The sequence below is a fragment of the Megascapheus bottae genome, chromosome 18 (assembly GCF_031878675.1).
Source record: "Megascapheus bottae isolate mThoBot1 chromosome 18, mThoBot2.hap1, whole genome shotgun sequence".
NCBI classification, from domain to species: Eukaryota; Metazoa; Chordata; class Mammalia; order Rodentia; family Geomyidae; genus Megascapheus; species Megascapheus bottae.
The window spans coordinates 42,318,372-42,461,663 of record NC_143526.1 but is presented as its reverse complement, the minus strand read 5'-3'; the positions used below and the strand labels follow the sequence as shown (position 1 = coordinate 42,461,663).

The 143,292-nt window shown below is 46.8% G+C and overlaps 3 protein-coding genes across 7 annotated transcripts; 2 read left to right on the top strand and 1 right to left on the bottom strand.

Moving 5' to 3' along the window:
* Positions 1–464: 464 nt before the first annotated feature.
* On the bottom strand, positions 465–8,863 carry Pfdn4 (prefoldin subunit 4). The gene is made up of 4 exons (XM_090352881.1): positions 8,632–8,863; positions 3,439–3,546; positions 2,517–2,657; positions 465–839 (listed from the first exon to the last, which is right to left on the bottom strand). Exons 1-4 carry the CDS (start codon positions 8,653–8,655, stop codon positions 708–710), a joined length of 405 nt encoding a protein of 134 aa, XP_090209007.1. The 5' UTR covers positions 8,656–8,863; the 3' UTR covers positions 465–707.
* A 12,839-nt stretch (positions 8,864–21,702) lies between these two features.
* Positions 21,703–37,840, top strand: Cyp24a1 (cytochrome P450 family 24 subfamily A member 1). The gene is made up of 12 exons (XM_090352879.1): positions 21,703–21,960; positions 22,133–22,323; positions 23,200–23,293; positions 24,591–24,687; positions 27,460–27,551; positions 28,284–28,395; positions 29,671–29,816; positions 33,287–33,453; positions 34,468–34,546; positions 35,207–35,404; positions 35,507–35,626; positions 37,388–37,840. The coding sequence occupies exons 1-11, from the start codon at positions 21,703–21,705 to the stop codon at positions 35,615–35,617; spliced, it is 1,545 nt and encodes a 514-aa protein (XP_090209005.1). The 3' UTR covers positions 35,618–35,626; positions 37,388–37,840.
* A 37,733-nt stretch (positions 37,841–75,573) lies between these two features.
* Bcas1 (brain enriched myelin associated protein 1) lies at positions 75,574–126,687 on the top strand. Of its 5 annotated transcripts, XM_090352546.1 has the most exons (13): positions 75,574–75,668; positions 80,680–80,762; positions 82,672–82,750; positions 88,658–89,226; positions 98,353–98,508; positions 99,409–99,453; positions 102,655–102,792; positions 107,367–107,579; positions 108,499–108,540; positions 116,032–116,202; positions 121,517–121,582; positions 124,065–124,325; positions 125,677–126,687. In XM_090352546.1, exons 2-13 carry the CDS (start codon positions 80,685–80,687, stop codon positions 125,749–125,751), a joined length of 1,893 nt encoding a protein of 630 aa, XP_090208672.1. In that variant the 5' UTR covers positions 75,574–75,668; positions 80,680–80,684; the 3' UTR covers positions 125,752–126,687. The 5 variants fall into 5 exon arrangements, with proteins under 5 accessions (XP_090208672.1, XP_090208669.1, XP_090208668.1 ...); XM_090352543.1 differs by lacking the exon at positions 108,499–108,540 and having other exon boundaries at positions 102,658–102,792; XM_090352542.1 differs by lacking the exon at positions 108,499–108,540.
* The last annotated feature ends 16,605 nt before the right edge of the window (positions 126,688–143,292 follow it).

The window sequence follows — 143,292 nt, the reverse complement described above, 5'->3', positions numbered from 1 at the left end:
CTAAATCCTCTGAAGTCGGGAAGAGGGAGTGTCCTTACTTTTAAATACACAGCTCCTCCACTTCCACGTCACTATCAATATAAAACCAATTCATTACAAAACTTTGTTTTCTTTAAGCTTAAAACTTAGAGCACATTTCTTTCTATAGGTATGTCCCTCAGTTTCTAGAATGGTCCCTCATTGTTCAGCTGTTTCGACGAAGATCTCAGCATGGCTGAGGATTGCCCAGTCTTTCACAGACACCTGTAAAAGATACATTTCTACTGTGTGTATTACATACACTTAAGCATGTACACGCACAAACTTTAGTCACAGATTTTTGTGGGGCCCTCCCCATCCTTAGATAGAAACTGCAATCAGATAAATCGGCAACCAGACACAGTGCTAACTTCTTGTAAAAGAGAATTCCAATGACTGTTCTAAATGATAATATAGAAACATGGAGGATTGCTGAACCAATTTTAATAACATGACATAAGCCCCTAAAGTTGATATAATCATTATGTAAAATACATAGATGAATACTGTCTTCTTTTAAAAGTATAAAATAAATAAGCAAGACATGTGAAAATAGGCAAGTTTCCATTACATAAAAGAAAATTTTACAAAAACAAAGTTTTCCTTTCCATATCATGTGAAGAAGGAAAATTATCATTTAAAACAATATTCAAGTTTATTAAACAAATTTAAAAAGTATTATAAAAGGTTTAACTTTCATCGGCTTCCAGGTTTATGTTGCTGCCGAATTTCGCGTATAACTGAACTTTCAAATCTGCTAACACTCGCTGCATGGCGGCCACTCTGGACTCTAGGGCATCGATTTCCTCTTGCAAGTTTTTCTGTGGGAAAAAAAGTTCATATTAATCCTATTCAACTGGATGATTTCTGAGCATCTCTGAAATATTTGGACAGAACTGTAGGTCAAAGCCCTTTTAATTTAGGTCCATATTTGCTAATTGTGTAGTAAGTCTCGATTGTTTTTTTCTCAGTTTTGCTCATCTTAAAATCCGTAATAGCTAAAGAAATTAATTACTGGATTATCCTCTGAAGAACAAACTGTACCTAAAGATGTCTGTACAGCCCTAGGGGCCTGCCAGGGTTACAACACAGACTGTCCTAACGTCCCACAAAAACCACAGAAGAAGAATGAGAAAATGGACAGAATCAACAAGACCACAAAGAAGGGGTCAATGCCTAGAACTCCCCGAGGGGAATGGATGGCCATGTTTCTCTTTTTAGCTCTTTCTACTTGACATTACTATAGTAAAATAAGTCCTTACTAAAACTTAAAAAACAATAAAGGTCCAGGGCTGACTTGATCATCATACAGAAAACAGAGAGGGAAAGGGAGAAGAAGAGACTGAAAGAGAAAGGAGGACACAGGAAAGAAAGGGCGAGAAAGGAAGGACAGAGGAACGTGGCGCAACTTTCCATCCTCTCCAGGCCTCTGCAGCTGAACTTTGAGAGCAGAACTTTGAGAACAGGACGGAGCGGGCGTCCGTTAGAACTAAGACAGAACGCATGTCCCGTGCTGCATTTCTCCTGTATGGACAGCATGTGAACGGAGCCTAGTTTCACACAACCCACCATGCGTCTCGAGCATCACCACAGTCCTCGCTCTGACCCAGGAACTACACTTCTCCAGTCATTGTTTCAAAACCACTAATTGTGAATGAAGATTGATGCACACTGAAACATTACTAAGGCCTCAGATCAGAAATGAATGCATGCTCCTAAGAATACAGTAAGCCACACAAATATCCATCAACATGGTTTATTAAATATGGTATTTAATAAACATGGTTTCTCAAACTGTAATGCTGACCCTAAGCAGGGACTGGATGTATATCTGCTGTTTAAGAGACACTAAGCAGAGGAGAAAATACTCCTCCTACCAGATCCAAGTGTGAACACAGCTCCAGAGAAACCGCAGCAATGGTCACTACAGAGTTAGCGCTAGACAGGTCTTGTAACATGCTATGTGTTCTAAACACTTTTAACTTACAAAGACTGGCTTTGTGATACAGTAAGTTCTATAACCTCTCTAGGCTCTATGGCTCATTCTAAATAGGGATAATTCCAGTTCATGGTTCCAATTAAGTAAAAACATGCTGGCCAAGCATTCACATGTTCAGTGTTAGCGAGTGTCCAGTATCTCCCTCTTTAATGAGCAACATGTTCTTTATAATGATATAAATCCTAATTTAATCATTAGACTTCAGGCCAGATGCCAGTGGCTCACATCTTTAACCTTAGCTACTCAGGAGTCTGGAACCTAAGGACTAACATTTGAAGCCAGCCTGGGCAGAAAAGGCTAAGCGACACTCATCTCCAATTAACTAGCAAAAGGCTGGAAGCAGAGCTGCAGCTAAAGGAATAGAGTGCTAGCCTTGAGTGGGGGGAAAAAACAAACAAACAAACAAGCAAGGGCAGAAGGCCCTGAGCTCAAGCCTTGATACTGGCACCAAAATAAACAAAAATCAGATTTCATCACCCAAACAAACACTCCCACATACCTTTGCATCTTCTAACATCTCCTGGGTTTCCTCCTGGGAATGGCTAATGAAAACATCTCCAATTTGATAGGGTATCATTACGCAGTCGTCGTCCGCAAGCATAATGTCATCACATGCATCTTCTAGGTTTTGAAGCTGTTTCTACAAGTACAAACACAACAGTCATCGCCTTGCTTCAAAGCTTCCTCACAGAATAATCTGGGGACCCCAACTCCTTTCACAAAGGTGCATGAAACAAAGTCTTTCTACTCAGAACCTTCATTTACACTTACGCACTAACCCACTGTTCTCTGGGTATTTTCAGATTGCTACAACCAACCTGCTATGAAGGACAGTAGGTGTCAACATCTCTCCTATTTTAGACGTCTGACTTTCCATAGAAACAAAACCAAAACAAAGAAGAGAAACCCACCGCCCTAAGCCTCCATTGCTGAGCGCAGGGAAGCAAACACCACCAGTGTCACCAACTCCACGTCAGAAGAGCTGCACGAGGAGAGGCTGGCACAGGCCTTAGAGCCACCGGGCACCGTGACAGCAGGAGGAGCTTGGGACTCCAGGTCTGCAGGGCAGCTTCCCACTTGAACTCCAGCATCTGCTGTTTCCAGAGCCAAGCTCCCTCAGACACCTGGACGCCAGGGCCCGACCAGCTCCTGACTGTCCCGTGCCTCTTTGAAAACCACTTTATGAGGGAGTGAGGTGATGCACACCCATCCTAGCAACTGAGACGTGGATGCTAGCCTGGGCTGCTTAGCGATGTCCCAGCTCCAAAAGCAGACAAAGCACTTTCCATTTGAACTAAGTGCATTGAATCACCACCGCCAAGAGCCCACAGGCGGACACTGTGTGGATGCTGCAAACAGACTGTTTTAAAAAGCTATCGTATGGAGAAGTTTTGAAGAAACAGGATAAATATATTCCATACCTTTTTTACTTCTATTTCTTCCTTTAGCTCTGTGATTCTACTTGTATTCCGTGCAAATTTGTTTATCTTTTGTTGATCTTCAAAAGTGACATTGACATCTTCTGCAGCCTGGAAAAAAAAAATTGAATTTTTTGTAGACCTTTGGTGAAGTCGTAATAGCTGTTTCTACTGTTCCAAAATGAAACAGGTGATTTGTCCTAATACAGTCAAGTATTAAAGCTACAGAACATCACAGATGCCTTCCTTTTTGCTGCAAAAGCTCAAGTCTTGTTCCTAAATCCAGAATCTATTCTTAAACTACAAAAACATGTGAAACTATAAACAGTTAATAAATCCAAAAGCAATAAAGTTAGTCAATTTTTGGCCAAGAGCAGGAACTTGCAAGTTGAAACCTTTTTTTCAAGAAAGCTAGCTAGGCATCAGTAGCTCATGCCTGTTACCCTAACTACTGAGGAGACTGATATCTGAAAATCACAGTTCTAAGACACTCAAAGCAGGAAAGCCCGTGAGACTTCTATCTCCAATGAGCCGACAAAAAGCTGGAAGTGGAGCTGTGGCTCAAGTGGCACAGTGCCAGCCTTGAAAAAAAACTAAGTAAGGGACAGTTCCGGGGCCCTGAGCTCAAATTCCAATACTGGTGCACATGTAGGCGCGCACACACGCGCGCACACGCACACACACACGCACACACACACACACACACACACACACTCACACACACAAATGTTGCATTATCAAACAATGCTGCTAAACAATTCCTAACAGATTTTTTTCTCTACACTGTGAAAACTTGTAGAAGCTGTTGACAGAAATGATCATTTCTGTGTTTCTGTGGTTTTTAATCAAACTGGTAATGTATGTCTATGGCTATGTATGTCAGGGGCTACACTCCATTCATAGGAAAGCCTGTTCTTACTGGAATAGAGAGCTTGTTTCCATGTCTTCACTAGAAAGAATTCACTACAAGATGATCAGATTTAATGCTTACTATTATACATTAACAGCTAGGTGATTTGCAAATAAAAGCTAAGAGTGTTCAGATGATAAAAATGTGTAAAATGATTTTTTTTAAATAGCTGACACTAATGCAGTACTATGTGCCATAAGCTATTAAAGTGCCTCTCCTCTGCTAGCCTTCTGGCTAGTCTTAGCATGGGAGCTCAACAACACTGTTACAGATGGAAAACCATCCCCAAGAGGTTAAATAACCTGCCTTGGTGACACCCAGTAGGTGAGGAAGATGGTTTCAATCCAAACAGTCCAGCCCCAGCTAGTTCACAGATAGGTCCATAAACTCCTGGCAATTCAATGCAGCAGTACGCACACAGTGTGCATGTGTATGTGTGCATGTGCGTGTGCCTGGGCTTCACATTTAAGTTCTTCACTATCATCAGATGCTTGGAGGACATTCATATTTAGAAAATTAAATACCTGAGTCTCCTTAGGCAGTTCTCATTTGTAAAACAAGAACAAGTACCCTTAACCATACTTTGAAGGATTTAAGATGTGGTATATAAAGATACCACATCAGTCCTTTGACACGAGTTAAGACGATCTGCATCTGTATCTACTACTTATTGGCTCTCCTGGCAATAATAGAAATGGTCTCAAGCTGTTGCCTGAGTAACACACAAAGGTCAGTAGCACTCGCAGCCTTCCCTTTACCAAGCTCTCATCCCAACTCCCAAATGCACTGGCCTGCATCAGACCCAAAGCACGTCCTGAAGACAGTGTGTGTGCTGGGCTGTGCAGAGCACAATAAAAAACAGAATGCCATTGGGTTCCTGCTGCCTGTGTGAGAGCCATCCATTCCCAAAGGGGCTGAGGCTGAGAGGACCTCAGGTCAGTCAGGCAAGGCCTTTCCCAAAACCTTCCAGTCATATGAGCTGCAAGACAAGGAGCGAGACCTTCCTCACGCATCATCCTCGTGATCTCTACCACGTAAAACCAGGCTCAAGAACGTTTTCGGGGGTTATTGCCTGTCATGGGGCTTGAACTCTGGGCCTGGGCACCTGAGCTCTTCAGCTCAAGACTACTGCTCTACCATTTTGAGCCACAGTGCCACTTCCAATTTCCTGGCGGTTAACCAGAGATAAAGACTGAATAGCAATCCTCAGCTCCAGCCTCCTGAGTAGCTAGGATTATAGGCGTGAGCCACCAGCACCCAGCTCAACAATGTTTTTGCCTGAAATCAAGGGAAAAAAGCTTAGTAATCAGAAAGTCTCTAACATCCAAGGTTCAAACCACTGTGTATCATTCACCCAAGAGGATGACATTCATCTATCTCTCTGTGCGTGTTTTCACATGTACGAACCTCCGGCGAACACAACCACTGGTTTTCAGGGAACTGAGGGCTAGACCTGACAAGAGACCAATTAGGGGCAGAGGAATCACACTTGCATGAATCAAGATGGATTGTGAAGAATTTTTCTTGAGCTGACTGGCTGCTCTGGTGGAGCAAACCCCACTCCAGAACAAATTAGGGTGGATGGCCACCCTGCAGCAGATGGGGACAGACCAGGTGTACCAAGTGACACTGCAGAGGAGTGTAAAGGAAGTACACCTCATATGGCCTTAAACATCCACTCTCACCCATGACCTCACCCAGCTGAGGCACCAGGAGTCACAAAGCCTCAGCTACCATTGCCCTGCCTCCGTTTCCTCATCTACTGAACAAAAAAATCTCTCCAAATGACTAAACAGATCAACATTTTAAAAATAATAAATAAAACACATGCACATAAAGAAGATCTGAGCCTGGCACACAGTAAAACTTCAATTTAAAGCCAGAAGCAGTGGCTCATGCCTGTAATCCTAGCTACTCGGGAGGCTGAGATCTGAGGATCACAGTCCAAAGCCAACCCCAGCAATACAAAGCCAAAAGACTCTTATTTCCAATTAATCACTAGAAAAGGGGAAGTGGGGCTGTGACTCAAGGGTAGGGCAGTAACCTTGAACTGAAGAGCTCAGGGGCAGCACCCAGGGCAGAGTTCAAGCCCCATGACACCCCCCCCCAAAAAAAAACTTCAATTTAACCAGCTTTACTTTCTTTCCATCCGTAACTCATGGGATATATATCCCAAGTAAAAGTTCAGTTTGTTTTTGTGGCCCAACTGTGGTGAGATACCACCCCATGCACATAAAGATAGATAGATAGATAGATAGATAGATAGATAGATAGATAGATAGATAGATAGATAGATAGATAGATAGATAGACAGACCACCCCAGGCACATGAAGATAGATAGATAGATAGATAGATAGATAGATAGATAGATAGACAGACAGACAGACAGACAGACAGACAGACCGACCGACCGACCGACCGACCGACCGACCACCCCGACCAACCGACCGACCACCCCAGGCACATGAAGATAGATAGATAGATAGATAGATAGATAGATAGATAGATAGATAGATAGGATAGATAGATAGATGGGTGGGTGGATACATGCATGCATACATACATAGATGGGTAGATACATAGATAGATGGATGGATACATAGATGGATGGATGAATGGATGGATGGATGGATGGATGGATGGATGGATGGATGGATGGATAGAAAGACCACCCCATGCACATGAAGATAGATAGACAGATAGATAGACAGATAGATAGATAGATAGATAGATAGATAGATAGATAGATAGATAGATAGATAGATAGATAGATACGTGGGTGGGTGGGTAGACAGATGGGTGGGTGGGTAGATAGATAGATACATAAATAAATGGATAGATACATGGATGGATGGATGGATGGATAGACGGACAGACCACCCCATGCACATAAAGATAGACAGACAGACAGACAGACACAGATAGATGATAGATAGACCACCCCATGCACATAAAGATAGATAGATAGATAGATAGATAGATAGATAGATAGATAGATAGATAGATGGGTAGACAGATGGGTGGGTGGTAGATAGATACATAGATAAATGGATGGATGGATGGATAGACAGACAGACCACCCCATGCACATAAAGATAGATAGATAGATAGATAGATAGATAGATAGATAGATAGATAGATAGATAGATAGATAGATAGATAGACCGACCACCCCAGGCACATAAAGGTAGGTAGGTAGGTAGGTAGGTAGGTAGGTAGGTAGGTAGGTAGATGGATGGGTGGGTGGGTGGATGGGTGGGTGGGTGGGTGCGTGCGTGCATGCATACATACATACATAGATGGATAGATACATAGATAGATGGATGGATAGATAGATGGATGGATGGATGGCTAGAAAGACCACCCCATGCACATATAGATATAGATAGATAGATAGATAGATAGATAGATAGATAGATAGATAGATAGATAGATAGACAGACAGACAGACAGACAGGTAGACAGATAGATGGGTGGGTAGATAGATAGATGGGTGGGTAAATGGGTGGGTGGGTGGGTAGATACATACATACATACATACATACATACATACATACATACATACACACACACACACACACATACATGGATGGACAGACCACCCCATGCACATAAAGATAGATAGATAGATAGATAGATAGATAGATAGATAGATAGACAGACAGACAGACAGACAGACAGACAGACAGACAGACAGATCTGAGTCCACCGTCTTTCATGGAATTATATATAATATACTGTCTATATCTGACAACGGAGACCATAACGGGGAGCAGAATCTCGCCGTCTCCTCTCCCAGCGGTCTGACCGCAGGTGAAGACGATACACCTCACACATGACATGAATGTACACACATCCACAGGATGTGCAGACGCATGCGTGTGGACACAGACGCGCGTGGGGTCAGGGCCGGGGTCCCCGAGGGCGGGCGGGCGCGGCCCGGGGCGCGTGGGGATCCGAACCCTCGACGCCGAGGCCGGGGCCGCGCCGGGGCCCCGGGAGGAGAGGGCGGGAGCGGCCCGGAGCCCCGGGGGTCCCCAGGCCTGCGCCCCCCGCCGGCTGCCCGGACCCCCGGACCCCCGGCCCCCGGCCGCCGCGCCCCGGCCCCAGGTGCCCCCGATCCCCGGCCCCGGCCTCCCGCGCCCCGGCTCCCCGGACGCCGCGCTCCCGATCCCCGGCTCTCCGGCCCCGGCCCCCGATCCCCGGCCCCCGGCCGTCCGCGCCCGGGCGCCCCCGATCCCCGGCGCCCCCGAGCCCCGGCCGCCGCGCCCCGCGCCGCGCTCACCGCCTTCTTCATGGTGGCCGCCATCTTAGGACTGGACCACGGGCGGGGCGGGGAGCGCGCGGCGGCGCGGTTTTCCAGGCGGCCGCCCGCGGCCCCTCTCGGCCCGGAGCCCCCGCGGAACGCAGCCCCGTTGGCCCGCCGCGGCCCGCCGGGGCGCTGGCCGGTGACCCCGCTCGGGCCGGGGCTCGCGAGGGAGACGCGACCCCGGGAGGACTTGGTACGCGCCGGTTAAAGGGGCAGGCCGCTCCGTGTGGGCCGACAAAAAACAACACAGGGGGCGGGGCGAGCGGGCGGGGCGGAGCCTCGGGCCGCGCGGGGAACGCGGCGCCGGGGGAGCGGGCGGGGGAGCGGGCGGGGGAGCGGGCGGGGGAGCGGGCGGGGGAGCGGGCGGGGGAGCGGGCGGGGGAGCGGGCGGGGGAGCGGGCGGGGGAGCGGAGCTCGGGGAAAGCTCGCCGCGGCTGCCGGCGCGCCGGCCCCGGGCCGGAGAATCCCGCCTGCACGTCCAGCGTCCGCGACTGGGCGGGGGCCGCGCGCCGGTCCCCCCGGGTTCTTGGGTCACAGAGCCGTCCTCGGTCCAGACGACCCCAGCTAGTAAACCGAGGCCCAGGGGTCAGCTTCAGTTCCTCTGCTTCCACACCCGGGGCCGCCGGGGCTGTGAGCCGGGCCTGGTCCCCGGGCTGAGCCGGGCCTGGTCCCCGGGCTGAGCCGGGCCTGGTCCCCGGGGCCGCCGGGGCTGAGCCGGGCCTGGTCCCCGGGACCACCCGGCGCTGCAGACTTCCATGCCGCCCGTGCGGAGCGGGCCTTCCATTTGCACCCCTGCTTTCAATCTATTCAAGGTGGATTCCTTTGCCAATACGCTCCCCTGTGACCTTGATTCTGGTGTCTGAATGCCTCTCTTGCAAGTAAATGGGAGGGAAATGGCGCTGCTGGCTCTCCCGGTAACACTGCTGGACCTGAGGACACGGTAGGGGAGAAAGAGGCCTGGGCTGTGGAGTCGCCAGGCCAGATCCCTCGGGCAGTCTGGGCCAGCTCCCCAGGGCACCCAACGCCGAGCGGTGCCCTCAACGTGGAGAGAAGGTTCTGGCAGACCTGGAGATGAGCAGGTTTCCCCACCATGCCAGGTCATCTGGAAGCCCACCTTCCAGGCGCTAGAGATTCTGCAGTTTCCTGCCTTCCCGGCCCTCCCAGACTTCTAAGGAAATCTGTCTCTCAGCAGAGCAGCCAGGATTGCAAGTGCACTTGGCCAGGGGACTTCATGTGTTGCATAAAATGCTGATCGGGAGCATTTTCAGCCTTTGCTTCTGGCTTTTAGGCCAAGAGCTGTCTCTAAGCTAGGCTTTCTGGGACCTTGGCGTCATATTTTTCCTCTAAATGAACTGACATTGGAAAAGTGGGCAAAGGATTGCAATGAACCACACACACCCTTTTACCTTGCCTGTGCTTGTAACACTGTCAGGGTCCATGATCAAAGGAAGGAGCCTGACACAAAAGCGGAAGTTAAAGTTTTATTCCGTGCCTAGCATCGAGAATCATACTGACCAAAGCCTCTAAGATGTGAGTGAGAGAGACCCTGCCTAATCTTACAGGTTACCTTTGTAGACCCCAGCCATGTGGCTGGGCTGGCCATACACAGGTGGCCAATGGAATTCAGCATGGTTGATGGATGGCTGGGGCAACCACTGACACCTCTGCTGTTTGAACTGACCTATCATCTCGGTGAGCTTTTGGCACACTGCTCTGATGACAAGGGAAGGGGAGGGAATTCCCTGGCAGGCCAAGGTGGGTGGGGTGGAGAGGAATTCTGGTAACTCCACCTGGTTTAACTGCTCTTGTAATCTGACTGTTATCAGGGATTCTGCAGCCCTCGCCTTAGGTCAAGTCCTCCTTTGTCATAAAGATGGGAAATGCCTGTAGGGAATGGATTTTGGGGAAGTCAAGAAAGGGGTCCCTTCAACACCAAGAGTCCTGGCAACACAAAGTTTGCATTTCTTCAGGACGGCCCCTGTGGGTACACAATGAGCAAGGCCCATTCAGTGCCCACTCTGTGACATGTTCTTTCCAGGTCTTCACTCCAAACACAGGAAGGCTCCTGTGGAGCTAATTATTGCTTTTTTTTTTTTTTTTGCCAGTCCTGGGCTTGAGCTCAGGGCCTGAGCACTGTCCTTGGACTTTCTCAAGGCTAGAGCTCTACCACTTGAGCCTCAGCACCACTTCCGGCTTTTTTCTATATATGTGGTACTGAGGAATCGAACCCGGGTCTTCATGCATGCTAGGCAAGCACTTTAACCACTAGGCCAAACTCCCGGCCCCCTAATTATTGCTTTGAGATGACCTAGATCAGACTGGGACACGCCTGGACCATTTGGTAGCTTACATGTCAGTTCAATTCCATTCTGTGTTTTCCTCTCCATCTGCCAGTCGGCCTACTTTCCATGTAGACTTCATGAGGTTGTCTCTGGGCATTTACATTATCCACGAGATGGTTTTCTATGTCTTTATTGAAGTGACCAGTAACATTTACAGCAATAACTCTCTGACATTCGTCACCACTTACTAATGTATTTTGGTTCTGGTCTGCCTCCTATCGTTACAGTGCATGTTGCATGAGGATAGAGGCCTTTGTCTATATTTTCCAATGTAGTATCCATCACCATGTGCTTACCTGCCAGGCTCTCCCAACACCTGCCTGGAAGGGAAGGGAGCTGTGTACATCCATTCACTGGAAATCTGTACCGCTGCTAGATGCAATAGCAAAAGGGAGGTTAAACCAGCGTTGGTGCTTAGCATCTTGGTGCACATGCTATTAAAAACTTACCACCACAAGACACAGCACCCAGGAACCAGTCTCTCAGGATGAAAGGCTGTAATGGTCAACCAAGACTGCAGGTGACTGGACCAGGAGAGCAGATGGCAGGCCGTGGGGACACCGCACCAAGAGCTATATCCCCTGTCCCCATGCAGCATGCTTTCTAGCAGTAAGAGAAGGACACGGCCAAATGAAGAGTTACCCCGTATGCCAGAAAGTCTTACTACTCTACATGCCTCTGGTCACTCCTACAAGAACACGGAAAGTTAATTATCTAGACTATGGCACTACCCACAAGTTGGGACAGTGTAAACTGACAAAATGGAGAGGAATCCTTACTTGAACTGACATGCAAGCTACACAGTAGTCCGGGCATGCCCCAGCTTAATCCATAGCCTGTCACAAAGCAGAATGAGTTCATTGTGTCATTTCACATCAGTTCATGTCTCCCATACCTTCAGCATCCCTCTGGCTGCTGGTGCTCAGACCCCAGCGGAAGTCTTGATGAGAGTTCCTTCCTTCCACGAAAGTGACAGGAAGTGAGGAGTGTGGGCCAGCGCGTGGTAATTTGGCTCTGTGCCTGCAGGGGGCACACCAGGCTCACGGCAAAGCGGCCTGCTGGCACCATCCCAGGCATCATTTTTCCAGACTTTTTTGGAAACCCTGTTACCCTATTGGAAATGTACAGCTGCAAATGTCCATTTGCATTGGGCTCGAACATTTTGTAAACATTTTTCTCCCCAAGACTGTGTTTGAAATTCTTCCTTGGTTTCCCCTTGCCCATAGAGGATGACTCAAACTCCTTGCCAGCTTCTCGGTCTGTGATCCTGCTTTACACCTTCGTTCTCCTCCTCCCTCGCTATGTTTCTTCAGTCTGGATCTCCACTCCATTAAGTGTCACATGGCCTGTCCTCAGGGCCTTGGTACTTGCTTTCCTGCTGTCTATGTCTGTCCTTTCCCTGTCTTCTATCTTCTCCCACAGAAAGGCACACTGTTCCTCATATTCCATGACGTGGCCAGGCACCATCTTGGCTAGAGAGGACACACTCTCCCCAGGCACCTTGAGGGGCAAGATCAACCTAGCTTCCAGAACCAAGGGAAGTAAACACCTGCTGTTTATAAACTGCCTGGTCTGGAGTGCTTTTCTTATCACGGCACAGACGAAGGAAGTAACTTCATGACCTTCCCGTGGCCTCGAGTAGGGAGATCCACGGCAAACAGCCCGCTCTGCTCTCTGCAGACCCATGGCATGGCACCAACCAGGGCGTGGGTGCTCAGCAAACGTTTAAAAAGCAGTAAATAATCACGTGGAAGCCTGTGCACTGAAGGGTTGAGCTGCATAAGACAGCAGATGATGAGTTCATTCCATTGCCATGTACAGGAGTTTGCATTTCCATGCACATTTTTCCTGCTAAATCTAGTACTATCCGCCTCCCACCAATTAGGATGCTGGGACCGGTTACCTGAGCAACCTTCCTTTGCTCACCAGGTGGCGCTGTGGCTCCAGAATCATTTGTGTGTGCGTGTGTGTCACAAAGCTGTTAAGTAGTGTGGAAACCAAGGTGACACAAAACCAAAGACAATATTCCAAGGACACCACTGTCTGGACCAAAATGCAATCATCTCTTTCCAATTCCAATTCTGTTTTGTTTTGGACAAAAGGTACTTATATTATTGCTTGGAGGTTCTCTCTTTTTTTTTTTTTTAAGACCTCCTGTGTATATAGTTTTTAGACCTTTATAAAAGTAAGGCTATTACTGAGCTTGGAACCTGATTCAGCAAGAAGAGAGCTTCACTACCAAGCTCAAGACCCTGTACTAGAGTCCCAGCACCACAACAAGAAAAAGGAAAGCCACCACTATTATCCACTTGTCTCTGAGCCTGACCTCCTTTTCACCTAGACATTGCTCATAGAAAGATCTGATTTGGCCAGGAGCCAGTGGCTCATGCCTGTCATCCTAGCTACTCAGGAGGCTGAGATCTGAGGATCTCAGTTCAAAGCCAGCCCAAGCACTAAAGTCCAAGAGACTCTTAACTCTAATTAATGACCAGAAAACCAGAGGTGGCACTGTGGCTCAACGTGGTAGAGTGGTAGCATTGAGCTGAAGAGCACAGGACAGCACCTAGGCTCAGAGTTCAAGCCTCACCACCAACCTCCTTCCACCTCCAAAATAAAAAAGAAAAGAAAAGATCTGATTTGCCGTGAGTGGGCATCTTAAATTGTGTGACCACTTACAGCCCCTGAATGTTCCTATCTTAGGAGAAAACTCAGGTCATGAACTTATCTCTCCATGCTGGGAGTCAGGAACCAACTACCCTGCATCCTTTAACACTGGCTACAAGTTCAGATCAAGTCAATCAGAGTTATCAACACAGGACAAGCCCATTATTCAACCAATCAGAATCATCAACACATTACAAACCCAGAGCGAGCCAATCAGAGTCACCAACACGGTACAAACCCACATCAAGTCAATCTGATTCCCAAATGAAAGACTTTGTTTTAGCTAAAAGAACAATGGTTGTCAGGAGCAGGTGCCATGTTTGAGGGGAATTGTTACCTGGAGGCCAGCACAGCTGAACTGACAGACCTGTAGTTCTCAGGCCCAGAGTTGCTGTGATTTTTGCAGCTACCAATCGGGCATGATGTTTTAATGAACTAAATTTTGTCTCTATTTAAAAGAATGTCATAAAGTCCATTTTAGGCAATAGTAAATTTCCAGTCTATAATTAACAGTAACAACATGCACAGTTATGAATATACATGCATCATTATTTAAAATTGTTCTTATACTGTTATAATAACAGAGTGAAATTTAATTTCCAAGTAAAGATATCCACCTCGGTGACACCAGTGACCAGCACCACAAGGCGGGCCTCTAATACTGGACTCTAATTGTTGGACTGATGAAGAGTCGCATTGGGTTTGGCAGGGGACAGCCAGAGCTCATGTACTCGTGTCTCTCATACTAGTACTCACCCTAGTACCTTGCACCAGGACTTCAGACAGTGCCTATGGCAGAGCTGCGTCAGACCAGCTCTGCCGAGTGAATGAAAGACCTCTTCATTCATAGCAAAACCCACAGAAACCACACAATCACATAAGAGAAAAATCATACAGGAAATTAGCAACTGGATCTTTGATTTAATACAGGTCATAAATCCCAGGTAAAACTAACCAATAAAAAAGGCACACACAAAACCTTATGAAAGAAAAGACAGCAGAGGTGATTACAATTTGTAAACTTTCAGAAGATTTTTTTTTTGCCAGTCCTGGGCTTTGAGCTCAGGGCCTGAGCACTGTTCTTGGACTTTCTCAAGGCTAGAGCTCTACCACTTGAGCCACAGCACCACTTCTGGCTTTTTTCTATGTGTGTTGTACCGAGGAATCGAACCGGGTCTTTGTGCATGCTAGGCAAGCACTCTACCAGTAGGCCAAACTCCCGGCCCCTTTTTTAAAGGAATAACATAAGCAATTATATGTTGAAGATTCAATAGTTTGAAAAAATTGAGCATGTTTCTTGACAATCTTAGGCTAAAAACTACTAGAACTGCTAGCTGCTGTGATGGCTGTGGTTTTAATGACCTAAGTGTTGGCAGGAAGTCCAAATGTGAGGGAATAAAACTCTCACTGGCCTGGGTCAGAACATGAAGTGTCCCACCACTTGAAATGCAATTTAGAGAAGTTTCTAGAACAGTCAAAACCCATGCCACCAGGTGCAGCTTTCCTTGGTATTTTCCCAAGAGTAGCATAGCAGAAACAGGGATTGTGGAGCAGAGAGTGCCGGTTACAGAAAAGACTTACTCTTTTACCAGAGTGTATGTCTCTTGGCCCCTACCTGTTCTGGGTGTTCTGTTTAGGGAAGGAGGAAGAGGAGGGGGAGGAGGAGGAGGGGGGGGAGGGGGAGGAGGAGGGGGAGGAGGAGGGGGGGAGGAGGAGGGGGGGGAGGAGGAGGAGGGGGAGGGGGAGGAGGAGGAGAAGAGGAAGAAGAAGAAGAAGAAGAAGAAGAAGAAGAAGAAGAAGAAGAAGAAGAAGAAGAGGAAGAGGAAGAGGAAGAGGAAGAGGAAGAGGAAGAAGAGGAAGGAGAGGAAGGAGAGGAAGGAGGAGAAGAAGAAGAAGAAGAAGAAGAAGAAGAAGAAGAAGAAGAAGAAGAAGAAGAAGAGGAGGAGGAGGAGGAGGAGGAAGAGGAGGAGGAGGAGGAGGAGGAGGAGGAGGAGGAGGAGGAGGAGGAGGAGGAGGAGGCAGCAGCCTCAAAGGTATCAGGTTGCCCTGGAATTCCCGTCATCACTTCTGTGTCCTCAGCTTCATTTGTCCTTCAGCTCAGCTGGAGAGGGGGTAGGATGAGTTATGGTCTCAGGTGCTTGCCTTATTATGGGAGACCAGTCACTTCATTTCCAGGTACATCAAGGCACATCCCCGAGGTGAGCATTTACGAATGATCCAAGCTGGCTGCAGGCAAAACCCGAGAAAGACCCATCACCCAGATTCTGTATTATTTTAAATGATGCTCTGATGATTTCTCAGGGATAAGAAAGGAGGCTGGCCCCGCATAGGGGCTCTAGGTAATTGTTTATGCGAGGTTTAGTGGGTCTTACAGGGGACCACATGTCACAGATACTTTCTGGAGGTAGACATTATGGACTAGGAAATTGATGAAATTCGCTTGCTTTCCACACCTGCTTCCTGCCAACTTGATGCACACGCGAAAGGGTGAAAGCAAAGACAATTCGAATGACATTGGTTAGCTGAATTCTTATTTAAAAATCCAACCGTACTGAATCCTCCCTCCCACACCTATCCCACTGACTAAAATAACTCAGACGCAACAAAACGAACGAGCATGCCACTTAGTAGACATCCCACCATTGCAGATCATTAGATCTGATCATTACAGATGACAGACCCTTTGCAGCAGGTACTCAACAGAGGTGGGGTGAGATCAAGGGGTAGGGGGTAGACAAATGAAGAGGAGGAGAGGCAGAGAATACAGTCAAGAACCCAATGTGTATCCTACAAAACTAAGAAGAGTGAGAAGGGGTGGGCAGGAGAACAACGGGTGAGAATGTTTAATAGAGTGACATCGATCAAAATGCCTTGTCTTCATAAACTGCTTTGTACAGCTACTTAAAAGTAATGATAAAGAAGTCACATATGGAAAGAGAAAAGATGGTGTGTGTGATGCTCTGGTGGGCCTCCGTAGGCCTGCGGCTATCAGGATGGCAGCCTCTGCCTCTCTTCTTCCACATCTTGCTGCAGCTGACGGTTCCCATCATTCCTTGTTCAGCTCTGTGTCAGCAGTGCTGAGTAGGGCTCTCCGGGCACATAGTAGGTCCGCCATAACCACTTGTTGAGGGACTCTGCTCCCCAAGAAATGCATTGCAACTCCATGGAGTAAAAAATAATAATTAAAAAAAAAACTACTGGAGAGTTACATTAAATGCATTGCTCCAGAGCAATCTGAGTGTTCCTGTAAACAGAAAAGATCCTGACTTACTTTGTTCCAGTTGCAATCAGATTGGGCTCTGGGTAACTTCCTGCTCAGGGCCATAAACACCAGCATTCTCTAATGCCCAGGAATCTGAATGTGCCTCTACATCTCCCTGTCTGTGAAAAATCAGGTAATAAAATCTAGAGCGAGGAAATAATCGTCACATACCTTTTGCAACTATGAAAGGCTCTCCTAGAGTTTTCTTGTCTTGGCATTGCCTCCCATGTGCTCCTCCTCCTTCTCTTCCTCTTCCTCTTCCTCCTCCTCCCTCAGCATTGTCCGGGTGTGCTCCTACTCCTCCCCCCACAACACGATCATGAACAGACAACCAGATATTCTTATTCAATCCTAGAGTTTACTCTTCCTAACTGCAGAGCTGATTTCTGCCCCTGCTGTCAGGTGCCAACCACCTGTCAAGGCGTGTGCTTGCTTGATCCATCTTAAAGTCCTGGAAGAATAAAGAGAAGGTTAGCAATGCCCCATCCAGCCAGGTCAACAGCCACATGTGAGGGGCTGAAGCAGGCTTCTCATATGCAGGGGAGAACTAACCGTGGGTCCAAGTAATTGGCAATAATAACAGTGGCGGAATTTCCCAAAATTGATCCTGATGGAGTTATCCAAGTTGTATACTGCAAGAAGCATAGAATAGGGACTAACATGACCATGTCATTTTAAATATTAACCATGAAACATATATACAGAACCAGTAGAATGTTCATAACTCCCTAGACTGGAGAGGTTAACGCAACCAGTATGTATTAGATACATGAAAATGTCATAATGAAATCTTTTCTTTTATACAGTTAACATATACTGATTAAAAAATTCCATGGACCTTTTTATTAGCTGTCTTGACTCTGTATCAGAATTACATGTGCATTTTCCAAAACTATTTTTAATAATAATAATATTAATAGTTAACAATGTCACACAACCAATGTATTTTACACTATTATTTCATTTGATCAAGTCTCTGTTTTCATATGTAGATAGTTACTTTAAGATCTCTAGTTTCCTACACATTTTGCAAAACAATAGAATAAGGCACAATCTCTCTCTCTTTGTAGATAGATGGATAGATAGATGGTTTATAACTAGACACAGTTTCATCAGGAGCTGAGTTTCGCTGGAACAAGAGAATCAATTGAACAAGTCCAGCGAGGACAAGCAAAGCACGCCTCTCTTGTTACTTTTGCAGCATGATCTCTGGCAAGTGTTTACTGAGCCCCAGGCCTGGTTGTAGGCACCAGAAACCTAGCAAGACCAGCAGCCACCCTGCACCCTTCTTCATCTTGCACTGGGCACCATGCTGTTCCACGGACTGCCCTGCACCATGGAGCCAGCCTCTTGGAGCCAGGTAGCATGCCAGTTCCATTACTGCGTCTGGTATTCATTTTACTGCTATAGAAGAGATGTCATTACTGCTATCATTTTCTGTTGAGGATAAAATAGATGAATGCAGCTAAGTCTGCAAGAAAGCAGTGTCTTAGCATTGTGAAATGAAAAGTAATACCTGACATTGTGTTGTGTGGGAGGCAATCGTAAAGTGCCTGACACTTGCATAGCAATTCCTCAGCAAGTTACAACCAACCATAGTAGTAAAAGAATCCATTAACTTGCATGTACATATCACATTTACCTTCACCACACACACCACGGAGCAACTCTTTCAGTGATGACTGCTCAAGACTTCTCCCGAGAGAACTGCGCTTTGTAAGATTGTAGAAACCTTTTTCCACCCAGCATCAGTGGCTCACATCTGTAATCCTAAGTACGCAGGAAGCTGAGACATGAGAATCACAGTCCAAAGCCAGCCTGAGAAGGGAAGTTTGAGACCCTTACCTCCAATTAAGCACCAAAAAAGCTGGAAGAAGAGCTGTGACTCAAGTGGTAGAACACTAATCTTGATCACAAAGGCTCAGAGATAGACCAGAAAAAGAAACTTTTACCCATCTTTGCAATAACATTTTAACTTCCCACTATGACTAAACACTGCTCAGAAATCGTCAAGCAAACACGGAAGCCAAAATAATGTTTATGAAGACAATGGCGAGTTTCACTTGCACGTCAACTACTGCTTCCTGAGACGTAGGCATAGTTCTCATTCTGCAAATGAGGACACATGAGCTCAGCGAAGTTATCTAACTAACTTGCCAAAGACCACACAGCTAGCAAGTTTGTAGAGCCATGATTTTAACCCAAGCTCTTGAGACCCAAAGTATGATTTTTGCCCTAGAAGACTGCTTTCTCTGTGACACTCAGTTGAGGTCCCTCTGAATTTGCCAGTACCTTCCACAGAAAACAAAGGATGCATTGATTCTGAACGCTCGATTTCTTACTTGGGAATGAGGAAATAATCCATAATCAATCGCCTATTATTTGTTTATTGGGTGCTAGCCAACAAAAACATCACTGGGTCATATGACGAAGGAAAGGCCAAAACAAGGAGACGATGACGAAAACATTAAGGTTTGTCTCATTAGGAAGAGACCAGTAGGAGAACGGTGATCTTCATTGTTTTAGAGCCCAGGCCCTTTAGCTGTGAATGATATTGACATGGAGAGTCATGCCCAGATTTGTCAGCACTCAGTCATCTTCAGAACAGTTTGCTGGAAGAGCACTATTTTGTGAGGAAGCATCTGATGGGGGGAGGTGGGAAAGGAGAGTAGGAGATTGGTACCTTGGTACTATCTACTAAGTAGCTGAGTGGGAATTTGAACTCAGTGGGGTTTTTTTCTGGGTTTCCCTGGGTTTTACTCAAATAGACCACTTTCTGAGTCAAAATTACAATTAATTGGTAGGATTGTTTCTTGACATTGGGCTAGGGAAGCTTGATGTAAAACGTTTACCTTGGTACTTAGTTTAGCCAGAAGCCCTAGAAAAGCTTTTGTTTGTGCACACTACAAATAGGACAAACAGCTCTGTGATACATGCTAGAATGTAAGATATGTAGCATATTACATAGGCTGTGTAAATCTATAGGATGTGCTAACTAAAATATACTGTATAGTGAGTATATTTAAATAGATCTAACAAATCCCTTATAAATTGCGTATAGCTTATTATTTTTAATTAGCATAAACATTCCCTAACCTCTGAGGGACACATCTTTATTATTATTATGCTCTTTCAAGTTGTGTGACAGGGTTTCAGTTCAACACATCAGTTTATGATCTATGTCCCCTTAATCGGGTCCCCCAGCCCCCTTGGGACACGTCTGAAATGACAGCTCTCAAGCACAACGCAGAATGCAAAAGATTTGCCACAAATAAAACACATGTTCACAGGAGAATTCAGAGGACCAGACGGGTGGCAGAAAAGCAGGGAGAGAAACAAGAGGCCCCTCCCCGCATTTGACTGCTGGTAGTCTTATATTAGGTTATTATGTTTTTTAATAACCAGAAATCCTTAAATTTTCTTCCTCAGTTGCCCAATGGGTTCCACTCTTATCAGCCACAGTGTATGTGTGTGTGTGCGTGTGCGTGTGTGTGTTTAGGCTCAATTACCATGGCTATTGCAAGACTGGGGTGACACTTTGGGGAGCCCTGGTTTGAAGCAGTCAGCCTGTCCTTTGCTCTGGGTACAGTATATGGTGTAGAGAAGGAGGAAGTGGGAGGAAAGGGGCTTGGAGAAGACACTGCCCAGCAGAATTTTAAGCCAGCCATTGCCGCCTTGATCTCCAGGACACACAATCAGCAGCCGCCGCAGCATCTTCGTCATCATCTTTGGGTAACTGTACAAAAGCACTTCAATTCAGCAGGTCATCCTTCCATTCTCCTCCTCCCCTCCCCACCCCCACCCCTCCCCATAGCCTGCTTCCATCCTAGCACACAGCCGCCATTACCGCTTGACTATGGGAAGGGTGCGTGGAGATGCTTTGGGGACAATAATGAAGGCCCTTGAACAAGTCAAAGCGAGCCCACCAGAAAGGAAATTCTGCAAACTCAACGGACCCTTCTTGGCCATTTTAGTACCCGCGGGTTCAAGCCCCTCTTTTGACATATCTGAAGGCTACCTCCCCTCCTCCCTTCCTCCCGGGCTCGGTAGGCCAGCTTCCCTCCTAAGGAAGCCCAGTCCCAGCTGGGGAAACTTTCCCTCCCCGGAGGCACGCGGGCTCTGGGCCCTTGGCAGGCGCAAACGCCCTTCCACGCGCACCCGGAGACCTCGCCCGCCCTGCACGGCGATTGTGCAAGCGTCGGGCTGCAGCGGGCCGAGCTGTACCTGGTGAACCCTGGCTGGGCTCGACGTGCTTTCCTTTGCTCGGTTATCTCCGGGGTGGAGCCCGCGGCGCTCGGGCCCGCTAGGGGCGCACCGGTCACCGGGCGCCCTTGCTCACCTCGCTGACTCCATCCTCCCGCGGCCCTCGGGGCCTGGCCAGCCCCGCTCAGCAGTGCTCATTGGCCACTCGGGGCCTCCCCTGTCTCCATAAATACATGGCCCCCGGCCAGCACGCTGCGAAGAGGCGCACGGGCCACTCCAGAGCCAGCAGCACCCCGTCTACCCGCCTCGGGCCCCAGATCCCCCGAAGTCAGACGTGCAGAGGAACAGGCCGACCCAGCACCATCGTCTTTTCCTCTCTCCTCGACCCGCCATCCCGATCCCGGGCACGGCACTGCGTCTCCGGGTGGAGGCCACCCCAAGCCGTGTCGTCCAGCATCCTTGCACCCTCTCCATCACACCTCCGGGCCCCGTTGGCCTCTCTTTTCTAGAACTCCGAGCCCCCGATTCCCCCCAGCACCTCCAACCCCGGCGCTTTCCCCCGCGACCACCGCGGCCATGAGCTCCCCGATGGGCAAGTCGCCCTCCCTGGCAGCCTTCCTGCGACGGCTGCGCAGCCTCCACCAGCCCCCCAGACCCATGGCCTCCCAGCCCTGCGAGTCCCCGCCGCGGCGCGAGGTGCCCCTGTGCCCGCTGATGACACCGGCTGAGGCGCAGAGCGCGTGCGCCCTGCCCGGCCCCACCAACTGGCCCCTGCTGGGCAGCCTGCTGGAGATCCTTTGGAAAGGGGGCCTGAAGAAGCAGCATGACACTCTGGTAAATATCTCGTGGCGCCCCCCTCTTCCCTTCTCCTCCCTGCGCTGTGCTCCCCGAGGCTTCGGCCGAAACCTTCCTGGAGACGCCAGGAGCGCGCAGACCCCCGGGCCACCGCCCCCGCCATCGCCCGGGATGCGCTGACTCGGCGCTCCGCTCCGCCCGCCCGCCGCAGGCCGAGTACCACCGCAAGTACGGCGAGATCTTCCGCATGAAGCTGGGCGCCTTCGACTCCGTGCACCTGGGCTCCCCGGCGCTGCTGGAGGCGCTGTACCGCACCGAGGGCGCGCACCCGCGGCGCCTGGAGATCAAGCCCTGGAAAGCCTACCGCGACCACCGCCGGGAAGGCTACGGACTGCTCATCCTGTGAGTTCGCGCCTCGGGGAGAGGGGGAGGAGGGAGGGAGGGCGGGAGAGAGGGAGGGAGGGAGTTCTCTTCCCAGCCCCACCGACTTGCTCTCTAGCTGCTGCACAGATTCGTGGTCTCCCAGACTCTCGGGAAAACGGCGACGTCTGTGTCTTTCCCTAAGACCAGGTGCAACCATAGACGGGAAGCCCCTCTGTGTCGGCCAGTGTCCATTTCCACAGGCAGCGTGGCTTGAGGGACAGAGGCCAAGGTCACATTTTAAATGAGGCTTACATGCTCCAGTGCCGGAGGACGCTTCCGCTTTCTTCACTGTTAGCACTGAACAAGCCAGCGCTTTCTCACACATACCCCCATAGTAGTATCTAGTAGCTGTGTTTTACAGATGTAATCGCTGGTGTGTTGGGCTGTGCGGCACCGGCAGCTGTGTGTCAGACTTCCCACGTGCGCGTTTGTGAGGCAGACAGCGCCTGCCACTCTCCCTGCCTTGTGGCTTGGAGGCGCTGGAAAGGTCTGCAGCTGCAGGTTGTGCAAACGGTGACACGCACATGCATAAGTTGAAAGAAAGTTTTGCCCTCTCCACATCCCACTGGTGGACGCGGAGTTGTCCACACGCCTGCTCTTGTTACTGGAATTGAGGCTCCCAGCCCAATCAAAAGACCTGATCTCAATTATGGGAGCTTCACTTTCCCGCGCTCATCATGAATGGAGAGAAAAGACACACATTTTCATGCTAACATCAGGCCAGCTGGAAAGCTTCTTCTGTGAGCTCTCCCTTCTGGAGTGATCACGGGGGGCGCGTTGGAGGGGCGGCAGCTGGAGGTGCCTCCTGCCGCTCCTGTTTTTCCTCCCTTGTAAACACTCCTGCTTCTCTCTTAGGGAAGGGGAGGACTGGCAGAGGGTCCGCAGTGCTTTCCAGAAGAAACTAATGAAGCCAGTGGAAATTGTGAAGCTGGACAACAAAATTAATGAGGTTTGCAAAGTCATTTCTTGGAGGACAGAGGGTTGTGAATGGAGCCCCAAATCACAGCTACAAGCGGAGGTGAAAGAGTTGGGGTGACCCGGGGATCTGCTCTTTCTCCATTCCAAACCACATGGCCTTTCCTGAGCCCTCCCTCTTCTCTGCCTTTTAGGATAACCCTGCAATGAGCGCAGCTGGGGCTTCACTCTGGCTTTGGGCTGACTATGTCGCTTCACCATTCTGTCCCTCAGTTCCCTAGTTTGTAAAATGAGAATAGTTTTGCTGATCAAGGTTAAATGCTTGCAAAGTTCTCCAGTAATGACATTTGAGAAAACTGTCCAGACAAAGAGACTAGCCAGCTAAATAGAGCAAAGGGCAATGGAATATATCCAAAACATCAACAGTCGGTGAGGCTCCAGTGACAATTTTTCCTGAAACGACAAGAGTGTAGACAATTTCCTAACAAGCAGTATCCTTTAGCAACAGAAGCCACACGAGGGCGACAAGCTTGTAGGAATGTCTGTCTCCTGTTACAGATGCAAAGACCTTTACATGGTCGTTTTCAGGCTTCATGGTCACACATCCCTCAGAGAACCTGGCATGACAATTTATCAGTCCATGAGCAAGTAATTTGGCATCTCTTAGGTTGGCTTTCTCCTCTGTTACAAAATAAAGGAAAGGAATGTTACATCATCCTGGGGGGACGTGGGTTAGCTTGGGTCTACTCTCAAATGCAAAGTGAACTGTTTTGGGGTTTTGATACGGACATCTAAATATTCTAAGTGACTGTCCCCAGGTCACAGAGCTATTTAGTGAGTGCATAGGAAATGACTAGATCTTCTGGCATTAAGGTTAACCACATCCTCGCCACCACCGACCAATCAACCAAAGCAGAAAGACACTCCCCACCCAAGGTGTGAAATTTGAGATGCAAATCCCAGGCTAGCTGGCACATCGGTGTCCTTCAGCTGTCACCCCAACTGGCCCCCTTGACTGGCTCCTTCCTTGTGGTTTACACCCACATTCTACTTAGAGCTTTCTTTTCTTACCTTGCCAGACAAAGGCTGAAAGTTAGGCTTCGGGATGGCTGCAGGAAGCTCTCAGGAAATAACTCAGGACGGAGTGGTCAGGGACAAGGTGGGAGCAGAAGGAGGCTGTGTTGTTAGAACTAGCCACAAGGAATAACACTGGGGCAAAGAATGCTCAATGCAGCAAACACTCCGGCTAGTTCATTGGCTGGGACACTTTTGTGTTCCTTCCCTGTCATTAACGCGTGCTTTCCCTGTCTGTTTGTTTGTTTGTTGGTCAGGTCTTGGCTGATTTCATGGGTAGAATAGATGAGCTCTCTGATGCCAGAGGTCACATTGAAGACTTATACAGCGAATTGAACAAATGGTCCTTTGAAAGTAAGTCATCTTCAGTCTGGTTCATTTAAGTTTTGGTAAGGTTTTACTTTAGTACAACAGGTTTAAAAAGGGGAGAAATAGGAAATGGGGGGAAGAAACATTTCTTGGTCCCCAACAAAGGAAATGAGTGTTTAAAGACTCAAAATGATGGTTTCGGTCGGTAGCTTCTATTCTTTCATTGCTAGGAGTATACACAGAAACAGCTGCCCCTGATTCTTAGGCAATATTGTGGGGAAAGGAAGATGGATGAGGCCCACACAAAACACAGGTGACTTTAGGACTTCCACACCTTCCTTTACTAATTTTTGTCATTTCAAAGGAGAAGGCAGATTTACACAGCCCTTTCTGCATCTTCTAATATTGCAACTTAACATTAAAAAGGAGGCATGAAGAGAGAGGAGGTTACCTGCTTTTTCACATTACTTCCTAGTTTTAACTTCTGACATATATATATATGTATATGTATATATATATATATACATATATATTTTTTTCCCTGTCTCCTCATCTATCTATCTGGCCTAATTTTCCACTTTTAATCATTTTCTATTTTTTCTGTCTGTGGACCCTTTTAATTTTTTTTTATTTTTTATTTTTTTGCCAGTCCTGGGCTTGAGCTCAGGGACTGAGCACTGTCCTTGGACTTTCTCAAGGCTAGAGCTCTACCACTTGAGCCTCAGCACCACTTCCGGCTTTTTTTTTTCCTATGTATGTGGTACCGAGGAATCGAACCCGGGTCTTCATGCATGCTAGGCAAGCACTTTAACCACTAGGCCAAACCCCCGGTCCCCCCTTTTAATTTTTAAAAGGAGTGCCAAGGATGGATAGTCATCTTCAGAAGCTACTTATTAGCTGTGTGATTCATTTAATTGTGCAAGTATTTTGAGGAGGGTTAAAATGTTGATCTGTTCACAACTGTCCTGTTACAATGTCTCCCTGCCCGTGAGGCTGCACAAGATTTTTACTTAAGCACTAAAATTTTTGTCTGCACTATGGGTTGTCTATGAAGTCATTCCACGAGCAACTAACTGCTAGGTGCCAGGCCCTGTGTTAGATACTAGGGGCACAGCAAGTAACACATAGGCAACATCTCTTCCTCCTGGGCTTCCATTCAAGGTGACAAGGCATAAGTTAACACATTTCGGTATAGACTTTGCCAACAAGTAAAGGAAAAGATTGAGTGAGTCGAGAAAGAACAGAAGAGCTGGCTACTGTAGCCCACACCTCTAATACCAGCTGTTCAGGAAGCAGATTTGAAGGATTTTTCACCAGGCTTGGTTGCGAGTTAGGAAGACTCCATCTCAACTAATAAATCTTCCCACTTGTATCTAAGCCGCATAGGAGGCATAAAGAAGAAGTCTCCATACATTAAAAGTCAGAATCATGACTGTAATTAGAGTAGCCTGAAAATAAGCAACTGAGATGTTCACCATGTCCATGGCCTACTCAGAGCTCTCCCACACTGCCACAGACAGCCACTGTCAGGCATCAGGAGATAAAAATGCAAACCACCAGACACCTTGACTCACACATGTAATCCTAGCTACTCAAGGAGGCTAAGATCTGAGGATCGCAGTTTCAAGCCAGCCTGGGGAAGGAAAGTCTGTAAGACTCTCATCCCTGATAAACCACTCAACCACAACAAAAGCTGGAAGTGGGCTGTGGCTCAAGTGGTAGAGTGCTAGCCTTGGGCCAAAGGAGCTCAGTGACAGCCACAGGCCCTCAGTTCAAACCCAGGACACACACACACACACACACACACACACACACACACACACACACGCACGCACGCAGTACAAACAACCTCAACAGGCTGAGCAGGACTGAGTTTGTTGGGAAAATGCAGATAGTGTTTGATAAGCTCTAGATAAGCACTGATGCAAATGGACTCTTTTTTTCTTCTCAGTCATTTAGTGTCCAGTTTTGCAAGTCAAGAGCTGAGTATCCACTGATCGAACAGCACTTTTGGTGGTCTGTGATCACAAAAGGAAATAGTTACAGAGGATGACTTCTAGTGCAATGAGGAACATGACAGACATGCTATGTTGTTTAGGATGTCACTAGCATGCTATTAGGTATGTTGTTAGGGTGTCTGTGGCATGATGCTTATATAAGAGGGAGCCACTACTCTCAGCTGCACATTATTCTCAAATGACTCACGCAGCCCTATGGGTGAAGTGCTAATCAACTATGCACCTGAGGAGAAAGGAAGTCTGGCCAAATGTTCGTGATAACTGGGTCTGAATTCAGAAGACCTCACTTACTATACTATAATTTCAACTTTTCCGTCAGTAAAACGTTTTAACATAGAGAGGTATGAATTTTATTTTTACCAAGTGCTGCCTAGATGGAAAGATTTAATGGGGGTGGGGGGAGAATAAGTATCTGTCCAGTGCTAGTCAAGGATGGGGCAGGTAGGTGGGGACGCAGTCTGCATCTTCACTTCCTCCCATGACAGCTTCAGTGGGTTGTTCAGGAACAGAAGCCAATAAGGGACTGAGCGGAAGGTCGGGCAGAACTCTGACCCACCCCACACACGGCTGCCCTGGAACTTCCTGTGACAACTGGGCAGCCACTCTCCCTGGGGAAAGGGTGTTCTCCCTGCCTGATCACATTTCCTGGATATTCTTGCACTTAGAGTGGGGTTTCCCCACACATCCACTTAGGAAAGACTACATTTATAAGACATAAAATCAAGTCTTTAATAGACAACAACTCGCAGACTCCAGCACGTTGTGATTGTTTAACAGTGATGCTTTCCTTAAATAACAGGTATCTGCCTCATCTTATACGAGAAGAGATTTGGGCTCCTTCAAAAGAATGCAGAGGAAGAGGCCTTGAACTTTATCATGGCCATCAAGACAGTAAGTGCCCCTCAGGACGGTGTGTTACTGTTTCTGGATGCATTCCCATGCTCGCAAGGGCCTAGACACACATGTCATAAAGAACCATGTTCTATCCATTATTCTTTTGTTTAGGCAAAGTTATTTTTAATCACATCAGATTTTGGTTCATAGCTACATTAGGCCTTCCAAGTCAATGATCAGTGAAGTATCTGAAAATTTGCAGATTGTAAATTTTTGAAAGGTTTAGTGGATAGATAGCTATGGCTCTGTGCAGTTGGCTTGGGAATCACTGAGGTAAGGAAATAAATAAAAATCAAAGTGAATATGAACATTATAGCTTCCCCCCTTCTCTTCTTCCTCCTCTTCTTTCTTACTCCTCCTCTCCTTTCTCCATCTTCCTCTTTCCCCTTTTACTTCCTCCTCCTCCTCCTCTTCCTTCTCCTCCTTCTCCTCCTCCTCCCCTCTCTTCTTCCTCCTCCTCCTCCTCTTGCTGCTGCCTTTTCATTATTTTATTTACAATAAGGCCATAAGACCTAACCCTTTTTATTGCATGCACAGTAGAAAAGCATTCTGCTCTGCCTTCTGCTATTCTGCTGGAGTCGGGGTGTGGGCAGGCTGGGGGTCCTCTGACCTGCAGCCTTTCCAGGCGCACAGGTGGTGTGGTTTCCAGGGCTCCTGGCCCAGCACGCATGCCGACGTGCAGGGATGGAGACTTGGAGTGGAAGGACACCATGTCTGTGTCTCCCACAGATGATGAGCACGTTTGGAAGGATGATGGTCACCCCAGTGGAGCTGCACAAAAGCCTCAACACCAAAGTCTGGCAGGACCACACGCTGGCCTGGGACGCCATCTTCAGATCAGGTAAAGGTGACACCAGGTCCCAGCCACGCCTCTCCTCTCTGAGCTGCGGGAGGTCTTCTAGGCCTGAGAGCCTTGACTCGTCCCTCCTGCTGGCCCAGGCTTTATAAACACAGGAGTGTGGAAAAGGCGGAGGCAGCTCACTGTCATCTCCTCTGAGACCTAAATGTGATTAAAAGCAAGAGTTTTGGAGTCAAAGAATTCCACTTTTCTGTGTGTGATGGCTTGGCTGATGGGGCCATCGTTTCATCCTCATTGGCCATGTTTCTGAAAGGGACAAAGGATTCTAATACCTAAGCAAGGGCTTTCTCCTCCTCTTCTTCTTTTTGCTAGTCCTGGGACTTGAACTCAGGGCCTGAGCACTGTCCTTGAGCTTTCTCAAGGCTAGAGCTCTACCACTTGATCCACAGCACCACTACAGTTTTTTCTATGTATGTGGTACCAAGGAATTGAACCCTGGTCTTAGTGCATACTAGGCAAGCACTCTTACCACTGGGCCAAACTCCCAGCCCAGAGGATGCTGTTTCTGAGGCTGACATGGAGAACAACATCTCACAGCTTCCCCGTGGTTAGAGTGATTGCTGCCACACAACAAGAATCTGGGGCACTCACTTCATCCTTCCCACAAACCTACGAGGTCCTTGGATCCATCCTAAGTGGTGAAGTAGAGACACTTGATAACTTCTCAGGCATGCAGCCAGGCAGAGGACCTCGGGACTCGGGTGTTCCTTACTGTACATGCCTGTGTCATCATCAGCACTGTGGTGATTATTCTGTCTGGTGGTTATTTGTGAGCTGGATCAAAGTGAGGGAGACCTGCTGCACCTCAAAGAGACTTTGTACATGCTGAAAGATTTTACCTCACTGCCAGCACTCATCAGCACTGCACTTGTGACGCAAACGTGCTTGTGCATGTGTGTGTAGTATATATGTGCGTTCAGTTCTTGGTCCTCGTTCTGATTCTGAGCATGAACCCTCAAACTGATGTCTCCCAAGTTCTGAGTTCTTGCTCAAAATATGAGTGCCAAGGGCAGCTCTGGCATTCCCTGGCAGCTGATTCAAAATGCAGACTTCCAGAGGCCCCAGCCTCCATTTTAAGGAGATCCCTGGTAGGGAGGAGGGGTCTTGACATCCAAGATTCCCTTGGGGAGGGGAGGGAATCACCAGACCTTGCCAGTTTAACACAAAGCTTGAGATATTTCAAGGACTTTGAGTCTTGCCCCTAAGTTCTTTTCTTTGTTTAAATTATCACCTGGCTTCCTCTGTTCCTCTTGTTAGTCAAAGCGTGTATTGATAATCGGTTAGAGAAATATTCTCAGCATCCTGGCACGGATTTCCTCTGCGATATTTATCACCATCATCGGCTTTCCAAGAAAGAACTGTACGCAGCTGTCACTGAGCTCCAGCTGGCTGCAGTGGAAACGGTAAGTGTGGCCGTTTGCTAGACAGACAGCTTTCCTCAAGGAGGAGTCTACCCAGTCCTCCTGCTGCTCCCTCTTTCTACTAGCAGCCAGTGAGCAGTGGCAGGAGCGGCGGGGCCTACATGTAGAGCTGGAGGCTTAGATGGCTCCCAATCGAATTCCAGACTTGAGCCTGACCAGTCTCAAGCTGAGAACAGCAGCTGCACTTGGGAAGCAGGAACCCTCATGCTCTAGGAAGGCCTTTAGAATTGTTTATAGAACCAAATGAATTTAGGTTATTGTACATGTTATCTTCACATGCCTACCTGTGGCTGGCAATATTGTCAGCAAATGATGATGATGATGATGATGATGATGATAATAATAATAATAATAATAATTAGAGATACAGTCTTTCAGGCCAATAGTAATATTCCTCCTTGAAATTAAAAATATAGTTATTTGGGGATAGCTTGGTTCTTAGTGGTGGTGGTTTGATTTTTTGAGCACTTGCAATGGTAGGTTTGCACTTGACTGGGCCACGTGTCCAGTCCTGCATATGCAGACTATCTTCACAACAGGGTCTCCCTTTATGCCCAGGCCAGCATGGACCATGATCCTCTCATGCGTGATTCCCAGTGGAATGGCAGGTGCTTGCTACTGAGCCCAGGCAGTGTTTGAGATGGGGATGTCTCAGACTTCATTTTTGCCTAGGCTGGGCCTAGATAAGTCCCCCACCCCCATGTCCACCTCCCCAAGTGCTTAGCATTATAACCCTCAGCCTCTGGGCCTGGTTGGACAGCTTGATTTGCATTTTGATAAAACAGCTACTTTTCACTGCTAAAATTCCATGTCTGAGGTAGTTAATACTCTTAGAAGAGACTGTACAAAGCCAAAATTCCAGTGGCTTTAGCTGCCTTTAATTGGCTTCTTAAGCTTTCACTGCAGGATGCATTTAAAGATTCCTGCAGCTCTGCCATTTCATGCACCTCAACGTCTTCAGGCAGGAAGAGAGACACCTACGGTGTCAGAGCTGAGACTGGAGAAGTCAGTGGACCAGGCCACACAGGTCTTCTGCATCTTCTTAAGAATCTCTGGGTTTTCCTACAGCCGAGAGGGGAACTAGGGGAGCCACCTGACCACCCCAGCTGGGGTGTGGAGGAAGAACTTTGCTGGGGAAAGAAGGGGAGGGTCAGTTAAGGAAAGAAGCCTCCCCCGGAGGTCAGGCCAGGATAGCTTGGGCCTGGGTCATGTCCAGCCCACTTCCTCCCCAGTCAAGCCTTCTACTGCCTTCTTCACCGGCCCAGACAGTCTCACAGGTGACCTGGGCTCGAGTTCATGTTGGGACTTGTGGTGAGGCACTTACGGATAGGGTTGTACACTTGATCCATTTCCTTTTTGGTCCTGGTTTTTCTGAAAGTCACCTTTGGAAAATCAGAGCGATTTTTGACTGCCTGTAATTTGGTGCTGTCATGGGCTCACATAATAACTTCGTGCCCTGCTTATTTGTTCCCATGAAAAAGCCCTCTGGGAGGCCTCTTCTTCCAAAAATAATAAATCACCCTTGGCTCTGACCTGTGAGTGGCATCATAATTAGAAACAACGCCTTTGGTTATGTGGGGGAAGGGCAGAGGGACCACCCCCAGGGGAAGACTTCACTTAGAAAGATCCAGAAGGCAAGTGAGTGTCCATGAGTCCTGATGATACATTCAGCATGGCTAAATGCCACGATGGCTTCTCCACCACATGATTTCCTCCTGCTGCCTCTAGAGAACAGGCTGAGGGCCCTGGGATGGGCTTCTGTCAGAAACCAGGGCCTGGAAGCCCCCAGCTCCCTGCTGCAGGCATCTCCCAGAGGGATCTTTGCATGTGGATAAAGCCCTGATCATGTATTTTCATTTTTGCAGTGATTTTTTTAGGGCATGGCAAAAATAAATCTTTAAATTTTTAGTTAATAAAAATAGGCAGCTGTCAGTGGCTCACACCTGTAATCCTAGCTACTCAGGAAGCTGAAGTCTGAGGATCGCAGTTCAAAGCCAGCCCAGGCACTAAAGTCCATGAGACTCTTCTCTCCAATTAACCATCAAAAAACCAGAAATGGTGCTGTGGCTTAAAGTGGTAAAGCACTCTGAATTCAAGCCCAGGTCCAGCACCCAAAATAACAACAATGACAACAAAACACAGACAGAGCAAGTTTATTTGAAAGGGAAAGAAAGACATGCCAGGAAAATGGGGAGACATCACAGAAGAGAAGAGTCCCTATGTCTTAGAAATGCAGTTTCTTATCTTGCAAAATATTATCTTAAAGCCTCACTTAAAAACTCTTTGTCCCTTTATTGTCAGCCAATACCATTTTAGTAGGATTTTTTTATACTAGGGATTAAACTCAGGCTTTCAGCACACTCCAGTCTAGCTTTGAGTTGGTTTTTAGATAAGGTCTTGAATTTTGGCCCAGGGTGAGCCTCCAACTGTTTTCCTATCTGTGCCTCTGGAGTAGCTGAGACAAGATGCATGTACCACAGCCAATTTTTTTATATTAAAAAATGCAATTGGAAGGCTGGGAGTTTGGCCTAGTGGTAGCGTGCTTGCCTAGCTTGTACGAAGACCCAGGTTGGATTCCTCAGTACCACATACATAGAAAAAAGCCGGAAGTAATGCTGAGGGTCAAGGGTAGAGTTCTAGCCTTGAGAAAGTCCAAGGACAGTGCTCAGGCCCTGAGCTCAAGCCCAGGACTGGTAAAAAAAAAAATGCAATTGGAGATCATAGATTCTAGGAAAAAAACAGAGCAAGCTTTTTTTTTTTTATTGACCAATCAGTTCCCTTGAGAAACAAAGACCCTCCTGGCAAGGAGACATTATCACAGCACCCACGTGGACACAGCTGCAATCCAGTAGTCCCACTCTCCTCTCCCCAGATTGACAGACATTCGCTTGTGTTCAAGCAGTCATTGTGTTATACTTATTTTTTCCAGTCCTGGGGCTTGAACTCAGGGCCTGGACACTGTCCTTGGGCTTTCTCCAGGCTAGCGCTCTACCATTTGAGCCACAGCACCACTTTCAGCTTTTTCTGTGTATGTGGTATCGAGGAATCGAACCCAGGGCTTCATGCATGCTAGGCAAGCACTCTACCACTAGGCCACACTCCCAGCCCCCATGCTCTATTTTTAAATGTCCCAAATGCAGCCACTTTTCTTTATTTAAAGAACATAGTTGAAGAATCCCATTTTGAATTCCTTGGGAAATAAGCTCAGCAGCATTGATAGATATTGTGAAATTAATCAGACATTTTACCATGTGAGATTTGTTTTAGACAAAGTGAAAAGAAGAAAGAAAGAAAAAGAAAAATAGAAGGACGGAAGGAAGGAAGGAAGGAAGGAAGGAAGGAAGGAAGGAAGGAAGGAAGGAAGGAAGAAAGAAAATATCTAACATATCTGCAGAGCAAGGTGCCAGGCATAGTCTCTTTGTAGAGCTTAAATTTGTCCTTTTGGCTTTCAGACAGCAAACAGCTTAATGTGGGTTCTCTACAATCTCTCTCGAAACCCTCAAGCACAACAAAGACTTCTTCAAGAAGTTCAAAGTATATTACCTGAGAATCAGGTGGCCCGAGCAGAAGATTTGAGAAAAATGCCTTACTTAAAGGCCTGCTTAAAGGAATCCATGAGGTAAGCATGTGGGTCTAGGTTCCCTGCAATGTGTTAGGAAACTTCCCTAAATTACATAGAGCAGCTGGGTGCGGTGGCTCACGCCTATAATCTTAGCTACTCAGGAGGCTGAGGTCTGAGGATTGCAGTTCAAAGCCAGCCCGGGCACTAAAGTCCATGAGACTCTTATCTCCAATTAACCACCAGAAAACTGGAAGTGGTGCTGTGGCTCAAGATGTAGGGCAGTTGCCTTGAACTGAAGAGCTCAGGGACAGTGTCCAGGGCCAGAGTTCAAGCCCCACAACTGATAAAAAAAAAAATAATTAATTAATTAATTAATTAAAATACGTAGAGCAAGGGAGCTCTTCCATGTATCAGACTGGGATAAAGAGACTTGGGCACACCTTTCTAGAACACGTTTCCTAAATCATTTGTTCGAGTTCCACTACCTCTTAGAAAGCCAGTGCCCTTCTCTGAAGGCAAAACAACACCTCACCAATGGCCATGAGCTCTAACAAAGTGCAGAGCACATCGGGGAATTTTAGGTAAAAGTTTAGAATACATACTGTTAAATAGTAAAAAACTGACCTTTTATGAGTTTGCTGTATAAAACATTCATTGAAAATTTTCTTTTAAAAAAACATTTCTAAAATCACTGTTTATTTGTCATATCTCATTGACAACTCTTTCTTTATATATCCTTTCTGGAAAATCAAACATGGTATATCTTAGGATCAGACAGAAACTGTCCTAACCTCTCAAAGGAAAGATCAATGTATAGAACAAACTTCAGGCTTCCAGAAGAAAGCATGAACAACATATACATTGCTATCTGGAATGAAACACAGTGACTGCTATAAGATGCAATGAGATAAGAAAAAGGAATAAGAGATGTGAGAGTTACAAAGAAAGAAAGTGGCAGGGCTCCTTTGTGAAGAGTTTCAGTATGGGCAGCACTCCTCTACTTAATCCTGTCTGCAAGGGCAGACAGAATGTGTTCCGTGGCCATCTTTGCATCTGATTTCCTTTTTCCAGGATTACCCCCAGTGTGCCATTTACAACTCGAACTCTTGACAAGACCACCGTGCTGGGGGACTATGCCTTACCCAAAGGAGTAAGTAGAACCTGTGTACTCTGAAAGATACGTTTCCCAAATATTCATCAGAGTTCCTGATGAGGAGAGCCCTACTTCTCAGTTCTAAAATCCATAGAGCACAGCGTGTATTTGACACGTTACTCCATATAGAATTAGAAACAAGGGCCCTGGAGACAGCCCGGGATTTGCTGGCATCTTGAATTTGTGGTTTCCAGTGACTACCTGTTGAAGTTCAACTTCCTCATTTGTGAAAGGAAGAAAAAAAAAACAGCATCTTTACAGGAGGTTGTCGTGAAAATAAACTGCAAAAATATTTAATTACTTGGAAGTGTGTGTGGTATCCATGTGTTCATGTGTGCTTGTTTTTTTTCTATCTCATTCCTGATTAGTGCCTGGTATTCTTACTTGGCTTTTACACTTCTGGATTTTTGCTGAGATAAACGTCTCACAGATTTTTCTGCCCCAGTTGGCATTGAACCATGATCTTCCCATCTCAGCCTCTGGCCTAGCTAGGATTTCCCAGAATATCTCAAAAGTACTCAGTACGTGCTCACAACCATCTATCCTTATTACATATTTGTGAATTGTACTTACATTTTTTAAATGAGAGTCTTTATAAATGTTGACAGTCAAGTGTTCTCTTCTGATTATTTTAAAATACAGCTATTTATGTTTCAGACGGTGTTGATGCTAAATACCCAGGTGCTAGGGTCTGATGAGGACAATTTTGAGGATGCGAATCAGTTCAGACCAGAACGCTGGCTTCAAGAGAAGAGAAAGATCAATCCATTTGCACATCTCCCATTCGGCATTGGGAAGAGAATGTGTATTGGCCGCCGGCTGGCTGAACTCCACCTACACTTGGCACTGTGCTGGGTAAGATGGGGGCTGGGTTTCCACAGTCGTCTGTCCTCTATGCCATTCCACAGGCAGAAGGAGGGAGGACTAGCTTGGCTCTTTTGTGTCCTTGTGTTCCAGATTGTTCGTAAATACAAAATTGTGGCCACAGACCTCGAGCCCGTGGAGGTTCTGCATTTGGGCATCCTGGTGCCTAGCCGTGAGCTCCCCATCGCCTTCACCCCACGATAGGGAGCTTGGGTGAGTATCCAGGGTATCTGCTGCCCCCTGCAAGGTGCCGCCAGTAAGCCAGGTGTGACTTGAGCTTGGAAGTGAGCCGGATTCTGGCCTGAATTCCTGTCTACCTCTCTCCCACCACCCACTGTCTGGTGTGACCTCCAGAAGCTACTTTGCCTCTCTGCTTCCTTTTGCAAAACACAGGCCAACATAGGATCTATCACAAGAATGAACATGGATAGCAAATCCTTAGCTCAGAGTGGAGCACCAAAATGTGTGTGTGTGTGTGTGTGTGTGTGTGTGTGTGTGTGTGTGTGTGTGTGTAGCAGAGGTAGATGGGCTTTCTGGGCAAGACTAGTTGACACCTACCATAGACTTTGTGGGCATCGGGTCTCTGTCATATCCACTTCTGGCTGCCTTGAGAAAGGACCACAGCCACAGCCAATCTGGCCGCACATTTGCACTGCTGCAGTGATGAGTTACTAACAGTCAGTGGGTTAAACAGCACACACTGTATTATTTCCCCAGTTCTCTGGAATGCAAGTTCCAATGTGGCTCTGACAACTAAAATCAAAGAGCTTGCAGGGCTGCACTCCCTCCTTAATGGCTGTAGGGGAAGAATGTGCTTCCTTCCTTCCCGCAGACTCCGGCTTGTGAGCAGAATTTGGGTCCATGGTTTTAGGACTCATGGCCACCATCTTTTTAACTGTCACCCCAGCTCTCAGGGACTGTTGTGTTCCTTGGCTTGTGGCCAACGATGACTTGCTCAGTCTCTCCCAAGCCTCTGCTCTCTGGTTCTCCCTTCTCCCACAAGTTATTACTCAGAAGGCATGAGCTCTGTAACAGCCCCTCTGTGTGTGAGACCACACTCCCACGGACTCTGAGGACTAAGCACTGAAGTTTGGCCAGACCATTCTTTTCTGTCTACCAAGGCTGTGTCCTCATAGTTTTACAGGAAGCTCTTTTTTTAAATTTTTGAATAAAATGGGCTGTATTTTAACCCTTGGATCTTGCTTCACAGCATTTAAATGCAAATGTCACTCTCTATTAAGATACAACCTAACACTATCACAACACTGTGTGACATTCAGAAAAACTTCTAACAGCAGAGGAATCCTCCCGGCCCTCCCCAACTTTTCCATGTCTGTAAACAGCCCCAGCTCCTAGCTAAGCAATTACCACTGAGTCGTGGTCTGGCAGTGACAGGAGCCCTGACCTGAGCACGCACTCCCTTAGTGGAGCCATCCGCCTGTCAGCCCCGGACTTTCTCCTGACATACACTACAGCAAATCCTCCATGATGGAAAGTGACTCAAAGTCAGCTCAGAAAACCTTCAACACAACACTCTGAGGTGATGGCACTGAGCCAGATGTACCTCTGTAGAAGTCACAGATACAGCCACCATCTCTCCCCCACCCCCGACCACCACCACCTGAGCTGCCTCCCCAGGCCCTGCCCTGCCTTGGACCTGCAGTCCTTGCCACTGCAAGTGAAAGGTGCCTGCAGGATGGTTCAGGGAGAGGTGAGCTTCCTGAATGAGGCCCCGTGAATACACTGCTCCCTATCTCCCTTCCCCTCCCTCTGCATTTCACTAAGAAATGTGTCCAGTTCTGAGCAGAACTCACCAGCAAAGTTCATTAAAAACTCTAGCTTCACTGTGAGACTCAGTACCCCCCCCATGGATAGCTGGTGTGTTCGTGTTAATATTTAATCTTTTATTTGCTAATACATTCTTTTTTAATGGTTTTACATGATGTATAATTGGGGTATAACTTTATCTTTCAGAGATTTTTTTTCCATCAAGATCAAGAAAAGCAATGTTTACCTCCCTGCAAGAATGGTGCTTGGGGCTTCTGCATCAATTGGAAACAAATCTTGAACCCAGAGCACACAACGGCCTAGGAGTGACCCAAGGGATTCCTATCCTCTCTCCTGCATAGCTGCAGTAAAAGCTTCAGTGTCACGTGGCCATGCTTATGGACCATATCCCACACGGAGAAGCAGAATGGGTGGGGAGCCAGCATTGTCCTCACCAACCTGTCCTGTACACCCGCCCCGTCCAGTGCCACCCTCCCTCCCTCTCTCTCATCCCCTCTCCCTCTCATGGAGTTGCTCATTGACCCTTGTCTTCTGCATGACATGAAATCAAAGTGAGGTACTTGCCACCAAGTCTTGTAAAGGTTATTTGATGTTTCTGCACCTGCCTCCAAAGTTCACTTTTTTTTTTTAAAATTGGTGTCAGCCTTGGGGCTTGAACTCAGCTCTTCTGCTCAAGGTTAGGGCTCTACCACTTTGAGTCACAGTTCCACTTCTAGTTTTCTGTTGGTTAATTGGAGATAGGAGTCTCCTGGTCTTTCCTGCCTGGGCTGGCTTCGAACCACAATCCACTGAGCTCAGTCTCCTGAGTAACTAGAATGACAGGCATGAGCCAGTAGTGCTCAGCCCAAGTTCACTTTTTAATCCTCAAGAGTTAAGTTTACACTTCAGAATAAAAGACCTTCTGCAGCTAAAGAGTCTTAGGCTTGGAGCTAATCCTGAAAAGCTACTTATTTTAGCTCTATTTCATGTAATATTTTTGGAAATACTTGCTTAGATATGTAAGCAAAGCTAATGGTTGATTCATTCGCCACTCATTAAATTGTGTATTAATGTTTCCTACACAGAATGTTATTGGGAAATTAGAGAATATTTCTACTTTTAAGGACTCAGGATTCCTGAAGTAAGAATATGTTAATGGTTTACAGTAGCATCATTTGATCAAAGGACTCTGAAATTTTTCATTAATCCTTTCTCGGCATGTGTATATGTGTCTGTGTAGTTTAGTGGTGATTTGCTCAGTCATATTTTAATCATGTTTTTATATTAAGATATATGGTAGCTCATCTTAGGATCATAGTGCAGAACAGTGCTCTGAAGTTCAGTTACTGCTTAGAGATGTTCACTATGACTTTAAGAAAGCAGCTCTTCATAAATGCAAAATGCACAGATTTATGCAACACTTCCAAGCCTTAAAACATTGTTTACATACGATTTATTCATGTATGTGTTTTACTAATACTTTTTCCTAAGTGCATACTAAATATTTTTGTATATTTGGCAAAGATTTTACATGTTAGGTTATATTTTTAGAGTATTTCTGAAGTACGTCTTTATAACATTATATTTCAATGAACATTTGCATGTTGCTAAAATAGATTAATGGTTCTTTCTCTGCTGTAAAATTATTTCTGGAATTTCCCATCTCAGTGTGTTGTCAGATTTCATCTGTATTATCTTTGAATGCTGTGAAAAGAAAAATAAAATCCTAAAACTATCTGATGGATTCTTTTCCCTCTTTGTCATGTTTCATATGATAAGACACGTTTTCTTACGTTACAAACATAACTTGCCAATGTTTGCTGCTTGAATATTCAAGTCAGCTTTCCTCTGTGTCCAGCACCATTTCTTCCTTTGGAGCTGACACTGGGAACTTCTTACCTTGACTGCTACCATTAGCTCCCAGCTGTTTCTAGAGGCTTCCCCATCTACCCTTTGCACATTTGCTTCACGGAGCCCTGTCTTGTGGCCTCCCAGGCTCTAACAGGAGGACCCAGCTCTGTCAGTTGAACTTCCACACACTGCAAGGTATGGATTCAGCAGGCCCAGGGTTCCACCCTATCATCCAGCACCACTGCCACCCAGGCCAGCCAGTTACTTCTGTTCCTCCACAGCTGCCTTCCCAGGAGCACAGCCCCTGCAGCCATTCTTCCCGTCCTGCTGGCCTCCTCCCGTTCTGCTGCCATGCACCAGGCAGAACCCAGCCTAGCCTTCCTGGAGGAGTCTTCCTTGGTGACCTAGGAACAGGACTCCTGAGGAGGTGGTTTCTGGGGAGATCTGAGAGGCAGGGGCACATCTGGAGGGTGTAACAACTTGCAAGCACATCTGGCTCTTCGCACCCGCAGGCAAGAGTCTGCACCGTCTAAGGGAAGTCACTGAGGAGGGCAGGCTGTATAGAAGATGTGCAGGGGGTGTAGCAGGTCAAGGTGAGGCAATGAAAACGTCTCCTGCCCTCACTTTCCCGAGCCATGCACCTGTAGAGCCGTGCACAGACACAACCGTGATGGTGCTAGTGAGTAACATCTATCGGCTAATGTAAATAGATATTGGCTAGCACCTATTGATCGTTCTGGGTGCTTTGGAGGACTTGCTGGGTACGAGTTTGTGGACCCCGATCAATCACCGTGCTGTGAAGTGGGTGTGACAATCCTTCCCGTTTCACACAAAGTTCGGTGATCTACTTAGAATGTCTGACTGGTGACAATGAATGGCAGCCCAGACCCTGAAAGATCCCCACCGCGGTCCTCACCATGGTGTCCGTTCCCCACAGCCCCAAGTTCATTTGACTGGCACTTGCCCTCCCTCCCCGGACACACGGAGGAATAGGAGGTGCAGCGAGAAAGGGTCCTAGGCGCATGTCAGGTCGCTGCTGAACTGTGGCTCCTGGCTCAGGGTGTACCTGAGGCTCTCAGTGCATATTTCTCATTCCTTTGTTCAGCTCCGTAGTGCTTGCAAGTGCCTTTGTGCAGAAGGGAAGCAAGCTTCCAAGGACATCCCAGTGAAGTATGGCTGACCCAAGACTCTCTGAGGGCCCACAGATCAGTGGACAGACAATGCCACGCTTGTCATGGGGTAAATGCTGAGTAACTGAGCTCTTGCAGCCACCATCAGGAATAACTCCTGTCTGGGGCAGGCAGCTGCTGAAATAAGTCCCTCTTGTCCTGTCCTTCTGCTGTCTCCAGGAAGCTCAGTTATTCACTTTCAACAAAAGCCCCCTAGATGCTTCTAGGAATCCAGTTTACAAGGATATATTGGGAATGCTGTCGCTTTATTTTTGCGAGATCTGAATAATGTTTTGAGAAAGAGGAAAGTAGAAGAGGAGGGAAGACGGGACATTGGTGGCAAAGATTCTGCAGGCTGTCACTGCCCCTCCGGCTGGTGGGAAATTATTCACGGGAAAACTGTCTCTAAGCAGGCGATGGACAGAAGGAAGTTGCACCACAGTGCAATTCACTGTGAGCTCCAACCACTTGGACTTAGAGCAGAGGGCTGCGTAAGAGAATATGACAGAGCTGGGAGTTTGGTCTAGTGGTAGAGTGCTTGCCTAGCGTGCATGAAGACCCAGGTTCAATTCCTTGGTACTACATACACAGAAAAAGCCAGAAGTCATGCTGTGACTCAAGTGGTAGAGCACTAGCCTTGAGAAAGCCCAGAGACAATGCCCAGACCCTGAGTTCAAGCCCTAGGACTGGCAAAAAGGAAAAAAAAGAAAGAAAGGAAAGAGAACATGATGGCACAGGTATAGCAATCCTGTAATAAGGTTACAGGCAGGCACTATGACACCTGGCTGCGTCATCATTTCTGAGCTCTTCCTATCTAAAACAAGAAAAAATTCCAAGGTGACTGTGAACTTACCTCCAGCCCCAGAATATTCCAGTGTTGCTTGGTTGATTGCTTGGTTGGTTTGCCCATCTTGGAGCTTCAACTGAAAACTTGGAAACTATCCCTTAGCTTTTCATTTTATTTTTTGTGCTCCAGGAGAGTGTTCTACCACTTTGAACCACAACTCTATTTCTAGCTTCTTGTGGCTCATTGGAGGTATGAGTCTCACAAACTTTCCTGTCCAGGCTGGCTTTGAACCTCAGTCCTTAGAACACAGCTTCCTGAGTAGCTAAGATTACAGGACCAGCACCGGGCAAGTGGTTTTTGTTTTTTGTTTTTATTTTTAGTGTCAGTTTGTTTCAGCAAAACAAAAAATGGTTTTTAGGAACCAAGATTTTGGTCTCTGTGTATGTGCTCATTGCCAGGATAGGAATGCATCTAGAGTGTCTGAATATTCAGAGCTAGGAAATAGTGTGTTTGTGTATATGTGTGTGTGTACACATGGGGTGTCATGTATATGGGCACATGTGTACATGGGTGTGTATGTACATCAGGTATATATGTGTGTGGGGAGTGTGTACATGGGTGTGTATATACAAGGGTGTCTGTGTACATGGATGTGTGTGTACATAGAGTGTGTGTATGTACATGGGGGTGTGTCTACGTGGGAGAATGTGTACATGGGGGGGTGTAGATGGGGAGTGTGTACATGGGTGTGTGTTTGCATAGGGTGTGTTTATGTACATGGAGAATGTGTTTAAGTGGGGTTTGTATATATGAGGGGGGTGTGTAGATTCTTTGCACTGTCTTTGTAAATTTCCTGGGATTCTGTCAAAGTGGGCAGTTTCTTTTTTTTGCCAGTCCAAAGCCTGGGCTCATGGAGCACTGTCCTTGGACCTTCTCAAGGCTAGAGCACCACCACTTGAGTGTCAGCACCACATCTGGCTTTTTTTGTGTATATAGTACCGAGGAATCGAACCTAGGTCTTTGTGCACTCTAGGCAAGCACTCTACCACTAGGCCAAACTCCCGGTCCAGAGAGGCCGTTTCTTGAGGTACTGAGGCACAGTGTGTGAAGAGCAGTGCCCAGCTACGTTAAAGCCCAGCTCCTTCCTTGGGAGAAGGGCCCCTTCCTCATGGACCACAGGCCCCTATGTGACTGTTGAGAGAGGAAGCTTGCACAGTAGAAGCCAACTCTGAGATGATGCAGGCACATTCTCTTGGCTTGTGCTCTTGCTTGCTGCTGTGTTTGGATCATGTGCTCAGGAGCATGTGGGATGGTAGGAGCCATTTCCCATTTCTGCCCCCTTGGAAGACATGCAGGGTCTTAATGGTTCTCCAGCTCATAGGTCCACTGCAGCCAGCTTCCTGCGGCCAGGGACGTGTGTGGCCCACACCATCCTGGCCTCCATTCTCTAAGCCATCTACTGCTCTTCTTCACCCTCTCATTTGCACATCCCAGAACTCTCCTAAAATCTTCCCCTGATCCTTTAGGACATCTGCCTGGCCCAGCTAAGTGATGTTTGCTGAGCATGCTCTGATGTTCTGTTCCTCTAGAGCTGCTGCCTGTCTCCAGTGGACTTGGAGATGTGAAATATCTTGCATCGCCAAACAGTAAATAAATAGAAACTGCATTCCAACTCCACTCTAACTCTATACTTCTCATTGGTTTTCCTATCCTCTCTAACACTCAGGGAACCTACATGAGGCAGTCAATTCATCTATCAGCAAGTGTTTAGCTGAATAACTTGGAAAATCAAGTGTCTATTTATGATTCGGCTTCATGCATGGAATTTAATCTCCGGCACAGGACCCCAACCCAGATGGCCAAATCTCTTCTTGCCACTCTTGATTCCTCTGTCCTGCAAAACTTCCTCTATGAGCAATAAAATATTTGCACAATTCAAATAGCAGCCATCCCTGAAGATAAATGCTTCTGAATTAGTCAGAAGATTTGTGCAAATACTTTATTCTCTAAAGGTGAGGTAGGGATTATCTTAGATTATGGGGGCAAAGAGGACAGGGAGTCCAGGGGAATAGGAAGCCAAGAGTTCATTCTGTGTATATGAAGAATAAATGCTTTGGTTTTTGCTTTTGTGTTTGTTTCCCTTGTTTATAAATCTACCCCTTCTCAATTCATTTCTTGTTAATGCTGCTTCAGTTATTTGACCATATCTCTTTATATCACATGAGATTTATGGAGGCTGTAAATGTCTTCTGGTTTGTGCCAACACCAACGGATGGATGGCAGCTGCCACCTATGTTGTGCAGCTGAGGTCAGATAGGGCAGGACAGAGGATCATGTGTAATTACCAGACAGTGTAGCGTTGGTCAGAGTCCTGAGAGGCCTTGTGCTTGCTGTTCTGTACAGTGTACTAGAGACATCAAGTTTATGAATATGCCATGCTCGTAGCTTTTACTTACTAAGCACTGACTGTAAACTTGATATGATAGTAAGTGTATTTATACCAGTTTTTTTTCATGCCATTTCCAAATTATAGGCAAGATGCATTTTAGAAGCATACAGACAACTTTCATTCCTGGTAAGATGTTTACAGTTATCCTTTAGTAATGGTAATTCTTTCTATATTTCTGGTAGTAATGAACAACTTGATTTTTTTAATTGATCTTAGTTTTAAAGGGGTTGCAAGTCAATAAAAAATTAACAAATAATATTTCTGAGGCATAAAACGTTTGGGGAAAAAATCACCAAATGGCATAAAAATGACTAGAAGTTAGTCATCTCCAGTGTTAAACAGACAATGTTGAGGCTGTACATCGATATTGTAGTTGCAAATAAACTATTTTTTTTGCCAGTCCTGGGCTTGAGCTCAGGGCCTGAGCACTGTTCTTGGACTTTCTCAAGGCTAGAGCTCTACCACTTGAGCCTTAGCACCACTTCTGTCTTTTTTTCTATGTATGTGGTACCAAGGAATCGAACCCGGGTCTTCATGCATACTGGGCAAACACTTTAACTACTAGGCCAAACTCCCGGCCCCGCAAATAAACTATTTTGCAGATGAGGGAGCTGAGGGTTTGTGATTAGTAGTGCATGTAAGGTCATCGAGGAAATACCATCTCACGAGACCAGGATTCCAACCTAGGCTTGCCACAGAGCAGCGGCAAACGTGCCCCCCCCATTCCTGAGGCAGAACTTCACCTTGTGTTGACCCCCACTTCTTCAGTGTGGAGGCAAGAAAATGGCAAAGGTGATGTGATGTCACTTGCTGGTTAGAAAATTCCCTCTGGCCTTGAACTGATGGAAGCCTTGTATTCCACAGGGGGAAAAAAAATGAAGAATGTACAGACCCTGAATTAGTTACCAGTCTGAGCAGTGCCCACGGAGTTATCCAACTACAGCCTAGTAACACTTCCGGTGAACTTCACACACTTGTTAAACAATCCAAGTTCTATTCCTGGGTGATGGGAGCTGAGTCTTACTCCTCCTCAGAAGTTTCCATGGCTTCATTCTCTCAGGTAGGACCTCCGTTCAGTCTTCACGCTGGGATTGACTTCTTTGCTCTTCTTTTAAGACCTGAGTTATAACAAATTACCTGAGATCATTGTTCATAAAGACCATTAATACTTTTATTTTGGAAGATGGGTTGCCTGTTAGAAAACTCCATATGTGAGTAATGACTCCCTTCTCATGGAAAACAAAACTGAAAAGAAGGAAGAAGACATGCAAGTGCATGGCTGCTTATGACATGATGAGAGCCAAGGTGGGTATTGGTTTTCATTGAGTAACAGAAACATGTTATTAATACAAATGGGTAGCCACACTCATAAACGTGAAAGTCCAAGGTTAGCCCCTAGATGCTGAGCAGTGGTAGTTACATCAGGACAGTAGAATTAGAATGTTTCTAAGGAGATTCCCAGCCACTAATTCCAACTCTAGTTTTCTTGGAGCTTCCGGAAAATCATGCTAAGTCCCAGACAACTTGAGTTTGGACAAGCATTAAGTCAATCTGACAAATCTTCCAAAGGTTCACCAGCAACTGACCTGGAAAAAAATTCATATTAAGGCCGGAAGAGCTTAAAATAGTTAACTCATCAACTAACCCAGTTAGTTGTCTAACATATTCCTGCTTGAGTCTGGAGAAAAAGAATAGAAAACAACTCAGCTGGAAGAAAGGACAACTCCATTGAGCAGGTCAATATCAAACTCGTTAGGTAATGAATAACAGGAAGCTGTTCCTGTCTGGGCAAATCAGGCAGAACCACATTTTCCCTTTTTTTTTTCCAGTCCCAGGGCTTGAACTCAGGGCCTGGGCACTGTTCTTGGGCTTTCTCAAGACTAGAGCTCTACCACTTGAGCCACAGCACCACTTCTGGCTTTTTCTATGTATGTGGTACTGAGGAATTGAACCCGGGTCTTTGTGCATGCTAAGCAAGCGCTCCACCACTAGGCCAAACTCCCAGCCCCAGGACCACATTTTATCCACAAATTTCGAGATGACTTTGATCATAAGATCTTGAGAGTTTGAATGAGCATACACTGGGCAACTTCCCTTCCTTTCCTAATTTTGGAAAACTTTAATTTATCTATAACTTATTACAGAACTATATATCTCAGCAGACATGGGCAAATGTCTCCTGAAATACCTGTTCTCCTTGCCCTGAGCTATGTTCTTAGTCTCTCTATGGCTAGGACTTTTCTTTGGTGAGATACTATTCATGAATACTATAAAATGTCAAGCATTCGATGCAAATTTTACTCATTGAAATGAGAATTTTAAAAGGAATGATGCAAATTTTACTCATTTACATGAGAATGTTTAAAGGAATGTCATTCCTGTCACAGACATTTATTGTCTGTCTCACTGGAGACAAACATATATGACTTTAAAAAGGTCTGTGCTGATAGTCATAGATACGTTATTAATTATTGGAGATTAGAAGCTGAATGGTGGGTTAGCAATGGAATGAAGACCTGGCTTCCTGGACCAAACTCTGAAGCCCTGTGAACACCTGTGTTAACTGTACCACCAGGGGCAGTTGGCAGAGTGCATTCCATTTACCCGGTTCTGGAGGCATTTCACTTATGCTTACAGTGCACATTCCATGCTATGTCCCAACTACGACGGGGATCTGTTCTTTAATAGGAATTTCTCTTGCGATACAAACCGCTTCCGTGGAGCAGGAATCAACACTTGCAGAGTCAGCTGAGAAAAATGATATTAGTACTGGACTCACACTTTTAGACATTACTGGAAACTTGTGGAAAACAAAAGCAATTGAGTAAGAACTCCATGCTCAGTCTAGCTACTGACAAAAAGTTCTATAGGAGGAGTGCCGTGTCTCAGTGAATCTTATTCCACGTTATATTACCATAACTGAAAGGCCAACCTGGTAAAGCATAAGTACTCAAACACCCTTGGCATCAGCCTTGCTTACCTGCCCGTCTCTCTCTGTGTCTCAAGTTTCCCGTGCAAAGCTCCAGTGAGGACAGTGTGCAAACCTTGTTGGCCCTACTTTCTGCATCCATCTCCCATTCTACCACCAGCAGCAGGATAAAGTAGGAGCAAAAACCTTGGGGTGGAAAGCTTTGCTCGGGCCAATGGCTCTCCTCTCCCTCCATGCCCAGGGAGTCTCAAGCTCCTCTCTGTGTGAGAGCCTTCTGGGAAATGTAATTTCTTTATCCACAGCTCTCTTCCTCCAAATATAGCCCCGGGTAGGCTCTTATTAAATCTGACAATTAAGATTTTATCATTTGAAACAGCCTGTGTAACTCAGCACCCCATATCACTCCCTTCCCCTCCCGTCTTTGTGCTGGCTTGTCTACTTAGGTATCAATGCATCCATTTGCTAGTCTTGCTCATTGCCAAACTCCCCAGCTGCCGACACCGAGCTTTGGGCGCAGCGGGGACCCCGCTCCCGTCCCCGCCCTAAGGATGCTCCTCCATGAATGGGCGGATACAAGAAACAAGTGGACGAGCCCGAGTCCTGACCACAGGAAGTGCCCGATGGACCGTGGCTGGGGACGCGGGGGGAGCAGCAGCCCAGGCAGAACGAAGGCTCCTTCCCACCGGCGCCATTCACGACGGCGCAGCAGCAGCAGCAGCAGCAGCAGCAGCAGCAGCAGCGCAGCAGCGCAGCAGCGCAGCGGCCTCCTGGGCCCCGGAGGGAAGGGGCGCGCGGGCCGCGGTCCCCGGCGCTGGGCTAACAACCTCCCAGCCCTGCTGCGCCCAGGTCCGGGAAGGCCCCGGCCACCCCCACGTGCAGCTGCTCCTCCAGCTGCAGAGAACAGCCACGCTGCTTCCTCCAGCCGCCGCGTCCGCCCAGGCACTGGGGGCCTCACATAATCCCCATGTTGGCCCTGACCCCCGGCCCCATCATCCCAGAGGATCTCGAGGCCGGCTGGGGGAATCGCGTCTTGGATGCGCCTGGCTGGCTGGAGACGTGTTTGACGTGGACCTGGGCACTTTGAAGAGGAAACGGGAAGGGTGTCGGCCGACAGTCCATCAAAAAAGAGGCCTGCTTGGGTATCCGTGCCCCCAACCTGTCATCCTAGCTACCCAGGAGGCTGAGATCTGAGGATTCCGGTTCAAAGTCAGCCTAGGCGGGAAAGTCCGTGAGACTCTGATCTCCAAGTAACCAGCAAAACGCTGATGGCGATACCGCGGCTCACAGGGTGGAGCTCAGTCTGGAGTGACAAAGCCGAATCCCCACGTTTATCAGATGGTAGGGAGGGGCTCTTTTTCTCTTGCAACAGGAGGTACCTAGTCCCTGTTCACCTTTTAAAAATCGTTTAAACTGCTCATAGTCTTATTTCAAGACCCATGCTCCTTTCTTAAAGAGAAAGTCCTGGGTGATTTTTCTAAGGTTTACAGTTAGAACTGTGCTATCCAGATCCCATCATTCACAGGCAGTACAATGAACAATGGACCAAAACCTCCTCAAAAAATTAAAAAGTGATTTAAAATTTTTAAAAATCCCACATTCCAGGTATCATCCTTTGGGGAATTCATACAAAATAGTTAAAATCAGGATCTCTAGAATAGATTTGCCATTACAGGTTCATAGTGGTGTTACAATAGCCAAGATGTGGAAATAATTCAAAAGTCCATTGATAGAACAGTAGATAAAGGATAATGTACTACAGACACACAATGGCATGTCTATCACCTACACCTTTAAAAAGGGGAATCCTGTCATAAACAGCAACATGGGGGAAGGCTGAGGACATCATTCTCACAAACTGCTCTGACTGGTCAGTCATTTAAGGAAGGACAGATGCTGTGATTCTGCTCGCAGGCGGTCTCTAAAATACACCAGTTCACAAAAGCAGACACTCCAGCTGTGCTTGCCTGGTGCCTCAGTGAGGGGAAACATGTGAGTTACGCAGGATGGAGACATTCTAGCCAGCTATGGTGCAGCACACACACACACACACACACACACACACACACACACACACACACCCATAACTCAAATTCCCAAGAGGTCAAGGCAAAAGAAGTACACGTTTGAAGCCAGTCTGAGCTACATAGTGAGTTCCAGTCCAGCCTGAGCTATAATAGTAAAAGCCTGTCTCAGAGCAAATAAGAATAAGTTTTAGAGATTTACATAGTAACATCAATAACAGTCATGTGCTCTTCAAGGTTGTTTCAAAGTAGTAGATCATATGTTAAAACTTCTTACTACAACAACAGCAACAGCAAAAGCTTCATCACGAAATGCACTAACTTAAAAATAGACAGAACACCATTCTTGAATATTTGTTTGTTAAACTCAACATTTGAAATATAATGTAAAAATATCAGTGTTAATAAAACCTTTTAAGAAAAAAATACAGGCAGAACAAATTAGGCTTCGGGAAAAACAAACACTCAGATTAATAATAACTCCAAGCATGTAGCAGTGGGGTTTCCTGAATAGGCATTCTCAATGGAGAAGACATTCCTTAGTGCTGTTGTGTGCTAACAAGTATTTCTGCCAGTTATCTGGCTGTTCCCACAACTAAATCATGGCTCAATGGCTTCTTAAAACCAGGAATCCTTTCTTTGTCGATCTCCCCTGGAACTCTGACCTGTAGCACAAGTAGTGTTCTCATCTTCATGATCTCCCAAGTAACTGAAAGAAGACATTTGAAACCGGAAGTGGTGGCACATGCTGTAATCCCAGACCCAGGAGGCTGAGGAAGGAGGATCACAAATTCAAGGTCATCCTGCCTACATCACAAGACTTGGTCTCCAATAACACATTTATCTATGACAACTGAGAAGACTATCTGTGTAAATGGAAATCGCTGACCTGCTACTAAGTGGTCAGAAGTTTTGGAAGCCAAGGATATAAAGATTAGGGAAAAGACTGAGTATGCCAATTAAGTGATATGAATTGCTCTGGTTGGCTACAGTTCCAAAAGTCTCGTGCTTAACCAAGATTATGAAAGGAACTCTTGGAACCTAGATTGTAATTTCTCTTCCTTGTACACCTCACTTTCCATATTCCTCGAAACCTTCAGTCACTGAGGAGTGGTCTTCCTTAGGAGCTGCATAAATTTTCATTCTAGAAGGTTTCAATTTATGCATATGATGTTGATAAGAATAAAAATGGCAAAGCATTTTCTAAACCAAAGAAAATTATTTTCTTATGTATTTTAATTGAATCAAGCCATAGACTATTTCTAAAAGCAATCGTTAAGAAGATAAGAAATACTTTTTAAAAAGAAAAAATAGAAATATAAGGGCCAAGAGCATAGCCTAGTGATGGATTGCTCACCTAGCATGCATGAAGCCCTGGGTTCAATTCGTTGGTACCATACACACACTAAAAGCAGGAAATGGTGGGGTGGATCAAGTGGTAGAGTGCTAGCCTTGAGCAAAAAGTGTCCAAGAACAGTGCCCAGGCCCTGAGATAAGCCCCAGGACTGGCAAAAAAAAAAATACAAATATAGAAAAGAGTAGAATGGGCCTCAAAACTACAGGTAGATTCGCTACACAGGAAGTTTCTGTGACAGGAGAGTTTAGGCAACTTGTTTTGAATGTTATGCAAGAATCAACACACCAGCCAAGACAGCAGAGAGCAAGAAACAGGAGCCAAAAGCCTGTGGAAGCCTGATGAGGTCTATATTACCAAAGTACATGAACCAAGCATCTCCAGGCATACAGGTGAGGTACTATCACTCACACACTGTCTGCAGCCCAGTACAAACCTACTGAGAACAAGTACAGCCCAGGAATTACCAGCACCAACAGCAATTAGGACACCGTCATTTGGTGACCCCCTCAGGAAAAGGAAGTCAAAATGAGGAAGGGAATTCCCTTCCCTGGAGGAAACCAGAGTTCCTCATTTCAAACATCACAAAACACAGTTCACACTTCATCAGTTAGCTGCAATCTCAGCTGACACTAGGTCTTAGCACATTTTAGAATGGTTTATTTTCCCAGGCTGGTCATTTTCCCAGCCTAATCAAAATAACCAACAGAAAAGCAAATATCCAAATGGGCAAACTCTAGGTGAAAGAGGAAATGAAGGAGAGACTCGGAGAAACAATTCCTTAAAGTTCACCTAGCACTCTGGGTAGAAGACATGTAACTGTCAGAAGAATAAGCATGTAGAGACTAAAAATGAATCTGAAGTGCCAGCAATACTGTTTTTCCTGATAACTCACTTGCAGTTGTCATGTGCCATGAGCTGAGAGATTGTGGGATACTACCAAGGCGTCTTTACTATTTCCTCAGCACGGACTGGGATTGTTACAGCATACCACAATGCACGCTGCTGCACCTTAAGAAAGGAATGCATTGTGTGTTCAACTTGCTCCTGTCTAGACTCCTCCTCTTCAGAATGCCCAGCTTCCTCTACCTTTCTTTCTCATCTCACCAGGCTATGCCACACTCATATCAGCGATTTAAGTAGGGTCCAATTTGAGTAGGGGCAGATTTCAATTGAGCGCCAGGGGGAAAAAATGTTTTTAACAAAAGATGAATGCCAAAATACATGTCATTGATATTGAATTAAATAGCTACAAAACACAAAACCATGTCAATCGACTGCTAGGCAAATTATTGCCTACATATGTGCCTTTGTGCATTTGTATGTCAATAAGATTTCATGTAGGATGGGATTGAAATCAAGTCAGCAATGGTATTTTTTTTACAATCTTCCAGGTTGTACAAAGAACCTGATGTGAATGAAAATTAATTTTAAAAAGAATCTAAGATTTAACTGTGTGAAATTGGGGCTCTGAAAAGCATCTCACAGCCATTTTTCTCTTTCTTATCATGAAATTTATTTTCCTATTTCTTAATTACTGTATTTTAGTTTATTGGGGCCTGTTTCCATGCTGTTTTCCCTTGAATTCATGCCCCAAGAATTTGTTAAGACCTACACTGTTGAATGAAAGTCACATTTTCAAAGCCATTTGAGATTTTCTCTGGCACCAGGACATACAGACAAAACCCCCAGCATCTCCTGACTTGATTATCTTTGGCAGGAGAAAACATGATGTTCCCTTCCCAGGGAAACATGCTGCTGATGAGGAGACAAACAAGACCCAACGAACCTGTTCACCTTCCCACTCCCTCTGTTCCGAGTGACTCAGAAGAAGAACTAATGAACCTGCTCACCCCAAACTCTTCCTCCATTCTCAGTGACTCAGAGTGACGCCACCATGTTGGTTCTCCTGGTTGGACTTAGCGAGTCCAGTGAACAGGCAGAGATCTTGCTGTGTCCTCTGCTGTGCCCTTTGATCCTTCTTCAGAGCAATATAAAGAACATAGGAGAGCTCAGGAGAAGGAAGGCTTGACGCCACCTCTTTCCAATTGCACAGAACTAGAAATAAATACTGTCATGACTCCTCCCTTTTCTTTCCCTCAAGGAAAGGAATAAAGAGTCACTAACCTAAAGAAACCTTCTTAAACTCTATGAAACTTTTAATCATGCTTAAAAAGAAACCAAGACTAGTTTGTTCAAATGATACCTGTTGACCTATAATTCTTATCATGGGTCAGGAAAAAATATAAAGAATCCTATCCAAAAGGAAAGTGGTTTCTATATATAAATGCACCTCCCCTTCTTGCTTTTAAATATTCTCAAGAACAGAATGAGACAGATAAATTGACTCAGTTCTCCTCAAGTATATTTGTTCAGAATAAATCACTGTTAAATACTATTGAAGCACTGTTGGTATTAGGGGTGGGCCTTTATTGTAAGTACCCCTTTTAATGATTTTTCATGTAAATAAACTAAGATGTTAGGTTGGGGTGACTTGACTTTCTAACTGGTGATTGTTAGACTCTTTCCTGGTATCCTGGCTTCTTTAAGGGGTAGACTTTCAGCCAAGCAGCCAGTCTGACATCCTCCATTCAGCTAGATATCTTCCGATACTCCACATATGCCTTGAGGAAGCTACACAACAACCATAGTGACTTGCTGCTAAAGCATAGCTCTGGCTCTTGAGGGTATCATTCCAGCCTTGACTGCTCTAGATAACTCACATTGTACTTTGTGCTTCCAAAAGCCTTGGTAAATTCTAGCAAGCATTTTCACCCAAACCAGATGGGGGAGGGGATTCTCTGGTGGTCCAGTGGAAGGCTTATAATTAGTTTGTATAGCCTATCATTGGCATAAATTGTCCTACAATTGGTGCAAATATAATCATCAGACTCTCTCTTTCTGGCTATTGGGTTCATTTCTCAAATCAGCCCAGAGACAATGTCCTGTGTGAAGGTCTGGTAAGCTTCTGTCAAATGGCCTTGTCTCTGTTAGGTCTTTATCACAGAGATGAGATAGCAGCAGCAGCAGCTATAAACCAACAACTGTCATCCAGCCACTGGAAGAGTGCCAGGGAGCAGAAAAGCACTGAGGTATGAGGGCTTGCACACCAGAGGCCCAAGTGCAAGAAGTCCTGACTCCCTAGGATTTCGGGCATGGGCCGTCAGCATCTTGACATAAGATTTATATAGACATACATCAGCCTCCCAGCCAGCATTACATCCCAAGTTCAGAGGCAGAAGGGGTTGCAGCACCTGCATTTGTCAGAGGGTAGGAGTGGTACCTGAAAATTAAAGATTTATCAAATTGTCTGTTTCTTTCCCGTTTTGAAGTTCTGCTGAGAAAAAAAAAATGCCCCGCACCTTCTGAACCTGAACTCTTAAACATCCTTCCTCTAGTTTACTATAAAAAGAAAATTCTTTAATAGCAAATAGTGCTGTCACGGGAGTTTAGAATCTTCATTAATTCTTCAGAAAGCTGAATAAGCACGGTGGGTGAATGGGCAGTAGGGAAACAAAGTGAATCATTGTCTCTCTGCAACGCTCAGGATGAAGAGGGAAGAAAGTGACGTCACTAAAGGTGCCTGGCAGAGAAAGCAGTGGACAGGGAGTGAGGGAAAACCACAGATCTGTCAGTCTGCTGGGTACAGTGCTGGAAGATTCAACACAGTCACTGGTTGGCAAGCAGGGTGGGCTTTCAACCCCCAGAACTGTTAAATGTCAAGAGATTTTTATCTTTGCTATTGAGATTTTTCTTGTTCCACAGATTTAGACAGAGATCTATGCTGGACCTGCTTCCTGCTTATCACAGCAAGAGACAGCTGAGGAAGGGCGGGGGAGGAGGGAAAAACAAAATCTTCACCACCGATCTCCCTGATGCCCGCATCCTCCCCCTGGTGGGCTGTGTGATTCCATGAAAGCATTTTCCCCTGCTCACAGGGAAGGTCGACATGGGGAGGAAAAGAAGAGAAGCGAGATGTATCGATCGGATGAGTTCTGAATCTGGGAATTTCTCCAGCATGCTAGCATCGATCCGCCAGTCAATATTCCATTTCTCAAGCTGGAGGTAGAGATCAGTGTGGTAAAGCATTTATCTAGCAAGTGCCAGGTTCTGGGTTTTCTCATAAATATGTACATAAATTATTTATATATATTTAATTCCAACAAATTAAACAGACAAACAAGTTTATAAATTTGTTATTCTATTATCTCACCCTGTCATTCTTCCCCTTGAAACTAAAGCAGATCTGATCCCTTGTCACCTCTCCATCCCTCATATGTCTTTGTCCTTTCTTCCTGTGGACGTCTTCTGGTTAACAGACTGATGTTTGTCCTCAGGCACTTGTCCAGAATCACCGAACTGACGAGCCATGTACAGCTTATGGTTCTTTTTTTTTTTTGCCAGTCCTAGGCTTGAGCTTGGGGCCTGAGCACTTTCTTTGGGTTTTCTCAAGGCTAGAGCTCTACCACTTGAGCCACAGCACCATTTCTGGCTTTTTTCTATGTATGTGGTACTGAGGAATCAAACAATCAAACCCGTGTCTTCGCGCATGGTAGGCAGGCACACTTGCTACTAGGCAAAACTCCAGGGCTGCTTGTGATTTTTATTTTGTCACCTGAACTGCATCACATTAGCCCTTTCCACTGATCTGCCCTGGACACACATCTCTGCAATGACTGCAAGGCACCCATCGTCTACATCTGCCTCCCTATGCAAACAGGCCACGAGCTCATCTCGGGCCCTTGTCCCACCTATAGACCCTTGGGTTCATTCAACATCTTGAAACATCCTCAGCCAGGTTCAGTGGCTCACACCTTCCTCCAACAGAGGAGGTAAAGATTAGGAGAATGGAAGTGTGAAGCCAGATTGGGCATAAGTTCACTCAAGACCTCTCCCTCCCATCTCAACCAAAAAAAAGCTGGGAGTGGTGGCATAAGCCTGTTATCCCACATACACTGTGAGTATAAACAGGAGGATTATAGTTCAGGGACGCTCAGAAATAAGTGTGAGACTGTATTTGGAAAACAATGAAAATAAAATGGACCAAATATCAGGGTATTTGCCTATGAAATGTGAAGCTTTGCATTCAGACCCTCAGTAGTACCTCTTGGAAATGTTGTCATCCATTGCTAACATGAAATCTAGATTCCTGTCCATTATTGAAAATAGAAAGTATGAGACAAAGGGCAATCATCGTATCAAAGACATACTAGCACAACCAGTTTATTGCATTCCTACTTACAATATCTAAAATGTGTGATCAACCTGGGTATTCATGAATGAATGCCCAGATAAACACATGTTGTATGTATACACAGTGGAATATTCTTGAGCCACAAAAAAGAATAAAATCCTGTTGCTAGACACAAAATAAATGGACAAGGAGATCATGTTGAAATAAATAACGAGTCACAAAATGTCAAATTCCCCATGTTCTCTCTCACATGAGGAAAACAAAAGATATTGATCCACATACAGAATAGAGATTCCTAGGCTGGAAAGGATAGGGAGCAGTGTGAGGCCAGTGTGGAGGGACAGAAAAAGGAGGGAAGCCACCAGGAGTTTGGCCTAGTGGTAGAGTGCTAGCCGAGCACGCAGGAAGACTCAGGTTTGATTCCTCGGTACCACATACATAGAAAAAAGCCAGTAGTGGTACTGTGGCTCAAGTGGTAGAGCTCTAGCCTTGATAAAGCCCAAGGACAGTGCTCCAGTCCTGAGTTCTGGCCCTAGGACTAGGGAAAAAGAAAGAAAGAAAATGGAACACATGCACTAAAACACCTTTAGATGAAGGAATGCAGTCTGGTGGTCTGCAGCATGGAGGAGGGGCTCACTCAAGAGAACCAATAGCTTACTTTATGAAGACCTGGCAGGGACACACTTGAAGGCTCCAGACAAAGAGGAATAATAGGGAGACAGAAATGCTAATTACCCTGATTGGTGGATATTGTGTGGGAGTATTGGAAAATCACTATACCCTATTAATATCTACAGTGATTGCTTATTAATAAATACATTAAGAAATAAGCAAAGTAGCATGGGTGTGTCTACCCAGGACACCTTCATAGGGGTGGCCATAGGGGTGGATGGCTCAGCTTGGGCAAAGTGAACAGCAGTTGTGCCTGGAGTAAGCCTGTGCCCTCCAGTCTGCCTCTGGCTCCTCCTGGCATGCACATCTATTGAGACCATCTATTGAGGAAGAAGTGAAATCTGACTTGCAAGCTACTTCCTGAGTTTGAAAAGCCATAGCGGGTTTTCCTCACTTACCCAAAATCATTGGGTCTTTTAGATCTGGCTCATGCCACAACTAAACTTTAATCTCAGGAACTTGGCTAAAGGTCACAGTTCCCAAGGATCTGGGAGAAGCCTGCCATGATTGCCAACTGAACCTTGTCACCTCCGGGGCTCTTCAAGGAGTCATTCGGTTCATGTGTTACAAAACCAAACCTCCGATGCGTTCTCACATCCTTCCTGAACAAACAAACAACAGCAAAACCTCACCAACCATTCAGGAGTCTCAGGCATACATTTTGATCCATCGGAAAACTCCTCCACAGACGTCACTAGCACCAGAAGAGCTAGCAGGTGGAGATTCTTGTCCAGCGACCATCAGAGAAATGCCAGCCCTTGAATTTGGTTTCTTTACCCCAGAGTTGTGAGAAGGCTCCTGGAGTTAGTACAACTGGTGACCGAGAGAGAGAGAGAGAGAGAGAGAGAGAGAGAGAGAGAGAGGTCCATGAATCCTAAAATCCTCAGGAGTCATTAACACTGTGTATCCCCACTTTACTTTCAATCTCAATGAGGTGTGTGGTCCCCCCAAAAGGCCAGCCTCTCACCATGCAGTTACACGCTTGTGTGGGTGTAACCGAATCCAAATTCCAGAAAGAGCTGATTCACATGGCTATCACCCCATACTCATAACACTGGGCTACATACAGGCCAGCAACCACATGCATGCGCTGTGCCTACATTGACCTTCAGAGGGCTTTGTAAATGCCTTCTCTTGCCCTTCCTTCTTCAGAACCATCTGCAAATCTCTCTTGTGGGCAACCTCAACAAGAAATAGAGGGAGAAGCAAGATCAGTAAAACTTTGTCCCATCTTAGCCAAGTCATCAGAAAGCAAACCCACCACCACCAAGAAGAGTTTCTATCTTGGAATATTAAAGATAATAGAAACTAACGGTATTGCATGCACCAGCCATCTGCCCATCCATTTTACAAATATTGAGTGTCTTGACATTTGGAAGATACCAGAGGACAAAGAAAGGTCACAGCTCCCTTGAAATTTTCTTCTGATCACTGTCCCTGAACCTCACTGATTCTCTACAACATTGCTGATGGGATGCTGTAATTCCAGCACCCAGGTGCAGGGGCAGGAGGACCAGGAGTTGAAAGCAGCCTGGGCCATGCCCTGCTCTCCACCTCCCACGGGTTCTCCACTCCATAGCTGACGCCCTTCCCACGGTCAGGAAACCTCCATGAGAATGCTTGGTCCTCCTTGCCCTGGGTCCTCCCTCCTACAGCTCACACCCTTCCCAGTATGGCTCGTCCAGGAAGCAGGCCTCTCACCCAGCTGTCTCAGCCCCCTCTGCCCAGAACTCCACCCTCCTCCCCCCCTGCCGCCAGCAGTGTCTCACAAGACCCATTTTCATTTCATTCTGTCTCTGCCCAAATGTTACTTCCTGAGCAAGACCCCCTCCATCCCTCCAGGGAACGCTAGAGGATACTTGCCCTTCCCCTCAGCTTCATTCCTCTTCATGGTGTTTATTACCTGAACTCTGCCTAGTTATTGCCTCACTTCTGCATACTTACTCATTGGTGCAGCCTTAGCTTGCACCTCAGCAAAGGACACTCCAGGAGGGCAGGGATTTGGCTTAGTCCATGATGACTTCCTTGCTGCCTGACCTCCCAGTCAGTAAGTGACTGCAGCCCTCGGATCCTTTCCTTGCTTGTCCATCCTTCCTGGCTAACATGTGAGGCTTTTGGGGGCCAGGAGGCGGCGGACTGCTGACTGACCACAAGCTCCCCAACCACCTGCTCTAAAGGATGGATTGCCTCCAAGCCTGCTCCCCTTGTGGAGTGAAGAACAGCAATCCCTAGGAGAACCTGTCACAGAGCAGCCATTAACTTATTCCAACAAATTCCCTCCTGAACATTCCAAAGCTATCCTAACCCAGCATTCCATGTGGACGGCAGTGACATCCTGTGCCTCGTGATAGGACACTCCAAGCACACAAGGCCACACCTGCAGCTTTCCTGTCAAAACGTCCAGCTCAGATCTAGCCAGGAGAAAGCTCTCAGAAAAGAAAACCAAACCCAGACTCTTGCTGCAAAACCTCTGGTCTGTGCTCCTCAAAACCACTAGCGTCAGAACATGGAAAAGGGCTAAGGTTCTAGAATAAAATGGACTAAAGAGACATTTTAATGCATCTGGAGTTAAACTGCTTCAAATATTGTCTTGAGCTGAGTGTACTAGTGCATGCTTATTATCCCAGCATTAGGGAAACTGGACTTTGTAACAAGACCCTGTCTCAAAGCAAAGAAACATGGGCCAGGAGTTTGGCCTAGTGGTAAAGTGTTTGCCTAGTGTACACGAAGACCCAGGTTCGATTCCTTGGTATCACATACATAGAAAAAAGCCAGAAGTGGTGCTGAGGCTCAAGTGGTAGAGCTCTAGCCTTGAGAAAGCCCAAGGACAGTGCTCAGGTCCTGAGCTCAAGCCCAGGACTGGCAAAAACAAACAAACAAACAAACAAAAAAGACCAAAAGAAATAAAGAAAGATGGAGAGGAAGGAAGAGAGAAAGGAAGGAAAGAAGGAAGGATAAAAAAAACTATCAAGATCTCATGGTAAATGTTTGGGGTTGGATAGAATAGAATAGAATAGAATAGAATAGAACAGACCAACCCACCACAAACACATCTGGGGAGAAATGGCTGGTGTTTCACCTGCTTTCCTGACAGCCAGGTAAGGGATGCCAAAACCCTCCCACGCCTGTTGATGACTCATTCATCTGTGCTTCTGCCAGGTTAGACATCTCATTGTGTGCTGAGCTGGGAGCGTGTTGAGCTGAGATGTGCCCGTTTAGATGTGGCATGATTTGGCTCAGAGGCATAGTCATTCTTTGTGGCCCTCTTGAACCCGGTCACCCAGAGTATCTTCTCTGGTTGATAACGGATCCCGTAAATGAACTCTATGTCCCCACGCTAACCTTGCACCAGTCACACATTAACGGGGAGGTCACACATCTCCTTGTCCTCTCTGAACCTCTTTTAGTAGGTCACTAATCACCCTGCACACGCCCACTTCCTCCCAAGCCTGTCCTGGTTGTTGATGAGCTAAAGCCAGGAACAAAGAGCTGGTCAGAAGCTGGAGGGATGCTGTGGGCTGAGCTGCTCACACACACACACACACACACACACACACACACACACACAGAGAGAGATAGCATAGGGTGAAAGAGTTCACTCTCCTGGACTCTGGCTTGCACTGTGATCCACAAACAAAGCATAGCAATTCTCCCTGCAACTCATAATCCCAAAGCCTCTTACCAGAGATTTGACTGTAACTGTCCAAGGAAAAACAGCTACGTGGAAGATGCTACAGTGAACCCAGGGGGGGAAAAAGGAGAGAGAAGACACAAGTAATAAGACACGGTTTCTAAACCATTGTGGCTTTGTCAAAGCTTGTCGCTGGCTATTCATGCCCCAACAATTTAAGAAAAATAAAATGCTCCTTAGCATATGTGCACCACCTTCTCTCCAGCAGAACCATTTTTATCACTCTTTCCTCAGAACGACAGCCACCCTGAATCCCAGACAGAGGACTGCACTGTGTGAAGCCATGTACAAATATGTGCATAGCAGGGCACTGCTACCCCTGTAACCCCGGCTACTCAGAAGGCTGAGATCTGAGCATCCCGGTTAGAAGTCAGCCTGGGCAACAAAGTCCATGACACTTTCATCGTTAATGATCCACCCCCAAACCGGAAGTGGAGCTGTGGCTCAACGTGATAAAATACTGACTTTGAGCAAACACCTAGGTCCTGAGTTTAAGCCTGAGGACCGAAAAATAGCAGCAACCAAAAAAAAAAAAAGTGCATGAGCAACATAAGAAATGGTTTGCAGGTTTCACTCACAATCTGCTTCTGAGTACACATTTTTGCTTTGATACCTTTCATTCCAAACAAAAGTTATAGATATTGCAACTTGGCCCAAAATACAGTATTTCTAGACAACAGGGAATAAATATTTAAGGTATAGTAACACCGTGTTCTGGGCCAGTATTGTATAATGGAATGCACCAGTTTGATGTTGACTCTTGTGTCCTGGCCCCTGGTTCTGTGCCATGGGTGAGCTCTACCCTCTGGGACTTGTTTTCCTCATCTGCCAACGCGGGCCCTAGGACCACACATGGCTAGTCCTTGCCTGGCTCTCCATCCACAGTAGTAGTTTCTTCTCTTGTGTTTCCGGCCATCCACCCAGCTTTGCCTGTCCCACGAGCTGGTATTCCTGCCACAGCATGTGGACACTGACAGAGGGAATATTCTCTATCACCACCAATCTGGACCAGCCACAGAATGGAAGCTCCACCCCTCATGCCTTGAGGGCCACAGGCACCTGAAGATGGCCCTGCCTGAAAATGCCACCTGAGCCCTACTGGAGCACCTTTGCCAACAGAAGTTACACACACACACACACACACACACACACACACACACACACACACACACACACATACACACACTCCCCAGACTGTCACTGTTGGGAAACACTCACAGCAAAGCTCAGCTCCGCCAGATGCCAATCCTGTTTCTTCAGGAGCTGCCTTCTGGAATGTTCAGAAAAGTCTACTTGCACCATCTGTGAAATATATCCAAGGGCTTAGCTCTCCCCTGCACGATGGAGCCTGTTTTCTCTGAATTTATTCTGTCTGATGATATGTTTGGATGAGACTTTATGTATCTAGGGTCTGTTGATTTTATTACTGGGAAAGCCCTAAGACTTGCATTGAGGTTTGGTTATAACTTTAATGGAAAAGAAAATGGAGGCAGAAGAAAGGAGACTAGTATTTATTGGAGGTGTCAGGATGCAGGGCTCATAGCTCATTCTCACATCAACTGAGGCTGGCACTGTCTTCACAATGCCTCTTACCTGCATCCACCTCTCCCAGAGGGCTGTCTGGATCCCAGCCACAGAGGTCTTGCACTGGGTGGGGCCCAATGGCCTGCATTTCTAACAAGTGATGCAAGTGCCGTCAGGGACCTGGGGTGGAAACTGTCTCTCTATACCAAGTAGAGCACAGACAAATTGCATTGTAGTTAAAAAAGATACAAAAAGGGCCGGGAGTTTGGCCTAGTGGTTGAGTGCTTGCCCAGCATGCACGAAGACCCGGGTTCGATTCCTCGGAACCACATACATAGAAAAAAGTGGTGCTGAGGCTCAAGTGGTAGAGCTCTAGCCTTGAGAAAGTCCAAGGACAGTGCTCAGGTCCTGAACTCAAGGCCCAGGACTGGCAAAAAAAAAATTAAATAGGTTACTAATACTGATCAAGGACACCATCAGGTAAAGTGATATGAAGAATCACCATGACAGAGTGTGGACCCAGAAGGCTGAGGGGACAGAGAAGGATGGGCGGGGGAGGACAGGGAAGACTTGGGGGGACAGGGAAGTCTGGGGGAAGATAGGGAAGACTGGGAGAGAGCAGGGAAGGCTGGCAGAGGGCAGGGAAGGATGGGGGAGGGTAGGGGGCAACGGGGGAGGGGTGCAGGTAGCCAGGGCAGAGGTCACTTCTCTTTGAATAGAGTAAAATGAGAAAGGGAAGCTCCTGAGTATCTGGAATTAGAATGTTCTAGCATCTAGGCAGAGGGTGTGGAAAGGGACTTCCCAGAAAGTGGGGGAACAATGAGTAGAACACGGCGGCCATAAAGGGGACACTGAGCTGGGAATCCAAGCTTTGCCTTAGAGGGAATGGACACTGGGAGGGAGGCCATGAATAACCCCACATCAGAAGAGTGTCAAGTCAGGCCTTTGTAAAGTCCTTCTGTGGCAGATTATGTGAGGTCTAGAAGAATCTTACCTTCCTTTCCTCCATATTCACACTCTATTTATCCTTTATTTCCTTTCTTTCTTACTCTAGCCATTTCTCCTACAGGCCCTGAGGTTGGGAACTTACTCATCTAGCACTTGAACTGCCTATATCTCTCTTTCTTAACTTCATTTTATGTTTTATTGCTATTGTAGAGGTGATATACAGAGGGGTTACAGTTATGTGAGTCAACCACCTGTATCTTTCTTTTTTTTGCCAGTTGTGGGCTTGAACTCAGGGCCTGAGCACTGTCCTTGGACTTTCTCAAGGTTAGGGCTCTACCACTTGAGCCTCAGCACCATTTCTGGCTTTTTTCTATATATGTGGTACGGAGGAATTGAACCTGGGTCTTCATGCATGCTAGGCAAGCACTTTAACCACTAGGCCAAACTCCCGGCCCCCCACCTGTATCTTAACCCAAGTGGTGAACCATGTTCATATTCATGCTTATGTTTTTCAGGTAATATTCAACTTTCTCTATGAAGTAACAAAGAGATTAAAAACAGAAGCAATACTCTACCTGAGTTGTCTTTACAAAACCTGTGATGGAGAAATAGTCTGAAAAGATCTGTAGATATTTCAATCCTTTATAGACCCAAAAGACTGTTAGTGCTGGGTGAAATCTAACAGATGGATAAAAACGTATCCATGACGAGCTGAGCATGGCTCGCGCCTGTCATTTAGCTACTCAGGAAGCTGAGATCTGAGGATCACAGTTCAAAGCAGTCCCACCACAAAAGTCCGTGAGACTCTTATCTCCAATTAAGCACCAGAAAACCGGAAATGGTGCTGTGGCTCAAGTGGTAGAGCAGTATCCTTGACCTGAAGAGCTCAGGGACAGCAGCTAGGTCCATGGTTCAAGGCCCCGCCCCAACCATCCAAAAAAATATATTATCAATGGCTAGTGTTTATCTCCCAAATCTGACTCATATATTTACTTCAAATGGAGTGAATCTGCTCATCCTTTTTAAAAAACAGATGCACAAAACATTTCCAACAAGCATATTTTCCACATTGCACTAGTTATGGGCTGCACTAGACAAATTTCGTGATTGCGTCAAAATTCCACTCCCTTCCTGAACAAGCTGGCATGGGTCTCCCTCAAGGAGGGCAACACCTGTGAAAAGACGGATGGAAAGTTCAGCCACATGATGTGGATCGTGGCATCACCACTCCAAGTCCGGATCACATTTCGTGGATTTCATCAAGGCCAGCTAAAGGAGCTGGAAGTCAGAAGGACACACAGCCACTGCTCTGGAAGGAAGCGGACATCTGAGCTGTGAACAGCTTATGGAAGCCTCTCATGAAAGGGACCAAGGTACCCTCTAGTGGCAGAGAATGGACTCTAGAGCACAAGTGCAAGACGAAGGAGCTTCTAGATCCTTCTAGTGGAAGGAAATGACTGAATCTTGATGGATTAAGAAGTATTATTTAAAGATACGTACTTATTCCTGTCGTTCTATTCAGGTTTTTCTCTGATTCTCACTTACCAACTAGTCTGGTGAGAGTCTTTCCTGGATTATCATGCTCATGTGTGTATTCATCTCCTGTGATTTTAATTCCTTGAAGTTTCATTGGAGTGCTGACTCAGTGATTATAAATTCCTTTAGATATTTTGTGGATTTTTATTAAATCATAGGTTTTTATTTCTCCTTAAATTGTGAAACATAGGAGGGAGGATGGGAGGGAAATGGAGACCATGTCATGAGAAAGGGTATCAATGTTTGTGAAGTTATGCACCTTCTATCTGGTGAATATAATGTAACCCTTCTATTAATCACAATTAAAAAAAGAAAAAAAATTGTGAAACATAACTTTGTAGGATAAAGCAATCTACACTAGCAGTTATGTTCTTTCCATTCTTGGAATGAGTCATCCCTTGCCTTTCCGGCTTTCCGAATTTCTGTTGTAAATCTGCTGTTAGTCTTATGGTTCGCCTTTGTGTATGATTTCTTTTCTCTTGAAGCTTTCAATATGGTTTTCTTGTTCTCTATGACTGGGTGTGCATGCGCGTGTGTGAGTGTGCGTACACACACATAGATATCTATACATATATAGATGTGTGTATACATATGTGTGTGTGTTTGTGTGTGTGTATGTTATACGACTTGGCACGTTTCTTTTCTGATCTTGCCTATTCGGTGTGCTAAAAGCTTCTTGTACTTGCATGACTACCTTCTCTCAAGATCTGGGAAATTTTCTCCATTGTTTTATTGAATGTTTTCTTTGCCTTTAGCTTGCATGCCTGTTCTTTGTGCCCATCATTTTTTGGTTTGGTCTTTTAAATGACCTATCAAGAAAGACAAGTTTGAGCCGGATGGAGTGGCTCATACCTGTAATCCTAGCTTCTCAGTAAGCTGAGATCTGAGGATCACGATTCAAAGCCAGCCTAGGCACTAAAGACCATAATATTCTTATCTCCAATTAAACACTAGAAAAGGGTAAGTGGGGCTATGGCTCAACCGGTAGGGTAGTAGCCTTGAGCTGAAGAGCTCAGGCCCACAGTTCAAGCCCCATGACCCACCCCCCAAAAGAAGAAGGACAAGTTCTATTTTCTTTTATTAATCTTTATCTGAATGTCCTAATTCAAAGCTTGACTTCAAGCCCTGACATCCTGTCTTCAAATTATGCCTGTCTATTAATGAGACTTTCAAGTGAGTTTTATATTTGAGTTATTGAGCTTTTCAGTTCCAGAATTTCAATTTTTTTTAATTTTTGTTTCTTTTTTCTTTTATTTTTTTTTATTTCTAGGTGTTTATTGAGTTCCTCTTCCACATCCTGCATAATGTCATTCGTTTGTTTCTATTCTCTCTGAACTCACCCGGGTCTTCTTTAGCGTCACTGGTCATTCTTACCTTCCTTCTTTGTCTGGGATTCTGCCCACTGCCTGGTCATTAAATTCCAGCTCTGACACTGTAGAATTCTGGAGTTTGATTGCCTTGCTTCTTCCTATATCTCATGTCTCTGCACTAGAATCAGTGGGAGTGAGGCCAGATGGCACACTGGAAGCTTCAGCCCAGCGTGGTCTTTCGTTTGGACAGGACCAAGGGGGTGGGTTTAGGGGTTGTTGTCACACTGGATGAGGGGTGCAGCCTCTGGAAGGAGGGAGGGAAGCCTCTTGAGGCCCTGGTACTACCAGTGTGCTGTGGGCAGGGTTGTAGAGCTGAGAGTAGAGCCAGCCAGGCAAGGCCAGGCGAGGCTGTCCCCTCCCAAGCCACCCGTTCACTTTGGGAGCTGCCCTCTCTGTACCAGGAGCTTGCCAGATGCTTGCAGCCTGCCATCAGGATGGGTCCAGGGTGTTCCCAGGGGCAACAGGGCTCTAAGCGCAGGAGTCTCCCCCACACGCAGGGCGGGGAGGCACAAGCGGAGTCCTGAGCTATACAGTGGGGACCGAGGGACGTGGGCCTCCGCCACCCTCTGCGCTTTCACCACGGAGCCACCCCGCACATGAGTGCAGACTCCAGGCTCTGCTTCCAGCCGTCCTCCAGCAGAGAGGCCTGCTCCTCTCTACCCTCCATAGTGCCTGTCCCTACCTGAGCTCACCACCCCACAAACTTCTCCCTCTCCACCATCACCTCGTGCACCTGTCTGCCACCCACGGCTGCAGGCTGTCACCAGCCACGACGGGGCCATGTTTCCACAACTCCACAGTAGCAGCTCTCAAGATGGCCTGCACTCTCACTCCCCGAGATATAGGGACAACAAAATCTCTCCGATGCTATGCCGCCACTGTCACTGTCACACCCATCCCAGAGCTTGGTTTAAGGCTTGTGGGGGTGGGGGCTTATCCTGAGGGTAGAACTTCCAGCCACCAGAGCCACCTGGTGTGGCCTTGTGGTGTGGCCTGGATGCTCCTTCCCAGCCCACCCCACCCCAGGGAGGCAGAAAGGATCTGTGGGCTGTTTTCTGCTTTTCTCCATCTCTCTCCCTCTTCTGGGCATTTTTTTTGGAGTTGTTTGTTTACATGCTTTTCAGCTGTCACTTTTTGTGTGAGTCCCATGGCTCTTCTCTCTCTCTCTCTCTCTCTCTCTCTCTCTCTCTCTCTCTCTCTCTCTCTCTCTCTCTCTCTCTCTCTCTCTCTCTCTCTCTCTCTCTCTCTCTCTCTCTCTCTCTCTCTCTCTCTCTCTCTCTCTCTCTCTCTCTCTCTCTCTCTCGTTCTTCAGGCTGTGGTCCCTCTTTGGTTACCAGGATGCCTCCATCAGTGTCAAATGGAGAAAGCACCAAATCCACCCTGCCCTTCTTTATGAAAGACTGCAAATGTTCTCATCAGTGTTGCTACAATAATGCAACAGAGCACTCAGCCCCTAGAAGCTAACACTGTGGGGACATTGGTTGTTCGCTAAGCAAGAAGTGTGGAGCTGAGCTCGCCTCCCCAGATGAGGCTAAGTAAGGATCAGAACTTTTTCCTTAATGTCTTCATAAAGCACCAAGTGACAGATATAGCCCTTTATTTACTACAGATTTTATGGTTTATATGGTTGGTAAAGACAATTGGTTTCACAAAAGCCAAAGTAGAAGGAACTGTAGACCCTAATCTAAAATGCAGTCAGTCCACATCTGCCACCTGCTGGCTAGTTGAGGAAGCACATGTGGCACTAGCCCTCATTCTTTATTTCCTGGGGACATCAGTCTAATGAGGGTCGTTTAAAAATCAGTTTCCTGTGTTCACCACTAAGGTGATGCCAGGCACGTAGAAGTGAAGTTAATATTTGCAATGGGCACATTATGTGTACAAACACCACTACACTTTCAAATTTCCAATTTGGGGATCCAGCCCCAGGGATTTGATAGCCACACAGCAAACAGCAGAGGAGACAGGATTCAAAGTATATGATCTTCTCTCCAGAGCACCTGCTCTGGTCTCCATGCTGGGATACTGCAGAAAAAGGAAGACACAGCTGGAGGAAGTAGCGCTAAATGATTTGTTAACTTCATTCATTCTTCCCTCCCAGGCTCACAGATCTAGAAGAAGCTTCAGATACAAACTTTTCCATTCCATCTATTATGCAAAGAAAAAAAACCTAGAAAAGAGTAATGAAATGACAATGGATCCATTTGACGATGGCTCCATCAAGAGGACAACTGAACTCGTGCGGCCACAAACTTACATCCACATTTTGGAGGCTCTATCAGATATCCAGGACTGGGCCCTGTGAGAAAATCAAAATCCTGAATGTGCCCCCAAAAAGAAAGGACTCTGGTTATTCTAGGGGATTAAAAAAAAAACTCATTTAGAAAATATTATTGCTGGGCACTGGGAGCTCCCACCTACAATCCTAGCTACTCAGGAAGCTGAGATCTGAAGATTGTGGCTCAAAGCCAGCCATGGTAGGGAAGTCCGTGAGACTCTTATCTCCAGTTAACTGCCAGAAAATCGGAAGTGGTGCTGTAGCTCAAGAGGTAGAGCACTAGCCTTGAGCGGAAGAGCACAAAAACAGCGCCCAAGTCCAAAGTTCAAGCCCCACAACCCCTACATATATATATATATATATATTATATATATATATATAAATCAAAACTCATGGCTTACTTTATACAATCAATTTAAAAATTGTTTCCTACTCAGTCAAGCAAAATATTGCTTTGAGGGTTTTTGTTTGGTTTCACTGCAGTACTAGGAGTTGAACGCAGGACCTCGTACTTGGGCCTTGAACAATACCCCAAATCCTTTGCTTTTTAATTTGATTTTTCAGATAGGATCTCAGTACTACCTGGATTACTATTTACTCCACAGTTCCCTAAAACTCATTCACTTTGTTTTTATTATTCCTTTGCCTTAGATGATAATATTTGTCAAATCACGCGCATGACACGATGTGGTGAGCTTACAATACATGAGTGCTCATACACAATACATGGATTTCACTTGCATAATGCCTAAAAGATCCTATTCTTCTCCAGGAAGGACCCCCCCCCATGGAGATAGGCTTAGAGGCCAGGGTCTAATCCCAGCTTTATACCTATTGTACTAGAGATGGTGCCTCTGAAACATTTCGAATCGTGAACCTCAGGCACGTCTTAGTCACCCTGCATTCCTCTCCTGACCTTGGCACTGTTCACCCCACCTCCCAATGTCACCCCCATCTCCCATCTCCCATGGATACCATTAGGATAGGATAAGGAGTACCATGTCAGAATCTGACAGGATGCCATGCACAGTGCCCGCTCAGTCAAGGCTCGCTCTGACAGGAAGTGACAAAGCAGATCTGCTTGGACCTCAGACTGCCTCTCTGAAACAACCAGCCGTGAGTCTTAGCAATGCCATCCCCTGGACCTTGAGCACTGTCTTCGGGTATTGACCTCTCTTTGGATGAAGGACATTGTCCCCTGTGTGCCATCAGAATGAATTCCCTGATGTCATGACCCAGCCCCAGAGGCCTCTGACAGGTCCAAGCCTAGAAGCAGGCATCAGTTCTTATCGATGACCTAAATGCCTGGCATGGGAGCCGATGCCATCAAGTGAGTGTTTTCTTCCAAATCAGGAAACGGACCATGAATTCTTGATGCTGTTTCCTAGGAAGGAAACAGACTCCATAACTGAGAGATTCCTCCATCATTCCTGAAGGGCAAGTCTCTTGCTCCAAGAATAAATTGCTCCTACATCCTTCAATCTAGCTAAGGGAGGAATTTCAATTTGACTCTACTCAGAGGGCGAGGGGGCTTTCCTGCCACAGATCTGAGAATAAGACAGCTTTCCATTTCAAGGTGGACCTCCTGACTTAGGGCATTTAAATAGATACAAACAGAAAGCCGGAATTAGTAAAGCAAAGTCAGATGCAGGCGAAAGAGCTCCGCTCAATGAGATTATTGATGTTCTCTCCCCCAGAGAAAGTTGAGTGGAAAGTTCCTTACACACAACCGCCCCACGGTGGGATTACATACAGGTAAGCGAAGGGCTGGGGCAGGAGGAACAATACAGCCATTGAAAAAATACTATATTTTGCACACATGCCAGTTTGTACGTAAGATTAATCTTAAATAATAAATGCCCAGCAGATTAGCTAGCATGTTCTGCAATTCCACCCCCACCACAAGAGGAAGAAACAAGAAACGCTAAAGCTCTTGATGCACACAGAAATCACCTAAGCAGATGTAAAATAACACAAATTACCCTGGCCCACACCGCCTCTGATCTCTGACATTTTAATCCCAGAGAGGGCAGCTCAGATATCTCTACCATGCAGCCAGCACCGAGAACCACTGAGTTCCAGATGGGAGGCTGTGATTCGATAACTGCCTCTCATAAAGCAAGGTGGACCCCAGCTGTGCACGGGTTTGAACCACCTGCCCTTGCAGTGGTGCATTGTGGGAGGCAACAGGACGCCATGGCCCATTCCAGCTCCAGCTGATTGGACAGATTTCTGTGAGCCTATCTGCAACTTCTCTGAAACCTTTTCCCTCTGTAAATTGGAAATCATTGAAATTGGACTCCATTGTGAGTTGTGGAGTTGATATTGTGGTTTGTAGTAAGTTTTATTTGTTTGGTTTTTTTTTTAGTGGACTAAAATAGAAAACAGGAAGATAATTTGAATGGAAAGTGTCACCTAGTATATGCCCTTTTCAGGTGCACATGAGTGTGTGTGTGTGTGTGTGTGTGTGTGTGTGTGTGTGTGTGTGTGACTATGAATGGGGTCCTAGTTAAAAAATGTCTCTCTTGGGACCGGGAGTTTGGCCTAGTGGTAGAGTGCTTGCCTAGCATGCATGAAGAGCCGGGTTGGATTCCTTCGTACCACATACATAGAAAGAGCCAGAAGTGGTGCTGAGGCTCCAGTGGTAGAGCTCTAGCCTTGAGAAAGCCCAAGGACAGTGCTCAGGCCCTGAGTTCAAGCCCCAGGACTGGAAAAAAAAAATGTCTATCCTGATGTAACACTTTGAAGTCCTCTGTTTTAACCACAGGATTTTTGTGAATACTAAATGGGATGGTTCTGTGGTGGGTGTTACAGAGAGAGAGAGAATCTAAAGTATTGTCCAGTTCAGTGTACAGGTGACAGATAAGATGGATGCAATGGAACAGTCTTTGTAGAATTTTTGGCCCTGTACTCGTAAGAGATCAAGGACTTGCACGTTCAACTAACTCCCTAATGGGGCCAACGAGAGATGGCTCCGTAACACTGAAAATCACAAACATCTCTTCCTTGCCTTCCCTTTTCTTTGCTTTTTTTTCTTTCTTTTTGGTGGCATTGGGGCTTGAATTCAAGCACTCCAGTACTAGATCTCTACCTTCAATTCTTCCCCTTTCCTGCTTCTTAATAAAATGAATTCCTCTCCAACATGCATAAAATCAATGGCTGAGAATGTCGGTTGCAGTCTAGCTTGGGGGTTTCAGTACTATAATTGTACCAGAATAGAAAATAACATTAACATATCAAGAGTAATACTTTTCTTGACTTTGTTATGAGCCAGGCCCCGTGGCAAACACTTTCAGCACAATATGTGAAATCTTACCTAAGGGAGACACTATGGTGATTGGTATTTCACAGATGAGGAAACTGAGGCGTGAGTTGTGTCAAGGTCACCCTTGCCTTCTGCCCATCACCTCAGGCCCTGACAGAGTCTCACACCATTGGCAGGAGCCCCCGCCACCCAGGGCTCAGAGTTGTTCTCCATAGCAGAGATTCCCCACAACCACAGGCTCGGGATCCAAACTTTCGTTGTTGCTCTCCAAACCTTGCTCCCCCACTACTGCCCCTCCCCTGAGAAACACTGAGGGCAAAGGGGGTGCAGCACTCCTCAAAGACGGATCACCCTTTCTGGGAAATGTCCACCACTGCTGCCAGCTGCAATTGTCTCGTCCTGCTCAACCCCTGCCTCAACTTCCCTTCTCTGACCCTCTGGGCTCCTTGAACCAGGAGCCCAGCACTGGATGCTCTGACCTTAGGTTATTTTCCAAGAGAGCAGTAACTTCTATTCAGACGATGATTGTTAAAATAACAAGCTTTCAGTTGTTCATTTCCTGTTCGATTCCATATACCTTTCCTCTCATCCAAAGGCTTGTTCCGCTCTCCCTCTTGCTCCTCTGAGGAACCCAGATGTAGAAGCCATAGGTTTGCCACACCTTGGGGTACTAGAATCTGGGGAGGTGAGAGGGGGGCTCCACAAAAAAATGTGTCCACACACGAGTCAGGAACGAGTCACCAGTGGTAAGTAATAATCCCCACATTCTGTTAAAAATTCTATTCTCTGAGCTTCACAAGGTTTTTTCTTACAAAGTCATGGCATCTCTTCTCATTGTAGAAGACTTGCCCCATCTGAATGGGGACCTGCAGTTGCTAGCTCGTCAGTCAGCATTGTGACTGGTATTGGAGACATGCATCTCCAGGGCCTTCCAGAACCAGCATGGCGGCCTCCTTCCAGCCTCAACTCTCCTGAGCTTCCTCCTCTTACCTGCTGGGACCACTTGCCATGCCACACTATTTTCCACCTCCTATGGCCCAAGCAAAATGGATTAAGTCGATGTCCACGGGGTGTGGTGCTGCCCCCTGGGGGTCACCACTGGAAGTGTCCGTGGAATTCAAACCTTAGGCTGGAAATCAGGAGAGAGACAAAGAAAGAGGAGATGCAGTCAGAAAGGCAAGCCTTGGGTTAGAAGCATCTATTGAGGAATGATGTTCTCCAAGGCACGAATTCCTCTGAGTCAGGATTCCATCATCCTAAGAGGTGAAAACAGACAAGGGAGGAACAGGCTAGTAAACACAGCCCTCCATCAAGAACTTCAGACTACCTGGCAGGAAACCACCCTGGTGGAGAAGGTGAGCCATTGTTTGGGAAACTCCTTAGAAAACACTCGCCCTGCACAGCTGTTGTCAACAGGGCCGTGTCTCTGTGTAGAAGTTGACACCCGGTGGCTGTGGCCTGAAAATAGGATTCCTAGGAAACTGGGGCTGTAAATGTGTCATCCCAGACACCACTGTGGGGCGTGGAGTGGCAGATCCTGGTTATCAAAAGTATTTTCACATCTAGTGGGTGCAGAGAATTTTCTGGGCCCCCAGACAGTGAAGTGGTGGCGGGTAAAGGGCTGCCAGTCCTCCAGACATACTGTCTATGAGGCAGGCTGCCCTCATCTGTGCCCCAGAGCAAGTAGCGGCTGTTGTTCTGAGTATAGATGACGGGCTGAGGTCGACGGGGCTGAGGTGGTGCCTGACACATCCGTCAAACCCACGCCTGGCTGGTCTTCTTGCTATACAGAGCACAGCAAGCAGCGGGCCACAGTGCCACCCAGTGCCACGGTGGACAGCTGACCATTGCTTCACTCAGGGTCCCTATTGAGCAAGCATCGAACCTTGCTCTGCCACGCAGGACGGTTGTCAGGATGAGGCCTCGTGCCGGCTCCCAGTCCAGACCAGGGTCACCTGGGGTGTGGCCCCCAAGCTTCTCCAAGATGCACACACTCACTCTGCTCTTGGACATCTGATCACACCACTTGCTGTGGTATGTACATCAGATTGCAGAATCACCGAGCATATCAGTGATCATGGCCACACTTGATTTTATGTCATCACCCACGCTCCCTCGTCTCAATCACGCCGGGCTAAGCTGCGGGGATCCCACGCTTACCCCACAATACAAGGGAATCAGAGGAGCTGGGTAACCTACTCAAGGCCACACAGCTAAGAAGTAGTGGAATTTGGCCTGGAGTGCTTGCCTAGCAGGCATCAAGACCTGGGTTCGATTCCTCCGGACCACATACATAGAAAAGCCAGAAGTGGTGCTGTGGCTCCAGTGGCAGAGTGCTTGCCCATCAGTCAGACCTCTCAAGTCATTGCTCTGTGCCACTACCCAGTGTTTCCCACCTACATTTGTTGCATTTAGTAAATATTCCTATTCTTACTCTCCACCAACTATTCTGAACAACTGTTAGCCCATACAATCCTCATGGAAATTTCATGACTTGGCGACAATTACCAAGCCCAGTACTACAGGCGAAGAGTACTGAGAAGCAAAGATGTTAAGTGACTTTCTGGAAGTCACACAGCCTTTGTAACTCCAAAGTCACCTTCTCTTGGGTTTATAAATGACACCAATGTCAGGATCTGCAGCGTTTCTTTGAGGGACCTTCTCTCCCCTTCTTTCTCCCCCCCACCAGTGTCATTACTACAAACAAGGAACTGTGCATGGGCAAAGGTTGGGGGAATAGATCCTCATTTCCAGTCCTCGGGTGCATGGGAGTGGATACAAACCTCCAAGGAGGCACCAAGAAGATGCAGAGAGCCAGCCCTGCCTCTGAGAGCCTGCACACAACTTGTCATTTGTCTGTTGGTGAAGACAGCACTCTGTTAGAAGCATGCCAGCCAGGCCTGGGCTGCCCAGCCAGTGGGATCGAGCAAAGGCACAGTCCAGATTGTCCTTGCTGTGACTATGGGTGCTAAATACTACAGGCTAATTGATTGCTCTCAGCAGCACAGTGGCATTTGATCTTGGTGCCAAATAAAACTGGGACAATATTGACCAAGATTGAGCCAACAGCAGAACACAAACACAAATGAAAATCCAGCTCCTCAGGCAGGAAGAGCCCAGGCAAGATTCCACACCCATGGGGCCTGATCCAAGGGGATCTAAAGCTAGGGCCTCTCACTGGTGGCACTGTGTGACAGCCCTCTCCACCCTGCCAGACCCAGGTTTTTTCCTGATCAAGGCTGCATCCTTAGCTACTTCCCTCAGGAAGCCCTTCTGAGCCAGGCACTGGTGGCTCACATCTGTAATTCTAGCAACTCAGGAAGCTGAGATCTGAGGGTCATGGTTCGAAGCCAGCCTAGGCAGGAAAGTCTGTGAGATTCGTATCTCCAACTACCAAAAATTCGGCTGTGGTTGAAGTGATAGAATACTCTAGCCTTGAGCAAAAAGAATCTCGGTGAGAAGGCCCAAGACCGGCACAAAAACAACAACAATGAAGCCCTTCCCACCAGAGACAGAGTGTCTCCTCAGCCTCATTTTCTCCCTTGATTTATGGCTCTTTAAACTTTTACACACACACACACACACACACACACACACACACACACACACACACACCCCTTCCTAAATCCTGTTGGTTTGTAAGCCAGACAGGAACTCTTTTTATCTTGTTTCCTTTTGTAATCTTAGCTCTCAGGGCTGGCACATAGCGAGCATGTCAAGAATGCTGCAAGCAAAGGGGTGGAGGCGTGTGGGAGGCGGGCGGATTAACCTGCAGCCTGAATTGGGGAAGACATGTGTCTTCCACACACTTCTGATACATGGCGAGATTATAAAGCACAGGCCTGGAAAATGTCCAGCGGTGAGTGGACACAGACAAGGTAATGTGGGCGCCGGGTTCACTGCCTCTGTGGAACAGTGTGACATCTCACCAATGCCGGTGCCCAATGGCAGGACCACGGTGACCACATGCGGCTGACACCAGCGCAGAGAACAAGAGCCACTACTCTCTGTGGTGAGTGTAGGGAGGTCTGGGGACTGGCCTGAAAAGGACGCTGGGAGATTTCCAGTGCCTTCCCCACCGGGTGACCACCGCCGTCCAGACTCCCAGATGGCAGCTGATAACGGGTGCTGGCAACTGGAAACTCCGTCAATATTGGCAGAGGGGTGGAGGACACTCTGGAGATTAGGAGGAGACCCAAGTGTGGGGTGTGGCTGTGAACACCCTGGGTGGCAGGCCGGGCATCTCTCTGTGGGGCACACCAGGCTCCTGCCCTTCAGAACCCTGCCTGCCAGCTCCACCTGGGGCCCTGAGGATCTTCACCATCCTGGAATTCTTCCTCGTGTTCACTCCCAGCCTGGACTGAGCATAAATCTGATAGGAGGGAGGGAACATGTGACATTTCTTCACACGGAGCCACCAGCACAGGGGACTAGGGTTGTCCACACATGGCGACTGAGCAGGGCAAACGGGACGAGGGACACTCACCTCTCCACGCAAAGCCCGGGGCTCATGTGCTCATGACCATGGCGTGGTGTGTGTTGCCTGAAGCCATAATAATTACCAGTTTGCATTCTTCCGGAGTAGTCCTCAAGAGCACTGAGTACTGGAGCTTACCTTGTTCCTCTTTTGCATTGGCTGTTAGGAAGCTCAGAGTCCTATCTGTGAAGCTCTTCATAGCAAGTCTGTAAACCAACACCCACATTTAGCTTCCAGCCAGTCCTCAGCTTACTCCTCCTCTTCATGTTCCCCCTCCCCTTTCACTGAATTTTAATTCGTGTTCTAAACTGTACTGTATGTGCTCTTCTCTTGTAAGATGCTTTCACCAATATCCTTGCTGGAATGAGAAAGAACTCAGTAGCCTGTCTAAACTTCTGGCTTGCAGAGAAAATACAAACTAGGCCTTGAGGCATGTGGTGTTTGGTCCCCAGGGCCACCCAGAGGAGGCCACAGCTCCCATTGGGTGGTGCAGTGGTTAGATATTATCTCCTTGCAACCGGGTACCCAGACATGGTGGTGTTGGGCTCCTCTGCATGGAATGGAGGTGAAAGGCAGGCAGAGCCACAGGCTCACAGAACACCTTCTCCCTGCTCTAACAATGGCCCGGGAGACTGGGGAAAGGAGCCAGGACCCAGGTCCTCCTGGATGCCGTGGGAGGCTAAGAGGCTCCAGCCAGGATGCTTGGAGCTCTGGGAGGCGGGCAGTGAGAGAATTCAGGTGCCATGTTTTATGGGGAGGCCTGGGCAGCTGGCTCCAGGAAGAGACTTGGCCTCTGCTGGGCTGGCCAGGGAGGGGGCTGGCTCCACCCAGGCTGTTTGCCCTGCAGTGTGTATTCAGTGCTTCTGGACAAGGAAGCACAGGGCAGGAGCTGGGCTCGGCTGACACACCAGCTGGAGTCGCAGGACTCGGAACAGCTCCAGGGGACAGCAGGACGCGAAAGATACACCACCAGGTAACTGCTTCCAGATCCTCCGAGCTTGGCTGGAGGATCTACGTTTGGTGGCGGAAGGCAGGTTGGAATAGAGACTGAGGGTCAGAGTTCAGCTTGCCTCTTGCTCTTACACTTACCCACTGTGGGCTGGAGGGTGGGGGAGCCTCAGTTTCTCCATCTGTGAAATGCACTCAAAGATGGCACTTCCCAAAAGTCTCAGTTCTTCCAGGGGTGGTAATTGGACCGGGCTGAGTTCAGAGCCACATAACCTCTGAGACTCATTGTGGGTGTTGGATGGAGGAGAAACGCTAATGGTGAGGATGAGGACTTGGGGATCCCTGTGGTCAGGATCCCCATAGGCAGGCAGGCTCTGAGTGGATCCCTAACGTCCTGTGGCGGAAGACAGGGAAAAGGACTGGCTAAGTCTCCTCATAGGCCTGGACTCTCCCAGGTGCTGGGTTCAAATCGCAGCTGCTCAGCCTCAGAACTACCTCCTGCCTAGATGCACCGGAGTGATGAGTGAGGGCTCAGGAGCCAGACCACAAGCCATTCCTCTCTCAGCCTCCCTCCCCTACTGCCAACCCCCCCCCCCAGCAGACTTCTTCACCCTCTGGGCCTCAGTGAGCTCAGTGTCAGCACTGAAATCAAAGGACTCAGAGAACTGGGAGTGAACCTTCAGTGCTAATAACCTCAGCTGTGGCTTCATCCTTGTTACCATCCCAAGCAGAGTCACAATTAGGAGACTGAGGCAGAGAACTAGTCCAGTTTCTAGAAAGTGGGCTGTGGGATCCAGGCAGGGGGGGAAAGGGAGATGCAAATCCTCCCCAAATCAAAGGGTAAATTCAATTTTGTTTTAAAGACCATTTTTTTAAATGAGAAATTAAGGTTCAGCCATGTGCTGGTGACTCACGCCTGTAATCCCAGCTTCTCAGGAGGTTGAGATCTGGAGGACTGCAGCGCTAAGCCAATCCAGGCAGAAAAGCCTGTGACATTCCATCCTCAAAATAACCCGCTCGGCTGGAGGCGTGGCTTAGATGGAACCAGCTGAGCAAGCCAGCCAGCTAAGGAAGTTAAGGTCTTAAATGCAAACCCAACAACACATAAAAATAAAGAGACAAATGCCAATCTCTTCAGTAAAAATAAGATCGGTAACAGAGTTAAGTTTGATCTCTTCTTAGCCCTGGTCCTACAGCATATAATTCTTCCTATATAAAAGTCAGAAGAGGCTCTGCTCCCATAGGTGAAATGGGACAAGCAAGACGAACCAGTGTCCCATTTCACAGAGGAGTCTTCCTGGCAGATTCTCAGACCCTGAGAAGCAGGTTTAGTTGTGTTGTTTCTTTATTCTTTTGAGACTTAGTCTCTCTATGTGGCTCTGGCTGGCTTCAAACTCCTGAACCTCTTCCCTCCTCTTCCATGGTGCTGGCATTACCCACCACGCCAGCCTCCAGAGAATATTCTTTTGGGGGAAAGGGAATGTGTTTTAGGAAGCAGTGGTTCTAAAAGGCCCCCGGCCCAGGATGAGGATAAGAGATACCCAAGGAGAGGGACTTACCGGAGCCCAGGAAGGGGGGCCAGCACTCTGCTCCTGCTGTGGTTTGATTTGAATCCTCTGAGTCCTTTGATTTCACAAAGTGACTGGCACAGAATGGGAAGCCATGGAAGGATGACAGAAGCAGCAGCTAGAGCCAGGCCAGGATGCGGGGTGTCCATATCCCCCCTCCAGCTGCAACTGGCCAGTCCCCAGGAGAGAGCTCAGCGCACTTCATGCCAGGCTGTCCCCATCCCTGTCTCCGCAGGCACAGAGGAAAGCTCCATTTAATGTGACCTGCTCCAAGTCATGTGACCCAAGTCTCAGAATAAGAGAGCGAGCTACACATCTGCTCAGGCCAGCCAGAAGGGTGTTCAAGCCCAGGGAAGCAATGGCAATAAACACAGCCCCTTCCCCTGGGACTTGGGGTGTCCCATCCCAGGCTGGCTCAGGGTGGAGAGCCCAGTGATGGGGCCCATTTCTATCCCTGGTACAGTCGGCAGCCTGCACCACTGTGCATGGCGCCCTGATGGTAGAGGGGAAACTCGATCAGGATGGGGCTTTGGCGTGAGTCTGTTTTGATCTCCACATGACTTCTCTTCCAGGGGGCTGGTTGTGCCTGTGTGCCCACGTCATCCTGGTGGCTTTGCCCTCAGCTGGGTGGAGGAGAGGCCCATAGTTTGTCCACATTCCATTGCATTGATCGAAGGTGTTTCTTGTTGACTCGGTGACTCATTTTGTCACCATTCCACCCTTCCATGGCAGTCACTTAGCTGCCTGCTAGCAAAGAAGTGTCAGAATCACTCTTCATTTCCACCATGCTTAGGCTCTCAGGGTAGGCCCACTGTTATCTGTCAACTGGTATCAGAGAGACAGTTGCCAGGGCAGCAGCCAGACTGACAGGTTCACTCACCAATCAGATGAAAGAGCTCCTGAGACCATACATTCCTAAGAGAAACAAACAATTTTAGGAATAACTAACATTATACACTGACTCACTGACTGACTTTGAGTGAGTGCAATTATCAGTGGCCAATTTTCTATCCCTCACCCTAGATCATACCATACGTCTGTAATTTTAATTTTTGTGGCAAAAATGGATGTGCACTAGATATATTCTATAGTGTGCTCCAGGGATCCAGTGCAAATACTGAAGAAAACTGTGGCATGATTTACACAGCAAAAGAGAGGGTGAAAATAGATCCCCCACTGCCACTCACAGAATGTGTGTTGATCTGCTCAGACTGCACTAGCAAAAATAGGACCAAGGAGGTAGGGGAAGGGATTTAATCTTTGTTAGTTTGTTTGTTTTTGCCAGTCCTAGGGCTTGACGTCCAGGTTTAAGCACTATCCTTGGACACATTTGCTCAAGTATAGCATTCTGCCACTTGAGCCACAGCACCACTTCCGGCTTCTTCTGTGTATATGGTACCGAGGAATCAAGGAATCAAATTCGGGGATTAGTGCATGCAAGGTGAGCACTCTACCACCAGGCTATGCTTTGGGCTGGGATTTAATCTTTTACCACTAGATAACAATGGTTTAATGCCAAATAAGATTGTGAAAGCAAAACTAATCCCAACCAGTCACCGGTGGCTCATACCTAAATACTCAGTAGGGTGAGATATAAGGATAATGGTTCAAAATGAGTCCTGACAGGAAAGTCTGAGAGACTTATCTCCAATTAGCCACCAAAAAGCCAGAAGTAGAGCTGTGGCTTAAGTGGTAGAGCACTTGTCTTGAATGAAAAAGCTCGGGGACAGCACCCAAACCCTTAAATTTCCTTTTATCTTTTATTTTGTAATACAGGGTTTGAATTTAGGGCCTCACATTTGCTGGGCAGATGCTTTACCATTTAAATCATACCAGGAGTCCTTTTTCTTCCATTTTGTTTTCCAGTTGTGTTTTGCTTTCATCCAGGCTGATGGAGACCGTGAGTCTCCTGTACATGCCTTCTACCACAGTTTGGATGACAAACATAAACCGTGGCACCCAGTTTTGCTTTGTTTTTAAGTTAGTGGTACCAGAGCTTGAACTCAGGACTTGTAATTACTTGGCTTGTTTGTTTGGCAGCCAGGCCTCCTGCCTTGCTTTTCTCTGACAAGTTTAGAGATGGAGTCTGCTCAGACTTTCTTTGGACTGTGGTCCTCCAGATCTCGGTTTTCTGAGTAGCTAGAATTAAATACATGCAAGCTAGCAATGCCCAACTTGTATCCAGCTAACCTGGAACCATGATTCTCCCGATCTTAGCCTCCCTGGGTGCTAAGATTACAGACGTGAGTGACCATATTCAACTACAAACTACTTTTTTCACCAGATGCGGTGGCTGTAATCCCAGCTACTCAGGATGCTGAGGTCAAAGCCAGCCCAGGCACTAAAATGTCCCAGAAATTCTTATCTCCAATTAATCATCAGAAAACTGGAAGTGGTGCTGTGGCTCAAGGGATAGGGCAGTAGTCTTGAACTGAAGAGCTAAGGGACAACACCCAGGCCCAGAGTTCAAGTCCCACAACCACAAACAAAAAGTTATTTTTTTTTCCATTAAACAAGGTTATCTTGAAATTTTACGTATGAATGGACTGGAGAAGGGCCGCTATATTGAGCTCTGCAGACCTGTCAGTCAAGGTTCTTCCTTATTGCTCTATTGATTTCAGTATGTTATGTGCATCAGAAGATGTGCCAGCCTCTTTCAAGTGTAAGCTCAGGTTTCATTGCCAACCATCCAAACAACTATTCATCCTGCCTGGTCATTTCAACACAGCTGGTTGAGTGAATTCATCTATGTTGTAGTTATACCTGCCTGCCAATGGGTGGCAGTAATTTCCTGCTTTGTTCCTTATAAATCCTGCTCTTCAGAAAAAAAAATATATATAATGTTGAATGGACCAGCGGGATTTCACAAGTATTGAATAATTGTTGGTGACAAGCAGTGTGACCGGATTCTAAGTAACATCTGCAAAAGTCAGCTGGATTCCCCGTCTTTTGGTCCCCGCTACCCTGTTTCTGAGAAGCTACTTCATGTGTATGATCACAGAAGTTTAGAATGTTTATGAGCACAGTTGCTGGCGGCTCACACCTATAATTCCAGCTACTCAAGAGGCTGAGATCTGAGGACCACAGTTGGAAGGTAGCCCTGGCAGACAAACTTGACAGACTTTATTCTCCAATCAACCAGTAAAATGCTCAAAGTGAAGAAGTGCCATAAGAAAAAGACAGGCAAGAAAGAACACAAGGCCCTGAGTTCAAAACCCAGTACCATCACCCACACCACAAAATAAAAATAATATTTTTCAGCAGCCATGAAATGCAGCCGGAAATCTGGACTACCCTCGATCTTGTGTGACAGGGCAAGGCCTAAGAGCATGTCCTCTTCTCAACAATGAACCTAAGCAATGTATTCCTACCAGGATGTGTGAGTGGGTCAGAGTGGTTCTGGTGTGGCTGTGACACTTTGGTTTGGGCTGAGATTTTATTTCTTTCTCCCTCTTTCCTCTATTACAGGAACGATGGGTAACCAAATGAGTGTTCCACAAAGAGTTGAAGACCAGGAGAACGAATCAGAAGCAGACACTCAGGTTCACAAGGTAGAGGAAATGGAGTCACTGGTTCGTTGCTAATGGGTAAAGCCAGAGGAAGAGAGGCCGGGGTCTGCCCACTGTTCACACAGAGGAAGTGATGGTGCTAGGAGGAAGGGGCGCTGATATTATCATTGCTTGATAAAACATTTGGGCTTGGCCAGACATCACTGGCTCACACCGGTAATCCTAGCTACTCAGGAGGCTAAGATCTGAGGGTAATGGTGTTTGAAGCCAGTCAGGGCAGGAAAAGTCAAGAGACTCTTATTTCCAATGAACTACCCAAAAAATCTGGAAACAGAGCTGTGGTATAAATGGCAGAGCACTAGCCTTGAGCATAAAGAGCTCGGGAACAGTGCCCAGTCCCTGAGTTCAAGCCCCAGGACCAGCACCAAAAACAAAAGCAACTAAAAATGCAGGCCTGAGGCCCCAGCCAGCCCAGACACAGACAGTGCAGAGACGGAGTCTTCTGGAATCATCCTGGAAGCTAATCTGGCACCTGCTCTGGGGTGTGAGCTTACCTGTCACCACTCCTGGGAGTGTCAGGACTGCACAGGGAGAAGGCGGCTCTGGCATGGGGGGCACAGGTGCCAGGGCTGCTTCCAAACACACAGGAAGCAAAAGACTTCATGACCCCAAATGCTCATCGTGCCAGGAATGAGAACCCCAGGTTCCCATCAGTGACTGGAGATCTTAACTGAAGTCAGAAACCCCAGAAAACTCCTACCCCATGGGACCTGAGCAATGAAATGGGATCTGTGGGGAAGTGAAGGCAGACTCTATCCTGGCTGTAAGGACGCACAGTGTGGCTGAAGGAAGATTCCCGTTAAAAGACCTCCTCCCTCAGGAGCAAGGCCATGGTAGGGGCGAGGGGAGAGGCTCTGGCAGAGCACAAGGTTTGGGATCTGTCCTGGGAAGAATAGAGGCCAAGAAGAGGCCCAAACACCTCTGGGAGTTCCTATACCCAGAATGCAGAAAGCATGTCTGCCATCTGTGCTTTGGACATCAGCTTAAACTAAGGGCATGTGTAGACATGGGTGAGACGTGGGGCTGGTGCAGAAATCCAATACAAAGGCCTAGCTCATGGGCCTCGACTCTTAATGCAAACTAGCGTTTCCTGGATGCTTTGAAAACTCTTTCTACCAGGCTCCACCTGTGAACAACTGACAGCGTGGCCTGTGGCTGAGAGCTGGGTCTCCCTATGATCCCCAGGGCAGCCTCCAGGAGCCAGCAAGAGGTCAAGTGTACCAGGAGTCCCCACCAGGGAAAAATAGAGGCCCAGGGCTGTGTGAAGGGTGCCGGTGGCAGCCAACAAACACATCTTGCTTGTCACTTAGAATTGGAAACAGTGTTAATAAGATCACTCTATTTTCAAGCATTGTCAAGTGGTTCTAAAAGAAAAAGAAAAGGTCAGGTAGTGCCTTAAACTTAGAAAGAGGTTGCAATGAAGATAGAATATTGAGCAGAAGCACACATGTAAACACACACAGGCACACATGCAAATGTGCAGGTGCATGCACACATGCACACGTGTGTGTGCTCCTACACATGTGCATGTGTTTGCTTACATGCATGTACACCTTGCACACATTTATGTGTGTACCTGTGCTCTCACGCACATGTGCACACATACATGTACACACTACAGTAAACATGCTGTGGACTCGGGGCGTGGCTGATGATTGGAGCGGGGTGGGGAAGCAGGGAAGCCATCAGGGTGACCCCCCCACATAGCCATGGAATCAGAACATGAAATTCTTGCTCCTCACCATCCCCTGACTGGACACAGCCCCCTGCGATGTCAGCATCCTCGGGTCTAAATCCTGAGGGCAGGGCCTGCCTGTAGCTATGCCCATCACATTAGTCTGGAATTCTTTCCCCCGAGGCCTGCGCGATAATGCCATCCATTCTGCTGCAGGTGACGTGGAATGGCGAGTGTGATCAGAACGGTGTTGGGGTGATGCTGTCCACTCACACAGTCCAGCACTACGATGAAGGTCAGTGCCCTGCCTCGCCGGCTGCCCCGCTGGGCTGGGGGGGCCTGGGAGTGCAGGGGCCGTTAGAGTGGAAGGGCAAGCCACCGCAGGCTCACGTGGGACGCTCTCTGCCTGCTTCCTGAGGCAGCCGCTGACGTCCTAAACCACAGAAGCTGATTGTCTCAGGAGTCCAGGCGGGGCTGCCCCTCCTGAGGGCGAGGGAGCGCCAGGACCTGCTGCTCCTGGTCCTCTCTCGGGAGCGGCCACCTGGGGGTCTGCTGGGGTCTACCTTCCCCCTTAGCGTAAGGAGACATTGGGCTAGGGTCCTCCTTAGGCCATCGCAGGTTTATTTCCAAGGACAGCCTCTCTCAGGAGTCAGGCTTCGTCCAGCTTGTAACAGTATTCATCTTGCATGCATGCATGTGTGCTTGTGCATGTGTGCCTGTGCATGCGTGTGTGTGTGTGTGTGTGTGTGTGTGTGTAGAACACCAGGAAACAGGGGAGTCTGAATTCAAGAAGAGGAAAGCACCAGGAACACCACAGAGAGTTTAGAGTCTAGCTTAGGTTATGGCCATACCGTGACCTCATGGGACACGCTGTTGACACAGACTGAGATCAGAGTGGGCCCCGCCCCACAGAGGAGCTTGTCCCCTCTTGATGAGTGCAGGGGTGGCTTCCTTGCCTGGCTAGCCACACGGAGAGCCCGGTGAGCCCTGGAGGAAGGCACGGTCTCCAGAGGCCCACGGTGACACAGTGACAGGAGGGGCGGTGACTCCACTCCCTCAGGGCCAAATGCTGAAGGCATCTGAGATACCTTGTTTAATCAGACGTGAGCCACAGAGATTGCCACAGCACCCGGGGACTTGCCAGTTCTCCATCTCCTAAGACTGGCGTGTGACAGCCATAGCACCCCTTTGTCACCTTAAAGAAAAAAAAAAAAATGAAGAAAAAGAGTCCAAGGCAGCAGTGAATGCTTTCCATCCTCTCAGGAGAAGATTATTGTCAAGTTTATTTTTTCACAAACGTCATCACTCCCCAAGGGAGGTATGAGAAGGATTAGCAGGAAGCTGGGAGAGCGCAGTGCCCATGTGATATGATGAACATTTTGTTCCTCGGTAACAGAAATCCCAGGAAACCTCCCATGCCGTGGAGAAAGGTCCCGCCAGGCACCGCGGGGGCTCCCTTCTGTCTCGCTAGCTACCAGAAGGTCTTCAGAGCCAGCCTGGGCAGGAAGGTCCCTGAAACTCGTTTCTCTAGTTTATCAGCAACAGAAATAAAAAAGAAAGTGGAGCTGTGGCTCAAGAGGTAGAATACCAGCCTTGAGTGAAAAAGCTACAGGACAGTGTCAAGATGCTGTTTAAGCCCCAGGACTGAAACCAAAATGAAAAGAAAAGAAAAAGGAAGAGGGGCAGGGCAGAAGGACAAACTTGATAAGGAAATCCCCACAGAGCTCAGAGAACCCCATTTGTGCCATTGTAATATCCCAGGTGTGCTGGGTGTCTGTGGTGTGCTCTGCCTGTGCCCCGCTCCCCAAACCCCAAAGCAGCCTTTGGCCCCACAGCCAGCAGCTTTTCCACAGAGAGCTCCCACAGTCACAGGCTGCGTAACACCCTGGCTCTGCAGTGTTCACCTGTGAGAGCCCCAGGGTGAGAGGCCGTGCCTTCAGAACAGGAGCCACGTCCCTCGGGCTGCCACACGGCCTCAGCCTGTCCTGGGAACCTGTGACCCTACAACCGAGTCACCTTACACTGCAGGAGTGCGCTCTGGACTTGAGATGAAGGGCCTCGTGATGGAGAGGCTGTCTTGGATTAGCAGGCAGGTCATCATGATCCACAGGACATTTACAAGGAGTGAGGAGGACGGTCACTGCAGGAAAAGAAGATGTGACAGACACAGATGACAGACAGACAGACAGACCAACAGGCAGGCAGGCAGAGACAGACAGACAGATGGACGCTCCACAGCTGCCTCGCACTTTGAGGCTGGGGAGCCACAAGCCCGGAGTGCAAATGACTGCAGAGGAAGAAGGGTTTTTTTCCTCTAGAGCTTCTAGAAGCAGCCTGGTTTTTCACTGGTGACCTTCAGAACTGAAAGACAATCACATCGCAGCACAAAACATGTGTTCCTCTAGACAGCAGAGAGAGTCTGTCCAGCCTGGTTGCAGGTCCCAGCATGGGCCCTCACTCACTGCCTAACCTGGGATTGTCTGAGACTCTGTGAGGGAGCTCGAGGACAACACTTCGCAGGGTGGAGAGGCTCGGGGCCAACTACAAGCCAGGCCTGTCCCTCCTGCCTCTCCTCAGTGTCCTCCTTTAGCCTCTGGCCAGACTGTTCCCATCGGAGAATTTATGCCTACACCTTCATTCTGTGCCTACAATGCCTCATTTTTCTCTTGCTTTGATCGTCTGCTGGAGCATGAATCGTGTGAGTCTCTTTATATAGAACAATTGCGAGGTCCTCTGGCTCAGGGATAGCAGAGCTGACAGGATCGATCTGTACAGCACATTGTTTCTCAGCAACAGAAGAATATCTCTTTCCATGCAGATAAGAAGTTTCTAAAAATTAATATCTTCCTTTGGTATCTATTCAATGTTTCCTAAGTGGGGGAAATGCCTGGCTTTGCTTTCTTAAAAAGTAAATATGGGGGCTGTGCGTGCCTTAGTATAGTGCCTTAGTATAGTGGGTTTGATTCCTCAGTGCCACATAAACAGAATAATCCGGGGCCAGGAGTTTGGCCTAGTGGTTAAAGTGCTTGCCTAGCACACACAAAGACCCAGGTTTGATTCCTTGGTACTACATACATAGAAAAAGCCGGAAGTGGTGCTGAGGCTCAAGTGGTAGAGCTCTAGCCTTGAGAAGTCCAAGGACAGTGCTCAGACCCTGAGCTCAAGTCCAGGACTGGCAAAAAAAAAAGTCCAAGAGCAAACCAGATATCAGATGTATCTTCCAGGGATAACATTTGCTCCTATTGGAGCAACTGCTAGTTTTACACTTGAATTAACTTGGTACTCACCAGATTTTTGGAGGCGTGAGTGAAGAGGAGGGTCACAGCTTTACCAGTTTCACCCACAATGACTGAAGACCACAGCTGGTCATCAGCTGGAGGTTGAGCTGGAGACACTCTCCGGTTAACACCTTCTGTTCACACTCCATTGGCATGCAGTGTTTTCATTGCAAAGGGTCCAGACTCAGCTGGTAATCAAAAATTCCTGTCCATTTAGGTTAGAATTTCTTGACCAAATCATCCTGGCTTTTCTTTTCTTTTTTGGGGGGGGGGGGGTATTGAAGTGAAAGCCATGAAATGTGATCATTCAGCAAAATGTTCAAATCTAACATCTCCCTCTAATCCATCAGGATCCACCCCGGGAATCCTGACTTCAAGACCTTAAAAACAACAAACTCATTGGCACAACACAGAAAGCCACAGCTGTTTGAAGTGTCATTTGACTCCGGTTGCATGACCACGCAGGGGTCCTCCCGGCAAGCTTTGGGGGAGCCTTCATCGGTTCTCCCAAGGGCCCTTCTCAACCCTTTGATAGTTAAAGAAAACACTCTTTTGAAGAACTTCTTCCCTTCATCTTCCATGAACTGACATAGCATCCCCAGATCCTGATCCTATAGCGGCCCCGGATCTGATCTGAGGGGCTCATCAACATTAATCCATGCGATTCTCCCAAGCCTTGTCACTTTTGCAAGGTGCACGACCTCCCTTTGCAATGGGAATCTGCTGTGTGGCCACTTGGTCCTTTATCCTGCAGGCCAGACTGCCAACACACAGGACAGTTACATGAGAGGAGGGCTGGAATGAGGACTGACTTCTAAGAGGTGTTTTGCTTGTAGATAAGATGATAATGAGATGTTTCTGCTTCCTTCTTAGCCTTCAGAGGTGGGAGGATTGAGATAAGACATTGGCAGGAAAGGACTCTGACACCTTTGCTAAGTGCTTGCAAGACTCTGCTCTGGACTCTCTACCAGTGGCCTTCCCCACATCACCAGACTCAACCCAATTGCCAAACACTGGGAGAGGCTGGAGAGAGACCTCACCAGAGCATACCAGGATACTGCTCACTTGGGTTTAACTCACATCTAGTGAGGAGGAAGCCAGACACGAGGACTAGGACTAGTGCCCTTTGTCCATGGGGGCCAAAGGCCCAGTGGACGATCCAAGCTCTATCCTAAAAGTTACATCCCTGCAGAGTGTGTGTGTGTGTGTGTGTGTGTGTGTGTGTGTGTGTGTGTGTGCGCGCGCACATGCACCCATGGGCACACACATACCCTCTGGTTTATACTGGGGCTTGAACTCAGCTTCACATGCTAGCTTGATGACCACCTTCTTCCTCCTCCTCCTCCTCCTCCTCCTCCTCCTCCTCCTCCTCCTCCTCCTCCTTCTCCTCTTCTTCTTCTTCTTCTTCTTCTTCTTCTTCTTCTTCTTCTTCTTCTTCTTCTTCTTCTTCTTCTTCTTCTTTGTTTGCTTGTCCTAGGGCCTGAACTCAGGACCAGGGGCTGTCCCTGACCTTTTAGCACTCTACCACTTAAGCCACTGCTCCACTTTCAGCTTTTGGGTGGTTATTTAAAGATAAAAGAAACTCATGGAGGGCCAGGAGTTTGGCCTAGCGGTAAAACGCTTGCCTAGCACGCGCAAAGACCCAGGTGCAATTTCTCGGTACCATATATATAGAAAAAGCCAAAGTGACACTGTGGCTCAAGTGATGGTGCTCTAGCCTTGAGGAAGCCCAAGGACAGTGTTCAAGCCCCGGGACTGGCAAAAAAAAAATCTCATGGACTTTTTTGTTTGGGCTGCTTTCCAACCTTGATCCTCAGATCTCAGCCTCCTTAGTAGCTAAGATTACAGCATGAGCACTAATGCCAAGCTAACCATTTCCATCTTTGTGAAAGTCTATCACCCTGACCTGCAAGGCTTCTTTGCACAGAGGAGAGGACTCTGCCCTGCTCACACAGTGCGCCTTGTGGGCCTGGGTGCTCATTTGCTTTGGAACTCAGTTGATCCTCTTTTACTGTTTGCCTACAGTGTCAGGTGGCTGTACCATGTGGATGTTTTCATTGAGAAGACAACATGTTAGTAAATGAGTTTCATTTCTACCCAGTTCCTTTCCTGTATTTATCTCTCTGCTCTTTTCCCTTCCTCCTAAATACCCATTAGACTGGATAGAAAATTAGAGGTATTAGGGGTGGAGGGGGTGGTGGTGATTCCTACTGACTCCACTAGAGGGACAGGAACTGACCAGTTCTCTGGGATTCATTCCTAGTCACTGATAACTCTCTCAACATCTGCTCCATTTAAACCAGGAGAATATGGCTAATTATTGTGTGGTGTGGCATTAAAGCTTACCTTGAGGCACAGCTGGATCCTGAAGGCCCAATGATGTATTAGGTACTTACTTACTGGGTGTCTTGACACTAATCTTACATGTGCTTGAAGCTTAAATGTTAGCCACTCCCAGTGTGATAGCCAGACCTATGAAAATGTCACCTTTATAATTAGATTAAAATTCTAAATTAAAAAAAAAATCCAAACAGAAATGTAACCCCTCTGTACAACACCTTAATAATAGCAATACAATTATAGGGTTTTTTTTTTAACCCAGATATAATCCTGTTGGTTTGTCAATCGAAGCACATAAGTTAAGTAATAACACGTGTAGTGGAAGTCCCACCAGAGAATAACCCCAATGCATTTGCTAGTACTGAAACACTGAAGCAATAACCACACTCTGGGCCCTTCTGTTTCCCTTTTGTGTTCCGGACAGGGTCTGTCCTCAGGGCCTGGCAGCCCTGGTTTGGGGAATGACTGTCCCCTCTCCAGCCCTGCCTCCCCTCTCCCTAGAAGATCAGATCCAGGGAGCAGGGCTGGCCTGTCTGGGGCGCCCTGGCTTGGTGACCTGGCCTCTGTCTGTGCTTGTGTTGCAGTGGACTTGGGCATCGGTGTCCAGGAGGACAAAGCGGCCGCCTCTCCCCGCGAGGCCGCGGCGCTGGACGCAGTGGCCCAGGCCGGCGGGAAGAATCTTGGGCAGGCGGCCAAGCCCCAGGCACCAGCTGCTAAATCGCGTTTTTTCTTGACGCTTTCCCGGCCAGTACCAGGGCGTCCCGGGGACCAAGGCTCGGATTCATCGGCTGCAGCCACCAGGCTGGATGTCAGCGCCGGCCGGGGCCCTGAGGACAAAGGCCCGAGTGAGCGCGCGGCGCTTCCGGGGCCAGCTGGGTCCGGGCCCGGGGCGCATAAAACCCCAGGGCGGCCTGCGGCAGCGGACCAGGCCGGCCCTGCCACCTGCGCGGCGGCCGCCCTCCCGCCCCCGCCCCAGGCGGCGCCCCCCAGGCCCCAGGACGCCAGCCTCTTCCACAAGTTCTTCAAGCTGGACAAGGGAGGGGACGCGGCTCCAGGTGAGCGCCACAAAGAAGCCAGGAGCGCAGAGCGCGGAGAGCAGGCCGGGGAGACGGCTGGACGGCCGGGGCCCCAGGGCAGCGGCCCTGCCACCCAGGTGAGTGTCCCTCCGTCCCCAGCGCGCCAGCCATCCAGCGGACCGTCCCTCTAGAGCCAACAGCCTCTCCCCCGGGCCCCCCAGGGCAGGAACCGCTGCAGGAGGAACAGAAACAGCTGCTGCGTCTGACAGGGCCTCCACTCCCAGAAACCCGTCCTCCCGCTTGATCCAAGGCAGAGAGGTGGGCAGACTGCGCTTAGGATCAGTGGAGTCTGAACAGAAAGTGGGCACAAAAGTAGTTCCTTAAAAATGCACCTAGGGGCCGGGAGTTTGGCCTAGTGGTAGAGTGCTTGCCTAGCATGCACGATGACCCGGGTTCAATTCCTCGGTACCACATACATAGAAAGAGCTGGAAGTGGTGCTGAGGCTCAAGTGGTAGAGCTCTAGCCTTGAGAAAGCCCAAGGACAGTGCTCAGCCCTGGGCTCCAGCCCAGGACTGGAAAACAAAATGGACATAGGGATCTCAAGATGCTCTTGCAGAGAATGATTACAGACTTGGTTGGTCACGTTTCCATGATGACTGATCTGCTCTCTTTAGCACTGAGGGGAGGCAGGTGGGGCATCCACAGAACATTTTGTATACTAATCAGTGTCCAACAAGTTAGAGCAAGACTTTTGTAAAAACTAGATTTTTTTTTTAAAGGAGATATTTTGAATCAGTTGTTTTGCTTCCTGGGGAAAGAAAGGCAGCTATTATTATCGGGGTTTTACAGTAAGAAGCATTAGCCTGGAGAGCTTGTTTGTGTTCTAGGCAAGAAATGAAGCCCTGCAATATAGAGGAAATAAAAGTTGATGTATTTGAAAGCAATGTGCCCTTGTTTGGGAAGACTCTAAAGTAACACTATTTATCGAACTGTAAGAATGAAGTTAAATGCCCCAGGTTTAGAAGGAGGCAAAAGACAGGATGGACTCAGCTCCTTAGGACATGGTTGTGTCTCCAAACTATCACCCAATACATTTGTCTTAATAATAATGTCATGAGACATTAACAAGGTGTTTGTAACTCTTTAATCAAATGCTTGCGAGGACAGGCTGCTCTTAGCACTATACACATATTACTTTTCGTAAGGAAAGTGGATTTTAAATGACAAGAATTACATTGTGGGGCTGGGAGTGTGGCCTGGTGTCAGAGTGCTTGCCTAGCATGCACAAAACCCTGGGTTCAATTCCTCAGTACCACATACACAGGAAAAGCTAGAAGTGCTGCTGTAGCTCAAGTGGTAGAGCGCTAGCCTTGAGAAAGCTCAAGGACAGTGCCCAGGCCCTGAGTTCAAGTCACAGGACTGGCAAAAAAGAAAGAAGAATTACACGGTAACTGCTCCACATCAGCTCAACATTGCAGACAGCTGAACTTGGGAGAAACAGAGGCTGTGTGTCCAAGCACTTATAACCTGTTTCCATCAGTTTCACCCCCAAGAGCTGATTTTCAAGACCCAGTTTAGAAATTTAACTTTTCCCTCCTGATGTCCATTTTCCAAACTGCACCAGTGCCTGAAGCTGATTGCATTACCACTGTTGTGATTCAGAAAGCGAGCCTTGGAATTTATCCCGGCACCTGTCTTTCAGCAGATGTGACACAGTTCCAGGCACGCGCAGGGCCATGGTGGTGCAGGGCACTGTCTCTGGCCTCATGGGCTTGCTGACCAGTGGAAGGTGATGAATAAATAAACCTGAGATAGCCATGCCAAGTGCCGTGCACTCTTCTGAGGGAACAGCCCAGAAGAATTGGCCACAATACCTAGCGGAGCAGTCTATAAGCCAGGACCCCAAAGGCTACTTGCCTGGCGGGGTGCTACAAACTAGTTATCAGGGTGCATGAGTATCCGAATAATTGCTTGCTAAATTTCCTTGAGAAACTCTTGTTGAATTTCTGCTATTGGTCATACGCCACTAAAGACATTTGGGTATGGTGATTTTGAGTTCTAAATAGATAATTATTTGTTTCTTTGCTAGACCAAAGCCACCATCCAGTTAGGAAAGGATTAGACCATTTATGAGACAAATAGAATCTTTCTCCCCTCCTCCTCCTCCTCCTCCTCCTCCTCCTCCTCCTCCTCCTTCTCCTTCTCCTCCTCCTTCTTCCTCTTCTCCTCTTCCTCATCCTCCTCCTCCTTCTTTTTCTTCTTCTTTCTCTCCTCCTCCTTCTCCTCCTTCTCCTCCTCCTCCTCCTCTTCCTCCTCCTTCTCCTCTTCTGCTTCTTCGGCTTCATACCTGCCCTGGGACTTGAACTCAGGACCTGGGGACTGCCCCTAAGCTTTACATGCAAGGCTGACATCCTATCATTTGAGCCATGACTAACTTTCCAGTATTTGGGTAGTGAACTGAAGATAAAAGACTTTCCTTCTCAAGTTGGCTTCAAACTGCAATCTTCAAATCTCAGCTTCTCCTAAGTAGCTAGGGTTATAGGCACAAGCCACCAGTGAAAGGCTGCACCTGATTTTGTGACACTGCAAATTTCCATTTTGACTATGAATGTCCTCTCTGCATTAGGTACTTGTAAGACATTTATTTATGTATGCTATCACACTGCCATTTCTTTTTCAGCCTGGGAATATTCAAATACATAAGTCTGCAAGGAGTGTTAAGGAAAAAGAAAAGATTTCAGATGTGTGAAATTTCTCTTCAGACCCCTCTAGGTACATCTGTGATTGGAAGACACACATTGTTTTATGGGGTCCTAGGAGAATGCAGTCCTCAGACGGGAACGTCCATCAAACTTTCCTATCAATGGCTTCCTTGGAGGGAAGGCCTCTTTATGCACAGATGGGTGTCAATATATCGATTCAGAATTCTTAGGGTAAATTATGCCCGGACTGTGCCATGTCAGCTCTCACTCCCCACATTCTCCCCCCCCCCATCCCCACCAGTCTTTCCCCCACCATCACTAGACCCTCCTTCCAGCTAGATTGGAATTTTAACCACAAAGCCACAGAACTGTGAATGTGGAGAAAGACACACAGAGAGAGAACGCGAACTGCCACTTCATTCTAGAGAAACATAGCAACCACAGTCTTATTTTTGTGCCTTAGAAAACTACATTCAGAGCATGGCATAATTAAAACAAGGCAAGAATTCATGAACAAATGGAGCATTTACCCCGTAGGCCAAAGAAAAGATAAATTATGTGCCTGAAAGATTTCACTGAGCTGTGATTGACCCAAACCAACAGGCTGGCAGGGATGGCTTCCCCCCCGCCCTTTCCAGCGTTCTAAGATCAGCATTGAAAAGATTCATCACACGTGCACAAAATGATCATATAATGGAAATTTGACCTTTTGGTTAAAAAATAAAGAAAAGCAGACACTACGTTTTTGTTATCAGCCTAGGCCTTCTAGAAGCATCTTTGTGACAGGGCATGCAGGGTGTACATAGATTTTTTTCTTAAAAAATTAGTCAAGTAATATAGTTGTTACTTAAACACCATGTGCAAGGCCTGAAAGATGTCCTTGACCCATTCAGATAGTCTTGCCTCTGGTAAGAGTCAGACTTTCTTTGTATGTGTGTGCATACGTGTGTACGTGTGTGTACATAGGTGTACTATACCTGGGGCTTGAACTCCATGCTTCACGCTCTTAGTTGGCTGTTTCACTGAAGGCTGGCCCTCTGCCACTTGGCCACACTTCCAGTCTGAGGCTCTTTTAAGGGAAGTTGTGACAGTATGTGGTGCTCTGGTTCTCGAAAAATGCAGACGTTTTCATTTGTTCCTCTCTTCTCCACCCTGAACACACTTGATTCGAACTTTACTCAAAGCCAGCCTGATGTTTTGGCTTCTTCTTTCTACACCTCCCCGGGGCTGGCAAATCCCGCTGTGGATCCATCTCAATTTAATCTGGCACAAACTTCCTTCTCCAAATTCCTCCTCGCCTGGCTCCCCTGTCCCTTTCCTTAATGGTTACTCTGCCTTGATTTCCCCAGCTAATCTCATGCAAATGTTGGTTAGAGACGGTGCCTGTTAGAATGCCTGGGACATGGCATCTCCCTCAGGTCTCTGAACATTATCCTGACATGTCTTGCCAGCAGTCAATCCATTTTTCCATAAGTGACATTAGCGAGGGTATGCTTATTTGTGGCTCCTTCAGAATGGCTGCTACCCAAACAAAAGCAAGATAGGAGTGTCTCATTGCCAACTCATTACCCATCTTCTACAAGCCTTGGGAATCGTGTTGATAGATCCATCTGCTCTTATAAGAAGCAACTCCTGACGGGCGGGGAGTTTGGCCTAGTGGTAGAGTGCTTGCCTAGTATGCACAAAGACCCAGGTTCAATTCCTCCGTACCACATATATAGAAAAAGCCAGAAGTGGTACTGATGCTCAAGTGGTAGAGCTCTAGTCTTGAGAAAGTCCAAGGACAGTGCTCAGGCTCTGAGCTGAAGCCCAGGACTGGCACCCAAAAAAAAATTAGTACAAAAATGTATGAAAAAATGCTTATTTGGTTATTTGAAACAGAATAGGGAAGGGGGGAAAACAAGATGAGGGGCGGGGGTAGGGGAGGGAAATGAGGACCAAGACATGAGAAAGGGTATCAATGTTTGTGACGTAACGTACATTCTATCTGGTGAATATAATGTAACCCTTCTATTAATTACAATAAAAAATATATGAAAAAAAATTAATACAAAATGGGCCGGGAGTTTGGCCTAGTGGCAGAGTGCTTGCCTAGCATGCAGGAAGACCTGGGTTTGACTCCTCAGTACCACATACATAGCAAAAAGCCGGAAGTGGTGCTGAGGCTCAAGTGGTAGAGTGCTAGCCTTGAGAAAGTCCAAGGACAGTGCTCAAGCCCTGAGCCCAAGCCCAGGACTGGCAAAAAAAAAAAAAAAAAAAAAAAGAGAAGCAACTCCCGATTGCACTATCTGATAGATCTCTTCCTAACTCCATCTGTTGCTGTGTGGATAGATAATTTATTTAATCTCACTAATACAATACCTCTGTTAGTTAATAGCGATGGGTCATTGAGGACCCACATGTAAATATCTTGTGTTAGATTTAGTCCAGGAGATCTAAGATGTTTTTGCAAGCAGTGAGTTGGGTCTCCAAAGTAGTGAAGAGGGATGATGCCATGATTGACTATAAGAGCATCATACTGGGGGTGGGATCAATTACTTGTCAATCAGTCTTTGCCCAGCAAGTGTGAGGCCCTAGGCTTGATCCTCAAAACTGAATAAATAGGAAAATAAATCTATGTGTCCTCAGACTGGGTGCTTCATTCTATCTTCATTTAATTAGATAAGCAGCTAAAATGTCTCTCTTTTTCACAATGACATGAGAAATGGAACAGTGGAATTGTTGACACTTTGTTTTACTCAACTTAAATTTCCCTCCTAAAAAAATATTTCATTCCTCTATAAAGTCTGAAAATTTCTCACTTTGTTACCTGGATTGCTAAAGTTTTACAGCACGTGTGCTTTTTAGAATGATCCCTTCTCTGTATTTAAATGTTATTAAGAGATTGAGCACAATTTTATCTGGGAGATTTTTTATAATTTTAAGTTTTTGTTTGTGTTTTTTGTTTGTTTGGTTATTTTGCCAGTCCTGAGGCTTGAACTCAGGGCCCAAGCCCTGTCTTTGGGCTTTCTCAAGACTAGCACTCTACTACTTAAGCCACAGGACCACTTCTGGCTTTTTCTGTGTATGTGGTACCAAGGAATTGAACCCAGGGCTTCAGGCATGCTAGGTGAGCACTCTACCACTAGACCATGCTCCCAGACTTAATTTTAATTTTTAGTATCTTTAAATCGCTGTCCAAATGAGTTACTGTTCAACAAATCAGTCCATAAGTGCAATGTGTGTTAATCGTCATCACCCCTTTCATCCTTCTCCCCATCCCTTCCAGCCCGGCCCCTCCCTTCAATCTTCCTCATTTCATGGGATATGAATTCCCCCACCTCCTTCCTCTCTTAGCCAGCCTCTTAAGAAAATGTTAAAACTGTTTCTAAGAGAAAAGTTGGGAAGTCTGAAAGATCCACCGGAATGGATTTTCTGGAGTTTTGTTGTTGTTGTTGTTGTTGTTGTTTTCTACGTTGTTTGCTTGCAGTACTGGGGATGTAGGTAGGGCCCTGAGCTTGGTAGGCAAACGACTTCACCAGAAGTTATTTTGTTCATGTTTTGTTTCTTGAGAAAATCTTAATCACTTAAAACTGGCCTCAAGCTCAAGGTCTTCCTGCCTCTACCTCCTGAGTTCCTGGGATGACAGCTGTGTGCTGCCACGCCGAGCTTGACTCTGATGGTGTTCAGTGTCTTCGCTATGTTGAACACCATAAAGCAGGAGCACGCAGAGGTAGCATCTGGCATGTGAAAATGCTTGCACGTGGTATAGTAGACACCCAATGTCTCTGGGGGCAAATAATCCCTTCGTGTTTTTTCACGTTTGTCCACCTTTTCCATGCTTGCACCCAAAGAGGAATATTTTTCCATTTGAAAAATAGGAGCTCAGCCTGGACCTGTCTAGTCTCCAGAATCGGAGACCCTGCGTTTCAACCCCAATGCGGGCCGAGGGAAGGCAAATTTCAATGGGAGAACTGAACCATGTGGCAAAAGAATGCAAAGCCCATACAACTGCCATGCAATTCCCAGGCTGCTCCAGTAGACTGCACTGTGGAGACTCAACGTCCAGTGGTCCGAGAAACAGCCCCTGGTTACTAGACAGTGCCTGGGAGGGGGTCATCCCTTTCCCTTTTAATTCCCAAACCAAGCCATTCCCAGCTTGAATGACAGTTCCTCCCTGGGACGTCACCCATACGTCTTAAACGTCTTAAACGCAGTGTGTAACCGTCAGGACCTGTACAAAGAAGACAGGAAGGAGGAGTCTTCCCGGGACTGGCAGCTTCCAGCCTTTCGTAATTAGCTTTATTTATCTTCCAGAAGTGGCTCTGCGCTTTACCATTTAAAAAAATAATAATAATAAAAAGGAAAAGAAATCACTGCTTAGAAAATACTGAGATTCCAGGAAATGCTTTTATTCATCTTGGTGTTCCTTCCTGCTGACTAATTTCCTTTCCTCTCTAGCAAATTGGAAGCCACATTCTATCCACAGGAATTAACCAAGCCCGGTTTTTATCCCCTGAATCTGACAAATGGCTTCACACAGTTGACTGCTCTAAGAGGAAGGAAAGCAAACCCTTAATGATGGTCGTGACCGTCTGGAGACCATCTCTGACCACCTGGCAAGTTAAGCCTTTTCGTGCAGTCTTGAGGAGGAGGAGAGGAAATGAGATTCCTCTTGCCTTTGATCTCAGGAAGTGTGTGGCTCAGGTTTCTAACAGATGCTCAGGGATGGGTCTGGCTCCCTTCAACACTGCCTGTACTCAACCATACTGGGCACCGGAGCTGACGATGAAGACAGAGTAGAAGCTGTGACTCCAGCCAGGACAGGTACAGGTGAGGCCGAGACAGCAGAGTCATTCAGTTCTGCACGCAGCCTCCATCCTGCCCTCCCTCAGACCCGGCTTCAAGGAAGGAAGCTGAGATCTAGCTGACCCTGCGATTGCAAGAAGGTGCAGGAAGTCTCATATGGGCTCCATTACCGACCATCAAATTAGGATAAGGCCGTGTGATTTTTCAACATGACAAATGGAGGCCACTTAGTGTTCCTGGCTGTGGGCTCTTTGAAGCCAGCAGACAGGAAAAGCACACACAGACTTGTGACAGGGATGAAATACAGCCCGGAGAACACCTGCTTTCCTAAAGGGAGTTTCCAAGTATTTCCTGGAGAACATTTGTCCTTCCGTCTAGAATTTCTGTTGGCTGAGAATGGACTGGCAGCCGACGATACTTTGAACATGCCAATGACGGTTTGTGGTCAGAGACAAGAATCGTCTTACCGCTCCAAGGGCGTGGGCTACAAACCCAAGATCCAGAGTCTGGAGTCTCCTCACAGGAATACTCATTTTGGTGTTCTAGATGCTTTTAAAGCATTGTAATTAGTTGTGCATATTTCATTGAATCTAACTTGTTTTAATAGGTAATGAAGTTACCTGGTTCACAAGCTATAACAAAGAGATATCTGTCAACCAATGCTATTTCAAGATAATTGGGTACAGAGAACCCCGTCCCACATAGTCAAGTTTTCATGTCTCTATAGGTCTATTAAGTAATTGAATGATACATCTGTGGGTTTCTCTGTGCTTGGTACTTGAGAAAGAATAGTGAGCCCGAGAGACACAAGCCCTGACTTTGTGGAGTCACTGCTAGAGGAAAGAGAGGGGTGGAGACTAGTGTTAATCAAAGAGGCAAGGGCAAGGGACTGGGGCAGAGAGAATAGGTTCTTTCTGGTCAGCTTTCTTTGAGTTTCTTAAATTCATCACAAGCTATTTGCAACCCCATAGCTTGCTGTCTAAAACATTCTGCCCTTCTGTGTGTCTGCAGGTAATTTCGAGAGAAAGAGGGAGGGAGGGGGAGAGGGAGAGAGAAAGAGGTGGGAGAATTTGGCAAGCACCACATCATGTAAAGCATTGGGCAGCCTGTGTCTGGGCCTGATTCCAGAGCCGCAGAGGGTGGTAAGAGGTGGAGGAATGGGGTTGTGGAATGGTAGATGGGATGAAGACATGCCAGAACTCTGCCCAGGACAATGGCTGGGGCAAGGTAGGCAGAGCCAGCAGGATGCACGCATCCCTGCTGGACGAGTTAGAGGAGAAAACTGATTCTTTTCATGTCACATCCCCTACCGCCCAGATCCCAGAGCAGAAAGGTGAAAGTACTAAGCCGGTTGGTTGGGTGGGGTTGGGATGAATCACTACTGAGGGCTTATGGGGAATTAACTAGAGTCCTCAGCAGGAAAGGTGTTCAAGGCCCAAGTCATGAGTCAAGAAGGCCAAGATGGGAAACACCAGCCCTCCCACAGCCTCCTTACAGAAGGGACGGGAAAGGGGTTTTGTTTAGAACACTGCCGGCATCCCTCAGGCCCCCTCCATGTCCTCTGAGCAACTGCAAGTGCTGAATGTGTTAGAGACTGGGGGAAGGGACAAGGGGAAGGCTCTCACAAACCCCCCATTGTCTGGCACACCCTGTGGGCAGAAGAAGTATGGCTGGAATTAGGGGTGAGGGAGAAAGGGGTGCGAAGCAAAAACATGACTTTGGTGGTTCACATTCAGCAAGCTGCAACTGTGAAAAGTCTGTGTTGCTCCCAGGAGACAGTTGACAACGAGGAGACAGAAGAACAAGGAATTGAAGCTGTAACTCGCCCTGGCTCTGGGAAGCCTGAGAGCCTGGCGATTCCGGAGGAGAGCTGCCAGACCAGAGAGACGGGTGAAAACAGTTCCATCATGAGTTTCTTTAAGACATTGGTAAGTAAACATCTTTCTTCCCCCCCATCCCATAAATTGGTTGCCAGTTGAGATAATTCTAAGGATAAAGCCTATCTGAATATCGTTGTACGGCATGGGTTATAGCCCACTAAAGTGGTTTAAGCCACACAAAAAGCACTTCCTAAGGGAATGCACTGAGAGGGCTCAGAGCAGGAGCCAGGATAGGAAGTGTGGTTGCCCACACTGTGACATGTGAAATTCTATCCCAGTGGATCGCTTCTGGTCATTGGTGATTCAAGTTATTGGAAAACACTACCCTAGTTGCTAACCTGTCAAAGCAACTTTGCCTCTCACAAGGCAAAGCCAACACTTCTGTCTTCTGCATCTAAGTCCAGTGCTCTAATTAGTAGAAGGCCCAACTCGTCGACACTGCTTACTTCACTCTGACCTCCCCACCGCCCCTCACCCCCACCCCAGAGCAAAGCCCAGTGCCTGGCATGGTCCATTCCAGCTACTCAAAGGAGCACTGGATGAATGGCTGTAAAATCAGCTAGCTCTAAATGAGTGTGGACTCTAGGCAAATATCAAGACTAACCTCAAAAGATAAAAAGACAAAAAGCCCACAGAATGTGTCGGGGATAATAGTAATAGAACGGATAGCAAGTCTGTGGCCTTTCAGGACTTAACTCTTGACTGTATAAGCTACAATGCATTATAAATATATAAATAGCATAATGATATATAGAATGCCATTATAAAATATTTATTGTCTGAATTTTATTACCCAGAGATCACTAAGGTTTATACAGAACTAAAAATACTTATTTCCTTCTTTGCTGGTGTACTTTTATACCAACCTAAAGAATTAAGCATCTATGAAAGAAAATTCAACCCAAAGAGCTATGGTTTTTACATTTGATTTTTTTCCAAACTTTAAAGGTTTCACCTAGCAAAGCTGAAACAAAACAAGACCCAGAAGATAAGGTAGGGAGCTCAAAATCCTTATATATTTGGCTTTGTGCATAGAATGGGGGTTTAGCTCTCTGTCTGGCTATTTCTTAAGTGATGGCTCTATATTATAAACATTCATATGTATGTGCATATAGCTAGATATTTAATACTGCTGTTGAGTTGTCTTTAAACTATTTCATTATGTTAGTAGTACTTAAGTGAAATCACTTGTGGAAAGGATAAACAAATAAATGGATACACAAAGGGATACATTTGAGCTGGGCGATGGTGGCTCATACCTGAATCCTAGCTATTCAGGAGACTGAGATCTGAGGAGTTTTAATCCAGCCCAAGTAGGAAAATCCATGAGACTCTTATCTCCAATTAAGTTCTGAAAAGCTGGAAGTAGAACCGGTGATTCAAGTAGTATAGCACTAACCTTAAGCAAAAAAAAAGCTAGGAAATAGCAACATGGCCCTGAATTCAAGCACCAAGATTAGTAAAACACACACACACCACATACCACCCACAAAAAATGTATACAACAATATATAAGTGTTTGTGTGTGTATTATATATGTATATATATACATGTGTACCACATGTTTACATACATATATGTGTGTTTACTTATATACATATGTGTATTTGTATGTATGCATGATTGCATTTATACGTGTGTGTTTATGTATGTGTGTGTATGTTTATATGTATATGCATGTATGTGTGTATATATATAAAGCACAGGGATACTAAGGTCAAATTCAATGAATGGCTGAGTCAAGCACCCTGCATGAGGCCCTGTCGTCAGCACAGCCAGCCTAAGCACGGTGGAGTGTATATGGTGTGTGGCCTCCTCAGTGACCCTGCACATCCTTCTCTGTAGCTCTCAAGCGCCATGACCCTTCTCCAACCAGATGTGGCCTCTGCTAAGCCTACCTCCCTGGTGGAGTCTCTCTCTGCCACCCTGCAGGCTGAGGCGCCTGCTGGAAACCAGGACTTCAGATGCAGGGTTTGAGACTCTGTTACCCGTGGTGCCCACATGTAGGCCTTTGTCCTTCCCACCTGCTCTCACCTTGACTTCTTGACATTTTCCTACCGATGTTCTTAAAGTGCTTGGGAAAAGTCTCTCTCTCTCTCACACACACACACACACCCCTTCAAGTCTGGGAAATTATTAGCACATTATACGCCTCATTTAAAATCTCAGACACTAGATGCAGGTGGCTCATGCCTGTAATTCTAGCTACTCAGGAGGCTGAGAGCTGAGGATCGAGGTTCAAAGCCAACCTGGGAAGACAAATCGATGAGACTCTTATTTTCAATTAACCAGGAAAAATCCAGAAGTGGAAGTATGGTTCAAGTAGTAAAGCACCAGCCTTACGTGGGAAAAGCCAAACACGAGTACAAGGTCCTGAGTTCAAACCTCAGTACCAACACACACACAATAATAATAATAATAATAATAATAATAATAATAATAATAATAGAATTAAATCTTGCACTATTGGAAACCTGAGCCACTTGTTTTTGTTGTTTGGGTTCCCATTTTCCTTGGTTAGGCTCAACAGATTGAGTCACCATGAGGTTGCTAACAGAGGACCAAGGGAAATTGTCTGGAGGATGAAAGCCATTGGTGATTGTATTTACTAAGGTGAAGCTTAATTAGGAATTGTTCTGCTATCTTCTTAATGGTTTTTTTTTTTTTGCTTCTTTGTCAGAACTGGGGTTTAAATTCTTTTTTTTTCTTTTTTTATATTTTTTATTGTAATTAATAAAAGGATTACATGATATTTGCCAGATAGAAGGTGCATTAATTCACATACACTGATACCCTTTCACATGTCTTGGTCCCCATTACCCTCCCCCCCACATCCCCTACCTTGGTATTCCTCCCTTCCCTATCAACTTTAAAATAACCAAATACCAATAAATTCAATATATCAGATAACAAAGTGAGATACTGTAACAATATGAGATACCCAAGGGACAGAAAAGGAGATGAGAGATAACATAGTACATTAAGGACAACAATCATTCGTTATATGGCTTTTGTTTCAGTATCCTGGAGGTCCTTTCAATTAGCTTCATACTATATGGCCTTATGTATCAAGGTTTTGCTCTATTGCAGATCTCTGCTAGTAGAGCCCAAGGTTTCTACTGATTATGACAAATGAGGGAAACCATTGAGCCTAAGTTCCTTTGAGTCTGGCCTACTTCACTTAATATGATTTTTTCTAAGTCTTTCCATTTCCTAACAAATGGGTCGATGTCGATATGGAACCAACCTGGGGTTTAAATTTTTATCTTCACCTTGCTAAAAATGGGCCCTCTGACTCTCAGCCACCCTTTCAGTCCTGGTTTTTAACTCATTTTGAGGTAGAGTCTATTTCCTACACTGGCATATACTTGAGCCTGATTCACCCATATCAGACATCCTAGTAGCTAAGATTATAGACAGCTACTACTGAATCTAGCTCTTCATTGAAAGGGGGTCTTATGAGCATTTTTGCCTGGGCTAACCTCAAACTACCATCCCAACAATCTCTCTCTGCCTTCCAAGTAGCTAGAAATTAAGTGTGAATCACCAGCACCTCTTGGCTTGTTTTTATTTTCTGTTTCTTTGTTTCTTTGTTTTGTCGGTCATGGGGCTTGAATTCTGGGCCTGGGTGTTGTCCCTGAGCTCTTCAGCTCAAGTCTACCGCCCTACCCTCTGAGCCACAAGGCCACTTCCAGTTTTCTAGTGGTTAATTGGAAATAAAGAGTCTCTGGTGGCCTCTTGTGCCCGGGCTGTCTTTGAACCTCGATCCTCAGATTCCAGCCTCCTGAGTAGCTAGGATTACAGGCAAGATCCGCTGTGCCTGACTTCTTGGTTTGTTTTTTAATTTACTGTTTCTTCGCATGTTTTAAATCATGTAGCCAGAGCTCAGATGTCCTGCTACTGTCTTTAGAAAAGAGAGATGGGAGGGGACTTGTTTGGGTTTGAATTGCTTATTCCATGGGGGAGGAGGGGAAGGTGAGATGCATTAATCTGGGTCATTTAGCTAGATCACCCTGCTGAAAATCAATGTGTACCTGAACCTGAGCATGAAAATGTTGTTTAACGTACTCACAAGTGGTTAGGGGATGGGTGTAAAATAGCAGCAGTGAATTGTCACCCTTTACAACAACAGAAAGCAAGCCAATGGATTTACTTAAAAACAAAAAGTTCTAAGCTGTTAATGCCATTGCCCAGAAGGCATCCAAGGCCGAAAGCCTGTGTGATGGACAAGCTGGTCAGAAGACTTCCGAGAACCACGGTAAAGGCAGCAAGAAAAAGCACCTGGACAGCCCCAGGCTAGGGCTCAACTTTAGGAAATTCTTTAGGCATAAGGTCTGTATCTGGATATGTTTGGAGGAAGAGGAAGGACTCTGGTCTTCACCACAGACACCAGGCATTCTGGGCCCTCAGCCTGTGTTTCATGAGGCCTAAGCCTTGGTTGGCCCAGTCATTAAAATGGGGTTATTTATTATAAGTCCAGACTCGAAACCCCATTTTATGAGCATCTCTGAGGACCAGGGTTCTGAATTTGCTCTCACCTCCTCATGTTTCCCAAATCACTCCTTTGCATACCTGCTTGGCCACTTTTAGATAAATTAATCTACAGTTTCATGTTGAAATTCATAATCTCTTGTCTAAAAAGAAATGTAATATAGTTCATCAAATCTGGGAAGCAAAATCTCCCTGCATATGAGAAAGATAACCATTCATATGGTTAATAAGCAATGACATCCTCATCCCCATTTATGTTGAGCTCCAGATCTAATGTGCTCTGGCTTTATGAAAAAGCAGTTGGCTAATAAGAGAGAATATTGTAGCCAGCCAGCACCCTGGGGCATGCTACTGGACAGAGGATGTGCAGGTTGGAAAAAGGAAAGATTTTCACGATTGAATGTTATTGTGTAATGTATTTCTGTGAGACCTGACGTCTCTGGCTGGGTTGTGGTATGCTGACTGCACTTTGGGAAATACTTACTCTTCTAACCCCAAGATAACAGTTCTGCTTTGTTGTATCTAGTTCTTGTGTTTACTAAACTTGTACTGACCCTAATAATAGCCAGGCTGATTAAGGGGGGAAAAACAAACAAATGAATGAAGGCAGAGTTTTTCACTCCTCCCAGGAAGGGAACTAAGGACAAGATGAGGTCACTTTTGGAGACACTACTGTCCTGAAGTGCAGAATGAAGCCATTGTTTGTCTGCAGCCATCGATTAAAAAGGTTCCCCCCACGGCACTGGTGGCTCCGGCTCAGGATTGTGATCCTAGCTGTGTAGGAGGCTGAGAACTGAGGATCAGTGGTCCCAAGTCAGCCCAGCAGGAAAGTCTGTGAGACTCTTGTCTCCAATTAACCACCAGAAAAGCTGGCGGTGGAGCTGTGGCTCACGTGAATTCAAGCCCCAGGACTGGCATTTTTTTAATCCCCTCACTGGCTCTGCATGCTGGGAAATTTTATTAAGATAAAACATCAACCATTCTCTCTACCAAGATGGAACCTGTAGTCCCAGGACTGTGAATATAAACAGAAGCTGACAGAAAGTTCTCCTGGCGGAATCTATACGTATATGACCCATGAGATGAAGACACCCTCGATTTCCATACAGACTATCTTGTTCTGTATAGAGAAATGGAAAGGCCGTGGTAGCTATGGATAGCGGTGGTGTTACAGCCACTTCAGTGTTTGGGAGAGAATTCACTGACTGCTCCATAAACCCACCCCGCAACTCGTCCAAAGCAATCTTGTTTAACTTCCACTTGTAGCCTTGAGTAGGGAGCCTTGGAAGTTTATGAAAGGGATGACCACGCCCCTCCCTTCTGCATTTCCTTTTGTCATTCATTTTTGGACCTACAAATGTTCATACCTCTCATATCTCTTCCAACTCATAAGTGGGCCACCCAAGTTCAATGTGAACATTTCTAGTGCTTTCCCAAATCTTTAGCTCATATTCTGCTTCTGAGGCTCATCAGCAGAAGAAGGGACTTGGGACCCTGGAAAGAGGTGTTGTTTTCTCTGCAGATATATACATTAAAGAAAGGTAACAATACCACACAAGCTTGGGTTTCCTTAGTTCATTAGCATGACCTCTGTACCTAGGACAGTTAATTTTCTTCTTCAATTGTTCTGTTGTTCCCAAGGGTAGACCCTAAACTCACTAAAATGATGAGGCAGAAACCAGGGACCACTGGCTCACACCTACAATCCTGGCCACTCAGAAGGTTGAGATTCTCAGGTCACAGTTCAGAGATGGCCAAGGCAGGAAGGTCCATGAGATTCTTATCTCCAATTATCCACCAAAAAACTGGAAGTGGAGCTGTAGCTCAAGTGGTAGAAAACTAGCTTTGAGCACAAAAGCTCAGGGATAGCATCCAGGCCCTCAGTTCAAGCCCCAAGACAGCACAAAAATAAAATAAAAATAATGAGGCAACTTGTACGTGTGCCCCTTGGCACAACTGTGGGAAGTGTTTATCATGGGATTCGAACTGGCCAAAAAGGGGGTTCTGGAACAAACTCAATAATAAAAATGTAATGAAAATGTGGAAAACACCATGGCTACCAATGTTGAAGTTGATTTGGTTAGTTATTTGTTTCTTTCCCTTCCTACAAAAAAAAAGAGTTTTCTTAGTTTACAAAAAGGGAAGAAGGCTGGAATTAATAAATGAATCAAGGCTATTGTAATAAAAAAAAAATACGAGCACCAGCCTTCCTGATCAGATCTAGTTGTTTCTTGGCTTGATTACCTATACTGCCTCCACATCAAACTTGGTCACATGTCATCTAATGTTTAGTGACAACAAGTGAGGCTGGGCATTCATTTAAAACATGTTTGTCATGCCCAGAAATATACCTCTGTCTACTCAGTGCTCCCCAGTGCAATAAACCAACTAAAGTCTGTCTCAGCCCTTATGACTCATCTGCTCTGCCTGGCATTCATTGTGTTTGTATCTTATTGTAATGTTTGCATGTTATTAACACCCCCCCACCCCATGACCTGCACTCAAAAGCAGGAAAGAAGGAAGACAACTTTCTTACAAAGGTAAGGTGCCTTGCCATGCAGTTATCTCCAAACCCAGCATGTTAACATCTCATAGGCAAGGTCTCCAGATAGAATACAGAACACCCAATTACATTTATATGTCAGACGAGCAAGAAATGATGTAAGCATGGCCCCTATAATTCTTAGAATACTTATGCTAGAAAATTATTCTTTGCTGACCTGAAATTCAAATTCAATGGGGGTTATTCTGTATTCTCATTTTCATATTCTAAATCTGGTACCCCTTATCACGAGATTGCTTCTTAATTCTCTACTGAGACTTTTTGCAGTCTTCTTGATAATTCAAGGAATCCTAAATTTCCTGATGCTGGCAGTATACTTTTGGGGAGATTTCTTTGGGAAGCTAGAAAAAGAGGGTGGACAGGGAATGAAAAGCCCACTGGTACTCTAATTATAACTCCAGCCAGGAAGGAGGGAGAATAGAAACATGGTGAGACTCCATGTGGCATATATATATTCTCTCTCTCTCTCTCTCTCTCTCTCTCTCTCTCTCTCTCTCTCTCTCTCTCTCTCTCTCTCTCTTTCTCTCTCCCTCTCTCTCTCTCTCTCTCTGCATTTTACATGGTAAAATCCATGCAATCCATAGCCAACACCCTTAGAGACATAATGTGCTGTGTGAGAAGAAGGAAGACAGCACCAGCGTTATCCAGATGTCAGTTTAGTTTTAGGGTTGGGAGGTCAAAGTCTCAGTTTCCTCACCTGAATATAAGCATGAGACCAGATGACCTTTAAGACTTTCCAGCACCAGTAATAGTATGAAACTGTCTGAATTGGTCCACACCTTTGTTTTTACTGCTAGATACTTTCCCTGTTTTAGTCAAAGAAGTTAATCAAGAGGTATCAGAGCCTTAGGAAGTTTAAAGGCTGGAGTCACAAGTTCCCAGGGCAAAAGTTCCTAAGCTGAAGGTGTTGAGGAGAAAACCAAGGTCAGGTCAGATGAATCTGGTGTTAACATTTTCAAAGTTCACAGTCACTTATATCCACATACATTGTGACTATGATTCTTTGTGGGGTGGAGCAGAGCATGAGACTTCTCACCCAGATTTACTGAGGACATCAGATGGCTTAGGATGAAACTTCAGCCTGGCCACTCTGGGAGAGAGGAAAGAGGTTAGGAAAGTACATGGAAATTGTCAGAGGAGAATGAACAGTTAAGGCAGATGCCAGGCAGGAGGAGGGCAGGGAGGATGCAAAAAATGAAGAATATTAGAAGGAGCTTTCGTCAGGAAGGCAGGGCTTTGACAAGTAGTGAAGAAGTGGGATTTGGGGGCACCTTTCTAACTCAAAACCCTTCACCAACTTCCAGATCAAGGATCTCTAAAGGAAAATATCAGAGAAAAGTTCTAGAACTTCTATTGCAATTCTTCACACTTCCCTAATTTCCAGTGTGGCTTAGCAACACAATATGTGTTTATAAAAGATATCCACATGCATCTGGGGTCCATTGGGTTTGAAAGGTTGTTGGGGTTTTGGGGGGTTTTTTTGGGGGGGACAGAAACAGAATCAAAATCATCTTGAGACCAATGGCCTTGGCAAGAACTTTATGTTCTAAGAGCAGAATTCTGCTGCATCTTCACCCCCTGACGAGTTACTTGTTCACATAAACGTTAGGAATAACACTTCTTTATTTTCTCTGGAAGGAAAATATTCTGACCTTCCCCACTCCCCTGAGATTTTAGCACAAAGTCCATAGTCAAAGTAGATATTTGGAGAATACCAAGAAGTAGGAAGAAGAAAACTAACAACATCATGACAGCCGAGCCTATACTTATTTTTTTTTAAATCGTTTCACTTTTAAAATGGTGGAATTGTTTTTGAATTTTTCAGCTTTTTTTGTTTGTTTTAACTCTATAGGATTCTGAAATGCCACCCACTCCAACGGCCAATTTGAAATCAGACAAAGGGAACATCTTGTCCCAGGAAACCCAGGGGACAGGCAAGAGTCCTAAAGGCTGTAATGCACCTGGTCTTGGGCCACCTGTGACAAGCGGTGACACACCCAAGGAAGGTGGCAAGGAGAAGTCGGGACCCAGTTCACTGCCTCTGGGAAAGCTATTTTGGAAAAAGGTTAGTCTGATTGGTCAACTTTTGAGGACTTGCGAAATCCTTTCTGGCTTTCCTTTTTCCGTCTTTTCCGTGACTCCTCTTGTCAGGCTTCTGATGGACAAATAAATGCCTGCCATGTTATAGAAGGGTGTTTCATGGGACAAAAAGGAAATGGACAAAGTAGGGTTTTTCATTCTACCTGATAGGCGTTTGTGACAGGTTCTGGTGTCGTTGTCCTTCTGAGATGCTTGACGAGCGTGGGTTGTCCATGGTTTCCTCACCCTGGCAAGATGAACTCCTGGGGGGGTTCTGTCTTCTCTTCCCAGACAGCCAGAATCGGCGGAGGCTAGCCGCTCTGCCTCATCTCCATGTCACCCACTCTACTGACAGATCTCAGTAGATCTTAGTAGTCAAATGGACGCAGGGAAAAGTTCACAACTCGGAATCTGAAGGCAGAGTTGCCAAATGCCCGCGACTCCCTCGTGTACTTACTAGATTTATTGAGCGTGTGTCAGTGTGACACACAGTGGGGGCGGGGGCAACCGGAGGTGGCACAGCTCTGGACTCCACTCCCTCCGGCTCAGCCCACGGTGATCAGACACCATGTCACTGTAAGAACCGCCCTGACCCTGGGCTGCCTTGGGGACACCCGTCTCTGGATCTGTCACCGAGCAGTGCTCACCTCACAGTGAGCAGGAAACCCAGAGGAAAGGATCGGGGTGGCGACCTCCGCTGCCAGCCTCCTCCCCCTTTGTGCCTCCCCCTTCCCGCTCCCTCCGCTTCTTTACGCACAGGACCTGCCGGGCCACCACGGCCGTGGGAACGCGGACGCGCGTGCAGCTCCCTGGGCCACACCGCCCCGTGCGCTTCTGCAGCTATTCGCGTTTTGTTTCCTTCTGTGGCGTCTGGACCCTCACGTTTGTTCTTGTCTTTCTTTTAGTCAGTTAAGGAGGAATCGGTGTCCGCAGGTGCAGAGGAGAACGTAAGTGACGGAGCCACTCCGCGCTCTGCAGGACCACGGGGCGCGGTCATCTAATGGGCTCTGGGTTCTTGCCTGGTTCCTGGGTCATTTGTTCATCTGCCGTAGACTCTTTCACCCTTTCCCATGATTCGGGACCAATGAGGAGTGACACTGGGGGCGGGGGGGGGGGGCGGTTCACGCCTGTTGAATCGATGCGAAATAAACGCAAAAATCAGCTTATGCTTCTACCATCCGGAATCATTTCGAGGCTGAAAGAGTCTACTCATCATGGAATGGCTTTGAACACCCTTCAGGGATAATGATGCAGCATCTCCCGCTTCTGTGCTGCCTTGGATGGTCTTTCATCTCTGTTTCCATGGTGATACTAACACGGGGTGGTACCCAGGGCAGGTCGTTGCGTTAACACAAGAGCATCTTGTAGCGACGCAGGCTGAAACTGCCGGTCTGGCTGGAGAATTGACTCCTTGGGTCTGCCCCCCAATAAGAAGAGGTGAGCTTTATCTGCCTGGTCTTGAATACAGGGTCAGACACTGCTAGCTTTCAGTCTTCTTGAGAAATGGCCAATTTTAAAACAAAATCATAGTATGTCCAAAAGGATGGAACTATAGGAGACACCACATATATACACTAGACAAAGTATCTTTTTAAAACATCTTCTAGGGAGGTTAGTAAATGGACCTCAAGAATTTCAGGCCTAAGACAGCAGCCATCTGCCCTGAAATAAGCAGTCTTTGAGAACTTCATAAGTGAGGTTAAGTGAATGCACAGCCTTCTTATGGTAGAAACAGAACATGATTGTTTTGCCAAAGCAAAAGATGTTTGGATCTGTCTGGTGTCTCTTGCTTTCTTGTCATGGATGGCAGGTGTGTTTTTTGTTTTTACTTAGTTCCTGGAATCAAGCAGATGTTGAAAATTCAAACATATTTCAGAAACGTTATCCATGAGAGCAAATTAAAATTGAATGGCTGTAGTATGACTATGGTTAGGAGAAAAATGTTTAAGATCTGTGTGATGGTTATTGTTTACCATTCTTTCCTTCCTTCTCTCCCTTCCTTTCCTCCTCCTCCTCCTCCTCCTCCTCCACCACCACCACCTTTCTCCTCCACAACCTTCCTCCTCGTCGTCGTTGTCTTTTTCTTCCTCCTCCTCTTCTTCTTCTTCTTCTTCTTCTTCTTCTTCTTCTTCTTCTTCTTCTTCTTCTTCTCCTCCTCCTCCTCCTCCTCCTCCTCCTCCTTCTTCTCCTTCTTCTTCTTCTTCCTCCTCCTCCTCCTCCTCCTCCTCTTCTTCTTCTTCTTCTTTTCTTCTTCTTCTTCTTCTTCTTCTTCTTCTTCTTCTTCTTCTTCTTCTTCTTCTTCTTCTTCTTTCCTTGAACCAAAATTAGCAGCTCAGGAAAGTTCAGGCCTCTCATGACTCTGGAGAATTTTCTAGAGAGTCCAAGGTTTTACCTTTAGTAGCTACCAGCAACACAGCCTGTGGCATTCTAAGCCTCAACAAGACAACCAAATCCTGATAGCCAAATTACAAGAATACTTCAATGACTGCCTTCCCCAGGGAACTTGTGGTTGAGTTTATTTTAAAATCTCTCTTGTCGACAACTTTCCAAAAGTAACTTGTTCATCAATGCAGAGCCCACCTGTATCTTCCAAACCCAGGTCAGATGGATTTCAACATTTCTCCAAAGTTTATGTAAAGAAAAGTAAGATTTTTCTTTCTTTTTTTCTTTTTTTTTTCCAGTTGTGGGGCTTGAATTCTGGGCCTGGGCGCTGTCCCTGAGCTCTTCAGTTCAGGGTTACCACCCTACCCCTTGAGACACAGCACCACTTCCAGTTTTTTCTAGTGGTTAATTGGAGAGAAGAATTTCATGGACTTTAGTGCCCGGGGTTGGCTTTGCACCTTGATCCTCAGATCTCAGCCTCCTGAAGAGCTAGAATTACATGCCTAGTGGTGGCTTTTTCAAAGCTCATAGAAGTTCAAAGCTTTTCCTAAATATGCTTCTTTTCTTATCACAAGTAAAATTTACCATGACTACAGAAATTGTAGAAACTTTCAACTTGAATCTGAAAAATTTTTAGAGATTGATTAATTAGGTCAATGATCTAAATAATAATAATTATCATTATAACAATGTTTCCTTGCCAATAATATATAAGAACCAAAGCAATGGGTAGTTCTTTTTTCTTTTTCTTTTTCTTTTTTTTGTGGGTCATGGGGCTTGATCTCCGCCTGGGCGCTGTCCCTGAGTTTTTCAACTCAAGGCCTATCTTTGAGTCACGCCCCACTTCCCATTTTCTAGGCATTAATTGGAATAGGAGTCTCAGGTCCTTTTGTGCCCAGGCTGGCTTTGAACCTTGATCCTCAGGTCTCAGCCTCCTGAGTAGCTAGAATTACAGGCATGAGCCATGTGCCTGGCTGCAATAGATACTTCTGAAGTTTCTCTCTTATGTGAAAGAAAATTCAACCTGGATAGAAAAGAAAAAGGAATGCATTATTTCAGATCACTACTAGGAGAACCCATTTCAGATAAAGTTTGCTCAGACCCCCACTCCCGCTGGCTCCCTCTCCCAGCCAGCATCACATAACCCAGTCCAGAATAAAGGAGAGAGTTGTCCAATAGCAACTTAGTACATGCTCTGAAATTTGTTCTCCTTTCTTGGCTCGAATGTGGCCCCATGCTCCAGTAGTCAGCCCATGTTATGTTGCAATAACAAGCAAGCCCCCAGTTCTAGTGGCGTCTCATAACCAAGCTTTCTTCTTCTGCCCCACTCTTGCTGTAAGTCAGCTCTAAGTTGGTGGTGGCTCTTTCCTAGGGCCTTTTTTTTTTTTCTTTGCTGATACACAGCGTGAAGACATAGTTCTTAGAATGAGCAGTTCCAGTAGCAGAGAAGATTGTGTCACGGGTGAAGCCATAGTCGCATTGCCCCCTCCTAAAGCATCTGCTTCGCTGTGGTCATGAAGACTCACATTCCATCCTTCACAGCAGGCCTTCCCACAGTAGGCACACACGACATCCTCTCACAGGAAGGGAGTAGAACTAAATGTAAAAAAAAAAAAATACCTCTACCAAGTGCTGCCAGTGCTAAGCCATCGTGTCAAGGAACTTGCCATGCTGGTTGGCTAAGATTTTCTAATTGGCTTCATCCAGTCACATGGTATTAAAGTTAGGGAGGGCTCTTACCCCAGAGCAAACTCTGACAACTAGAAACTAATGAAGGAAATCATTTATGGAAGGAAGACCTCTCAGTCTTTGTAATCTAATAGTGTCATTATAAGCCTAAAAGAGAGTAATCATATAAGATCCTAGAGAAATAGAGCTATGGTTCAAGTGGTAGAGTGACAACCTAGAATGAAAAGGCTAAGGAAGAACATGAGGCTGTGAGTTTAAACCTCGATACTGGCACATAATAATAATAATGACAATAATAATAATAATTTTAAAACTTTAGAAAGGTGCTGGTGGCTCATACCTGTAATTCTAGCTATTCAAGGGACTAAGATCTAAGGAACAAAGTTCAAAGCCAGCCCAGAAAATTTCTGGATTCTTATTTCCAATTAGCCAGCAAAAGGCTGGAAATGGAGATACAACTCAAGTAGTAGAACACCAGCCTTGAGCAAGAGCTCAAGGCCCTCAGTTTCATGGTTTAACTCCTCAGACTGGTGTGTATGCACACACATGCACGCGCACACGCACACACAATTCTTTAAAAAAAAAAAGACCTTAAACAACAGTGTTATTATATTGTAGATGAAGTTTAAGTAGAGGCAGTCTTTGGGCTAGTCATTTTCTGAAGTCCTAGCTTTAGTGACAAATGCACCAATGAGATTTTGAGCGCAAACACATTGGGACAGTGAAGGCTGTAAACAGAGCCCTGCACTAAGCACAGCGGCCGTAGTTAAGCTCTCGTCCTGAAATTTACAAGGAGGGATTTCATTCTAAACTATAGTACAAAATAATTTTAAAAGTAAGGGAAAAAATCTGATCCTAATGATAGCCATCAAACCCAAAATTAAAATGTGCAGATGTAACCATGTATTCTAAATAGGAAAAGGCTTTCCAAAGCTGTCGCCTGGAAGGAAATAATAAAATGTAGCCAAATAAAAAATTGAATTCTTATGTCCATATATGCCAGTCAGATTGCTCTGGGGTACCGTGTCTGGTGTCAGGGGCTTTTCCTTGTCTCCTGAACATCAGCTTCTTGGCCTGACTTTAAAGGAAATAGAAGTCTCCCCAGGCCCATGTATTTTGCCTACAGAAGTAGTTGTGTTTCAGAGAATGAACTAATATCCTGGGATTTATTGCTGACACCTCTCCACATTTGGAAAGAGGCACCCCTGGAATCGTTGTCATTCAAATAATAATGGTTTACAAAATCACAGTCATTCAATCCTATCATTTATGAGGAGAGGAGTTTTCCCTCTAGGTACCCACAAAAGGAATCATGATGATCCTAACTACTCAGGAGACTGAGAGCTGAGGATCATAGTTCAAACCCAGACCAGGAAAGAAAAGTCTGTGAGACTCTAATCTCAATTAAGCACCAAAATGCCAGAGGTGGGGCTATAGAGAGCTAGCCTTGAAGAAACAAAAAGTAGAAGCTCAGATACAGTGCCCAGACCCTGAGTTCAAGCCCCAGGTCCACCACCAAAATGAATAGAATCACGATGGCTAAAGATAGAACCATCTGAAATCTGTATGTTTTGTTTCCCATTCGTCTATCCTTCTACCCTTCATCGTAAGCAAGGTTGGCAACTTACCTTCCTCAAAGTATTTGATGGTGATTTGTCTAGACTAGTAATCCTGTTTTCTCCACCACTAATAAATCTAGAGATAAAGATATATGGCTAGTTCAGACCAAGGAAAATGATGTATCCGGAAGTAAAGTATCAGAATCCAGAAGTCCACTTACAGCAAATACCTTGCTATGACCACCGATCCCTCCCCACTTGAACAAATAATTCCTTCCACCTCAGGACATTTCATTGAGGATATGATGCCGGAAACTGTAACTGCTTTTTTATGACCATGAGATAACAACAGTATGAAATTCCAGCATACTAAGGATTGCAGAACCAAACAATATGAAGCCCCCAAATGCTTAGAGACGCTGTAGGACTCATCAGAACCCCCTGCGTTTGACCTCCTTGCTCGATGTCCTCATCACTAGTCCACCATTTGGATGCTAGCATCCATCCTCCTTGAAATGCCAGTAATCCCTCTACTGTGACCTGGGCCAAGTCCTTCAACTATTTACACCTTTCTTTGTAAGATGAAGACAGTTCCCTGAGGTTAGATATAACAAATGCCTCCACCGTGGAGATACTGTAGGAGGTAATTATGAATACAATCATCTCTAAAGAATGAATTATGGGATGGGTGACTGGATAATTCGTGCTTAAGGAGGAAATAGGTCTAACATTAACATAAGTAACAACCACTACCAATAATGGAGTGTCTACTGTGTGCCTGGCAGAGATCAAAGAACTCTGTGTGTAGGCTGGATCTCTCCTCCATTCGAGGGTATATACTGTACCACTGAACATGGAGGAAAGGACAGAGGCTTGCTCCAGAGCCTCCAGCCCCAGCAGTGTTATCACACAACCTACATCCCTGTCTACGCCCAACGCCCTGTGGCTGGAGGCTTATTTTCTGTCCACATTCAATCACCAGTCCAGCTTGTCCGGGCTTTCTAGCATCAGGCTGAGTCTCCAGAAGCTGATTCACAAGGGCATTTGGCTAATCCAGAAATTTACGTCCTTCCTTCCTTCCTCCCTCCTTCTCCCCCTCCCCCTCTTTCTTTCCCCTCTCTCTCTCTCTCTCTCTCTTCCTTCTTTCTTCCCTGTCATGGGGTACCACAATTTGACATCCATTGGCAACCATACTGACTGTCTCTTTTGCTCTCCCAGCTGGTCATTGCTTACTAACACACTAGAAGGAAAAATCCTAGAAGTCACAACGTATCTTAAGAGAGACTGGAATGTGCTCCTGTGGTTTTATGGCTAAGCTTTGGGGTGCTGTGCATGCTGACTTTGGCCTTGAGTGCTTCTTCCTGTCTTCTGATCAGATGAGATGGCAAAGTCAGGCACTGGTTTGTAATCCTAGCTGAGATTTGAGGATTGTGGTTCAAAACCAGCCAAGACAGAAACATCCATGAGATTCTTATCTTCAGTCAACTACTCAAGAAAAAGCCCAAGTTAGCACTGTGGCTCAAGCATAGAACGCTAGCCTTGAGCGCAGAGGCTCAAGACAGAGCTCCCAGGCCCTGAGTTCAAGCCCTAGAACTGAAAACAAAAGATAAGACAAGATGACAGATTCTTCTGTATTTGGGGTAGTAGAGGTATTTGCAAACCAATGGTATATTCCCCGTGAGAGAAAGGCAAATGGCCACTGTCATCTGAGGTTTTGGAAATAAACCCCAGCATTGAGGATAGACAGACGAAGCTGGGCTTGGACTGACAGAGATTCAGAGATGCCTTTGGCATCTGGAGACAGGAAATGAAGGGCCCATTGTGCAGGCGCCATAGTAAATACTTCAGGCTTTTGGAGATCATTTTCGGTCTCTGTTTCATATCTAGATAGATAGATAGATAGATAGATAGATAGATAGATAGATAGATAGATAGATATGTATATTTACAAGCCCTTAGCAAAGTAAAGGCAGTCTTTGCCCAAGGACTGGGCAAAACAGCGCCCCCAATCTGAGCATGAGTTTGGTTGGCAGTTTGCCAGGTCTGCCTCAAGAAACCAAGAAACAAAAAATCATTTAAAACTCTAAAGTCCAGTTCACTCCATCCAGCTGCAGGAACCCCAGGCCAAGGCAGGGCCAGGCCACACTGTGGCAGGTGGCAATACAGAAAAATGAGTGTGGCCGCAGAGTGGGTAGACGGGTCTCCCTGTAGATCCCCAAGGTTGGCCGGCCTTCTTCCAAGTTTTGAGCTGATGAGGGTGAGAAGGAGCCACTAACAACTCAGTAGTGTGTGGTTGTCCATTCTGGAAGCCTGCGCCTCAGCGAAGCTCCAGCAGAAAGTGACAGGTGAGAAGGCATGCACGTCAAGGAAGAAGTCCAGTCTAAGAAATCGAGAGGTCTCTGCGGTGTTCTTCTGCAAAGGCCACAGTCTCTGCAGAGCTGTAAGGGGACAGGATAAGTGGCGGAAGCTGTCACAGACAAGACAAGACTTAAGGAATAACAGTTACTGACAATGGCCCGGGCCCGGGTATAATTTGCCTTGGTAATAGCCCAAAGAGCTGGGATTGATCCAGTGGAAAGGCAGCCCCCCAAAGGGGCAATGCCCAGGGGATCTGTTATCTCCACGGAAGTCCACCTGTCAGTCACCAGCAGCTGGCTGTTGGGGAGCACATCCTCCGCTGCGAGGGTAACTTCTAGAAGGTCTGACTAGGAAGAAAGGGCTGCCCCATGGCTAGCCCTGGTAGAAAGCGTCTTGTGCTCTGGTTTGCCTTTCTGTTTCACTCTCTTGTTACCTGGCAACACAACTCAGGTGGTGTGTGACCCAGCAGTAGAGACTGTAACGCTGGAGAACGCAGAGTACGCGCTACAGACAGTGGACCTCACCGAAGGCCAGGCCGGGCCTGAACCCGGGGAAGCAAAGCTCCGGGAAGAAGAGAGCAAACCCCGGAGAAGCTCCCTGATGGCATTTCTCAGACAAATGGTGAGCACCCGCCCTCAGGGAGAGAGGACGGGGACACACCCCAACTCTGCCAGGGGGCCCGGGCCACAGGTACTATGGAACGGGATGGTAGGTGACTCTGGGGCACAGGGACAGAATGTGAGCATGCTGCTAATACTCTAACCCCTCTTTAATCCCACCCAGCTCCCTTTTTAACTAAGAAAGGGGTGGTCAAGGGTCCTACTTGTGAGCAGAGAGGTGCAACTACCTAGGAGTTAATGCTATTTCACGTTGTGTGTTTGAAGTTTTCTGTGGGTGGCAAGTGATACTGTGTTTCTTATTAGGGGAATGATATTGGGCTCCCTTTGGTTCAAACACATTTATTCACCTAAGAACACCAGCAGGTCTAGCCGTGATGGGCTCACACCTGTAATCCTAGCTGTTCACGAGGCGGAGATCTGAGGATAGTGATGGAAAGCCAGTCTGGGCAGGAAAGGCCAGGAGACTCGTATCTCCAGTGAACCATCAGAAAACTGGCAGTGGTACTGTGGCTCAAAGTGGTAGAGTGCTAGCCTTGAACAAAAGAGCTCAGGGACAGTGCAGAGGCCCTGAGTTCAAGCCTCGCAACTGATACACAAAACAAACAAACAAAAAAGAGCACAAAGCATCTTGAAAGATGTGTTAATAGTCTAAATTCTCCAGGCATGGTGGTGTACTCCTGTAGTCGCAGGCTGAAAGATAGGAAGATGATAAGTTTGAGACCAGACTGAGACACATAGTGACACCATTTCTAAAACAAAAAAAAAAAACCAACTCTATTCTACTGGGCCTTAGTGGCTCCTTACTGTAATCTCAGCTACTCCAGAGGCTGAGATCTAAAGACCATAGTTTGGACAAATTCAAGAGAATCTTATCTCTATAGTTAACCACAAGAAGAAAAAAGAAAAGGCAGAGGTGTATCTCAAGAGATAAGGACTAGGAGTTTGGCCTAGTGGTAGAGTGACTGCCTAGCATGCACAAAGACCAGGGTTTGATTCCTTGATACCGCATACATAGAAAAAGCCAGAAGTGGTTCTGTGGCTCAAGTGGTAGAGTGCTAGCCTTGAGAAAGACCAAGAACAGTACTCAGGCCCTGAGTTCAAGCCCCAGGACTGGCAAAATTAAAGACAGAGGGAGGGGGAAGGAGGGAGGGAAGGAGAGAGGGAGAGAGAGAGAGAGAGAGAGAGAGAGAGAGAGAGAGAGAGAGAGAGAGAGAGAGAGAGAGAGCACACCAAGTGGAAGTCCAAGGCCCTGAATTCAAGTCCCAATACTGGTACCAAGATAAAAATAAATAAAAAATAAACAGCATACACACCTGTACATAATGTCAACCGCCAGGAACTTCTATAATACAATGAAACAAAGCCTAAAATCAGTGGGGTAACAAAACCTCAAGTGAAAGGTCATTGATTTAATTCTCTTTTAATGAAAAACACAAACTTAATTAGTGTGTCTTTATTTTCAGTATTTGGAAGCTTAATCCTTAGAGAAAGAAAATTCTCCAATTTCATCCAGTCAGACCCTTAAAGAGTTCTTTCTAGTCCACAAACAAAATGAAACGCAGTGAACCCCTTGCCAGTGGGGGCTGAAATGTATTAGAAACAATTCTGTCTGAGATTATTGGAAGAATCATTTTCTGTTTTGTGTTGGCTTCTCATGGAGTCTAAGGTATGAAGTAGGTAAAGGGTTCTAAGTATGGCTGGGCGATCTCTCCCGCTGGCTACTGGCTGTACCACTTAACACAAACATCATGATTTGCAGTTTTTAAGCCAATTTTTATGCTAGGCCAAGAACAAAAATTGGCTGGTTTCTGGCAACTCATGTGAATGACAAATGAGATAGCCAAATACATCTCCAAAATAGGGCGAGTGGTCCATTTTCTAGATTCTAGATAATTTAAGAAATACAGGAAACGTAGAAACTAGAGTGACAGTCCCTCCCAATCCATCTTCACTTCACAGAGGGGAAACACAAGAAGCTCTGAATAATGCGTGAAAATAATTTCTACCCCATTCTTTACATCCATCCCCAGTAAACTCTCAAGTTTGAATGGTGTCTATTAGATACACTTTTCTAGCAGCCAATGTTTGGGTGGAGAGAGGACTAGATAGGAAAGAATCCTTTGGGTTTGGCTCTTCATAGAACAGGGACAGAAGAAAGGACATAGCCTTCCTCAGCTGTCCTCAGTGGATCAGAATAGAAAGTTTATCATGATCATTGTTCATATTACTTCAGAACTTGAACATCATGCTTTCCTTTTAATGCTTAAACATTGCTCCAAAGCTCTCGTGGCTGTTGAGCTTTCACCTAGAATTCCAGCCATCCTAATAATTGTCTTTTTTTCCTCTTTTGTTTTTATTAACATTGTATTTCCACTGTGATGAAGTTGGGGGTTTTGCAGTTAACCAATATCCCTATAGGCAGACCCAGCCCAGCTCGTTCCTTTACTGGCTCTGTCCCTGTGGACATGAGTTTGTAATCCCTGCTATAGAACTACTGTGCTGTTTGTAAGTTTTTTGGCTGGTATTGCCCATTCACAGTAACTGTTGTTCCACTGATGGACATTTAGAGTGTTCTAAGCCTATTTCCAATTCTTCTTTTGTTCATTTACTTTGTTCAACAAAGAATTATCGAGTGCTCACTTATATTTCAGGCAGTAGGGGTTCAGTAGGGAGCTTGACTAGGGAAGACTCTCCATCCTCATGGAGAATAAAACCCATGAGGAAAAAAACGACACTCAACTCCATGCCCAGACCCCGTATGAGCACCCCGAATGCCTCACACACAGCTTCTCCTACTCTTGAAGGCCTTTAACCACACACTTCTAGGCACATGAATGGAGACTTCCTGTTCCTGGAAGTCAGCTCCAGTGATTATTTTTCAGAAAATGCCTTTTGGCAACATATTCATGGTTTCCAATTTGACTTAAAGTCCTTGACTTAGGCAGAAGGGGATGGGGGAAGCCTTCTTGGAGCCTTGTAAATAGTGATGTACCTGCCTGCCACAAAGGACAGCAGAGATTCTGAGGGGATTCCTTGGAACCTTAAAATAAGTGAATGTTTCAAATTCACTTTAAATAATATTAGAAAAATATGATTTAGCTGGGTGCCGGTGGCTCATCCCTATAATCGGAGCTACCCAGAAAGCTGAGATCTCAGTTCAAAGCTAGCCCAGGAAGGAAGGTGTGTGAGACTCTTATCTCCAACTACTTAGCAAAAAAAAATAAAATAAAATAAACTAGAAGTTGTGCTGTGACTCAAGTAATAGAGCACTAACCTTGAATACAAAGAGACTCAGGGACAGCACCCCGGCCCAGAGGTCAAGCCCCAGGACTGGCAATAGACAAAACAAAAAGAAAGAAAAATATTATTTAAAACAGATCATTGATTTAACCCAGACAGGATGACATTCACCCTGAATCCTAGCACTTAGGAGGCTGGAATAGGAGGGTTATGAGTTCCAGGGCAGCCTAGGCTATGCAGGGAGGCCTGTGGGGTGGGTGGGGGGGGAAGGGAGGGAGGAAGGAGGGAGAGAGAGAGGAAGAAAAAGGGAGGAAATGATTTAATAGAGAACAGAATTGCAAACACTATTTTGTGTGCAGTTTCTCCAGTCATCGTAATATTGGTTTTCTACCTTCTACCCTCCTGACAGAATAGCTCTCAAACCAAATACATCACCCAAATCCTTACTAAAGAAACAATTTTCTTTCCAGAAATCAACTTTTCCTACAAATAAAAATAGAACACACGCACACATATATCATGGGGAAAAATTTAAAAATAGAAAGAATATCATCTTTGACATAACTGTACTTCAGTGAAAAGAAAAGAAACTCCTCTAAGACCTAACATCCTGTAATTCATAGGTACCACTTCACAGAAATTCTACAGGTCCCTGCACTCTGGAGTAAATGTAAGAGACACCTAAGCTATCCACATCTGCCAAATGATGGAGCATCCTTACACATATTCATGCAGCTGCCCACCAGGAAATTCGATATCTCCTGTGCCAGTTTTTGTTTATAAACAGAGCCACCACTGCTGAATTCCCATACCCACCAACCAGGGAGGCAGACTCAAAACCAGGCGGGTGGATCACTCCAGATTCTGGAGTGATCAGCTGTACATAGAACGACCCCTCGCCACTCTCCACGGCACGGCACGTTATTTTTTTTTTAATTCCTCCTCACTAATGAACCATTAGTTTTATCAGAAAACCTTGACTGGAATAGCATCCTCAGGCTCAGTGAAAAACTATGAACTTTAATATGGAGACAATTAAAGGCTTAAATCAGGAGATAGCCCAGAAATGATGTTCTGCAGATTATGCTCAATCTAATAGATGTAATTTTTTTTTTAAATTCTGAATTACTATCTGGAGAGAAAAGGCCAAGGAAGGGCTCTTCTTCATCCCAGCCTTTCCCTGAGTATTAACGTATTGGCGATGAGCTGCTCTTGTGAGGAAAAGTTTCTGAACGAGTATTTCTCTGGGCAATGCCTGTCCTGGCCTGTAGTTTGCCTTCCTCCCACCCTCCTGGGCTCCACTGTCACGTGATGTTGTCACCAGCAATAACAGCAATATCTAGGATTGCTGGCAGTGGCAGTTCCCATGAGCGCTGAGTGCCAGAGCCCTGTGAAGCCAGGACTGGAGGCCTTTCCACCACCCCAGCCCTGAGGCGGAACTGTCCATTGAGTTTTGTCACCTCTCAGGTTCCCCTTGGACCCAGATGGCATGGCACACACACACACACACACACACACACACACACACACACACAGCCCCACAGCTTGGCAAGACGTGGAGGAGGAGTGATGAGGTGAAGGGAGATGTAGACATATCCGTATCTACAGCTCTCAGTAATATTTTCTGTGGATGCTGATGGAGATTGAACTCAGGGCCTGGTGTTCTACCACGCCTCCAGCCTCTTCTTTCCTTTGATACTTTTGCAAAGGCCGTCGATGTATTTGCAATAGGGTCTTAGTGTTTGCCAGGCTGGCTTGTATATTGATCTTCCCATATGTGTTTTTCTGTGACACTGGGGACGGCGGGCAGATACAAGGGCACACAGCCATTGGTGGAGACGGGGGCTTAGGAAGTTTTCTGCCCAGGCTGGCCTCAAATGGCAATCCTCAGCCTATACCTCCCATGTCGGTAGGAACCCAGGTGTGAATCACTGTACCCAACATATTCTTGGATTTGCCTTTATCCTGAATCCCTAGAATAAATGACGAAGATCATCCATTTCAGAGTTTCTAGCGCTCCGTGCGCTCGCTGTGGCGGTGGTAGCTGAAAGATCATTGTGTGTTTGTTATTGTAGTCAGTGAGAGGGGAAGGAGGGAGCACCCGCTCGGAAGAAGTAGATGGGAAAGACTCCAGCGACCAAGTAAGTGAGCTTGAACTCTCACTGGTGGTGGGCTTAGCTGCTGTGTCCTCTCTTCTCTGCAGCCTTGTTTCTCCTGTGATTCTGAGCCACAGCCAGCCTGTGCCAAAGCTCCAGACTCAGCACCCACTGTAGAGCAGGGGCTGAGCTGGGCCCTGCAGATACAGCACAGAGTATCTGTGGATCCTCCATCTCCTAAAAGCCCTTTCCAGTCCACCGAATGCTGCTAGATCTTCCCCATTCTCTTTCTTTTGGTCTGTCATGAAGCTTGAACTCTGGGTTCTTCTCCATTCCGGTTGGCACTGATTAGAAATGGAGGCCATTTACCACCTGTAAGCCACCTGTCTCTTCTGCCCCTTCCCAGTCCCATCTGGAACGGAAGGAGCCAGGAGGCTTCCATTCTGGACTGAATCCACAGGCAAGGAGACGGGTGACCATTCATTATTAATCTCCAATCGCGTGGTTCTAAGTCAGCACAAAGGAAAGACCAGCCTGAGGGGGATGGGCTGTCATGTGGCAAATTGGCATTGTCCATCAAAGCTCCCTTTGGCAGACAACCAATGAGAGTCAGAGTTTCCTGTGTGTCCAACTTCCCACCCACAGAAGTGGGAGGGAATGTGTGGAGGGAGCCTCTGGAGGACATCTTGCTTGGCCACCGTCCCATCGGTGCATATCGAAGGAGACCTACTATGCACTTGGCTGGTGCTGGGGAATAATGCAGGGGAAAGACGGGGCTCACCCTCAGTCCATGAGAGCCAGGGAGACAGGCACCACTGCAGAGCAAAGACAGCCCTGGGAAAATGACAGCCACGAGTGTACGTGGAGGACAGCAAGCCACGCCCCCGGGGCTCGCCTGTCATAGTAGCTGTCAGGAGGCTGAGACCGGAGGTTCAAAGCCAGTCTAGGCAGAAGTCCATGAGACTTACTGTCTTTTTCTGGAAGGGGAGGCCAAGGCCAAGGAGCTGGGAAGGGATGGGAGAGGAAGGGATGGGAGACAAGGTGGAGGGGTGCTGGGTCTCTATCATGTCACCCTCGAGGTCGCCCCAAGGCATTCAGAATCACCCAGAGCCACCACCACATCCCAGCTCTTCCACTCCCCGGGCTTCTCAGGATGCAAAGCTGCCAATTTCATCTCCTGCAACCTCCTCATTCCACTAAAAACCAAAGGATCTGGCACAGGCCACACACAAGCCAAGCAAGCCTTCCATCCTCCGCTAATTTAACCCTGTCCCTGCTGTGAGAGTCCTTTCTTTTCTGACTTCCACACAGACAAGAAAACTGAAAAGGCCACGCAGCCAGAATGGATGGCACTAAATCCACACCACCTCCCGCCTCCAGATCCTGAGAGCTGTGTGTGTGCATGTGTGTTTGTCCACACTGGAGCTTGAACTCAGTGTCTGGGTGCTGCCCCTTAGATTTTTTGTTCAAGGCTAGCACTCTACTACTTGAGCCACAGCTCTAATTCTGGCTTTGTGTGGGAGAGAGAGTTAACTGGAAATAAGAGTCTCACAGACTTTTCTACCTGGCTTCAAAATATGATCCTCAGATCTCAGCCTCCTGAGTAGCTGGGGTACGCAGCAGGAGATGCCAACATTGGCCAGGTCATGAGTGGTCAGCTACTTGCGAGATCTTAAAGGGGTCTACCCAACTAAAATGGCGCACGAGTTTGAATGGTCCCTGGCTCCTGACCTGTCTAAGGACGCCTGGTGGGGGTGCTATTCTCGGGGGCCATAGTCAGCTCTGGGGTATTGGCATCTAGGCATTGGCAGTTTAGTGGTGACAGAATGCAGTGTGCACACAGGCTACAGATGGCTTCCTGGGAATGCCAGCTGCTGTCGCTTACAGCTGTCAGTGTAAGAGCAGGAAAAGCTTCGGGAATAGCTAGATCCAGGAGTAACGCCTGTTATGTTAGTACCAGATTTCTTTCTCTCTTTCTTTCTTCCTTCCCTCTCTTCCCCCCTCCCCTCGCCTCTCCTCAGCTTTTTTGCACTGGCTTCCTCTCAGGGCCTGTTTTCCTGCAATAACTTCAGTTCTGGAAGCTCCAAGTTTCTGTTTTCACTATTTCCATCCTAATAGAAAAATCTAAGGCCCCTTCTGGATTATTTTAGCAAAGCCCCTGCCTGCCTTTGACAATACTGAACCAATCATAGCCATCCAACGACAGGCAGTACTCTGATTGGCCAGGCAGGGGGGTGTCACATGGTCCTAACCAGGGTTAGGATTTGTGTCCCTAGACCACACAGAATGGACAGGGGAGCAGGGTGGCTTCTGAGAAATATCCAAGTTCTACCAATGGGAAAAGAACACTTGCTGAGGATGCATCAGAAAAATCAGTATGTCCCCTCTGTGTGTGACCTGGCGTGGTTTTCTTGTTGGGCATTTCACCCATGAGCGCTTGATCATCTCTGCTGTGAGACCCATTCATTCCTCTGTGGCGAAATGTCTGGCAGCCACTAAAAACGGGCTCTGTTTGAACTTTCTGCAGACTTCAAACTCCACAGAGAAGGTCACCATAACCCCGGAGCCGGAGCCCCCGGGAGCAGCCCAGAAGGGGAAGGAGGCATCCTCTAAGGAGAAGTCAACACCCGAGGCAAACAAGCCCAAGAGCAGCAAACAGGAGGTCAAAGACCCTGCCCAGTGTGCAGAGCCGGCCACAGTGGATTTGAACTCACTACAGAACGGGGACAGGTCCCACAAGAGACCTGAGAAGCGGCGACAGTCCCTCGGGGGCTTCCTCAAGGGCCTGGTAGGTGAATTTTTTTTTTTTTTTTGCCTCTTCTTTCTGGATTTTAGGCAATATTTTCACCTCCAAAATGGAGTGGCGTGAGGTGCTGGCCTGGGTTTGGGGAGGGAAAGCATGTGCTCCTTTGAGTTGGCCCAGGAGTGTCGGTGAAACTTTTGGGGGAGCAGGTACAGCACAGGCCCCAGTGCTGGAGTGGGCTGTGGAGTGTGTGTCGTCTTGCAGGACCAGGGGACAGCTCAAAAAGACAGAAGGGCAATGAGTGCCCGTACCTCCTTCAGCAATAGAAGAAGACAATCACCCTTGTCAATGAAAGCTCCTAGGTACAGAGGCCACGTTCAGCTAGAGAGCAGCTCGACTGGCGCTGGTACTGACAGGCTGTGTCACCTTTATGAGCTCCAAGTACTTTTCCAAGGATGGGCTCTTGGCGACCTCAGAACGGTAGCCAGCCAGGATTTTCCGGAAGACGTGGCCTAGCAACCCCTCCTGGGACATGGTGGCCATGTCCTGAGAGCCAAACAACAACTGGGCACATGTTGGTGCAAATGTAGAATCAGGGAAAGACCTAGCCCTCCACCCCCTGGTCCCAGTTCAGACAGATGGACAAAACCACCTCCACCCCTGGCTCAAGTTCGGGCAGATGGGACAAAACCACCTTCCTCACACCATGCCACCCTATACCACTCTAGCTGCAAGGCAGAGTTGCCATCCTACTTCCTGCGACAGCCATGTGTGTGAGCCTCTGACCCCTGGCGCTATATGCGGAGAGCTGTGCTCCAAAGATCTCAACGCTCTCATCCTCAGATAGGGTGTCCTGGAAAAGGAAAACATCAAGACAGGGCTCTTACACAAAGTGGCCAGAGGCTAAACTCCCATCAGCACAAGTGGGCTTTGAGGATGTGGAAAGCGTGTGACATTTTTAGGGAAGTAATAAAATGCAAATTTATTCCAGTTGTTCTTGTAACACAAAACACGCACAGTGACTCCACTGAAAGGCAGATGTCCTTGCGCTAGGGCACTTGATGTGTGAGGTGCCACCCTGAGTCTTTGATTCCAGAAAGGGTTTGTTGGCCTGAGGCGGGTGGCTCACGCCTATAATCCCAGCTACTCAGGAGGCTGAGATTCCAGGATCAAGGTTTGAAGCCATTCGGGGCAGGAAAATCCATTACACTCATCTCCAGTTAACTAGTCAAAAAAGAGCTAAGGGACACACCCAGAGCCTGAGTTTAGGTCGAAGCGCACACTCAAATGCACACAGGTGTACACACACACACACACACACACACACACACAATTATGGTTGTTGCTTCTGTTAGCACCCTCAGCAGTCTACTACCACTGCTTTGTTTTTCTCCAGGGACCAAAGCGGATGTTGGATGCCCAAGTGCAGACAGACCCAGTATGCATCGGACCCGTGGGCAAAGCCAAGTAAACAAACCAGCGCCGCCCCACCAAGCTCTCCTACCCCAGGATGTGCTCTCTCTACTCCACCCCCCGCCCAAACACACTCTCTGTATATATCTCCTCTTCACACAGCCACCCATAGAGCCCTGCCTGCACACTAAGCCTCAGCTTGAACCCCACTGGTGTACATTGTACATTACATCTCAGAACTAGTCTTTCCTAGAAAATCACCATAAAGGTGTGTTGGCAGGCCAACTACTTAAAGCAGGAGAGTAGATGGTAGGCAAGCAGGAGGAGGCAGGAGGTAGAGGAAGGCATTTGTGTTATGTGAAATGGATGTAGCAAGTAAGTTGCAGAAGAAAAAATATCTGTGAAGTCGGGGGAGAGAATGGAGCTTTTCAGCAAATGCTCACCCTCTAAGCCTGGAGAGGGGGAAAGGAGGATCCACTTGTTAAAGGGAGTGTTTCAAAGAAGGAGACTTCAGGCGAGTTCAATGTTGGGTGGATGCCAATTCCCTAGAATGGAGTGTGTGGAGTATGAAGAAGAGGGGATTTAGATCTGGTTTTCCAATCAGGTCCTTGAGAGTCATTGATGAGATGGAAAAGATTTCCTGGAGCGGGGCTGAAATCATTTAGGGAAGTAATTGTTTCTGGGTCTCAGGGACAAGGGTGTGAATTACAACTTCAAAAAAATATATAACAAGTAAAATAGAAGTAAATAGGGTTGCAATTTTATTTTGCAACACAAGGGGGAGCGAGGGCCTCTTTTTTTCCCCTTCAAATTTGCCACCCGAATCCCTAACAAAGATTGAATGTTTCTCAGATGGCTGAAGGGCTGGCTTCATATGTTCTGTCTGACACTTATCTCGAGTCTGTCTGTAATTTCCTAATGTTCTCGGGTTCTCTGATTTTTAAAAAAATTCCCTATAACTCCAATTAATAAAAATTTAGAGATTATTCACATACCTCAGGGTTGCTTTTCATTTCTTGATTTTTCCCCCCAATTCCTGTACAGAGGACTAAACAAGACCATGAGTCCATTAAAATGTATTGTGAAGTAGAAAGACTAACAGTCATGTGTACTGAACCTTTCCTTTTCTGATTTAATGATAATAATAATAATTGTATCTACTGCTCCAGAATCTTTTGATGGTCAACTTTGAAAGCAGATCGCTGTCTGAGATGGCTTGATCTCCACCCCACTGTCCTCTCTGGAGAATAATTCTCTCCCACATCTGCCTGTTCTTCCTTGCTGAGTGCACTTCCGAAAAATGCTGTCTTAGGCCAGGCTTCCAGGCATGGAGAAAGGAATTCAGTTTGTGTCATATGCTGAGAGCCAGTTTAGGCAAAGAAGAATGGCAAGGGGGAAAAAAAGAAAGAAAGAAAAAGAAGAAGAGAGCAGGGAGGGGCCAGAAAAGACCTGGCCTCGGCTGGTGCATAAATTGCATCATACAGCTGGTTTTACCTTGAGGACAGGGGACAGGCCCTGTGTCCCTGCAATGGAGTCACAGGCTGCACTGGGAGGCAGGAATGCCAGCAAGGCCAATAAATAACCCCAGGAGCTGAGGTCCTGAGCAAGTGGGCAATGAGTGTGCCTGGATAATGTCTACTGTGTGTGTGTGTGCACGCACACACACTCCGGTTTAGCTACAACCATCCCTTGCACATGCCCATATTCACACTTACAGCATACTGCCTGCAGAATGGAGCTGTGCACGCACACACAGACATGTGCAAGGAGCGTAGAGCTGCACATGAGTGTTGTCTCTCACGAAGACATCCATCCCCGGTGCACATAGTCCTAGCCCATGGCCAAGAGGGAGGTGGGGAGGGTCGCCTTTGGCAAACAGATATTTGGGAACTAGGTTCAGAAAAGAGCAATCTCCGCAGGGCATTGGTGGCTCACACATGTGATCCTAGCTAATCAGGAGGTTGAGATCTGAGGATCCTGGTTCAAAACCAGCCCCGGCAGGAAAGCCCATGGGACTACTAAAAAGCAGAAATGGCAATGGTAGAGCACTAATCTTGAGCATCAAAGCTCATGGACAGCACCCAGGCCTTGAGTTCAAGCCCCAGGATCAGCCCGAAAAGAAAAGAAGATGGAGGGAGGGAGGGAGGGAGGGAGAAAGGGAGGAAGGGAGGGTAGGGAAACATCTCCTAAAGACACAGATTTGGATTCGGTGGTTTGCTGGCTCCCAGCATGCACAGGCTGAGGTTTTAAAGACCGGGCCTCCACTCTGCAGACCACCTGGAGGCGGCGGTGCCTCCAGGGAGCCTCTGGGGAGCTCCTTGGGGCCACTTCCCATCCCAGGTCTTCACTGGGCACTGGGCAGGAAAGGCCCTGGGGAAGCTGCTGGTGGGGGGGGGACTGTCCACCCCGAGCCTGGCCATTACTGCAGGAAATCAGGCAGCTGGCAACTCCTTTGTCTCAAAACCCCTCAGGGGGCGCCTGCTGTGACCTTCCGGGAGCCCTTGTCCCCACTGCCTTTGAGGAAAGTGACAGTATCATTTGCAAGTTTCACCTCACTGGGCCCCAGGAGAAAGGTCTCCAGGCAGGAGGGGCCAGAGCAGATTGAGGGGTTCAGTGCAGATGGGGCCCATCTCCCTTCCTGGAAACAAAATAGGAAAAGAAGAAACAAACTGAGGCTTCTCACCTTCCCCGCTCCTCCCCACTTTGGTCAAAAGGAGGACAAACTTTTCATGAAACGCTTGTTTGCCTTTTTGGTTTTTTAAAGCCTGAAATGAAATGTTAGGCCCTTAAATGACTGGTCAGGGAGTGTGAACTCATCTATGTATAGTCCAGGAAGCCTCACGCTCACCCCTCTGTGCATGAGTCTGGGTGCCATGTATCTGGAATGTGTGTCTGTGTTGCGTGTCTGGGTGTGATGTATATGGTGTACATGTTTGCATGTGTTGCATGTGTTGTGTGTTTCTGCGTGTTCATATATTTGGTGTATGGTGTGTATGTGGCATGCGTATTTGTATGTGTTCTGTGTTTCTGTGTGTTCATTTATTTGGTGTAAGTGTGTGTATATGATGTGCATGGTATGCATGTTTGTGTGTAGTGTGTGTTTGTTTATGCGTGTGGTATGTGTTGGTGTGCGTTGTGTGTTTGTGCATGTGGTGTGTTTATATGTGGTATGTGTTGCTGTGTTTATGAGGTGTGTGTTTTTGTGTGGGGTATGTGTCTGTGTGGTATGTGTTGATTTGTGCGGTGTGTTTGTATGTGGTATGTATTAGTGCGGGGCATGTGTTTGTATGTGCTACGGGTGAGTGGAGTGTGTAGGTGTGAGAAGTGTGTGTGTGGTCTGTGTATATGTGGTTGTGTTAAATGTGTGTGTGGTATGTGTGTGATTTGCATGGTGTGTGTGTGTGCAGTGTGTGTTGATGAGAGGTGACTGCATTCCTGATGGATCCACGGAAACCGTAATTTCCCGTGGGAGCTCACAAAGGCCCAAGGGCCCTGCAGCTTGGGCTGGGGCTGAAGACCTTCCACGGCGGCCCAGCCTGGGCAGAGCAGCCGCATCTGGCCAAGGCAGCCAGGCATGACCGGAGAAAGGCTGCTTCAGGCCGGGCTGGGAGGCTGCTTCAGGCCGGGCTGGGAGGGGGGAGTCAGAAGGGGGGCCAGAAGAGGGGCCGGGAGCGCCGGGAGCGTCCCCTGAGCCCGTGGAGCTCATGCCTTACCTTTCTGCTGTTTGTCCTAGGTTCTCAGGGACCTGCATCCTGTCCCGGGCCAGGAAGATGTGGGCTTTCCAGGAGAGGAGGTAGTGAGCTGATCCACAGGCCATGCCGCCGTGCACACACACACACACACACACACACACACACACACACACCCCACTCTGCTGTCTGGTCCCAGCTGACTGTGGCTTTTGGGCTGGTATCTGTAAGACTCCTGTTAAAGGAACAGTTATTCTCAGAAGCCCATGCGGCCTCTCCTGAGTCATCACCTTGAAGAAGCCTAAAGAGATGCTGGCCAGGGAGGGACAGAGACAGTGAGGCCACCCATGCCTGTGGGACCTGGCATCCCTGGCTTTTTAATGTGTCACTAGGGAATCAGATACCACCCGCCATCTCTCTGTCTCTCCGTCTCTCTCATTCTCTCATTCTCTCTGTCTTTCTCTGTCTCTCTCTGTCTCTCTCTGTCTCTCTGTCTCTCTCTCTCTCTCACACACACACACACACACACACACACACACATACACACACACACAGCAATTGGATTGTCCTTGTGTGTGTACAAACAAGCCAGATACACTGGGTCCCTTAAGTTACCTTCCCAGGAGGCCATAGTGGACCCCACTGGTCTTTGTCTAAGCAGATGTGCACAACTGGCTCTTATCTGTAATTCCATCTGCCACATAAGCCAAGCTGACCTTAGGTCCTAAGGAATAATCTCAGGCTGACACAGTGACTCAGCCCAGCTACTGGGGAGGCAGAGATCAGAAGGATTGACATTGCGGCCAGCCTGGGTAAAATGCCATCTCACTAAAGAAGCTGGTAACAAGTATGATGGCACACTTCTGTCATCCCAGCTGCACAGGAGGGACGAGTAGGAAGACCAAAGTTCTAGGCCAGCCCCTAACAAAAGTAGAGATTCTGTCTTCAAAAAAAAAAAAATTAAAAGAAAAATGTTCTAGAGGCATGGCTCAAACGGTAGAGCTCCTGCCTAGAAGCATGACCACCTGGGTTCAAATGCTAGTAATCCCAGAGGAGGGAGGGAAGGAGGGAGAGAAATCAGAGCCAAGGGTATAGAGTTCAGTACTTGCCTAGTACAAGCCCCGTGTTCCATCTACAACACTGCAAAAATCTCCATCATCGTATTAACTAAATAAGTTGATTTTTAGAATAAAATCATCTCCATCTCCCTTAAAGGGAAGGAAAGGGAAATTGTGCCAGCTGTTCCCTTGCCAAGCCAGAAGTGGGCTGAGTTCTGAGGCACATTCCACAGCTCCACTCCACCCTCTCAATGCTACTCTCTAAGGTGGTTTTTTCTAGGGTGTTTGTGGTTGTTGTTGTTGTTGTCCCCCCTTGGGACTGGTCCTAAGGCTTGAACTCAGGACCTGGGCACTGCTTCTGAGCTTTTTCACTCAAGTGTGGCCCTCTACCATTTGAGCCACACCTCTGCTTCAGGCTTTGGAGTGGTTAATGGAAGATAAGAGCCTCACCCACTTTCCTGCCCAGAATGGCTTCAAACTGCAATCCTTAGATCCTTACATCTCAGCGGCCTAAGTAGCTAGGGTTACAGGCGTGAGCCACAGCCAGTAGATCTCCCACGCCTCAAGAAGCCTTTCAAGAATGCAGTTTTGCCCCATGAGGAAAGTCAGGCCTCTCTCCATGGAAAAGATGTGTTTACTGAGCAACGAGGTCGGTAAACACGTTGTCATTTAGAAGGAGGAAGGAGTGCTGGGTTTCTGGGGAATTTAACTCTGAATTCTGTCACCTCCTCTACAAAGCCACTGCTTCAGTCTTCTCCACCCCAGCCTTCTCACTTCCCAGGAGCAGGGAAAGCCATCACACTTCCTGTTCAGACACACAGAGCCCTGCTGCTTCCTTTGTCTGGTGTTGTGACTGACCCCGGCAGCACCTGCGTGGGTTTGGGGTCCCTGGGTTTTGAATCATACCTTCTGGACCAAATGGCCCCAGAGCTCCTCTGGCAGTGATGGCCGTTTGAAGAGCTCCTTCCTGTGTCACTTCCTGCCATTAAAGGCCAGCTTGTCTAACTCCAGCCACAGGGAGGCACTCCAAGACCTGGGGTTCTGCCATCTCCACCCAGGCCCCATTCCATGATGGCAAAACCAACACAACTAGGCCCAAGAGGCATTAGATGAACGTCCACTGATTGACTTATAGTCTGAAGTCAGGTTTAATGAAGGGAATTAAAACAAGAAAAGCAAATTAGGCAAGTCTGTGGATTCCCAGCCATCCAAAGACTGGTGAGATGGGTGGGTTTTTCCATTCCTATCTACTCCCCCTTTGAAGAATCTCAAGGAAGGATGAGTGGTGGCAAAGCATTGAAGCCGGCCGGCATCACAGAAGAGTGTTGAAGTCACCTGTGCTGACCGTCCTTGATCTAAAAAGTAAGCCTAACCCTCACCTGTCCACCCCCACACAGAGAGCCTACTCGTGAGTTGCTGGGATCTTGGAGTGAGACAAGCCATTCCAAACACTGCCATATAATAAACGCTGGGCAAATGAGGTCTTCCAGCATCTGAGACTTAAATTGACTACCAATAATTAATGGACATTTATCACTTCATCTGTAGGTGCTATGACCCAGCCTTGGCTTTGGTTCTCTGAGGCTCCGCTCTGGCTGATACCCACAGGAAGGAAATGCAGCCTTCCACACAGCAGGCGTTAGTTCCAGCACAGCCTGCTGCGGCGCCTCTGAGCCTTGGCTCACCTTGTCATGTGGGTTCACTTCATCCTGAAACCATGCAGACTGTGGAGCTCCTGTTGTGACAGGCAAGAGATTAGTGTCATCTGTTTCAGCTGACCATTTTGGTAAAATCAGGGTTGAGAAGACAACAACTACCATGGTGAAATGAACAGGAAGGCAACCCCTAGTCAGAAGCGATCTCGTTTTTTTCAAGGTGAGCCACCACCTGAACCAACCTGCCTATGAGATTCAGACTGGCAGGACCTGTGGTCTAGGTGAAGCCCGCCCTCCAGAATGTGGCACGTAATGAGATCTGAACCTCTTGTCTGTCTCACGATTGCTCTGTTCTCCAATCCCTATCCAGACTTACAGATCAACCTTCCTGGAGTGACGCCTGTCACCTGTGTCACAGCAAGCTCTCCACACAGCTCTAACTCACGAGCACTGAACTAGGTAGAGAAGCCACTTCACTTCACAGAGCACCAATTCAGTGCTGATCCAAAGACCAGCCCAAAGGCACCAAATAGGAAAAGACAGAGCTCTATGACTTAGAGAAAAAGCAGCCTCGCCCATGGTTTTTCACACCTGCAGGAGAAACAGGCAGAACAGGCAGCTAAAAGCTATGCGGGCACAAGTTGGCCATTTACCGAAGGGACCATAGAACTGACAGACAAAGAAGGAAGGCTAGCCAAGCAGTTCCCAGTGGAACAAGGAAGTGGCAAGACACAGAGAACACCAAGAGGAGAATACTTAGCTGTGCATGGCTGGGCTGGGCTGCGAGTACAGAAGGAGTCCCACTGAAAGAAGCTGGAACTAACTCCAGGAGCTGAGGTGCAGCTTACTGGTTGGATAGCTCAAATGTAAACTCAATTCAAATATGTACTGAGTGAATTCACTATCTGCATGATATTGATTATAAACTGCCTTGTTTTCTGTTCAAACTAATGTAATGATTATAATACTCACTTAGATCAAACCCTCTAAGTAGATTTACCCCTTCGAGGGACACTTTAGTATTTTCAAGTGTTAATAAGCATTTGGCTCAGCCAACTACCCAGAGAGTCTACATCCATGGCCCAAGGCTGTGAAAGTCTTAAACAGTTCCTTGGCTTATCTGGGCTTTGATTTGCCCCTCTGTAGTGTGTGGATGCTAAAGGCATATGTCTAGACAGATGCTGAGCAGAGAGAACTAGATAGTTGCTTTAAGTGTGTGAGCACAGGGCCAGGAGTTTGGCCTAGTGGTAGAGTGCTTGCCTAGCATGCACAAAGACCCAGGTTTGATTCCTCGGTATCACATACATAGAAAAAGCCAGAAGTGGTGCTGTGGTCAGGTGGTAGAGCCCTAGCCGTGAGAAAGTCCAAGAATAGTGCTCAGGCCCTGAGCTCAAAAAAAAAGAAAGAAAGAAAGAAAGAAAGAAAAGAAAAGAAAGAAAAAGAAAGTATGTGAGCAGTGTCCAACAGAACAATGTGCATTGCAGATGAGTAGGGGTGCAAACAACATAGAATCCAGCTCCCGCTTCACCGGCCCAGAGGCAGAACCACACCCCAGGTTCCTCTTCGTGACAACTGGTTGGGAGTGATGGGGAGGAGAAAGAAGAAGCTGAAGAAGGAGAAGCAAGAAGTTAAAGAAGGAAGAGGAAGTTGGAAAAGGAGGAAGGGGAGGAAGCAAAGGAAAAGGAGGAGGAGAAGGAGGAGGAGGAAGAGAAAGGAAAGAAAAAAGAGAGATCTCAGCCTCCTGAGTAGCTGGGGTTATGGCATGAGCATGAGCGCCTGTCTGCACAGAAAGTCTCATGATCTGTGGCCCACCAAACACATATCAGGGAGCCATCAGTACCTAATAAATGCTCAAGCTTTTGCAAACGTTGAGATTCAACTGTTCTCTGAGTGGCTGATAACCCATGAAATTCCCACGAGGACTTGTTTCTTCTCTCTAATTCTCCTGCCCCCACTCAGTCTCTGCAGTCTCCCCTGAGTCTCTGCTTCATCCCCATTACAAAACAAAGCAGCATCTTTCTACTTTGCTCCTGGCCCTGCTGAGGTGTCCAGGAAGAACCCTTCTCTTTCCTTCCTGGCTCACCCCTACTCCTCCCCACCCCTCTCCACCCTAGCTCTGCTGGCCAGTTGCTCACAAGTACTTTAGAGAAGACAAAAAACGGGAAATTATACCCCGGCCCTGAACACGGTTTAAAAATTCATCTCTAAAAGTCCCTCAGCAGACAGACTTCTTCCACTCTCAAACACAAGGGCCTTGAAAGCTCAGGTCCACAGCTAAGATCTGCACATGTATAACTTCCTAACCTTGAAGACCCCTTGAGCCACAGGCAGGTGAGGTTTAACAGGAAAGGTTTAACGTCAACTCTAGGCGGGACAGGGACACTGGCGTGTGTGTCGGGAGGCAGTCTTCTCTAACCCTTCATCTGCAGAGCATTCTGAGACAGCTTCAACAACTGTACTGCCCAAGAAAGGACCATTCTAGGCCATTCTCTTCCACTGGCCCAGAGGAAAGCCTTGCCATTGCTCCCAGATTGGCTTCAGGAGCTCTGGCTCAAAGAGAAGCACAAGGCTGAGAGTTTGGCCTAGTGGTAGAGCACCTGCCTAGCATACAGGAGGAACTGGGTTCTATTCCTTAGTACTACATACATGGAAAAAAGCCAGAAGTGGTGCTGTGGCTCAGGTAATAGATCTCTAATCTTGAGAAAGCCCAAGGACACTGTTCGGGACCTGAGTTCAAGCTCTGGGACTGGCAAGAGAGAGAGACAGAGACAGAGAAAGAAGCACAAACGTCTCCATGGATGTCCCCCTTTGGCAGATTCTGAGGCTGGATGTGACTTCCAGTCATTCTCTCCTTTCAGGGGTCCCAGCTTGCTGCTGCCCCAAGTTCCCTCCTCTCAGGTAAAGCTGCTCCATGTCTGATCTTCTCCCTCTCCCTCAGCCACTTTCTAAGGCCAGTGTCTGGGGAAAACCCATGCAGTTTCCATGCAAAGCCATATAAACACTCTGTCTATTCCTATAGTAAGGAGACCTCCCACCCAGAAAGGACTATTCTAAAGACAACCTGGGTGGCTGTGCCACCCCCTGCTCCTCCCAAAGCAGCAATTAGTGGACAGTTGCCTCTTCAGTACAACTGGTGGAAGCCAAAGAATAAAACCCTTGGAAGGAGAGAAGGAAGGAGGGGAAAGAAGTTAGGAAGGGGGGGGAGAAAGGGGGGAGAGAGAAAAGAAGGCAGCTACTTTAATATCAAGGTATATTTTAATGAAAGAAACAATATATTTTAAGAAGGTATTTTATAATATCAAAAAGTCTTATCTCAATGGAAGACTTAGGAAAAATCATATTAAGTGAAGTAAGCCAGACTCAAAGGAACATAGGCTCAATGGTTTCCCTCATTTGTCATAATCAGTAGAAACCTTGGGCTCTCCTAGCAGAGATTTACAATAGAGCAAAACCTAGATACATAAGGCCATATAGTATGACGCTAAATGAAAGGACCTCCAGGATATAGAAACAAAAGCCATATAATGAGTGATTGTTGTCCTTAATGTACTATGTTATCTCTCATCTCTTTTGTTATCCCCTGGTTATCTCATATTGTTACAGTATTTTACCTTGTTATCTGATGTATTGTATATATGCATATTTGGTTATTTGAAATCAGATAGGGAAGGGGGAAAACAAGATGGGGGGGAGGGAAATGGGGACCAAGACATGAGAAAGGGTATCAATGTATGTGAAGTAATGCACCTTCTATCTGGTGAATATAATGTAACCCTTCTATTAGTTATAATAAAAATATATGAAAAAGTCTTATCTCCAAAACAAAGGAAAAAGCAATTCTAAGTCTATAAGTATCTACCAATAGAGCCGCAATATACATAAAGCAGGAACCTCTAAACCTAAAAGAAGAAATGTTTTTTAAAAAGCTATACACTGGTTAAACAAAATTGCAAAAAGACAAAAAGACAGTGAGACTGGAGAAATTCTGACCAACTTTCATGTATAGACTTGACCTAATTGACCTTTATAGAATTAACCATTGAAGTAACAGTTATGACAAATAAATATTGGTTACTGAATGAAATAAGGAACAGTTACAAAATTTGTTATACTCTGGCCAGTGAAAAGGAACTTAATAGCTTTCCAAGCATACACTATATGTTTTCCGACAGCATTGACTTAACTAGAAATCAATAACAGAAGACAAGAATGTATACCAGCGACAAGCTCAGCAATGGGTTTCTGGAGGAAATGTGCTATTACAAGCAAAACAGAGAAGCCAACTGCTAGTGCCCACCTGTAATTCCAAGCACTGATGAGGCTGAGGCAAGAGGACACAGATTCTGGGCCTGGAGTCTGGCTTTAAGGGTAGAGTGCTTGCCTAGCATGCACAAAAATCTGGATTCGATTCCTCAGTACCATGTGCATAGAAAAAGCCAGAAGTGGTGCTGAGGCTCAAGTGGTAGAGCTCTAGCCTTAGGGAAAGCTCAAGGACAGTTCTCAGACCCTGAGCTCAGTCCCCAGGACTGGCAAATAAAAAAAAAAAAAAAAAAGAGGGCACAAGTTCAGATCTAGTCCTGGCCTACAGAGCCAAACCCTGTCTCAAAAAGAGCAAAAAAAAAAAAAAAAAGGATAGAAGGATGATTTGGAGCAAAGGCCACAAAGGTTTAGTCAGCGGTCTGGGAAGGCTTCTTTTAGGCTGACTTTTGACCAGAATTTTATAATATCAGGAGTAAATCATTTGCAAAATGTAAGGGGAAAACACTCCAGACAAAAGGAAGCTGGGCTGTGAGCCACAGGGCGACGGTGAACCTGACACAAGCAGCAGCTGGTGTGGACACTGGGACACTGGCTGTGGCCACGCAAAGACCTGGGTGGGCCCGATGGTGATGGTTAGGTGTTAGGTGTTAGCACTGGGACTGTGCTTCTCCAAGGCTCCTCCATGTACCTTAATCTGCATTTCCTTTCTGACAGGCCTTTAGTTGTATAATTAAAGAGCCATTAGCATGAATTTCCGAAGACAGAGTAATCTTTACTCAGGAAGCTTCTTCACGAGTAATTTTCTCCAGCTTCTGCCTCTGGAAGAGGCCCTGGGAGTGTAATCTTGATCACTGAAATCTGAACGTGGTGGAGGTCCCAGCAAAAGAAAAGCAGCATGTAAGGGTGGCGTGGAACCATGGCTTGTGTGGCATAGGAGTCTGTTCTGAGCTCAGCATTCAAGTGAGGAACGGCGCAGGCCAACACATGGAAAGCTGACGTCCAGAGGAAACTTCCTAGGTGAAGAAGTGGACGCGGGAGAAATCCAAAGACTTGGGTAGTCGAGTACTACTGGCTCATGCCTGTAATCCCAGCTATGCAGGAGGCTGAGACCTTGGGGATCCCTGTTCAAAGCCAGCCCAGACTGAATAGTCTGTAAGACTCTTAACCAGCAAGAAAGCAGGATGTGGAACCATGGCTGATAGAGCTCCAGCCTTGAATAAAAATAAGTCAAGCCGATGCTCAATGCCCTGGGTTCAAACCCAGCTACCAACACACACCTGTGCAAACATGCGTGCACAGACGCATCCACACACACACGTGCAATCTCCACTGCTTTGGAAGTTCATCATGCCCTCCTCCCAAAACCATATACCATATACTTTATTCCACTGAATCATCAATGGCAGCGAAGGAGGTGGCACTCCACATCCCATTTCTACCCTTGAGTAACCAGAGGTACAAAAACATCACAGAGGAAGGGGTGATGTTGCTCAAGTGGTAGAATGCCACTCTTGAGCAGAAAGGAGAAAAGAGAGTGTAAGACCCTGAGTTCAAGCTGATTGGGGCGGAGGCGGGGTGGGGGGGGGGAGGCAGGGAGGGGCGGAGGGAGGGAGGCAGGGAGGGAGGGAGGGAGTGTGAGCACCAGGAAGGCTCTTTTTTCAATGGGTGGACTCCCTGGCCTGGCCAGGCCTCTGCTGGCAAACTGTGGCTCCCACTAGGCTTGGGAAAAGGGCGGGGTTGACCTTTGTTGCCCAGCCTTGGGGCAGCAGATCCTTTCAATTGGGTAAAAGCCTGACATTTGATATTTGGGCAAGAAGGGGGAAAAAAAGAAAAAGAACTCCCTAACCCAAGACTGGGCTGCCTGGTGCCTTGCTAAGCACGATTCTTTCATTCACTAAGTTCCTTTTGAAGTGATTTTTAAACCCCAGTTTAAAAACAAAACAACACAAAAATCAGTGCTTTTTGGAAATTGCAAGCACTTTTTTTTTTTTCTTGTGCCACTCCTGGGGCTTGAACTCGGTCCTGGGTGTAGTCCCTGAGACTTCTTGCTCTACCACTGGAGCCACAGTTCAGCTCCACTTTGGCTCTCTGGTGGTTAATTGGAAATGAAGAGCCCTATAGACTTTCCTGCCTGAGCTGGCTTTGAACTATGATCCTCCTGTCTCAGCCTCCTGAGCAGCTAGGATTGCAGACATGATCCATCAGAGTCCTTCTCACAATAATTCTTTTGATAGTAATATTGTGTGAACAAAAACATGTGAAAATAAAATCACTAATTTCTGTCTCACCCAGAAAGAAAGCTGGCACGAGTTTCTCTTTATTCTTCTTAGAGAACATTATGTTTACACAAGTGGATCCAACTGAGCAAAATGTTTATCGAACGCATTTTCAATTAAGCATTGATTACTTACATTTTCCCCATATTTAGAATTAATTTTTTAGTGCGAGTCCTCAGGGCCTGGGTGCTGCCCCTGAGCTTCTTTTGCTCATGGTTAGCTCTCTATCCCTTGACCCACAATGCTACTTCTGGCTTTTTCTGAGTAGTTTATTGGCTACAAGAGTCTTATTTCCTTCCCCGGGATGGCTTCAAACTGCAATCCTCGGTCTCAGCCTCCTGAGTAGCTAGGATTACAGGCATGAGCCACCAGCACCCAACAGAAAAATATGATTTTTTTTTTTTTGGTCAATCATGGGACTTGAACTCTAGGCCTGGCAACTTCCATCTAGATTTTTCTGTAGAAGAAGACCTGGGATTCAAGTCAGAGGGGTCACCTCACCGCTCAGAAGAAAATTCCAGTGCTCTACCATAGAAACAGCATCTCCAAGAAAAGGTCAAACACCTCCTTTTGGGTCACTCCATTCCTAGCAAACCAACAAAGGAATCTCCAGGGGCTTCCTTGGGCCCCACCCTGGCTTTTCTGAAGTCTTCCATTCCCTGTCCCTTAGTTCTAGGTTCAGTCCCTGCATCTCTCAGTGTCTTCTCCAGCTGTGGAAACCCCCTGGTCACTCCACACAGCCCCTTACAAAATGCCAACGTGGTCCTGGGCTCTGAATTCCTTCCCAGTCTTACCGGTGGTCCTGGAATGCATTCTCCCAGTAAAGCTACAGCTAGGAACATTCACATAAACCCTTTCCCCTCTTACTCTGGGAACTTGGTGAGCTCCCCCTTTCAAGGACAGGCTCTCTGTGCGCTGGCTTGTGTGGGGGCACAGACAGGACACACTGTGTGGGCTTGCTCACTGTGAATGTTGTTCAGAGTGTCTTCTTTGTAAGCTGTTCTCTGGGCCTAATATGAACTTCAGACTTTTTTCTTTTCTTTTTTTTTTTTTGCAAAAAGAGCTGCATATCTAGGTTTGACTATAAAGGAAGGCTCACGTTTTCCAAAGTGTTGAAAATTAATTTTTTTGCCAGTCCTGGGGCTTGAACTCAGGGCCTGGGCCCTGTCTTTGGACACTTTTTTACTCAAGGCTAGCACCCTGCCACTGGAGCCACAGCGCCATTTCTGTCCTTTTCTGTGTATATGGTTCCGGGGAATCGAACCCAGGTGTTCGTGCATGCTAGGCGAGCATGCTACCGCTAGGCCACTCTCCCGGCTCCCTGAAAATTAATTTAAACGAAATCTTAATCCCATTCGATAAAGAAGTAAAGAAGACGCAGCCATGGAGGTAGGCAGTGCTGCCAAAATGCCAGAGGCTAACTTCTTACTGCAAAAAGAGCACTCCCCTCCTGCTTTCCCCAAATCCTTCCTCTAATGGGTCTGCTCCATCAGACCTTGGGAATCTGCCAGAACTCAGCCTCCCCCCACCATTCTTCACTGCTAGTGCCTGAATTCCAGCCCTCACCAGAGAGCATCCTGAGAGTCTCCAGACTATTCCATTCTAGAGCATTCCCCAGTGCCTGCTGGAGAGACCCTGCCTCAGGAGGCAGAGGGAGGAAGAAGAGGAGGAGCCGGATGAAGAGGGAGGAAGGGAGATCTGTGTCCTCTCACCAAGCAGGCGCTGCTCAGGACCCCATTTCTCCAGCATTCAGCTATTGGGCTGCTTCTTTAAAAAAAAAAAAAAAAAAAAAATCTGACTGGCTGGGAGGACTGGGTCTGAGCTGGAGCCTTAGAAGGCAGGTGCTTTGTCCTTTGTAGTCTCCTTTCTCCTTTCTCCACCCTGGCCAGCCACTGTATCAGGGACATGCTGCCAGCTACAGCTCAACCCAGGACTGCAGACACACTCCTGGAGACCCCACCCCAGTGCCCTGCTGTGGCCTCTGCTCCCCAGGCCTTCCTCATCTCCATCCTCAATTCCACCACTGTACCAGCTGACTCACACAGACTTCCTCTCAGACCCGAGCCTACGATCATTCAAACGCCAGGCTGTTTTACTTAAATCAAGGCAGACACGCTCTGTTCAGAGACATCTTCCCTTTGGCTCCATCAATCTCCCTTCAAACCACTAATGAAGTTGAAATCACCCGACGCAGTGCATTTCAGATTTGAGAAAGTGCGCCTGACGCTCTTCCTTCAGTTCTTGGAAGACCCAGCTCTCTCGATTCTAATAAAGGAAGGCAGCTGACAGACAGGACGCACCCCATTCATTAAAACCCCCAGAATGAGAAGCTGATCAAACAGAATCACTGCTCCCATCCTGAGAGAACCACATCTACCACCACAGAGACACACAACCAGCATTCAGCTACACACAACCACACCACCACAGTGACACTCAATCATATATATTCATTGAGATACACACAATCCCACACACACACACCCCAGATACACCCAACCACACACACACCTAGAAACCCACAATGACACACAGACACACACAGTTATACACAAGTACCTAGATATCCACAACACACCTAGACACAATCGTATATACACACATAGATACATACAACTACACGTCCTCACAGATATACACACAAACACATGCATAGATACACACCATGACACACAGGTACTCACAGATATCCACAAACACCTAGATACACACAACCACACCAACGCACGGACACACAGTCATCTATTCATTGAGATACACACAACCACACACACACACCACCTCAGACACACACAATAGCCCTACACACACACATGCCCACACAATCCTTATTTATGATCTCCTTGATACATCTGTTTAACTATTATTCATAATCATTAGTTACAATGTAATTAAGTACAAATAAAGGCTGCTCAAACTTTTAAACTGGAATTTATTGAACTAGGCAAACCTGTTAGATTTTTTTTAAGCCACGAATTTGTAGCTAAAGTTTTTGAAAGCAGTAGTCCCCTGGTCCCCATATTAATCAATGTCCTTTCTTTCTTTGCAACATTTTCCTGTGAAGGAGCCCATTGAACAGACAGGCCCTCAATGAGGTGTCTGAAGCCACTGAGTAGGGTTTCCCAAACTGCCCCTGGAAGGTGGAGGTGGGCAGTGAGCAGGAGGGTGGGATTGCAGCCCTGAATGGTCTCTTGCTCTCCTCCCTCCCTGCTTCCCAAGCAACATGTGACTCTGAGAGCAGACACCACGCCAACACCAGCTGCCACCTCTGCATTTCACACTGGGTAGGGAAAATAAAACCTATCTCAACTACTTGAATTTGCATGTTCCATGATAGACAGGTAAATTATATTCTGATCAAAGCTGCTTTAAATGAGAGGAAGAAGAGGAAGATGGGAGAGGGGGCAGCTGGGAAGAAGGGGAAGATGGGAGGTACAAGAATTACAAGAAAAGGATAAAGAGGGAGAAGAATTCGAAATTAAAAATAGAAGAAAAAGAGGAAGAGAAAGAGGAGGGAGGGGTGGGGAGAGGAGGTTGGTCTGTTCTCTTCTTTAACTGCCTACCAAAAAATAACAGGAAGCTACTCATTAAAGGAGAGCCATAAATAATATTATTTTATTTATTTTAAATAATATTATTTTCCAAAATACTTAATGTGCTTTTTTCTGTTTCTTTTTTTTTGCCCAAACAGAACCACTATGAAAATTCTCAGCTATACCCATAAGTGAGAGAGAGAGAGAGAGAGAGAGAGAGAGAGAGAGAGAGAGAGAGAGAGAGAGAGAGAGAGAGGGAAAGACAGAGAAACAGAGACAGAGAGAACAAAATTTAAACCTGAATTTTTCTTTCCATTTTGGCTGAGAGCAAGAGTTTCCTCTCAAGGGTAGGAGACTCTGTTTCCCACTTTGTATGACTCAACCCAAATGCATTCCCTTTGACATTCTGGGTTTCTCTACAATCTCCTTTCCTTAATACATTCAAGACAGCTCCACAAATCATTTGCCACTGATAATAGCATTGCTACACTTGTGCTAAATCAGGCAGGCGGTGCTGGCTAGAAGCTGAGTCTATGGATTATCTGAATAATTGCTTCAATTCCCCCACTTGTTTTGAGTGAAGCGTAGCCTGACCCTTGGGCGAGGTGGCACATGGCTCAGTTAAACCAAGGATTTCAGCACAAGATGTGACCGTGCGAGTTGAATCTGTTTTCTCTCAAGCAGATTATTCAAATGCCAACCCGCTGAAGTCAAGTTCTCCCTTGGCTATGACAAGGGTCCCCGCACAACCTCCGGGCCACACTGGAATCTTTCTCAGCTACCGTGTGATAACAGTTTTCACCCAATTCTTTTCTCCTGGCTCATGTCCCATGGAGACCCCAAGTCTCCTGGGTGCAGCCATGTGTGTCTTATCGCTTCCAGCACAGTCGCTAAAACCAGAAGGAAGACTGGAACACATCTCCCAAATACACTGTTTCTCTTTCTTTCTGACCCCGTTCAGATTAAACTTGTTACCATCTGGTCTTTTCCTATTCAAGACAGCCTCCCTACCTTCCCCCTTCACCCCGCTCCCCCCCCCCCCCCGCCCAGGGACCATTAGAAACTTGGTGATATCACTGGGAATTTATAATTAGAAACAAAAAGAAAAAGTTAAATCTATACTACCAG

Excerpts from the sequence above, each read along its gene's own strand:
- Pfdn4 (XM_090352881.1), bottom strand. The coding sequence starts at position 8,655 with ATGGCGGCCACCATGAAGAAGGCG. Across the intron at positions 2,658-3,438 it reads AAGAAATAGAAGTAAAAAAG|AAACAGCTTCAAAACCTAGA; the intron begins GTATGGAATATA and ends TTGTACTTGTAG. Across the intron at positions 840-2,516 it reads AGATGTTAGAAGATGCAAAG|AAAAACTTGCAAGAGGAAAT; the intron begins GTATGTGGGAGT and ends TTTTTCCCACAG.
- Cyp24a1 (XM_090352879.1), top strand. The coding sequence starts at position 21,703 with ATGAGCTCCCCGATGGGCAAGTCGCCCTCCCTGGCAGCCTTCCTGCGA. Across the intron at positions 24,688-27,459 it reads GAACAAATGGTCCTTTGAAA|GTATCTGCCTCATCTTATAC; the intron begins GTAAGTCATCTT and ends CTTAAATAACAG. Across the intron at positions 33,454-34,467 it reads TGCTTAAAGGAATCCATGAG|GATTACCCCCAGTGTGCCAT; the intron begins GTAAGCATGTGG and ends TCCTTTTTCCAG.
- Bcas1 (XM_090352546.1), top strand. The coding sequence starts at position 80,685 with ATGGGTAACCAAATGAGTGTTCCACAAAGAGTTGAAGACCAGGAGAAC. Across the intron at positions 116,203-121,516 it reads TGGCATTTCTCAGACAAATG|TCAGTGAGAGGGGAAGGAGG; the intron begins GTGAGCACCCGC and ends TTGTTATTGTAG. Across the intron at positions 121,583-124,064 it reads GGAAAGACTCCAGCGACCAA|ACTTCAAACTCCACAGAGAA; the intron begins GTAAGTGAGCTT and ends AACTTTCTGCAG.